The following is a 101,455-nucleotide window of genomic DNA, read 5'->3' on the forward strand; positions in this document are numbered from 1 at the left end:
CAGAAGTGACCCTCTGCCCCCTACCCATCCCCTCTTAGATGACTGATAAGCCCCAAATTCTAATTGCCTTGAGTCACATTTCTCTGTGAACTCCTGTCCTATGTGTATAAATCAATGTGTTTTTCTCTTGTTCATCTGTCTTTTGTCAGTTTAATTTGCAGACATCAAATCATTAACCTAAGAATAGAGGAAAATTTTTTTCTCTCTGATAAAGGGGCATGATGTGTGAAACTCAACTCTCACATGGTTCAGAGAAAAAGATGATAATACCAAAATGGCAAAATGTTAACAATTGTTGAATCTCAAGGGCATAAGGGAGTCTTTTGTACTCTTTTTTTTCCTTTGTACTCTTCTTAGAACTTCTGTTTGAAATTGCTTCAAAATAAAATGATTTAAAAAAAAAAAAGAACCTGCATTTATTGAATCTGTTTTTTTAACTTCCTATTTTATTTCCAATTTCAATGCTTTTTATTTCACAACTTCCTATGAATGGCAAGAATGAGGAATTTTACAGACAGCTGCTTTTTGCATTCGGGCAAATTATCTCTATTTTAATTTTTTTCTTTTTGAAAGTAATGCCTTCAAAACTTTGCTATGTTAACTGAAATAGTCATACAATCGGCACTCAGTAAATGTTTTTCCCTATATTTTTCAGGACCAGATGAAATCACAGTGCCCTTATGAAACAGTCCCTCATCACCTCCATGATAAAGCTTATTTTGTATTGCCCCGTACATTTAGCTAAGTGGCTTTTTCATACGTTATACCTTTGAATTCTCCCAATAATCTTATGACCATTTTCTTTGCCTTATAGATTAGGACATTTAATTAAGTTGAATTAATTAATTAATTAATTAATTGGTTTTTTTTAATTGTAAGACGTACAAACAAAATTTGCCATTTTAATCATTTTAATTGTACTGCATTAAGTACATTCACATTGTTATGCAACCATCACTACAGTCCATCTCCAGAACTCTTCATCTTGAAAAACTGAAATTCCATACCCACTAAGCAATAATAACTCCCATTCCCCCCCGCTCCCCGCAGCCCCTGAAAACTACCAATTTACTTTGGCATACCATCCATCTTACTCTGGATACCTCCTATGAGTGGAATCATATAGTATTTGTCCTTTCGTGACTGTTTTATTTAACTTAGCCTAATATCCTCAAGCTTCATCCATTTTATAACGTGTTCCTCCCAAGTTTCATAACTATTTGTGCTCATGGCATTCACCTGTGACCTCATGTGTCCTAATTTACTTCCTAATTTATAAACTCCTGGAGGGCTGTGACTCTGCTTACCCTTGGTATGGCCACCCTCATAGTGCCTAGTTCATAACAGTAGTCAATGAGCTCTCTTGAGCGGATGGCTAAGGCCACTCTAAAGTAGAACATGATCCTCATACGGTACATTCAATTTCACACCTACTCTCAACTACTGGAGATAAGAAGATGGATGAGCATAATTGTTCTATTACAGTGGAAGACCAGACATAACATAAGAAGTTTCCCCAGGTTGGAAGTATGGCAGGCACATGAATTTTTTTAAAGGTTTTATTTATTTATTCATGAAAGACAAGGAGACAGAGAGGCAGAGACATGGAAAAGCAGGCTCCCTGCAGGAAGCCCAACGTGGAACTAGATCCCGGGCCCCCGGGATCACACCCTGAGCCAAAGGCAGACACTCAACCACTGAGCCACCCAGGCATCCCAGGCACATGAATTTTGTACAGTTAGCTCCTTACTCACTGTAAAAATCATATATGGAGTGTTATTTAAAAAGAGGAAAAAACCTTTTAGTATTATGAAGTGAGTGAAGGTTTGGTAATGTTTTTTTCCTCCCCTGAGAAAAATAAAAGTGACTCACCACATTATGGTAAGAATGAACTCTGGATGATTGGTCATCATCAATCCTTGATATCATCCTAGCGTAGTGAAGACGCATTTGCCTTGTCATGTTATTTGATTATTACATAGTTCCTATAAACATTAAAGGACAAAAAGAGGAGAAGTGGAATAAGAATTATTTTTGAGTCCAGGTTTTAGCTCTGCAACCTACTCGTGACATTCAGAAGGGGAAGACTTTGCCGTCCCTTCTCACTAGTACACCCATGCCTCTACCTCTGTGGAGCAGCAGAACTTTGGGGGCAAACCTGGCTTCTGAGCCCAAGAGAAAATGTAGCCTGATCAGGAGCAGCCCAGGAAACTCAAAGGCCTTCATCTCCTTGTCTAACAGGAGATGCTGCTGGACCACGTGCCACCAGTCCCATTCCTGAAGCAGAACATCAAAGGAGTCTGTCCAAAAAGCAGAGGCCACCTGCCCCCAGGAAGAAAGGCTATGCTTCAACCAGCCTAACTCTACTTCAAGAAGGGGCACCTAGAAGAGACACAACCTGAGGGATTCACCCAAGTGTCTCTGAGCCAGGACCTCTGGCACACTTCGGACACTGGAGGCATACAGTAATTGGATGCAACCTGAAAAGCAAAGTTGTTGAATATGCTAAATGACTTCCTTCTATATGTCTGCAAAAATACCAGTAGCACATTTTTCAAACATGCAAGCTCTGTGGAGATCACACAACACAGGAGCTCTCAAAGGATCTTCCTGACTGAAGAGAAATCAAGCAGGCTTTTAGTTTAGCAACCTACCTATAACCTTAATCTACTTGTGGTTGTTACCTGAGTAGTACTAAATATTTCTCATGCAGGATTAGGTTTCTTAAATCTCATTTATTTTATTTTATTTTATGTTATTTTATTTTATTTTATTTTATTTTATTTTATTTTATTTTTATTTATGATAGGCACACAGTGAGAGAGAGAGAGAGGCAGAGACACAGGCAGAGGGAGAAGCAGGCTCCATGCACCGGGAGCCCGACGTGGGATTTGATCCCGGGTCTCCAGGATCGCACCCTTGGCCAAAGGCAGGCGCTAAACCGCTGCGCCACCCAGGGATCCCCTCATTTTTTTTATTTTAAAATCTAAACAGGAAATATAGGGGAGCCTGGGTGGTTCAGTGGGTTAAGTGTCTGCCTTTGGCTCAGGTCATGATCTCGGGGTCCTGGTATCAAGCCCTATATCAAGCCTGGTTCTCCCTCTCCCTCTGCCTGCCACTCCCCCTGCTTGTGCGCTTGCTCGCTCTCTCTCTCTCTCTCTCTCTCTCTCTGTCAAATAAATCTTAAAGAAAAAAAAGATCTTTAAGGAAAGTTGTTCTGCAGCCCATCACGTTGTTCTAACATCTAACCTAAATGAGACATGACACATTACAATGTAGATTGATGTAAACAGTTGGAAAAGCCATTTAGCAATATTTATCAACTAACCTCAGAAATATCTGGGGTGCCTGGGTGCCTCAGTCCATTAGGTGCCAGACTCTTGATCTCAGCTCAGGTCTTGATCTCAGGGCCCTGAGTTCAGGCCCTAAATTAGGCTCCACACTGGTCATGGAGCCTACAAAAAAAAAGAGAGAAAAAAAAGAAAGAAGAAAGAAAGAAAAGAAATGTCCATGGCCCTCTTTGAGGCAATAATTCCTTTTCTGAGAATTTATCCTAAATATATGCTAAGCTTTATATAGAGATATTCTGAGACGCCTGCTTCTGTCTATGTCTCTGCCTCTTTGTGTCTCTCATGAATAAATAAATAAAATCTTAAAAGGAGAAAGAGATTCCTAAAAGTGTGATTTACCCCAGTGAAAAACTAGAAAGTACCTAACTGTACCACAATGAAGATAGTAGAATAGATAGATTAAATTGACTAACTTGACTCAGCTTTATGTCCACAGAATGATATTAAAAATTGGGGGGCCTGTCTGGCTCAGTTGGGAGAGTGTGTGACTCTTAATCTCAGGGTTTTGGTTTCGAGCAGCATGTTAGGTGTTGAGATTATTGAAAAGATAAACTTAAAAATTGTTTTACAGAACACACGATAATGTGGGGAAATATTTTCTTTTTTAAAAAAAGATTTTATTTATTTATTCATGAGAAACAGAGAGAGAGAGGCAGAGACAAAGGTGGAGGGAGAAGCAGGCTCCGTGCAGGGAGCCTGACCCGGGACTTGATCCCAGGTCTCCAGGATCAGGCTCTGGGCTGAAGGTGGTGCTAAACCGCTGAGCCACCCGGGCTGCCCGGGAAATATTTTCATTAAAAAATAAAACAGAATATGAAAGTTTGTTTGCTTCATGATTATAATAGCGTAAAAAAAGAAATCATTTGGGCCTGCTCAGGGACTCCAAAAAGAAAAAAAAAAAGAAAGAAGAAAAGAAAGAAAAGAAAAGAAAAAAAGAAAGGAAAGAAAAGGAAAGAAAAGAAAGAAAAGAAAAGAAAAGAAAAAAAAGAAAAGAAAAGAAGAAAGAAATCAATCCAAATCCTATAAACTCATGTAATCAAAGCTGTTTACCCAGAAATACCACTTCTAAGAGATGATTTTAGGAAATGATTAGCAAAAGGAAATTAATCACTAGGCAAAAAAGTATGAACGACTTTAATGGTTTTTTAGTAAAAAAGTGGAAACCAGATGCCAGGCTGGACCTCACAACCATGAGATCATGACCAGAGCCAAAACTGAGAATAGGATGCTTAAGCGACTGTGCCACCCAGGCACCTCCCAGCTAGAGGATCTTGAAGGGCAGAGGAAATTCTTCCTCCCCAACAGGTGGCCTAATCCGCAGGATCCTTAAACTCCCTGGATACCTCTCACTCTGACACTGCTGCAGCCGAGAGTTCCTCAGGACACCTGACATTCAGCCAGCGGCAGGTAAGATTTCTTACCATGTTAGCCCCCCGGAATCTCTATCTGTGGAGGCAAATGGAACCAATATGGTAAGAGGCATTTTTCTCTCTAAATTTCGATTAGCAGGAGAAAATACTTGTGCAACTGGTTCCTTGGGCTAGGTGACACTTTGCTACATTTGGTAGAGACTCTTGGTTCCTGATCCGTTTCTTCCCAGAGAGGAAATTATGTCTGTCTTTGGTGTCCTTTAATGCCCACATGGAGTGAAGGCTGTTGCTAAGGGACATGTTGGAAGCCAAAGCTGCAAAACTGGTGGGCACAGGTCAAACACCTAAAAGCTGTTAGAGTGCTCAACATCTCAAGAAGACTCCCATGTTATGATAAGTTGGACACAGGATGGGTTAGGATGACACTTGGTCACCCCCGGACCTGAAGAAAACTTCTGTGCAATGAGATATACTGTAAAACAAGACAAAATCCCTAACCTCGCTGCATATCCCTCCTAGATATTAGTGTGGCTATGGCTCCAAGAGACCCAAGACCTAGCCAAGGCTGTTAATGTGCATATAAGAGATTTGTCCTTTCGTCTTGTTCTGTTTTAGGGGTTTTTTTTAAGATTATTTATTTGAGAGAGAGCATAAGTGGGGGGTGAGGGAGAGGGAAAGAATCCCTACCAGACTCCCTACTAAGCGTGGAGCCCAATGAGGGGCTTAACATGAGGTTGGATCCTAGGACCCTGAGATCATGACCTGAGCTGAAATCAAGAGTCAGACACTTAACCAACTGAGCCACCCGGGCGCTCAGTCTTGTTCTACGTCTTAGGAGTGTAGCCGGGAATCAGGAGTACATTCCTTATTGCTTCATGGGGTAGTTTCAGTTTCCATCCAGGGATTCTTTGCCCTCAAGAACTTCTGCCTGGGCCAAGAGCTAAGCCAGAAAGAACCCAACTAGAAAGTTCCAAGTCAAAATGGAGACAGCCAAGCGGCACCTGGGTGGCTCAGTCAGTTAAGTGTCTGCCTTCCTCTCAGGTCATGATCCCTGTGCCCTGTCCCTCTGCCTCTGTGCCTCCACCTTGCTTGTGCGCGCTCTCTCTCTCTCTCTCTCTCTCTCTCTTTCTTTCAAATAAATAAATAAAATCTTTAAGAGAAAAATGGAGGATGGGACGCCTGTGTGGCTCAGTGGTTGAGCGTCTGCCTTTGGCTCAGGGCATGATCCTGGGGTCCTGGGATCGAGTTCCACATCAGGCTCCCTGAATGGAACCTGCTTCTCCCTCTGCCTGTATCTCTGCCTCTCTCTCTCTCTCTCTGTCTCTCATGGGTAAATAAATAAAATCTTTTTTAAAAATGGAGGCAGGAAATCCCTGGGTGGCTCAGCAGTTTAGTGCCTGCCTTCGGCCCAAGGCGTGATCCTGGAGTTCCAGGATCGAGTCCCACATCAGGCTCCCTGCATGGAGCCTGCTCCTCCCTCTGCCTGTGTCTCTGCCTCCCTCTCTGTGTCTCATGGATAAATAAATAAAATCTTTAAAAAAATGGAGGCAGCCAAAGTCTTTCATTTTCAATTATGTCGTATAATCTATGTTTCCAATTGTGTCCTACTAAAAGGAAAACATTCTTATTGAATATATCCAAATATATATTGCCATAAAAATATAAGAACACTCAGGTGCCTGGCTGGCTCAGCCTGTGGAGCAGGTGACACTTGATCTCAGGGTTGTGAGTTCTAGCTTCACATTGGGTGTAGAGATTACCTAAAATAAAATCTTAAAAAGTTAAAAATCTTGAGATGCCTGAGTGGCTCAGTGGTTGAGCATCTGCCTTTGGCTCAGGGCATGATCCCGGGATCTGGGGTCGAGTTCCTCATTGAGCTCCCTTCAGGGAGCCTGCTTCTCCCTCTGCCTATATCTCTGCCTCTCTCTATGTGTCTCTCATGAATAAATAAATAAAATCTTAAAAAAAAAAGTTTAAAAATCTTTGAAAAATATAACACTGACAGTTTCTGAATTCTGGAGGGATTAGGTAAGGACAAAAAAATAACTGTTTTGATTTGTTCACAAATATGTATTTTGTCAAATTGCTGTAAATAATAAGCTTAAGAGAGTTTTTAAAGAAGATTTTATTTATTTATTTGACAGAAAGAGCCACAAGCAGAGAGAGTGGAGGAGGGAGACAGAGAAGCAGGCTGCCCACTGAGCAGGGAGCCATATGTGGCCTCAGTCCTAGGACCCTGAGACCATGACCTGAGTGGAAGGCAGACACTTAACCTACTGAGCCACCCAAGTACCCAAGAATTTTTTTTAATTTGAAAAACAAAGCATTTTTTAAAAAGTCAGCAGCATTTTAAACAGAAAGTCATAAAAATTACAATTACCTTCCTCAGTTTATGCAGTTTCATGTTATTACTTTTTGTTCTGCTTAAATCCAGTTTTCCCCTAGTTTTAGAAATTCTTACTTCAGTTTTAGGGTCTTAAATAAAAGATTTTAAAGGCAAATACAGAAGGTCACATAGTAGGGAGCAAAATTTAGCTTTTTTAATATTAAGACTCAGGTTTTGTTTTTGTTTTTGTTTTGACTCAGTTTTTTTTTTCAAGTTATCAAAGACCTGACAAACATAGGAAATTATTTTGGCAAAATACAGAATCCTCGTTTTTTAGGCAGATAATTTTAAAGGTAAAGAAAAGCTTTTGTTTACAATTTCTTAATAAGAGCAGACCAATAGTTCAATAAAACTTCATCCTTTTAACAAAAAGAAAACACAATTTTACTTTTTGATATTTAAATCCATTTACTTACTTAAATTGATCTTAATTTTAACTAGTATTGACCACACATAAATTCCTTTCCAAAGATCCCTTTTGTATAAAACTTCTACAACTTTTTTTACATTCACATTTTGTCCTCAGTTTTTCCATGTTAAATAACCAGCCTCATTTTAAGACAAAATCATTTTCTTTCCCTCAACTCAACAAAAATGTATTTCTATTCCTTTACTACTTCTTACCAAAAACACACATCTTATTTTCCTTGCATAGAGTTTTTCCCCTTATTATTTCCAGTAGTCTCATTAATTTTTATTAGCATTCATAATTTTTTGAAAACTTAGTTTCTACTAAAAACTAAATAGTAAGCAATTGTGAGCCATCAGTTAAACCATTATTCTTTACATTAGCAAATTTATTTATTTATTTATTTTTTATTTATTCATAGAGACACAGAGAGAGAGAGAGGCAGAGACACAGGCAGAGGGAGAAGCAGGCTCCATGCAAGGAACCCGATGTGGGACTCGATCCCGGGTCTCCAGGATCACACCCCAGGATGCAGGCGGCGCTAACCCGTTGCGCCACCAGGGCTGCCCCATTAGCAAATTTATGAATATACTTCATAATTTCTAGAAACATGCTTTTTCATGGTATAATTTTTCAGTAAAGCACAAACCAAGTGTACTAACAGACCCATATTTATCAGTAGTCTCGGTGATAAGACAAAAACAGATAAACTTATGTTTAGTACTTGATGTTTTATTATTTTGTCTTATTTAGAAAGAATTTAGGTATTCAATAAATTTAAATTAACTCACTGTTTAACTTAGCAAAAATATTTAAAGTTTCAGGTTACCAAAGATTTTGAAACTACTTAGAAGTTAACTTATAAACCTTTTTACCTTATTACCTCTATTTTATCTACTTGTTCTTAACAATTGTGTTTAGATTACTCACAAAACTTTATGAGGCATTAGACAAAGTCAACCATTCTTGTTTTTTGGACAAATTTCGCAACAGAGATAACGGACTTATTTGACTTTCAGTGAAAGACAGACTACAAGTTTTATATTTAATGCTGTTAATTGTAAAAATGTGTATTTTAATTTAATCAACAACCTTAAATTAGCTTTCATATTGAATATTTTCCTGGACCGTGTGAACTTGAAAAATATTTGGGTTATATTTTGTCTTTCTGAGTTTTATTTATTTTTTTAAAGATTTTATTTATTATTTGACAGAGCAAGAACACAAGCAGAGGGAGCAGCAGAGGGAGAGGGAGAAGCAGGCTCCCCATGGAGCAGGGAGCCCTATGCAGGGTTGCGGGACTCCATCCCAGGCCCCTGGGATCATGACCTGAGCCGAAGGCAGACACTTAACTGACTGAGCCACCCGGGTGCCCCTCTTTCTGAGTTTTAGATGCCCAATCTTACAAGTGCTTGCCTTCAAATGACTACATAAATCTCTTTTACAAGTTGATTTTAGCAATAGTGTTAGGAGCTAGTTGGGCAGTTAGGTAGTCAGAGCCAGAGTCCCCAACAAGAAAATAAGGAGTCAGGACAAGGAAAATAAAACAACACTAACATCCTGCTTCACAACTTAGATAGGACTACGCTAGCATTCTGCTTTGCAGTACTTGCAGAAGTGACTTCTGCAAAACCTCCTAAAATAAGGCAATTGACTACAAAGCACTTGCACTATCACAGGCAAAGGGCAGTTAAAACATAGTCCCCCAGATGTCAGCAAAAAAGACCATCAGCCCAGGGATATTAACCAAATAGGCAGGCAGAAACATGACCAAAGCCCTGATTGCTTAAGAAAGTTCCTCAAAAGAGGATCCCTGGGTGGCTCAGTGGTTTAGCACCTGCCTTTGGCCTGGGGCATGATCCTGGAGTCTCCTGATCGGGTCCCATGTCTGGCTCCTTGCATGGAGCCTGCTTCTCCCTCTGCTTGTATCTCTGTGTCTCTCATGAATAAATAAATAAAATCTAAACACACACACACACACACACACACACACACACACAAAGTTCCTCAAAAGAGCTCATAAAAATCCCTAAACTTAGAAATTCCAAGAGCAACCTCCTGGGCTTCTCTCCCTCCTGGGGAGCTTTACACACTTGCTCAATAAACCGTGCTTTGCTGCCCACCACTCTTCTCTGCTCTACCTCTAGATTCTTTGAGGCAGCATGACTGAAAACCTGAACACTAAGGGGACACGGGACACAAATCCTGTAACATTTACATGAGCAACCTGTAAACTTGGAACCTAGAATTTAGGCTGGAGCCTTCCCTGTAAATCTTGTAAGGAAAGGGAAATTACAACAGGCAGATGAAGCTGGGTTTTAAGAAGGGAAATTTATGGGTGCCTGGGTGGCTTAGTGGTTGAGCGTCTGCCTTTGGCTCAAGTCCTGATCCCAGGGTCCTGGAATCAAGTCCTGCATTGGGCTCCCCACAGGGACCCTGCTTCTCCCTCTGCCTGTGTCTCTGCCTGTCTCTCATGAATAAATAAATGCTTAATATTTAAAAAATGTTTTTAAAGAAGGGAATTTTTGTTGGTTGTGGGCCTTTAAGTCATAAGTCTAATTTCCATTATTTCATCTTGTCATGGCAGTCCCTAAGGCTAGCCACTATGCTAATAAGACAGTTGAGAGCTGTTTATTTAAAAAATGTTTTTAATATAGCCAATTTAAAGGATCCATCCTCCAGCCACTGATGAGTAGGATGTATTAATAGTAAATCAAACCAATAAGCCTCAGTGGTTTAACCAGAGATACAAGGCATACAGAGAGGGGATAGATGACACAGCATACATGATTCAAAAGTTTATTCCCAGGGGTGCCTTGGTGGTTCAGTCAGTTAAGCATCTGCCTTCAGCTCAGGCATGATCCCAGGGTCCTGGGATGGAGCCTCATGTGGGGTTTCCTGTTCACGGGGGGGCCTGCTTCTCCATCTCTTCCCTGCTCGTGCTCTGTCTCTGTCTCTGTCTCTCTCAAATAAATAAATAAAATCTTTTTTAAAAAAATTTACTCCCAAAATTCATCTGAGAAAGCAAAGGCCTTCCTTGCACATGAGGTAGGGATGTGTCTCTGGTCCTCACAAAATCATGAGATGCCTCCAGTTACTGATCTGCTCATCTCTAACATGGGGCAGGCACTACTGTAGTGGGACTTGCCAGCACTGCCAAGCAATGAAGGTTGAGATGACAAGGGTTCCTCTAGGCTGGAACCTCTCATGACAAACTTCCCACAGCCAGACAGAGAGAGAGAGCCTGGGACTCCCAGTCTATTTGGCCACCGAGTGCACTCCAAAAAGTGCACCCTCTGAATGGTGGAGACCAAAGAGCATATCCTCACTGGTCATAAAGGCAAGTTCTTGAAAGAGGATTTCAACTATCTCCATTTTGACCTCAAACTTTCTAATTGGTTAAGTTCTTCTTTCCGGCTTATTTCTTAACTCAGGAAAAAGACTGTGGGCAAAGAATCCCTGAATGGGAACCAGAACCAAAACTACCCCTGGAGCAATAAGAACTGCCCTGAGCTAGCAAGACCCTGCCCACGCTTGACTTGACAATGATTGACTTGACCTTTGCTGCCCACCTGCAGGTACCCACCTACCTTTGCCCCACATTTTCCTTATGTAAACCTGGAAGTATATTTAGCACTTTGGAGACTGCCTCTGAGACGCTAGTCCACTATCTTCTGGGTGTTGGCCTCACTGAAATAAATTCCTTTCTTGTTTTACCACCACTCCCTTCTCTGCCTTTGGATTTTGTCAGCAGGAGTGGCCAAACCTGGTCTGTTTGGGACCGCCAGAGCCAGGTGTCCTTGCACTCCTGTGCCTCAGCTACAGAAACATTGGTTAGATTACCAGGGCTTTGACTGGAATGCCATATTTGAGAGAGATATGCATAGACTCAGATATGACCAGACGGCTTTAAGGAACTAAGGTTGACTTTGTGAAGCCAGTAAAGCCCCTTAGAAATCTCAGCCTGATACTTTGCTCACAGAGTTCCCAACAGCCTTACCAGATGAGTAAAGGTCACTTCCTCGCAGGTGTAGAACCTCAGAATACTTGGGCAAATACTCAGAGAATACTCAGAGACAGGAAAATCTTCAGCTATGTTAAGCAAAGTCTGATGGCAAGTATTGGGCTTTCTGGCCTCAAAAGGCTGTTAAAAGTTCAATCTAGAGATTCCTTATGAAAAAAGTGCTGGCAAAGGAGTGTTTAAAGAGCCTGCATGGTCAACTGCTATTCTTATTGTACGTATGTAAATGCCCAGGCCAAGGCCTTTTGAAACTAGATTTACTTAGGGGTGCCTGGGTGGCTCAATTGGTTAAGCATCCAACTCTTGATCTCAGCTCAGGTCTCAATCTCACAGTCCCAAATTCAAGCCACGAATTGGGCTCCATGCTATGCATGGAACCTACTTGAAAAAGAAAGAAGGAAGGAAAGAAAGAAAGAAAGAAAGAAAGAAAGAAAAGAAAAAGAAAGAAAGAAAGAAAGAAGAAAGAAAGAAAGAAAGAAAGAAAGAAAGAAAGAAAGAAAGAAGAAAGAAACTACACTTATTTAGCAACAAATCAGTATTAATTCGGCTATCTTTGGTAGAAATGAGGGTGATTATAGAGAGAAAACATTTCAATAACATACCGTGTTAAGTATTAGATTCTAATACTGTTCATTATAAACTGGACTAGATCCTGATTTCTTCTAGTTCCAGTGTCTGGTTACAATTCTCCAAAGTAACATTTTAAGTCTTTTCTCAACTTTCTGAGTTGGATTCATTTGAGAACTAAAACTGCCCTTTCTCTTGAAACCCTGCAAACTAAACATGAGCTACTTCAGAAATATCACCACAGTAGCTCACATATAGGCAATCTATATGTCTGTTCCTCTTTGGGCCATTGAAAAAGATCATCACCAGACCCATGGCTGGCTGTCAGTAGAGTGTGCGACTCTTGATGTCAGGGTCATGAGTTCAAGCCCCACACTGGGCATAGGGCATACTAAAAAAAAAAAAAAATAGAAATTAGGTTTCCAGAAGTATGTAACTCTAATAGACATAATAAACCTCCTTGTCCACTTAAAGAAAAAAAAAGATCACCACAAATATTTGAACTACAAACCAAGAAACTCTTATCAGACTGATGCTGTCTGCTGCCACTCTAAAGAAAGATGACCTAAGCTCAACAATCTAGAAATCTAGTGGCTGGCTAGCCTCAGAACTCGGAAAATGGTTTATAATTTGATCCAATCATTAACCACTATTTTTCTTTTGTTTCCATAGAAATGCCTCTTATTTAAAACCTGATGGCTAGGGCACCTGGGTGGCCCAGTGGGTTAAGCATCTGCCTCTGGCTTGGGTCGTGCCCGGGGCCCTGGGATCAAGCCCCACTTAGTCAGGCTCCCTGCTCAGCAAGAAGCCTGCTTCTCCCTCTCCCTCTGCTTTCAGCTCCCCCTCTCCCCTTGCTTGTGCACCCTCTGTCTGTGTCAAGAGAATAGATAAAAATCTTTAAAAAAATAGAAAAATAAAACCTGATTGCTTGAACCATGGGCCTAACTTTGAGAACAGAACTGCATCACGCCTCCTGAAATGATTTTAACTGAACTGACTTATTACAGGGACTGGTTCAACAAGACAGAATGACCAACCTGATCAACTTTTACGTGTGAACCTTAAGGGAAGTTTCAAAGGAGGAATCTGTAGAGGCCCAGGGCAGGCCGTCCCAAGATGGGCCAATCTGGCAGGGATGTTATTTTGAGTCAAAAGTAATGAAAACCCAGCAAATTCAGGGAAGGCTCAAAAAAAAAAAAATTCAGGGAAGGCTCAATACCTCTCCCCTCTGCCAGCTGCTTCCGGGAAAATGGCTGTTTACAGAGATTCAACTCCATCCAAGAAACTTATCTACATAGCAGGGCCACCTTTGTTTTCCAGACATCTCCTCTCACCTTCCTGCTAGTTGTCTTTCTTCCCTTTGTTTTTTTTTTGTTGTTGTTGTTTCTTTGTTTGTTTTTGGGTTTGGGGGGTTAAGATTGTATTTATTTATTCATGAGAGACACAGAGAGAGAAGTAGAGACACAGGCAAAGGGAGAAGCAGGCTCCCTGCTGGGAGCCTGATGCAGGACTCGATCCCAGGACCCCAGGATCATGACCTGAGCTGAAGGGAGACACTCAACCACGGAGCCACCCAGATGCCCCTCTTTCTCCCCTTTGGATCCTCAAACCCCCACCCTGCTCCTGAGCTCATATAAGCCTCATGTTGCTTGATGTCTTTGGGATTTGCGTGTCTGTGGATTCCCCATGTTTATGAAATTAAATTTGATTTACTCCTTTTAATCTGTCTCATGTCATTTTGATCTTGGTCCAGTTAGAAGGACCTAGAAGGGCACAATCTTTCACATTTACTCATGATATACTCAGCTGAGCTAAAAATGTAGCTTTCTTATTTCTCTAAGTCTGCTCTCATCTACCTTACAAGCTTCCATATCCTAGGTGGAAGCTGGGAGGAGGGACAAGATCAGGTCCAATTTATTAACCTCAATTCAATGCTATAAAATGCTTCTGTAGGTAAACAGTCTCTGCTTGGATGACTCTGTTAAGAACTCAACCAGTGAGGGATGCCTGGGTGGCTCAGCGGTTAAGCGTCTGCCTTCTGGCTCAGGGCGTGATCCTGGAGTCCCGGGATCAAGTTCTGCATCGGGCTCCCTGCATGGGAGCCTGCTGCTCCCTCTGCCTATGTCTCTGCCTCTCTCTCTCTCTCTCTCTCGAATAAATAAATAAAAATCTTAAAAAAAAAAAAAAAAAGAACTCAGCCAGTGAGATTTCCACCTTCCCTCTACTCCTCTCCAAGAAAACATCCAGGTATGTGAGGGAAAGATGTGGCTTTTATGATCTCAAAGTGGCAAAGGGCATATGGCAATCCTCTCAAAGAAAAGCAGAATCCAGACCTCTCCATTTCTGTCTTCTGCTTTCCCAACAGCCTAGCTAACCTACTTCCTGCCCCAGTACTTCATCCTGGAAAGAGCAGTTGTGTCCTAGGACCTCCCTCCCAAACTCCAATCCCCTGGGTCCCCATAACTGATCCAGAATTGCTTTCCCCCTCATTCTTTATAGCCTAGAGGGTCTCCCTTCTATTCTGCACACAGGCCCTATGTACTAAAAAAGAAAGCTTTAAGGAGGGAAAATGAGTGGGGAATATCAGAGAGGGTGACAAAACATGAGAGACTCTACCTAAAAAAAAAAAAAAACCATGAGAGACTCCTAACTCTGGGAAACGAACTAGGGGTAGTGGAAGGGGAGGTGGGCAGGGGGGATGGGGTGACTGGGTGATGGGCACTGAGGGGGGCACTTGACGGGATGAGCACTGGGTGTTATGCTATATGTTGGCAAATCGAACTTCAATTAAAAGAAAGAAAAGTAAAAAAAGAAAGAAAGAAAGAAAGAAAGAAAGAAAGAAAGAAAGAAAGAAAGAAAGAAAGAAAGAAAGAAAGAAAGAGTTGTCATTTAGAAATCCCTCCCTCCAAAAAGCCTGGGTTTTATGTACATTGTCTTACTAAAAAGAGGTGAAAAAAATCAGCTTTGAAATTCAAAGCTGATGAAGGCCTGGCCTCTCTCTTATGAGCAGCACCTGTCTGTCCTTTCTTCCCTGGGAAATTAAGCTTGACGACTCTGACAGAAGGCTAGCAGGACATAGGGTTTTTTTTTTTTAAGATTTTAAGATTTTATTTTATTTATTTACTCATGAGAGACACAGAGAGAGAGGCAGAGACACAGGCAGAGGGAGAAGCAGGCTCCACGTGGGGAGCCTGATGTGGGACTCGATCCCGGGTCCCCGGGGTCACACCCCGGGCCAAAGGCGGCGCTAAACAGCTGAGCCACTAAGGCTGCCCAGGACATAGGATTTAAAGGGGGGAATCAAAATGCATTAGTTTAATTCCTATAAAATATGTTCCCCAGAGAGATGAAATTGGATGAACTAAAGAAAGGAGGTTCATTTTCTTGGGTGTCTTCTGAGCTCCATTTCTTTTTCTTCATAGAAACAAAGTATAACTTTCGAAAACATGACCCTCATGAACATATAGAATTAATACGTGTCATAGGTTTTATGCATTAATGAGGGAAGCAGGAGGATGGTAAATCTGGTATAAAGGAGAATTTGAAAGGTAGAGATTTATAGGTTCATAAAGGAAAAGCATGCTGAAATAGTTTACTAAATTAGAAGCAAAATAGGACAATAAATCCAGAACCTCTGCAGAAATCTTTTCCATCTCTCCTAGACAAAAATCTACCAAGTTAACATGTCTGAACTTTAATCAAGCAACAGTGCATTCCTCTGAAGAACTAAATGTTCCTTGGGTGGGTCTGTTAGATAAAGGCCTTGAAATAAAGCTTTAGTTCAACATTCAAAGGACAAGCAGTCATCCTTTTGCTTCGGTTCCAAGTGTTGGGCAATTTTTCTTAACATAAATAACCCAATATTGCATACCTCCCACCCACCTTAAGGGTTACAAACCAAGTATGGTGGGAGCTGATGAAATAAAGGGCCGTGAATGGATTTATAAAGAACCTACAGAAATAAAAGATGTGGTTTAAAGCAAAGCCAGTTTTCGGCCTTAGGGATGCAAGTGAAAAGGTATCTTTAAAAACCTAAAAGTGTGATGTTGCTCCAAACCTGCAGATCTTAGAGATATCTTTTTACTCACAAATTACTCTTTCCTTAGAATCACAATCTAGATCTATTTAATGAAGCGTAAATGATTCCCTTACCAAAGCAGATTAATCTGTTAAATGAAACCATAAGGGCATGTGATTATTTTGCAATCATAGGTTACGTAGGTTACTACAGCCCGTGTAATGTAGGCTAGCCTATTCGTTTACTGAAGTGACAAACATTATTTCATCAATCAGGCAAATTCAGAGTTGGCTTAACTTTAAGGAATTTCGCACAGTTCACATATAAACCACTCTTCAACGGATAGTTTCCAAAACAGATCTGATTTTTAAAAATTTCGTAACAGCTCATTTGTAATACCATCCTCCCTATTCAGGTGGCTATTGAAGTATCCTCTGGGTTAGAGAGCAATGGAAGAAAATGAATATCATAAAAGAACAAAGCCTACTCTGAGTAGCAGTTTCCCCATGGAATTTCATTTTCTGAGTAGAGCACAAGATCATCTGATTAAAAAGCTCAAGTTTTCTAAAACTTTCTCTTGATGTCTACGGTGTGTGTAACATGAGCACGTTTCCATATTAAGGTTATTCAGCTGTGGAAAACACGAGAGCTCACACAAAGCTTTTCCTCTAAAAGTTGAAGAAATCTAAGACTGCATGTTGGTGCAGCAATGAGAAATCTTTAAATGTTGGTCACCAACTGCTTGGCAGTGGGTTTTGTTTGTTTGTTTTGTTTTGTTCTTCTTTTCTTTTTGTCCTCCAAGGAAGCAGAGACAAATATTTTGGAAAGCACTATAACTTAAAGGCATGACCAAAGCTAAGAAATTTAAGTAAGCGTGTCACAGAAACACAGGAACACAGATTTTGTTGGCTAATCCAAATAGATAATTAATCATGTTCCTGACAGTGTGGAATGCAGATTTGCCTGCTATTTGCAGAAACTTTAGCAGGCAGGCCAAGAGCTTTCTTGAATACTGGAATCTGGAGTGGCTTGAGGAGCCATAAGACACGGATTTCAAGATCTACAGATTTCTTGGACCAGTAAAATTTCAAAATAATGTTGAAGACCAACATGGTGTTAACTTCTTATCTTGACAAATAATAATATTGGGAAGGGGGGAGTCTTAATATTTGTAATTGACATCCAATTACGAGCTAGCCTCAAAAAAAGGTTTTGGGTTGGGATTTTTCTTTCTTTTTAAATATTTTATGTATTTGTTCATGAAAGACACAGAAAGAGGCAGAGACAGAGGCAGACGGAGACGCAGGCTCCATGCAGGGAGCCCAATGCAGGACTTGATCCCAGGACCCTGGGATCACGACCTGAGCCAAAGGCAGACGCTCAACCACTGAGCCACCCAGGCATCCGTTTTTTGTTTTGTTTTGTTTTGTTTAATTTTGAGGCTAGTTCATAATGGCTTCACCAGTAGATTTGGGGCCAAGATATCTTTGAGATAACTTCTTTCTCAAACCTTTCATTAGTGACTAACAAGCACCTTGAAGTACCTGCCACCCATGGCTGATCAAAATGAATGCTACTCCTGAGAAAGGTGAGTGTGCTAAGAATTAAACTTTGGCTCTAGATAGGGTCCTGGCTCTTGAGAGTTCTTTAGGATCGCTTATCTTAAGGACAATTTTTTTCAAATGGTGAGGAGATAGGAGGTTTAAACATTGACCAAACTCTGACCGGGACATTTTTTTTCAGCTTTCTTCTGACCTAAGTGACCTTTAAGCAATAATCAAGTCAAATTCCTTGGATGTCTATTACTAAGAGTGTTGTGCTAAGCTCTGGGGCAAAATTTCTCAAACTTAAAGTCTTAGTAAATAGAGCCTGAGAACTTATCAAAAGAGCAGACTTCTGGGTTTCAGTGCTGTAGGCTCTGAATGAAGTCTGAGATGGCCGCCCTGGGATCCCAGTTTTCAACATGCATAATGTAGTTTTGATGCACATGGTCCATGGATCCCTGTCTTGACAAACACTGTTCTAGGAACTACAAAGAAGTCACAATTCCAATTTCAGTAATCACATTAGCTAATTCAGATCACCCCTCCTGCTGAACATAATGTACTAAAAATCTTTTTAGAAGCATCAAAAAGCTAAGGGCGCCTGGGTGGCTCAGTCACTTAAGCGTCTGTCTTCAGCTCAGGTCATGATCCTGGAGTCCCAGGGTTGAGGCCCAGGATGGGCTCTCTGCTCAGCCGGGAGTCTCCTTCTCCCTCTCCCTCTGCCTCTCCCCACATGTGTTCTCTCTCTGGCTCATTCTGTCAAAGAAATAAAATCTTCAAAAAGAAGAAGAAGAAGAACAATCAAAAAGCTAACAAAATATTGACAAATTCCTAGGATGAGAGCCAGAAGAGAATGGAAATCCAGAGGAGTGAGCCTGGTCATTTTTGGACATGTTCGCTTTGTGGTCATTAGCTGATCCTGAAGAGAAAACTGAGAGGTTAACTGTCTTTTTAGCAACCTGATGGGATTAAGGGAACAAAAGTCAGATCAGGACCTGGAAAGAGGGACACCTGGGTGGCTCAGCGGTTGAGCATCTGCCTTTGGCTCAGGGCATGATCCCACGGTCCTGGGATCGAGTCCCACATCGGGCTCCCTGCTTGGAGCCTGCTTCTCCTCTGCCTGTGTCTCTGCCTCTGTGTGTGTGTGTGTGTGTGTCTCTCATGAATAAGTAAATAAAATCTTTAATTAAAAAAAAGGGACCTGTGAAGAGTGGAGATATGGTAAGCCATCCCCCTGTTCCCCATGCACACACTCCCCTAGGTGTAAGGGTGAACTGGCAGTGGCTTGCTTAGAAAAATCTCAAATTTTGAACTTGAACTAAAATGATACTGGAAAAAGCAAATGACCATTCTCTCTAGAAGAAAACGTCAACCTGGGTGTCCGGTTGCAGTATCCTCCTTTCTAACTGATCTTTCTGATTTCAGTTCCCCCATGCTTCACATTGCTCTCAGGGCGGTTTATCCAAAGCACAAACTTGACCATGTCACTTCACCTGTTTGTACACTTTCTCCCATTTCCTATAAGTCAGTACAGATCTGGTCTCCTTTGAACCCCTATCAAGCCCCTCAGTGCACTATGAGGCCTGAGCACACTGGGCCTTGGCAGTGTCCTCTGCCTGGAAAGTTTTTGTCCTGTCCTTGCTTAATGGACTCACACTCAGCCTTCAAGACTCAGCTTAACCATGGCTCATTGGAAAATTTTTTCAGGCTCCTCTGACTTAGTTGCTTAGTTATTCCCATTTCAAAAATTGATAAGTGAATGAAGTAAAGATAGAATACTAAGAACTGAGGCAGCCCTGGTGGTGCAGCGGTTTAGCGCTGCCTGTAGCCCAGGGTGTGATCCTGGGGCCCCAGGATCGAGTCCCACATGGGGCTCCCTGCATGGAGCCTGCTTCTCCCTCTGCCTGTGTCTCTGCCTCTCTCTCTCTCTCTCTCACTGTGTGCCTATCATAAATAAATTAAAATTTTAAAAAAATCTTTAAAAAAATGCTAAGAACTGGATCCCAAAGAACACACCCAGCAGAAAAGCAAACAATTTCAGAAATACAGAATTTTACAACTGGAAAGGGAACTTACAGATTTTTAAAGATTATCTGAATGCGTTTTTAGATGAGGTTCAGAGAAGTTACATGACTTTCTCAGGACCAGACAGCAGAACTAGAAGTAACACATGGGTTTTCCAGTTCCATTTTTGGGTGCTGTTTTCCCACATTTTGCTGTGAACTTGTTAAAGAATAATTGAATACGAGGGTTTGTGTGGAAGGTTGAGTTTAAAGGTTTGGACGTTTTTGGCTTGTGGACTAGGTTGTATTTGAAGTCAGATACGGAATGATCAAAATGTCAGTGTAACCTTGTCACAGAGATAATTATCTAAATTATGGGCCATGTTCCCAGAGGAACAGATAGAGATCCTGTGTACATACCAACGTGGACATCAAAAACCAGAGTGTCCACTTCAAGGGCTCTACATTTTTTTGGTCCCAGGGGCCCTTTCAGTCTGGCTTCTCAGAATAATGTCTGTTTTTTACTTTTATTTTTTAAAGATTTTATTTTTAAGTAATCTCTATACCCAATGTGTAGATCAAGATTTGCATGCTCCACCAACTAAAATTGTCAAGCACCCCAGAAATATGTTTTTGAATGTATAAAATATCATACATAAGAATACAAAGGAAACCAATAACATTGAAAATATGGTTATCAAAGTATAAAAATTTATAAATATGTGATATGTGTAGTTCTTTATTTAATCTTCTAAATATAAGATCTAAAAGCAGGGATGCCTGGGTGGTTCAGTGGTTGAGCGTCTGCCTTCGGCTCAGGACATGACCCTGGAGTCCCGGGATCGAGTCCTGCATCGGGCTCCCTGCATAGAGCCTGCTTCTCCCTCTGGCTGTGTCTCTGCTTCTCTCTCTGTGTGTCTCTGATGAATAAATAAATAAAACCTTAAAAAAAATCTAAAAGCAGTCTAATAACTACCGTGATTTTGATGTAACAATGAGCATAAACGATATTTTAAGATATCTGTAACAGGGCTACCTGGGTGGCTCAGTAGCTGAGCATCTGCCTTTGGCTCAGGTTGTGATCCCGGGATCCTGGGATCCAGCCCCACACTGGGATCCCCGCAGGGAGCCTGCTTCTCCCTCTGCCTATATCTCTGCCTCTTTCTGTGTCTCTCATGAATAAATAAATAAAATCGTAAGAAAAAGATATCTGTAATAACTGTCATATGATAGGAAAGTATTTGTGGTTTTTCTTGGTGACAAGTCACAGGTCCTGCTAACAGAACTGTGGTTTGATACTTATATTTGCAATTGAAGGAGACATTTTTGTTAGGGATCACTGAAAATGAAGAAGAGATGTTTTTCTCTCACGTTCAGTGACATGGTAAACCTCAGGTTGAGAACCTCTGGGTTAGAACAATCTCTTCATTTTCAAGGTGAGGAATCTTTTATCTGAAATATGTACAATAAGTTCAAGTAAAATTAATTCAAAGAAAACCACTGGTCTCAGGGTTCTGGGATCAACCCCATGTTGTGTCAGGCTCCCTGCTCAGTGGAGAGTCTGTTTCTCCCTCTCCTTCTGCCCCTCTGCACCCCCCCATGCTAGCTCTCTCTCTCAAATAAATAAATAAAATCTAAAAAAATAAAAATTAAAAATTAAAAAAAAAGAAAACCATTGGTAGAGTCTATGCAGTTGGCTTCTCTCAACTCAGCACACCTCCTTTAAGGAACTTGAATTAAAAACAAACACTTGGGGGGCACCTGGGTGGCTCAGTGGTTGAGCATCTGCCTTTAGCTCAGGTCGTGATCCTGGGGTCCTGGGATTGAGCCCCATATTGGGCTCCAGGGGAGCCTGCTTCTCCCTCTGCCTATGTCTCTGCCTCTCTCTGTGTCTCTCATGAATAGATAAATAAAATATGTATAAATAAATAAATAAATAAATACACTTGGAAAAGGGAAGTTGCCCTTAAACCATTTCAGCTTTTTTTAAAAATGGAAGTATAATTAACATATAATGTTACATTAGATTCATATTACAGCATAATGATTCAACAATTTTTTACATGGCTCAGTGCTCACCACAGTGAGTGTGGTCACCATCTGTTACCAAACAACATTATTACAATATTATTGACTATATTCCCCATGCTGTACTTTTCATCTCCATGACTTACTTATTTTATAACTGCAAGTTTGTACCTCTTAATCCCCTTTATCTATTTCACCAATTCCCTCAACCCCTCTCCCCTCTGGCAACTATCAGTTTGTTCTCTGTATTTAAGAGTCTATTTTTTGTTTGTTTCTTTTTTTTAAGATTTTATTTATTTATTTGACAGAGAGATAGAGAACACAAGCAGGCGGAGCAGCAGGCAGAGGGAGAGGGAGCAGCAAACTCCCTACTGAGCAGAGAGCCCGACATGGGGCTCGATGCCAGGACCCTGGGATTATGACCTGAGCCGAAGGGCAGACGCTTAACAGCCTGGGCCACCCAAGCACCCCATGTTTGTTTCTTTCTTTATTTGTTCACTTGTTTTGTTTTCTAGAGTCTACATATAGGCTAATCCTATGATATTTGTCTTTATCTGTCTGACTTACTTCATTTAGCATAATACCCTTTAGGTCCATCCATGCTGCCATAAAAACCATTTCTGCTTTCTGCTCCGTGTTTCTGGTCCCTAAGGCCTGCTTGGTGCAGAGGACCTTGGGGAGGGGCCATAAAAGAACTAAACTCTACTTAGTATCTCAATGAAAAATGCTGCCACCATACTAAGTTCAAAAAGAAAGATGACACAATTAATTAATTTGGGGGGATGCCTGGGTGGCTCAGTGGTTGAGCATCTGCCTTCAGCTCAGGGCATGATCCTGGGGTCCCCGGATCAAGGTCCACATCTGGCTCCCTGCATGGAGCCTGCTTCTCCCTCTGCATCTCTCCTGCATCTCTCCCTATGTCTCTGCCTCTCTCTGTGTGTCTCATGAATAAATAAATAAAAAATCTTAAAAAATTGATTTTTTAACAAATGCCAACAATTGGATTAGTGATACATACAAATATCAAACCATTATGTTGTATGCCTGAAACTAATACAATGTCATGTGTCGATTATGTCTCAAGATAAATAAAGGAATAATGTGACTATAGGTTTGGGATGCACATTCACCTGAACTATATTTTGGTTATTTTTTTAAAAGATTTTATGTATTTATTCATGAGAGACACACACACACACAGAGAGGAGAGAGAGAGAGAGAGAGAGAGAGAGAGGGAGAGAGAGAGAGGCAGAGACACAGGCAGAGGGAGAAGCAGGCTCCATGCAGGGAGCCCGACGTGGGACTCGATCTCGAATCTCCAGGATCACACCCCGGGCTGCAGGCGGCGCTAAATCGCTACGCCGCCACGGCTGCCCTGGTTATTTTTTTAAAATTCAATTTAGTGTAACACCCAGTGCTCCTCGCATCATGTGCCCTCCTTGGAGCCGGTCACCCAGTCACCCCATCCCTCCACCCTCCTCCCCTTCTACAACCCTTTGTTTTCCAGAGTTAGGAGTGGCTCGTGGTTTATCTTCCTATTTTTCCCCCGCTCAGTTTCCTTCCTTTGTTTTAATTAGGCTCCACTCCGAGCGCGGAGCCCTATTCTGGTTATTTTTTTCTAAAAGATTTTATTTATTTATTCATAAGAGACAGAGAGAGAGGCAAAGACACAGGCAGAGGGAGAAGCAGGCTCCCCGCGGGGAGATACTCAACCACTGAACCACCCAGGTGCCCCTATTCTGGTTATTTTTAATTTGACTTTAAAAAAAAGATTTTATTTATTTATTCATGAGAGACCCAGAGACACAGGCAGAGGGAGAAGCACGCTCCATGCAGGGAGCCAGATGTGGGACTCGATCCCATGACCACAGGATCACACCCTGGACTGAAGGCGGCGCTAAACCGCTGAGCCACCCAGGCTGCCCTAATTTGGCTTTTTAAGAATACATTTTGAAGGCGCTTGGTAGATCGATAAGTTAAAAGTCTGCCTTCAGCTAGGGTCATGATCTTAGAGTCCTGGGATTGACTGAGATGCTCATCGCATCAGGCTCCCTGCATCAGGCTCCCTCTCTCAAATAAATAAATAAAATATATTTTAAAAATAAAAATAAAAATACATTTCGTAGGGTTTGAAGTAAGGCTGTAAAACATTTTTTAAACCAAATAATTGACTAAATGTGGCAAAAAACAACTCTTTGAATTCATGTCTCTATCACTGCTTTATGATGTCTCCTTTATCATGTATAAAATAATTAAATGTACTAGTATCTACTTCTTGAGTATGTAATTCTTTAATTCTTTTTTTTAAAGATTTTATTTATTCATGAGAGACACAGAGAGAGGCAGAGACATAGACAGAGGGAGAGGGAGAAGCAGGCACCTCGCAGGGTGCCTGATGCGGGGCTTGATTCCAGAACCCCAGGATCACGCCCTGAGCCGAAGGCAGATGCCCAACCACTGAGCCACCCAACATCCCTAATTCTTTAATTCTTATACCACTCCACTCATGTGCTATGTGTAGACTCATCTAATTACATCTCTGAAATTTTGGACATTTGAACAATAATAATAATAAAATAACAATATTTTAGAAGAAGTATTCAAAAATTCCCTGTTAAAGAACAGGATGCCAGGGTACCTGGGTGGCTCAGTGGTTGAGCCTCTGCCTTCAGCTCAGGTCATGATCCCAGACTCCCGGGATTGGGTCCCGCCCCCCCCCATCAGGCTCCCAGTGGGGAGCCTGCTTCTCCCTCTCCCTCTGCCTGCTGCTCCCCCTGCTTGTGCTCTCTCTCTGTCAAATAAATACATAAAATATTCTTTAAAATACTTTTATTCATTTGTTTCTACTCAATTTTAAGGTCCCCTAAATTTTTAGTTTAAGCCACTAAATTCTGGAGTGGTTTATCTCGCAACTATGGATAACCAGACACCGTGGCATCACATCATGAGGCACATGATGTCAGTTGTCCCATTATCGGTGATGAAAAGTCGGATCTTTTGGTTAAGGTCTCGTCTACCAGATTACTCCATCATAATTACTAAGTTATCTGTGGGGTGTCTCATCCTGCTACATGAACACAAGACCACCATAACTACGATCAAGGGACCCGACTTCAGTTACATTTTTCTCTGTGGAAATACCTGCCTCAATGCCATAGGAATACGGAGAGAAAGCAGCACCTATTGACTGATTACCCAGCAGGTGGACTCCACAGCTTGCCGAGAAGGTGGGAATCCAGCTGTGATGAAAACACGTCATTCTATTTGTAGTTCAACAGAGTCTGTGCTTGAAACAGAATGCTACAAACTCCGTGTCGGTTTGCCAACTTGTGATTCTGATCCCAAACCACGAGATTTGGAGAAAGAAAAGAAGCAAAGAGCTGTCCTTTTATTTTAGGCTTTTCATAAGGAGTTTGGATTGGATGCCCACTGAGAAAGAAGTCTATTAAGGACACTACTTCTCACTTTCAGAGCAATGCAGTTGTTTCCTGGATAGGATGAAGGTCCCACTGTGTAAAACTTGTCTGGTCTATGTGGCCTTCTTGGTTATGGCCTTTGACTTCTGCTTTTAAATATATTGTCTGATCATATTCAAGCAGTTAAATCGTAGTCCTTTTATATTCCAAACTTAGAAATCCATGGCCATATCCCTGGTGCCTAGGGTGGCACATGGTAGAGGCTGTGTGCATCCATGCATATATGAATACATGGGAATTCTCGTCCTTTCATTCATTCCTCACAGATCATAACCTGCCCACTTTCCTGTTATTTCCTACGAATTGTTATCTCCAGGAATTGTCCTAGGCATTGAACCATAGAAGTTAATGAAACATAGCCCCTGCTTCAGGGGCTCACAGGCGAGAGGGCAAGAGAGAAACATAAACAGTGAATTATACAATTTGGGAGGGGGCAGGCACTGATAGACATATGCACTGAGTTTGTTTTTCTATTTATAAGGCATCGTCAACTTATTCACAATTGAGGCACATCGAAATAGGACTCACAGGAAAGTGCAAAAAACCCACAGCGTCTTAGGAAGCAGTGCAAAGAATATATTGCAGTTAGAGAAACGGGTGGAAGACTCCACAGTCTTGTATACATATTTATCAATGTCATCACCATCATCATCATTTTTTAAAAGTATTAGTTGAGTTAACTGACAAGGACCTGGGATAACCAGAGTTGCTCAACTGTTTTAGAGTAGTGTGCTGAGTTTTTTTTTTTTTTTTAATATTTTATTTATTTGTGATAGACAGAGAGAGAGGCAAAGACACAGGCAGGCTCCATGCCAGGAGCCCAACATGGGATTCGATCCTGGGGCTCCAGGATCGCACTCTGGGCCAAAGACAGGCGCTAAACCGCTGAGCCACCAAGGGATCCCAGTGTGCTGAGTTTTATAGGGACAAAGAAGAGGGTGGTGACAAAAGCCCTCCTGCGCTTAACCTGAGGTAAAATTATGAAATACTTTTATGAGATTTTTCTTAGCATAAACTATGGTTTTAAAAATGAAGACAGTTGGGGGGGAAAAATGAAGACAATCAGGGTGCCTGGCTGACTCAGGCCACCGAGCACACAACTCTTGATCTCCGAGTTGTGAGTTGAGGACCCACGTTGGGCTCAGAGTTTACTCTAAAAAAATTAAAAATGAAAAGTCAAAAAAAGAAAAATATTTAAAAGTCATGCATAAATCCACTCAAAGGTAATGGTAAACATCTTCGTTTATATCCTTCTTATTTTTCTAGAACATATATACTTTAAAATATACAAAAATGGGGGCAGCTGGGTGTCTAAGTTGGTTAAGTGTCTGCCTTGGGCTTAGGTCATGATCTTGGAGTCCTGGGATGGAGCCCCGAGTTGGGCTCCCTGCTCAGTGAGGAGTCTGCTTCTCCCTCTCCCTCTCTCCCTCCTCCTTCTCTCTCTCTGTCTCTCTCTTTCCCCCTCAAATACATAAACAAAATATTTTTAAAAATAAAATATACAAAAATATAATCAATCTGTATATTCTCTTTTGTGACCTGGTTTTTCTCACTTACTAGTCTGTGAATGTTTTTCCACATCCACAAATATTCTCCTACGATCTCCAAGGACACCACTATATGGGAAGAGAGAATGTTGGAACCCAATTGCTAATTAAGCCACAGAGTTAGGTACAAATGTAATTCTTAGTGTCATTTTTACCAGGCAGAAATCATTTGCAATCCTACCGGACAAAAGAAATCATGTACAGTCTTACCAATCTTTTCAACAAGTTAACGTGTATATGTAACTTCATGGAGTCTGGGCCGCAATCAGTAGCAATCAGTAAGTTAAAGTCACATTGCTCTAGATCTACACTATCCAGTGTGGTTTCCACTAGCCCCACATGTGGCTTCCGAGCACCTGAAAGGCTAGTGTGACTGAGAACCTGAAGTTGTTTGAGTTTGGGGTTTTTTGGATATCATGCATATGCCTCTCGCCATAATTAATTAATTAATTAATTAATTTATATTCAAGTATAATTAACATACAGTGTTATATTACTTATAGGCATACAATATGATTTGATAATTCTATACATTTCTCAGTGATCATCATGGTAAATGTCTTTTTAACCCCCTTTATCTATTTCATCCTTTCGCCCCCCCACACACCTCCCCTCTGGCAACCACCAGTTTGTATTCTAGTTAATAGTCTGAGATTTTGTTTGTTAGTTTGGTTTTCGTTTGGTTTGTCTCTTTTTTTCCTTGTTTTGTTTCTTAAATTCCACATATGAGTGAAAGTACATGTCTTTCTTTGTCTGATTTACTTCATTCATAATTATACCCTCTAGAGCCATCCATGGTGTTACACATGGCAAGATTTCATTCCTTTTTATGACTGAGTGCTATTCCATTATGTATGTGTATATATATATATATATATATATATATATATATATGATATCTTTATCCATTCATCTATTGATTGATAGATGCTTGAGTTACTTCCATATTTGGGTATTGTAAATAATGCTGCAATAAACAAGAATGTATATATCTTTTCAAATTAGTGTTTAATTTTCTTTGGGTAAATACTCACTAGGTGGAATTCCTGGATCATATAGTAATTATATTTTTATTTTTTTGAGGAACCTCCATCCTGTTTTAATTTTTTAAATTCAATTTTATTTAATTATTTTTTAAAAGATTTTATTTATTTATTCATGAGCGACACACACAGAGAGTGGCAGAGACACAGGCAGAGGGAGAAGCAGGCTCCATGCAGGGAGCCCGATGTGGGACTCGATCCCGGGTCACCAGGACCACAATGTGAGCTGAAGGCGGCGCTAAACCGCTGAGCCACTGCTGCCCTAATTTAATTATTCTTAAGTTTATTTTTAAGATGTTTTTATTTTTTATTTTTTTATTTGTAAGTTTATGTTTAAATTCTATTTAGTTAACATACGGTGTAATATTGGTTTCAGGTGTGTTCTATAGTGATTCAATACTTCCACACAACACCCAGTGCTTATGACAAGTGCACTCCTCCATCTCATCCCCTATTTCACTCATCACCCCACCCATCTGCCCTCTGCTAATCATCAGTTTGTTCTCTAGAGCTAAGAGTCTGTTTCATGGTTTGCCTCTCTCTCCCCTCGCCCTTTTCCTCTTTGGCTTTAATTTAAAATTTCACATACGAGTGAAATCATATGGTATTTGTCTTTCTCTGGCTTATTTCCCTTAGCATTATACTCTTTAGCTCTATCCATGTTGGCAAGATTTCATTCTTTTTTATGAGTGAGTAATATACATATTTATATATATTACTTGTTTTTCTAGAACATATATACTTTATATATATATATATATAAAATAAAATATTAAAAAAACAAACGCAACTGTATTGTTTAGGTAGGACGACATTTCACTTTAACTTTTGCAACTCATAGATATTGCTGCACCATATGCCTGCAGAGTACATGAGTCATCTCCAGTATTACACATAAGCACATTATCACTCTAGTTAGTATCAGAAGATTGAGTCAATTATTCAGTAACTTTCTATGCACTAATTTAACATTGAAATGTGTTTGCTTGAACCTTCTGTACAAAGTGTACTATTCACAGGGATACTTACATGAGTCATAATTTGTAACTAAACCTATTTTTATTTAGAGAGGGAGAGACAGAGGGGAGAGGAGGGGCAGAGGGGGAGGGAAAGGAAGAAAGAGAATCTTTTTTTTTTTAAAAGATTTTATTTATTTATTCATGAGAGACACAGAGAGAGAGAGAGAGGCAGAGGGAGAAGCAGGCCCCATGCAGGGAGCCCGATGCGGGACTCGATCCCGGGTCTCCAGAATCACGCCCTGAGCTGAAGGCAGATGCTTAACTGCTGAGCCACCCAGGCGTCCCAAGAAAGAGAATCTTAACCAGAATCCACACCCAGTGTGGAGCCCAACAAGGGGCTCAATCTCACAACCCTGAGATCATGACCTGAGCTGAAATCAGGAGTTGGAGCCTTAACCGACTGAGCCATCCAGCTGCCTCTAAACTGAAATACTTCTTATGCTTTACATTAGAATAGAATTAAACTATTTTTAAAATAAGAAATAAATATGGACCAAGTTTTATGTTTAAAATGAAGGCATACTACCGAGGCTGAATTGAGTGGAGACGCAGAGACTAGTATTGTGCCAGAAGAAGGAAAAAACAAAGAGATTAGAAGAAAGGATGTTGCAAGTGTCATGTAATTTGCTGCGGCCAACCAAAACAGAAAAGCTGTTTGTGGTGTAAAAACTGAATAAACAAAATAGAGTGGACAATTAGTAAGGGACATTTTTGGCAGATACAGAGTGAATTTGATGAGAAGAAAGAATCAATAAAATTAGTTGCCTGCATTCAAAATTGAATGTGCATTAAAAAATATTTCAAAAAAGATAATAGGTGAGGATCCCTGGGTGGCTCAGCAGTTTGGCCCAGGGCACGATCCTGGAGTCCCGGGATCAAGTCCCACATCGGGCTCCCAGCATGGATCCTGCTTCTCCCTCCTGTGTCTCTGCCTCTCTCTCTCTCTCTCTCTCTCTCTCTCATAAATAAATAAATAAATAAATAAATAAATAAATAAATCTTAAAAGGAAAAGATAACAGGTTCTGGACTTGTAACTTTGGCCAGCTTGATAATGGCTTGGACTTTTGCGCACTAAAAAACCAGTTTCAGATTGTTCAGTTCTGAAACAGACTATGAAACATGTCATGGATACAGTTGTTAAAACTGTTCAGCATATACGTGCAAATGCTGTGACTCATCACCAGTGGTTATGGAACCGTTGAAAGAAGTAGACAACGATTTTAATGATCTTGTGTTTGTTGCCAATGGTCTTTGGTTGAGCCATAAAAAGTTTTACAAAGTTTTACTGTGCTGTTGACTGTAATTTAAGATTTTCTTGAGACAAAAGGAATGCTTGCTAAATACTAATTAATTTTTTAAAATGGCAATGTGATTTACATGTTTTCTCATGGATAAGCTTGAAGTTTCATGGAAAGGAAAGGCTTTTTTGTGGTTTAACTAGACAGGTATAAGAATTTATGTTAAAATTGACACTTTTCATAATTCAAATCAATAATTTTATACATTTTTCTAACATGGATCGATATGCAGGAGATTTTAATTATAACAGTATTATGTACATTGGTCGTAAAAACTAAGAAAAAAATTTGAAGAATGCTTTGTTTATATTGATAAATTTAGCGTTGCTTTTCAAGTAACATAATTCCCTTTGAAACTAATACTGAGTTGGCACAAATTAATGAATTTACTTAGCTTGGACAGACATAGTTTTGAAACTAACATCCCCCCTTTTTTTAAGATTTTATTTATTTATCCATGATGGACACCCAGAGTGAGAGGCAGAGACACAGGCAGAGGGAGAAGCAGACTCCACGCAGGGAGCCCGAGGTGGGACTCGATCCCAGGTCTCCAGGATCAGGCCCTGGGCTGAAGGCTATGCTAAACCGCTGAGCCACCCAGGCTGCCCTTTTCTTTCTTTTCTTTTCTTTTCTTTTTTTTTTTTTAGCCTTTCACTTTACAAGGCCGACTTTGCCCTGAAGTCAAGCTTGCTTGTTACCAAGAGATTCAAGCATGTCTCAGACATGGCTGTGGCACCTACACTCCAGGAGACGTGGGTCTTTTTTTCCCTCTTCTTTTTAACAGTCTTAGGTTTTCTATGCAGTCACTGTTTTTGGAAACTTTGTTAAAGATTTATTTTTTATTTTTTTTAAAAGATTTTATTTATTCATGAGAGACACAGAGACAGGCAGAGACACAGGCAGAGGGAGAAGCAGGCCCCATGCAGGGAGCCCGGACGTGGGACTCGATCGCGAGTCTCCAGGATCACACCCCAGGCTGCAAGCGGCGCTAAACCGCTAAGCCACCAGGATTGCCGATTTATTGAGTCAGGGCAGCCCCGGTGGCGCAGTGGTTTAGCGCCACCTTTAGCCCAGGGCGTGATCCTGGAGTCCCGGGATCAAGTCCCGCATCCAGTTCCCTGCATGGAGCCTGTTTCTCCCTCTGCCTGTGTCTCTGCCTCTCTCTCTCATGAATAAATAAATAAAATCTTTAAAAATAAATAAAATAAATGCACGGACAGGAAAGTTGCAAAAAGAGTACAAGGAGCTCCTTTCTTTACCCAGTTTCAACCATCATTGACAGTTTATCCCATTTGCTTTATGGTCTCCCTCTCTCTGCCCCTGCATGTATATGTGCATACACATACTAACACATGCATCTATCGTTTTTTCCCAAACCACAAATTAGTTGGAGACATTATGCTCCTTTACCCAAAATGCTTCAAGGTGTTATTCCTAAGAACAAGGGCATTCTGTTACGCAACCACAGCACACTGATCAAAGTCAGGAAATTTAACATTGCTACAAAGCTATTGTTCAACCCACAGTCCTTGTTCGACTTCTGTCACTTGTCCCAACCATGTCTCCTATGGCTATTTCCCTTTCTTGGTTCAGGATCCAATCCAGAATCACACGCTGCGGTTTAGTCGTCATATCTTTGTAGTCTCTTTTCATCTGGTACAGTTCCTCTGCTTTTCATTGTATTTCTTGACCTTGACAGTTTTGGAAGAATATGGGCAATTCATTTTGTGGAAGGTCCCTTAGTTTGAGTTGGTCTGATGTTTTTTCGTGATTACATTTCAGGTTCCGCATTTTTGGCAAGAAGACCACAGAAGGGACATTGGGTTCTTCTCAGTGAATCTCAGTGGTCCAATCATCGATATTACCTTTGCTTTGTAACAGCAACGGAATGTTCTTTTAGCTTTATTTTTCCCATTTGGCAGATGTTTTGCATTGCAGTACAGGTTTCTTTTTTGCAGAAGCATGATAATGCAAAATTTCTAAACCTTTTAATTAATTGCAAATAACCAAAATGCAACAAACTGGTGTGCTTTCTTTAAGGCAGCATGTTTAAAATAATGTGTGTTAATTTTTATCTGTGGAGCTTTAATGTCCACTGGTATACCTAGATTGAAACAAAATCTATTTCAGACAAAAATGAGAAAACTATGTATTTGTATATAATTTTGAAAAATATGCCGGTTAGGATTAAGAAAAATTTCCTGACACAATGAACCATTAGTCTATCCTTAAAGTTCAAGACTTTTATGATTAACATGTTGATATGCCAGGCGATGTAGTATGAAACCAGAAGAAATCTATGACTTAGTGGGGAGGAGTGAAGTATGGTTTGCCGTGTGAATCTTAACAGTAACTGCTGCATAAGGATTTTAGGTAGATTCTCAGAGCCTGACAGAGGAGAGTCATGGGACTGGTTGTGCCAAGGAGAAGAAGCTGAAAACGGAGCCAAAGAAGATTTTAAAATCAGAGCTGTGTCAACATACATAAATTCACTTGCTTTGAAGAAGCTGCAATGGGATCCAGGAACAGGAAAAAGAATATTTATTGTTTTGCCTTTGCATGCCAAAATGTAATCTCTCCTTTTCTTCTACCCTTTCCTTAAAACAACAATTGTCTGCATGTAGAATGAGTATATTTTAAATGAGCCATTCATTGCTTTTAAAATGCTCTTGTTTCTGGTATGGAGGCAACAGGATAGACCAGAAATTCTCCTGACTTTGGACTCAAACTAACCTGTATTCCTAACCTCGCTCTGCCACAGACTGGCCTGTGGCCTTGAGCAGGTCACTTGGTCTCTGTGTCTATGTCTCTAAAGATTTTCTTTTGAAGTCATCTCTATACCCAACATGGGGCTCTAACTTACAACCCCCCAGGATCAAGAGTCACAGGCTCTAAGCGACTGAGCCAGCCAGGGCCTGCCCTCTCACTGTGTCTTTTCTTTTTTAAGATTTTATTTATCCATTCATGAGAGACACACACAGAGAGAGAGGCAGAGACAGAGGCAGAGGGAGAAGCAGGCTCCATGCCCGGAGCCCGACCCGGGACTCGATCCTGGGACTCCAGGATCACGCCCTGGGCCAAAGGCAGGCGCTAAACTGCTGAGCCACCCAGGCTGCCCTCACTGTGTCTTTAAACAGGAAATCAATTTTGCCAGATTGGAAGGATTTGAGGTGACATACATTACAAATACTGTGGCCCATAGTGAACAACATTCAATAACAGAAGTTGGACATAAAGGCAATAGAGTTTAAGGAAAAAGAGCCCTGGCCTGGAACCTGGGGACCAGGATCCTGCTCCCTGAGCCTTCCTTTCACTAACAAGCACCTGACCTTGGGCTAGTCACTCAAACTTTCTGGATTTTAGTTCCAATAAGGAAGGAGTGTTGGTTGGAGAGAAACACAGGTCAAGTACGAGGGGCACTAGCATGCTGCCACTAATGCAGGGTGGAGAGTTCTTCACTGGAGCGCTGACTGCTGTGCCATGGGATCACAGCTGAGCAAGTGAGTAGGCTGCGGCTGGCACCTGATCTGGGCCTCAAATGCTCATGTGTGGGCTTCTCTGCTGGACAAAGGAGGTGTTTCAGGTGAGAACAAAGACCCAAAGGTCCAGTAGGTGAAAGGGCAAAGCCCAGGGGCACCTGGATGGTTCAGTTGGTTAAGCATCCGACTCTACATCTCAGCTCAGGTCTTGATTTCAGGGTGGTGAGTTCAAGCTCCGCATTGGGCTCACACCAGGCATGGAGCCTACCTAAGAAAAGGGGGGCAGGAAGGGCTGCCATACTGCAAAATGGCAGCTCAACTCCAGTCCCACTGCAATCAGCTTCTAGGACTGTCTGTTGAGTTGTATCAAATACATTTTAAGACAAATGGCCCCTCTCTGGGCTTTGGAAATCCTTCAGCTCTGCTGCAGGGAAATGGCAGCTGAAATGGGAGTGCTCTGTAAATGTCCACGTGCTCACCATTTGGCTGGGGCAAAGGAAACTACCAATTAAACATTAATCTTAACTCACTAGCAATTGGGATCCCTGGGTGGCTCAGCAGTTTAGCGCCTGACTTTGGCCCAGGGTGTGGTCCTGGAGTCCCAGGATCAAGTCCCAGGATCGAGTCCCACATCGGGCTCCCTGCATGGAGCCTGCTTCTCCCTCTGCCTGTGTCTCTGTCTCTCATGAATAAATAAAATCTCTTTTAAAAAAAAAGAGAAAGATGAGAACATTTGTCAAAGGTCACCTGCAAGCAAATGGAAGAATCAGGGTTAGGATCCAGGCTGGCTGACAAAGGCTCTGACCCTAACTATTCTGTGAACTGCTTCACTTGAGGCAGTAAGAAATCATTTTTTACAGAAAAAGATATATTTAACTAGTACTAGAAGTTGAGAATTTAGTCACATCTTCAAGCACAGCTATAGTAAATGCTGCATTCAGACAAGAAGCCAGGCAGTACTTTTTGGACCCAGATACGCTCTATTATTTTCTTCGGTAACACTTTTGATTATGTCACTATTTGGGCACAGTCACTTAGGTAATGCAGTGCAATAGTGCAGTCTCCCCTCCCCCTAATGCCATTCTGTGTTGGAAGTGAGAGGAAAGGAGGAAGTGGGAGGAGTTGGACAGCATTTCACGTGGGGGCTTTGTGTCAAGTGGAGGTTCTCTCTCTCTCTCTCTCTCTCTCTCTCTCTCTATTTTACTTATTTAAGTAATCTCTACACCCAGTCTAGGGCTCAAACTCACAACCCGGAGATCAAGAATCGCAAGATCTTCCGACTGAGCCAGCCAGGAGCCCCTCAGGTGGAGGTTCTCTTATGGAGGCTGGCCTGGTGTGTCTTCTTGGGCCTGTGTGACAGAGCCTCAGGCTGGCAGTCTTACCTTTAAGTCAGGCTTTCTCAAGCTGGAGGAGCCCTCTGGGGGTGTTCGGACACATCTGAGGGCAGTGTGACTCCGCAGGGGTAAAGGAAGTGGTTGCAGGGTAAAAACAAGAAGTGACTCTTCACGTCCTACATGCTTGTTCTGAAAGGGTCAGCAGAGGGGCACCTGGGTGGCTCAATCAGTTAAGTGTCTGCCTTTGGCTCCGGTCATGATCCCGGGGTCCTGGGATGGAGCCCTGCTTCGGAGGGAGCCTGCTTCTCCCTCTTCCTCTGCCATTCCCCCTGCCTGTGCTCTCTTGTTCTCTTTTTCTCTCACAGAAAGAAAATCTTAAAAAAAAAAAAAAAGACGTGTTTAAAAATTTAAAAAAGGGCAGCCCCGGTGGCCCAGCGGTTTAGTGCTGCCTTCAGCCTGGGATGTGATCCTGGAGACCGGGATCGAGTCCCCACGTCGGGCTCCCTGCATGGAGCCTGCTTCTCCCTCTGCCTGCGTCTCTGCCTCTCTCTCTCATGAATAAATTAAACCTTTAAAAATTAAAATAAAAAATAAAAAAATAAAAAGGTCAGCAGGAACACAGATGAAGATTATGACTGGCACTCAGTGTGCTGGCTTGACATGTCTTAAGGAAAACCTCTCTTGTCATTTACTTCTCTTGAATCATTGTCCAGAGAGTTCTGCCAACAAATGTTTAGAGGCCTTGGCCTGGGCTGTCGACTGCCTGGAACCCTGGGGGGTGGGAATGTGAGTCAAACGACGGGGAACAGAGTGGGGAAATTGCACGGGTTGCCTGTAAGCCTCATCTCCCTTCCCCAACATCAGTACTCAGAGAACCTGGTCTCTGCGTGGAGTCCTTCGGGGTGTCAAGCAGGATATTCTCTTCCTCAGTTCCTTTCAAAGACACAGATGTTGAAGTCCTACTGTGTGCAGGCGCCATGCCAAGCACTGGGAGCAGAGAGGTGAACAACCAGGCATCCCAAAGGAGCATGGTGCCAAAAGTAGACTGTGCCATAATAACCATAGCAACACCCTCCTGGTCGCCACGACCTCCCATTTACTGACTACTCACTATGTGCCACATATTGCCCCCTGTGCTGGTCACATAGTCACTCATTTAATGGCCACAACAGCTCTGTGAGGTGGGGACTATTCCTCGATCATTTTCCAGAGGTGGGGAAGGAGGCACAGAGAACTCAAGGGAACTGTTTGTTGACTGTCACATAGCCCAGAGGATGTGGGCTAGCAACTCACCCCAGAAACTGTCTGGGGGAGCTAGGCAATAGCTCCAGAGAGGCAGAACGTCCTCTCAAGTACAGTCACGCCCTGACAGGGAGCGGGCACAGCTTGGCGGGGGGGGGGGGGGGGGGGCACTCCTACCCCTTGGCCTCCAGGAGCTGTACCAGCAGGCCCTGCGCTCGGGGACAGCGCCTCGACCGTGTGGGCAGCCCTACTGGGGAGCCACCCTCGGGCTTCCAGTCTTGGCCTTACCATTTTCTAGCCCTTGAACCTCTTCATGCCTCAGTTAACTTGTTGGTAAAATAGGGATAATGACACCTACTTCTCAGAGCTATTCTAATGATTAAGTAAGTTAGCATTTGAGGCTGAAGAAGGCTTTTCTCTGGGAAAACCACAACCATGAGGATGGTTTCCCAGCAGCCTTCAATTTTGCTTTTTCATAAACACCTCACTTCAAATTCCATCCCGCCGGGCATGTACTTGAAATGTGCTTCAGGTAATGAAGTTCATTTAAAAATTCCTTTACAGGGACACCTGGGTGGCTCAGTGGGTAAAGTGTCTGGCTTCAGCTCAGGTCATGATCACGGGGCCCTGGGATCGAGCCGCTCTTTGGGTTCTCTGCTCAGCAGGGAATCTGCTTCTCCCTTTGCCTCTGTACTATCTCTCTCTCTCAAATAAATAAAGAAAAAACATATTTTAAGATCTTCTTTATTTATTCATGAGAGACACAGAGAAAGGGGCAAAGACCTAGGCAGAGGGAGAAGCAGGCTCCCTGTGAGGAGCCCGATGCAGAACTCGATCCCCTGACTGGGATCATGCCCTGAGCCAAAGGCAGATGCTCAACCCCTGAGCCACCAAAGTGTCCTAAATAAAGAAAATCAAACATTATATGTTCTCATTCATTTGGGGAATATAAATAATAGTGAAAGGGAATACAAGGGAAGGGAGAAGAAATGGGTAGGAAATATCAGAAAGGGAGACAGAACATAAAGACTCCTAACTCTGGGAAACGAACTAGGGGTGATGGAAGGGGAGGAGGGCGGGGGGTGGGGGGGAATGGGTGACGGGCACTGAGGGGGGCACTTGACCGGATGAGCACTGGGTGTTATTCTGCATGTTGGCAAATTGAACACCAATAAAAAATAAATTTATTATATAAAAAAGATTTTATTTATTCATGTGAGACAGAGAGAGAGAGGCAGAGACACAGGCAGAGGGAGAAGCAGGCTTCCTGTGGGGAGCCCGATCCGGGACTCAATCCCAGGCCCCCAGGTTCATACCCTGAGCCGAAGGGAGACACTCAACCATCCAAGCGTCCCCCTAAGAAAGAAAATCTTAAAAAAATTCCTTTACAGCACGGCTGCCTGGCTGGGCCAGTCAGAAGAGTTGGCAGCTCTTGATCTCAGGATCTTCAGTCCAAGTCCCACATTGGGCATGGAGCCTACTTCAAACAAACAAATTTAAAGCATTTCTTTTTTTTAAAAAGATTTTATTTATTTATTCATGAGAGACACAAAGAGAGAGAGAGGCAGGGACACAGGCAGAGGGAGAAGCAGGCTCCATGCAGGCAGCCCGACGTGGGACTCGATCCCGGGGCTCCAGGATCACGCTCTGGGCCGAAGGCGGCGCTAAACCACTGAGCCACCCCAGGTTGCCCTAAAACACTTCTGTATAGCTTTACATTACAAAATTGTTTTGACTCTAAGTCTTTTTTTTTTAATTGAGGTAAAATTTACATAACATAGAATTAGCTATTTTACAGGGAAAATTTCACCAGCACTTAGTACATTTAGAGTGTTGGGCAACCACCATCTGCATCTAATTCCAAGACATTGTCATCACCCCAAAAAGAAACCCCATACGCATTAATCAGTCACATCTTCCCCTCACACAGTAGCCTGATTTCTACTCCATGGAGTTGCCTGTTCTGGACATTTCAAATGCAATCATATAACATTTGTCCTTTTGTCTGGCTTCTTGTACTTAGCATAATGTTTTTGAGGTTCATTTATGTTGTAGCATGAGTTAGTATGGATTCCTTTTTATGGCTGAATAATATTTTGTTTATCCATTCATTTATCAATAGAAATTTGGTTGTTCCTACTTCTTGGCGATTGTAAATACAATTGTGTACAAGTTTTTGGTTGGACCCTGTTTTCCATTCTTTGAGGTACATACCCAAGAGTGGAATTGCTGGGTCATATCGTAGCTGGATGTTTAGGTTCTTGAGGACTCGTCAAACTTTTCCAGAGCAGCTGCACCATTTTGCATTTCCACCAGCAATCTCACCATATCCTTGCTGAAACTTGTTACTTTCTGGCTTTCAAAATTTATTCACTTATATCAGAGCTAGCCTTGTGGGTGTGGAGTTGTATCTGTTGTGGTTCACACTGCTTTTTAGCTTTGCAGTGGCACACTTGGTTTTACATTGGAATCTCCAGGGTTTTTATTTTTTTTTTGTAAAAATCCCATTGTGTGGTCTGCACCTCTGTCAGCAGCTTTCAAAGCTCCCGAGGTGATTCCAGTAATCAGGCAAAGTTGAGAATCACTGTGTCGAAGATTCCAGGATGCTCTCGGTTACACGGTCTTTTTAATCAGAAATTCAGATCATGTTTAACTTACTGGGCCAGGCCCACATTTATCTGAAAACCGGCGGGGGAGTGATAACAGATTTCTGTCAGCCATTCCAAACCTAATAGCTAAGGCCAGGTTTTTGTTTTTGTTTTGTTTTGTTTAAAAGAAAGGAAGTGATTTCATCACAGCTGCACACAGGGGGCAGGGAGGCAGGGTATCTCCAAGGGTCCCAAGTGAACTGCTGAAAACAGAAAAAACGAAACGGTAAAACAAAAGGCTCCTGGCTTTGGTGGCAGGTGCAGCTGCTGAGGGCTGCTGGTCCCCACTCTGCCCCCCACCTCCGTTCACAAGGAAAGTCTGGAAAAGCAGCACCGGTGGTGGCCACTGGGTTCTTACACCGGGAGAGGTTTCCAGTTAGCACCCTGCTTCTCTGCCACCACCTTCCGCTCTCTAACAGACAGCCTTTTACCACTTTCTTTTCTTTTTTTTTTTCCTTTTACCATTTTCAACTTCCTTCTTCGCACTAGGTAGTTACTTTTGCTAACTGAGCTGGACAAACTGTGTAGCTATCTATACCTCTGAGTTTATAAAGATTTTATTTAAAAAAAAGATTTTATTTGAGAGAGAGATTGAGAGAGAGAGAGAGAGCAGGGGGAGGAACAGAGGGAGAGGAACAAGCAGACTCCGAGCTGAGCACAGAGCCCAACGTGGGGCTCCATCTAACGCCCCTGAGATCACAACCTGAGCCAAAATTGAGTCAGCTGCTCAATCGATTGAGCCACATAGGCGCCCCTATTCCTCTGAGTTTACAAAAACTCTGTTGCAGACGTTCAAGTTGGCCTGACTGTGAAGAAGCAGGTGGGCCCATGTGAGGGTGAGCCTTGGATAAGAGTAATACCTGACACAAGTAGCATTTTGCTATAGAGGATCACCTCTGGTTCTTCACTCTAAGCACTGACTGCATGTTATTGTCACAATTGTTACCACCTTCCAGCCACCCTCCCACCCCCTGGAGCACACCTGGTGTGGAACTCGGACGGCGGGGAGCCGTGTGGGCCTGTCACACGAGGACTGGGCCTGTGGCAGGGGCTTTAGGGGAGCTTTTAAGGAGGCCAGCTGTTCTCTGGACTGGAGGTAATGCCATGATTGGGGCCCTTGGTAGGTCTTATCATCGGGCAGCAGGGAAGACGAAGACAGGACAAAGGCTGTGAATGGTAAAGAAGCAGCAGTCGCTCATATGAGCCAGGATCCGGGGATGTGTGGGGACTTCTGTGGTTTGGACAAGGTTCGCTTGTTCTCCGTGTTCAGACGGGATTACAGAGTGGTCTTGTTTTGGTCTTGTCCCATCCCGGTCACAGAGTGGCCTTGTCTGATGTTGGTGTTCTGGGTAATTATTTATGTTCAACGGAAGACTGTCTGGCCAGTTCCCAGATGGCAGGGGCTGCTTTTCTGTCTCAGGCCTCACTTTTGGCCAAGAGCAGACAAGGTCAGGCCAGAGGATATGAATCCATGAATATCCACATTTTCACCTTTGCCAAGATTCTGTTGATTAGGAGGTTGTTTCAAGAGTGCAGGCTGTGGTTTGGTAAATTTCTCTTGCTTTTCTGTTGTAGGATAGGTTGCTGAATTGGCTGGTGTGACAAAAGCTGCTCAGGATACACCGGTCAACTGTACCACAAGCAATTCCCACAAACAAAATGATTATTCATCCTGTAACATGCCTTGAAGCCAGGGACCTAGATTATAAAACCTAGACAATGAGAACACATTCTAGCATCCCAATAGGTACTCACAGCCCAGTTGGAAGTGTTTATCTTTTAAAAGATTTTATGTATTTATTCATGAGAGACACAGGGAGAGAGAGAGAGAGAGACAGAGAGAGACAGAGAGAGGCAGAGACACAGGCAGAGGGAGAAGCAGGCTCCATGCAGGGAGCCCGAGGTGATCCTGGGTCCCCAGGATCACACCTGGGATCACACACCAGGAAGGTGGCGTTAAACCGCTGAGCCACAGCGGTTGAGCTCTGCCTTTGGCTCAGGGCCTGATCCTGGAGTCCCATGTCGGGCTCCCTGCATGGAGCCTGCTTCTCCCTCTGCTTGTGTCTCTGCCTCTCTCTCTGTCTCTCATGAATAAATACATAAAATCTTAAAAAAAAAAAAAACTGCTGAGCCACGCAGGCTGCCCTGGAGGTGTTTAAAGAGGCCTCAAGGCTTCAAGCCCATGACCTACCTTTAACAATCTTGCCAGGATTGTGTCATTAGTAGGTAATACGCTACATTGCAAACATCTTTACAACTCCTAAAATCACCTCAACAATGTGCGCTGCATTTCGGGGCCTAGTTATCTCTGATATTGTGCTATGTCAGGAAGCATTTTTGTTAAAGTCCACTTCTGTTACGGCTGGCTATCTGATTAGCTAATGGCAAAGCATCTCAAGGAATTCCATCTCTATTTTCCACCTTGCAGAAGCAAGGCCGGGGCACTTAGGCTGGCCACTGCTGGCTGTACGCAGGCCCCATGCTGCTGAGCAGGACCGGCTACATCATTTGCAGGCTCAGTGCAAAATGAAAACACGGGGTCCCTTGTTCAAAACTGTGAAGAGTTTCAAGAAAGTGAGAGCAGAGAAACCAAGTATAGGGCCATTCTGGGTGCGAGGCCCTGTGCCAGTGCACGCATCACAGGTTCTAGAGGCCCACCCTGCTGCGGCATGACAAGAGGTACACCTGAGACCTCTGGAGTCCTACTGTCCATGCTGCGTGGCAAGGGACAACTGTGTCGCCCTGACCTGACTCCAGCGGAGGAGAAGCATTGGAGATTATTCCTGGACAAAAGCAGGAGCTGCATGCAGTCTAAGGGACAGAGGCTGAAAGGCTGAGATAACAGAAGAGCTTGGGAACTCGAGGATCCGGGAATCCCAGGAGAAAGGAAAACACTGAGGGCAACAAACAGGTGGCTGTGGGTAGGAAAAGATGAATGCAAGTCCTGAAAAGGAGATCCAGTTCTTAACGGGATGGTCTGTTAAGAGAACACCAGTGAAGACGTTGCCCAGTTTTTGTGAAAGGGTGAAAGACTCAGGAAAACAGCCACCAGGGATTGCTCTTGGGAGAGGTGGGTTTCCTGCCAGGTTCTTCATGCTTTTTGGGGGGCACGGAAGTTCCCTCCTTTAGCCTCGGTCCAGCCATTCGGGCACTTCCCGCGGAGCTTGGGGACGCGGGAGCCGCACCAAAGACCGATGGGAGGATGGAAGCGTCTGCCTCGTGGCCCTGTCGGTGGAAGGGAGGGGGCTCAGTGCGCCCTCCTGTTCTGTCCTGTGCCACGTCGCGTTGCAGACCAGCCGGACACCCAAGTGAAAGGCAAGCCCACGGCGGGAGGGGCCAGCGCCGCGAACAGGGGCATCAGCGGTGCGGGGGCCCTGGGGATGCCGCAGTTCCCCAAATGCACAGCGGCAGCCTTGCCCTCCTCCCACTCGCTTCTCCACCCTTCCCGTTTCTCACGCAAACGTGGGTAACTGAAATACCCAAGACGTTTTCGTTGGGCGCTGGAATGCGAGCCGACCGTCGCTAATAATAATGGCAACGATTCTAAAGGGCTCAAGTGGAGCGTTTGAGGAGTCAGGGGAAGGGCGGCAGCACTTTCCGAGTACGGGTGGATCGCGGCGTTAGACTTGGCCAGGAAAGAAGAGGGGCCTTGGCTGGGGGGATGGTCTGGGGAAGTGCAGGGGGTGGGCCCCCCGGAAGTCGCGCTGCGCTGTTCAAACCTAAGGTGACCTAACGGATGGCGGGAGCGCCCGCCGATCCCGGGCGCGGGAGCGGCCATTGGTGACGCACGCCGGGGAGCTGGGCGCCCACGCCTCCAGCGCTGCCTGCCCGAGGCCCCACAGCCTGCGCGCCGAGGTCGGGGCGGCGGGCGTCCTCGCTTCCTCCCTCCCGGAGGCGGGCCCGGCCCCGCCCCCGCGCCCCGGAGCGCTCCCGCGGCCCCTCCCACCTCCTCGCCCGGCCGCCCCGCGCGCCGCACTCCCCGCCGGCCGCAGCCCGACGCGCCGCGCGGCCCCCCGTCTCCCGCGGCCGCCTGCCCCAGGCATGGCCCAGGGCCTCGCCTCACTATGGCAGCAGCACGGCACAGCACGCTCGACTTCAAGCTCGGCGCCAGAGGTGAGGGCGCGCGGCCGCCACCTGCCCGGCCGCCCCCGCCGCCCGCCGGGCTGGGGCCAGCGGGGACCGGGCGGGGCGCGCGCCGCGGGCCGAACAATGCGGACGGCCCGCGCGGCCCCGGCGTCCCCGCGGCCGCAGCGCCGAGCGCGCACCGGCGGCCGGGGCGGAGGCCGCGCCCGGGCTCCCGCCGCAGCGCCGGGCCTGGAGGGGCCGCCGCCCGCCCCGGCCCCCCGGCCCCCGCCCGCCGGCGGCGCCGCCCTTCGAGGCCCGGGTCGCCCACCCGCGCCCCGTGCGGGCGTGGGCGCCCCTGCCAGGGTCCCCTTGGCGCCGCGCGGCTCGGGAGGGCCCCCCCCCCCCCCCGCGTCGGCGGAGCCCCTTAGGGCGGCGGTGCCGGGGCGGGGGGCGTGCGCCGCGCGGGGCCGCCCGCGTGACCTTTTCCTGTTCGCGGAGGCGGGTAAATTCCCTCCAGCCCGGGGCGGGGGCTCCCCTCGTGGGAGCGGGGCTGGGGCAGGGCCGTGCGGCGCTGGCCGCATTCCTGGCCGGCTGCGTAGGAGCCGGGTCCCGCCGAAGGGGACGGGAAAGGAAGCGGCGATGGGGGGGTGAAGTCTGGGCGCGGGAACTCCTGCTCCCCGACCCCTGGAGGCTCGGAACACAGGCCACCCAGGGGGCTGGGAGGTGGCCCCCAGCGGCAGTTACGAACGGGAAGGGTTTCTGCAGGCTTTTCTCTGCGGGTTTCCAACGTGGGGGGAGGGGAAGCGCTGCCCCCCCGCTTTCTGGTGGCTCTGAAACCTTGAAGTGCTGCAGGCTGGAATCTGCGCTTCCCGTACCTCGCACTTGGGACGGCGCCTCTGATCTGGCCTTTTCACCGTTTTCCTCGAGTGGAATGGATCAGCCTTTTCTGTTCCCACGTAAAACCTGCACTTTCTCACTTTCTCTTCGCCTTTTGTGAAATTCTGAAAACTCATTTTGCATTTTCGCCCCCAAGCTGAGAGGCCCTCCGAAGGCAAAGATTTAATAAAAACAAAACTTTGAGGATTCGAAGCAAGACCGGGGTTTTTGCATCTTGTCTTTCTCCATTGCCTCTGCATGGGACTTTGGCCTTCTGTCTCCACCTGAGTATTATCCTCCCGGTGGTTAAAAAAAAAAAAAAAAGGTGGGGTGGGGGAAGGACGGCTCACACTTCATAAAGCTTAACGTTTATATATATATATTTTTAAGGTTTATGCACGAGAGAGGCAGAGACACAGGCAGAGGAAGAAGCAGGCTCCATGTGGGATTCGTTTCCTAGACCCCGGGATCACGCCCTGAGCCAAAGGCAGATGCTCAACCGCTGAGCCACCCAGCCGCCCCCCCCCCCGCTTTTTTTTTTCTTAAGATTTTATTGGCTTAATGTTAATATTAAGGGACTTGCCGTAAAACACTACAATGTTCTTAAGTAATGTCAGTGTATTCCGTGGTTGGGAAGGGACTTGGACAAAACAAAGCACTTTTGAGTTCCCATGTTTTTTAGTTGAGGTTAGAGACGAGATGACTGGGAGAGTCAGGAGATAAAATGGTGATTGGGGCGTGCAGATAGTGTTGGGTGTGAGGTGGCTAAGGTTTTGTTGAGGAATTACCCTGCCAATTTCAGGGATTAGTGGTTAGTGAAGGTTCTTGCATACTCAATTCAGAGGTGAGGAGGGTGTGGCTTGAGGAAGAACTACTGAGTCAGGGTCCCTCAGCTAGGAGGGGCCTCTAGGAAGGGTCCCTGGTGGTAAGCAGGTGTGAACACTGACCTGTACTTATTGAACGTGGGTTTTTTCTAGGCTCTACGGAGGGTGATTTCAGGATGAGGCTGGATGATTCTGGCACTTACTCAGCCTGTGTCGGTGCCTGAAGCCTTAAACAGCTTTCAGCTTAATTCAGGTGTGGTATGTTGAAGTGATGGCTCACAACGGGCTTCTGTGTTCTCTTGGAAAAGTCAGGGGAACCTTCACTTTATGGAGAAAAAGTGAGAGAGCTTTATTTCTTAACATGCTTTTTAAAAGATTTTTTAATTTATTTGATAGAGAGTGCACAAGCCTGGGGGTGGGAGAGCACAGGGAGAGGGAGAAGCAGGAAGACCCACACGTGGTTCCATCCCGGGACCCTGAGATCATGATCTGAGCCAAAAGGGGGACGCTTAACCGACTGAGCTACCCAGGTGCTCCTAATCTTTCTTCCTTCCTTTCTTTTTTTATATTTTTTTAAATTAAGTAATCTCTTTGCCCAGCACAGGGCTTGAACTCAGGACCTGGAGATCAAGAGTCACATGCTCTAGGGACTGAGAGAACTTTAACACTTGGGGCTGACCCTGGCTCGAGAGGGAGAGAACCACAGACGCACAGTTTAGAAGGAAGCAGGAGAAGCTGGCAGGTTCTAAGCTGGCAAGGTGTGGAAGCGGCATCTAAATAATTTAGTTGTGCAAGGAGAAAATAAAATTAAAAACATTTCCCAGCCAATTATCCTTCAGTCTCAGCCTGTTGATCTTAAAGATGAGAAAATTTTGATGGCGAGCTGAAGAACATTTTAGGAAGAAATAATAAGGAGGGGGATGTGAATATATTCATCTTTGTTAGTTCTTAAGCCCCTACAAAAGTGTTTTGGGAGGAAGACCACTCTGATTCTTATTGTGTTTCCCCATCACTTAATTTGGGGGAGACCTGTCACCCTTGCCATCCATCAGTAGGTGTCTACACTTGGAAAACGAGAGGATCTGGCTAGATTGGGATCTTGTAAATTCTTTTAATTTTCAGTGAGGGACACTTGGTGAGAAATCTACCACCTGTGTGTGAGGTCTCCAAAAACATTTATTTTAATTGATAATAATGAGTCAAAAGGCATTAGTCTTGGCATGGTGAGTCCTGGATGTGACTCAAGGGTGAGTCAAATGCCTGTGGAGCCTGGATTCATGTTCTTTTTCCCATTTGTCAGTAATCCTTCCTAATGCTCCAGTTCCATGATGTGATTTTAATGGAATTAAACTTGAACCACTTAGTTATTATGATGCGATTCCATGTAACTTAGCAGTGCAAGCCAGCTAGTACCCAGCAGCCACCGGGCCACTAAGGGCAATTATAGGTTGGGCCTGGTGGTGCCTGTTTCGTGTTGTGGCTGATGATGTAACTCAGGAAATTTTGATTTTTGCTAAAAAACAAAACCTCATCTCTGGACTGGTGGAGGACACATGATTTGTTCCTAGTCTGAGACTCTAGGCAGCAAGCGGGCTGCATACACAGACGTGAGTGGGGTACGCTTGGCCTCTGCCCTGTTAAAATCTCAAGCCAGCTCTCAAAAGCTCTAGCAGTTTCCCTCTCTCCATGTCTCATTTCTTCCCCTGGGCTGGGAGTATCCTCATAGGCAGACCTCCAGAGTCTGTATCCTGGACACAGTTCTGGAACATCATAGATGTTTGATAAGTGCTGGTTAAGATGGACCTGATGATGTTACGGTCAAGATGGAAAGCTAGTTCAAGTGCCCTGGGGAAAACAAGGCACACGTTTGGTAGGAGTCCTGTGTGAGGAAACCTGCCTGATGCTGTTATGTTCTTCGGGTTGTGGACCACTCATCTATAGTTTACATGGGGAAATGAAGTGACTTACGTTAGTCCAATTCAGAAAGTTTTATAACAAAGATCTTGTTTAAAAAATAAAGAACAGGGTTGCCTGGGTGGCTCAGCGGTTGAGCGCCTGCCCTCGGCTCAGGGCGTGATCCGGGGATCCTGGGATTGAGTCCCACGTCGGGCTCCCCGCATGGAGCCTGCTTCTCCCGCTTCCTGTGTCTTTGTGTCTCTCATGAATCAATAAAATCTTAAAAAAAAAAAAAAGAACAGAAGGCTACTTGAGTAGGGCTTAGCCAGAAAGGTTTAGGAGAGGGGTTCTTATTTTGTACCTTTGACCTTCATCAGGGAAGACTGGAGCCCCTCTTAGAGTAAGAATTTTACTTTTTTGGTGTGGGGAGGGGAAGAGGGAGAGAAATTTAAGCAGGCTCCACACCCAGCGGCCGATCTCACAACCGTGAGATCCTGCCTGACCTGAGTCGAAATCAGACTTAACTGGCTGAGCCCCCCCAAGCGCCTCTCAGTGTAAGAATTTTAAATGCATAAAGTAAGCACATTATTTTAAGATACAATTTCAGAATTAAAATCCAAGATAATGTAGCACAGTAGTAATATGTGCTTCTTCAGTAGCACATTTAATATACATTCTAGCATCAGGCCTAATAACTTCCATAATTTCGAAGCAGAGCTGAGAAAATCGTATTTTAGCTGTGATGTGAGAAAAAGCTGTGGTTTTATTGGTGACGATGGCCACCATCGTTGATGTGTGGTTTTACAAGCATAACTGAAGAAAATGCTAAGTTTTAATTAGTGAAAATAAGGATGTGTATTTTTTTCCCCCCATCGGAGTTCACAGACCCCTGGATTGTATCCACTGGCCCCTGGGGAGTCCATGGACCCCTAGTTCAGACCCCCTACAAACTGGAGAGGGAAAGGAGGGGGCCAGTTCTGTATATTGTTTCTTTCAGGCTGAGTAGGTTTCCACTCAAGCCCACACTGTAAGCAAATGTCCCTGGTTCCTCTTCAAGACAGACATCTCTTTGAAAACATAAAAGCCGGTATTTATTAGTTGCCTCCTGGGCTAGGCATTGCCCTAAGCGCATTACACGTTATTTTACGTAATCCTCACAACAACCCTGTGGTAGGTCCTGTTATCCCCATTTTAAAGATGAATAAATAGGCCCATTGAAGCTTTTCACCTTATAAATGGGGTAGCTGGGATTCAAAGCTCTGTCTATTTGATTCCAAGGCCTTTGTTAATTCCACGACTGTGAAGCCTCTTAGTTTAAGGCCGTGATTCTCAAAGACCCTCTCCCTTCCTCCCCCTTCCTGGGGACATTTTATGGTTATCGCAAGTGGGGAGGCACTGCTAGTATTTTGTAGGTCAGGGGTGCTCGCTCAACATCCTCCGTGCACAGGACAGCCCCCCCCCGCCCCCCGCAGCGTTGACAGCCCCAGATGTCAACAGTGCTGGGGCAGAGAATCCCTGATGGAAGTTCTAGCTAGGCCGTTGCTATAATGCACATGACAGATCATCAGCAAAATTTCCACGGTTCTTTTAGGAAGTCTCCATTAGGCATAAATCAGTAGTTTGAGGGGGAGGGTGGGCTTTACCTTCCTCCAGGGTTTGTCTTGGGGTCGGTTAGGAGCAGAGGGCTCGGCCAGTACTTCCTGCTCTGCTGAGCCTGGGACTTCAGATGATTCTGATGACCCTCCCTCCCTCCCAGATTTCCCGAGCCTTCCGCCCGTCCTCAGAGCTTCCACTCTTTCCGTGTGTTTGTTGAGCGAGCTGCTTTCTGGTAGAAGCATATTGTCTTTGTGTGATTCATAGCTATAAGCACAAAACCTAAGAAATCCAGTTTTAATTGCTTCTAGTGTTTTGGTTCAAGAGGAGAAGCAGCTTTCCCCTTTGTCTCAGCATTAGCATCCCTTGTCCAAACACTTTATCTACCTTTGTGATAACAACACCCCCGCCCCCACACTCTCGCTTTAACAATGAAGCCTGAAGGGGGCTGATGACTGGGAAGGGGGAAATGCGTGCTTGGGTCCTTTTCTAGATTGACTGAAGTCTGGGCTGGGGGAGTTTCTGGAATTTGCATTTTTAACCGGCTTCCTCCCAGTAATTCTGATGCTAAGTGAATCTGAGAATCACCATAATAGGATCCTCACTAAAAACAAAAACCCCTTGTACCAGGAACGTGGGGCACCCCCTAACCCCAGGCACCAGTCAGCAGAGCATTAAGTCCTGTGGATTGGGCCTGCTATGCTCTCGGTTTCTTTGCTCACCTTTTTCCTGGCTACACTTCTTGGCCAGAGTCTCCCAGTCTGTCTCCATTTTGGGGAAGGGCTCGGATCACCACTAACTCAACGGATTCCTGTCCCTTTTCTCATTTAAAAAGCCCCCTGTGTGTCCTCATCACCATGTGGATAAAGTAGAAACTCCTTGTCAGCTCTTCCTGGGGCCATCTCAACCCAGCCGTCCCTCCCCCAGCACACATTTTGAGTCTCACACTCCCTGTGCTTCCAAGTAGCTGGGAGGCACCCAGGCACAGAATTTAACAGCTCTGGGGAAGGCATTTTTCGTCCTTTAGGTATTCTCTCATACTTGAATGCTGTTTGCAAATGTTTTATGGACTGCTTGGGGGAGGTCTCAATGGAATCTCCCTGCATTTGGCACACTCTTTTGCTTTGTTTTTTTTTTTTTTTTTAACTCTCTTTCCCTTCAACTCTGCAAAAGATTCTTAATTGCACTAATCAAGCTCTATTTGACTCCAGGCTGAGTAATTGCACATTGCTGGGAATTAGTTTTGTGAGCTTGCCATTAAAAAATTGTATAAAGCATAATGAATCTTTTTAGAGTGTAGTTCCAAGGCTACACTCATTTCTTTAAACCTGTAGAGGTAGTGTGCGGTAAAATGAGCTTGTGCTTTATCTCAAGAAGCCTCATCTAGTTATTTGGTCATTCTCTGTCGTTACTTTAAGTGCTGTGCAAGGGATAACAGCTGTTGAAGAAATTGACTCCATCATCCAGGCATTAGGAACAGTCTCCACCCCAGCTAATGAGAGAGGTGCATTTTCAAGTAATCTGAAGCCCTGCATGTGACATTTCTTCGGGATAGCATTTTCCAATTTACTAGTCAGCTTCTAGACCCTTTGCCGTGTGTGTGTTGAGGTGGGAAAGGTGCTTTTAGGGTGGTTAAAATTAAAGACGAGATAGAAAATGTATATATCGTGTGTGGCAAAAATTTAATATTTTTAACGAACAGCAAGCCAGAAGGTCTTATGAATAGATACTAGTATGCCATTAAAAACAAAGCCCTGTGATTAGGTAATGTAAAAAAGAAAAAAAACCTATAAGCTGCCTAGAAGTATAAAGTTGTCCCACGTAACAAGGAGAGAAGCAAATTGGAAACTGAGAAAGACTTAAGGTATCGATATTCAGAGCATGAGGAACTCGTCTACCCAAATGGAAGGTTTTGCAGTGGAGGAGTTACCGGTTTCGAGATCTTTGCATCTTCATTGTGTCATGAAATGGGCTGTATCTGAGTGGCCACTCAGGCCTTTGTTACCTCCTTGGGAGACACAATCTCAGAGTTAGGAAAAGTTAGAGCTGTGGGTGTCAGGCTTTGTACTCGGGTGCGATTTGGAATGACAGGCTTTGTAATTTGACTTGAGACCCACAGGGTCATACTAATCCTTGGCAGGTAAGGATCAGTTAGAAAGTTACTGGGCTGTGGTTGGGCATCTGTTTTTGTATATGTGCTGCCGAAGCGAGCACTGGGCGTCTGTTTTTGCAACCATGTACAGTAGAGCTGTTAGTGAGTTGAGTTTCTGGAGTCCAGCATCGCCCCGCACTTGTAACCCAGGCCTGCCCCTGTGTGCTGCCGCGCCAGCCACCATTTCATGGGAGTTTACTTCCAGGCTCAGTTCTTTTGAAGAGTCAGGAAACCTCCTCAATTGAATCTTGAAACCAAGTATGTAAACCATTGCACAAATGCTCTTTGAAACCCTTACAACTAGGCACTTATCCAGACCCCAGGAAAAACCACTCTGGGGCCCCACGTTGTGGTGGGCCTGGATCTCATTAAACTGATACTGTCATCTGTGTTCCGGAAGGAGCCACTGAGCTAGTGACCATGCTTGGGATCAGACGCGTGTTGGTGTTAAGCAGCAAACCCAAAAGGAGCTGCTAAGAACCGGTAGCATCTTCTAGATGACCCTCGGGTAGTTTCACATGCGCCTTAATTTCTCCCTCTGCGTAAAGGTGCTAATGATACCAAAATCCCACACACTGTGTTGTTGGGTGGGATGTCCAATAAAATGTTTGGAAGACTGTCAAATGATACATAAAACACTTAACACTAATTGCAATACTTAGGGCTGAGTACTTTGAGATTGTGCCAGTGGATAAAGATGCTCAATTATAAAGAGGTGTGAATTTAACTGACTGAAAGATAAGGAAAGTTATGCTGGCAAAAGTAGAGGCAGAAAATAATGCTTTGGCATGTGATTTGAAGGTTGGTCTTTATTTAGAGGAGCTCTTTAAGTGAAAGCAGAATTTTTTTTAAGGTTTTATTTATTTATTCCTGAGGGACACAGAGAAGCAGAGACATAGACAGAGGGAGAAGCAGGCTCCTCAGGGAGTGCGATGTGGGACTCGATCCCCAGATCAGGATCATGCCCTGAGCCAAAGGCAGACACCCAACTGCTGAGCCACCCAGGTGTCCCGAAAGCAGAATTTTTAGGGAGCGCTTTGAGTTTTAAGATATGTGTTTGTGTTGCCTGACTCCACTTTCCCTAGAATAGAAATTTCTCCAGTGAAAGCCCTGAAAATGTATAGGATGCTGTTATATTTAAGACCAAGTCATCTCTGGTGCCTGAGTGGGCTCAGTCCGTTAAGTGTCTGCCTTTGGTTCTGTCTGGTCATGATCCCAGGGTCTTGGGATCAAGCCCCATGTTTGGGAGCCTGTTTCTCCTTCTCCCTGCCACTCTGGCTGCCAGTGCTCTCTGTCAGATAAGTAAATCAATGAATAAAATCTTAAAAAAAAAAAAAGACCATGTCATCTCATCCAAAGGACTGCAGGTCAGAGTGGTTAAGCAAACTGTGATATGCTGGTGGACATTCTGAATTTCTAGAGGTGACTGTAAAATGAATATATCTTAAATTTGGTACAGCAGGGAATGCTTTTCTTTTTTTAATGGAAACGATGTATAATAGTTTCAGATATACAATGTAATGATTTTGTATTTGTTAAACACTGAAATGATCACCAACAGTAAGTCCAGGTAACATCTATTACCATGTAGTTACAAGGTTTTTTGTTTTTGTTTTTTACAAGGCTTTTTTTTATGAGAACTTCCTTTTTTAAAGATTTTTAAAAAATTTATTCATGAGAGAGATCGAGAGGCAGAGACACAGGCAGAGGGAGAAGCAGGCTCCATGCAGGGAGCCTGACATGGGACTCGATCCCAGGTCTCCAGGATCACGCCCTAGACTGAAGGTGGCGCTAAACCGCCGAGCCACCCAGGCTGCCCTTGATGAGAACTTTCAAGGTCTACTCTTAGCAACATTCAAATACACAATACAGTATTAACTAGAGTCACCATGCTGTGCATTACATCTCCATGACTTATGCCACCTTTTTTTTCTTACAGAGTGTTTTTCGGGGCCAGTGCCATGGATCACGCTTTGGGAAACAGTAATGGTGTAGGTTTTATAAACGATCTAACACTGACTCTTTGAACTGTGTATTGCTGCTGCAGAGTGGCCTGGCTGGTTCTAGAGTTCAGAGAAGGAAGAGGGTCCTGGGCCTAAGTGTTTGATGTTCCTAAGTGGGGTTTGTCTAGGTTGGAGAGGAAAGGGCTTAATATTAATTTACACCCCTTGGTATGAGATGCAAGAATTTATAGGACTACTTTTTTTAAGGCATTTTGTGAATGTCATTTTTTTTAAGATTTTATTTATTTATTCATGAGAGACACAGTGGTGGACACAAAGGCAGAGGGAGAAAGCAGGCTCCCTGTGGGGAGCCCCATGAGAACCTATCCCAGGGTCATGACCTGAGCCAAAGGCAGACACTTAAAGGCTGAGCCACCCAGGTGCCCTAGCTGTAGGTTTTTTATGCTCCTTACCAAGTTGTGGAAGTTCCCCTCTATTACTGGTTTTCTGTGTGTTTTTATTTTGAGTGGGTGTTGGATTTTGTCAAATACTTTTTCTGCATCAATTAATATGTAAGTTTTCTTTAATCTAAAAATATGATGGGCCCCATTGATTTTTCTTTTGTTTTAATATTGAACCAGTCTTGCAAATCTGGAATAAATCCCATTTGATCATAGTATGTAATTATTTTTGTTTATTGCTGAATTCTTATTTAGTAAGGATTTGCAAAGGATTTTCATGCTTATATATTCATGAGGGATACTGGTCTGTACATTTCTCTGTGAATTGTCTCTGGTTTTGGTATTAGGATAATGGTTTCATAAAATGAATTAGGCATTCCTTTTTTGTTTTCTGCTAGAGATTTTGTATAGAATTGGTGTTATTCTTTAAATGTTTGATAGAACTCTCCAGTGAAACCCATCTGGCCCTCAAGATTGCTATTTGGGAGTTTTTATTTTTTTATTTTTAAATTTTTAAAATATTTTATTCATTCATGAGAGACAGAGAGGCAGAGACACAGACACAGGCAGAGGGAGAAGCAGGCTCCATGCAAGGAGTGACTCGATCCGGGACTCCAGGATCACGCCCGAAGGCAGGCGCCAAACCGCTGAGCCACCCAGGGATCCCTGTTTTGGGAATTTTTAATTTACAGATTCAATTTCTTTGATAGTTAAATAGGGCTATTCAGATTACTTCATTGGTGAGTTGCCGTAGTTTGTATTTTTTGAGGAATTGGCCCTTTTCCTTTTTAAGTTGCAAAATTTGTGTAGAGTTGTTTGTAGGATTCCTTTATTATCCTTTTGGTGTCTATAGGTCTATAATGCTCTGTCTTGTTCTGTTCCTAGTCCTGGCAATCTGTGTCTTCTCTCCTTTTTTTTTCCCTTGTCAGTCTTGCCTAGAGATTGTCATTTTTATTTATCTTAACAAAGAAATAGCTTTTTGTTTAGTTGATTTCTTTTTTCTTCCTCTGTGGTTTTTCTCTTTTTATAATTTCATTGATGTCTCCTGTTAGCCTTATTCCTTTCCTTCTGCTTACTTCGGTTTTATTTTTCTCTTTGTCTAGGTTCTTGGAGTGGGAGCATAAATTAGCAATTTCGTGACTTTAAAATGGTGACCGGTACAGCTTCTCCATCGTCTGCTAATGTTACTTCTATGTTTTCCTTAAAATGCAGGGGTCATAGTTACATAGGTTATTAGCTGTTATTCACAGTCCCTGCCCCCGCATTTAATAAGATTGCTAACTTGAATGAAGGAAGTATTCCTCAGATTATTCTAGTCTCAAATTCTAAGACTGTCCCTTCTGGAAATTCAGGTTGTAGAATTCCAGCTGAGTGCCCCTATGCCTATTGATTAGGAATTTAGAGTTGGAAGTGACCTTACAGAGGTAAAAAAAAAACTTGGACTGCTGAGCCATATTCTGTTCTTCTGGCCTCCTTTGTATGGCCCTGGTGACTGATAGAACCAGAACCGTGATTTGGCCTGCAAATCTTGAAATCTTTACTGTGTGGCTCTTTATAGAAGAAGTTTGTCCACTCATGCCTTCAATTTTTTTTAAAGATTTTATTCATGTGAGACACAGAGGCAGAGACCTAGGCAGAGGGAGAAGCAGGCTCCCTGCAGGGAGCCTGGTGCAGGACTTGATCCCCGGACTCCAGGATCACACCCTGGGCCGAAGGCAGATGCTCAGCCGCTGAGCCACCCAGGCGTCCCTGTCGACTCATGCCTTCAGAACATCTAAGTCCAGTGGATTGCTTTAGAGCCATCTGGAAAAATATTCAAGTACAGATTCCCAGGCCCCCACATGGCCTTTTTCTCATCTGGAATCCATCATCGTACACACTCCTCCCTCTGAACAGGGAGTTTTGACTTGTGTCCTTCGACTTTCATCTCTGTGGCACTTACTTTTCCAGCACTTTCCGGGTGCTGAGTAATCTCCTGGGAGGTTCATTCTGAAGGGCGCAGTTCTGAATGTTGACTTTGCTGAATCTGCCCTGGCCAAAGCTGGAGGAAGAGAACGTGCCGGTGGGGTCATCTCAGGGACGACTCTGATAAAAATGTGATTTTTGACGACCCCAACTCCAAACATTTCTCTCTGGAAATATTATTTCATTGTTGATTTGCAGCCTGGCATTGAGTCTTGAGCACAAACCCTAGAATTGTTTGTAGAAACACAAATGGTTAATAGATCTGACCCTGGAAGGTAGTTTGCCCACCTAAAGTTAGTGGGAAGAGTGCTGGATATTCATGATACTGGTTAAGTTCTGAACAATGAAAGTGACAATCCCATACTTTGTACTTTGGGAGAAAAATCTGGTTTTCTTCTGGGTGGAGCTGAAGGAAACCATTGCCATCTGACCTTGGGCCAGCCCATAACCCGATTTCATCCTGCTGCTTGTGAGATGAAGGGAGGTGGCTGTCGGCAGCTGGGACCCTTTGCACTCACAGTGGACTGTGGATGGCAGTCACGAACTCAAGGGAACGGCTGGTTATTTTTCCTGGTCCAGGTGCCTTAGGTCTTCTCCTGGCCTCCAACCTGACCCTACCAGTCCCCACCTTGCTTATCCCTTTTATGCTGCTGCTGGATCTGGTTTCACCTCATTTCTTGGACTACTTCTGTTGGGTTGAGTATGGTACCCAGAGAGGGGAGCTGGTCTCTTCGTGTCCTCTGCCTTGGTGGTCTTCTGCTTTCTTCCACAGCTCTAGCCAGAGTTTACTGCTTCCTCTTCTGAAAACATGGACCTTGAACCGTGCCTTACGTTGCTCAAATGACGCTGGGCAGAGTTCAGGTGGCCAGATGCCTCTCATCTCTCATGGCCAAAATTGGCAATCTTCTCCCCAAGTGAAAGCCAGGCCTTTGCATTGTCTCCCCTCCCTGTGCCTTTCTTTATAACTCATGCTTAGCCTCCCACTGGGCTTGGTCAGGATGTGAGGACTGGAGAGTTAGAGCTCTATGAGCACTCCAAGGGGGGTGCCTCCCTCTCTGGGCTGACTGAGGCTTGTGGGTTGTGGCTGCTTTGAAGACTCTAGTCTTGTGGGGGAAACGAGTTTACCAGGAACAAGAGGGTAGAAGATTGCATTGCTGTTTGGGTTCCAGACTAAAGAGGGCTTAGGATTGTGTCTCATAAATTATATTTTTATGAACCCTTCTTCAGTGTTCTGAGGGGATTGGCTCATGGAGAGACCTAAGTGCTTAGATTCAAGTAGAAGGGGGCTCTGGCCACTTTCCAGTAGGTGTTAGGTGTTGGGAAATGCCTTTCTGACTGTGCTCTTGGAGTGGGGAAGGGAAGGCAGGGCAGCGAAATAATTAGCAACACATTTACAGAACGCCTAGTATACTGTAATGTGGGTTTTAAGAAATAGTCCCTGTGGCTGGTACTGTAAACAGTCCCATGTGGTTTTCCTTAATGCGCACTTGCATGAAAAGAGCTTGGGTGTTATTTCTGTGTTGTGTTGTATGGCTGTCAATCCAACGTCAGTAGGTCTTTTTCTTTCTTTCTGTAGCTGATTTTTCCTGGTTTGGTTGTTCTTCTGTATGAACATCAGAAACTGCTCTGGGACGCCTGTGTGGCTCAGTTGGTTAAGCGTGTGACTCTTCATGCTTTCAGCTCAGGTCATGATCTCAGAGTCGTGAGATGTAGCACCACATCTGGCTCTGCGCTGGACATGGACTCTGCTTAGGATTCTCTCTTTCCCTCTCCCCCTCCCCCTTCTCTCGCTCTCACACACTTGCTCTCTCGCTTTTTAGAAAGAAAAAAAAAACTGCTCTGAAAACAAGCCCTCCAAATTGTTCATTTGGCCCTTTCTGTGTTCTTTGGCGCCATGTCACTGCTATGATTTTTAAATTTATTTATTTATAAAGATTTTACTTATTCATGAGAGACACCGAGACAGAGGCAGAGACAGGAGAAGCAGGCTCCATGCAAGGAGCCTGATATGGGACTTGATCCCAGGAATCTGGGATCACGCCCTGAGCCGAAGGCAGACACTCAACCACTGAGCCATCCCGGCATCCCTGATTTTTAAATGTAAAAGAAATTTTTTTAATTGAGGTGTAATGGACATAAACCATTGGGTTTAGGTGTACAACATGATTTGATATTTGTGTGTCTTGTGAAACCATCACAGGAAGTCTAGTTAAGATCCGTCGCCACACATAGTTAAGTAATTTTTTCCCTTGTGATGAGAACTTTTAAGACCCACTCTCCCAGCAGCTTTCAAATACATGATACACAGCTGTTAACTGTAGTGGCTGCTCTGTACATGGCCATTGTGATTGAACTGAGGCATTGAGACTGGCTGCAGATGTGCATTCGTGGCATGAAAGCCAAGTTCAGTGCCAGGGACAGAGCCTGCACATAGCAGCTGCTCAAACACTTGTTAGTGGTTGACAGGTGGGGAGTGGGGATGGGTAGAAGAGAATGCCCATTGCAGCCCCTTTAACCTGGTGCCTAGGGCCTGGCTTATGGTTGGTTGAAGGGGAGCAACTGACTTCTGGAACTTTTTGTCCCTTTGATTACCTCATAGTAATTGAGAATCTAAAAGTTCAGTGTGTGTGTTGGGATTTTTGGGGACAGATTTATTGAGGTGACTCCTGTGCCACACTCTTCCCTCATTTAAGGTATACAGTTCATACAGGTCAGTAATTTTCAGTACATTTGGAGTTGTGTGACCATCACCACAATTTTATTTATTTATTTATTTATTTATTTATTTTTATCTTTTATTTTTTTATTTTTTAAAAGATTTTACTAAGTAATCAATTAATTAATTAATGAGAGACACACACACACACAGAGAGGCAGAGACACAGGCAGAGGGAGAAGCAGGTTCCATGCAGGGAGCCTGATGTGGGACTCGATCCCTGGTCTCCAGGATCCCGTCCTTGGCTGAAGGCGGGTGCTAAACAGCTGAGCCACCCAGGGATCCCCTATTTTTATTTTTTAAAAATTTTATTTATTTATTCATGAGATACAGAGAGAGAGAGAGAGAGAGGCAGAGACACAGGCAGAGGGAGAAGCAGGCTCCATGCACCGGGAGCCCGACGTGGGATTCGATCCCGGGTCACACCCTGGGCTGAAGGCAGGTGCCAAACCACTGAGCCACCCAGGGATACCCATCACCACAATTTTAAAACATTTTCATCACTCCAGAAAGAAACCTGTACCCCTTAGCCATCGTTCCCATTCCTCCCAGCCTCTTGTTCCTCCTAGTCCCTGGCATTCAGTAATTTGCTTTTTATGTCTAGGGATTTGCCTTTTCTGGCTATGTCATATAAATGGAATTCTACAACATGTGGTCCTTTGTGACTGGTTTCTTTCACTTAGCATCATGCCATCCATGTTGTAGCAAGTATCAGTACTGCATTCCTTTTGTGGCTGAATAAATAGGTCATGGTATGGATAGACCACATTTTGCTTATCCATTTATAGCTTGATGGACAGTTTGAGTGTTTCCACTTTTTGATTATTGTGAAACCTGCTGCTCTGAACTTTGCTGTTGTCTTGGGTTTTGTGGGATTAATTGTCTTGCAGCTGTTGTAAAAAGAACTGGACGTGGGAAATTGAAGATGAAGCTGTCGGAGTAAGAGAGCCCGAGGAACCACCTGCTTGACCTTCACTTTACTCTCTGGGAATATGTTAGGCTTCTGAATGTCTGAGAAGTCTCCCAATGCACAGACCTTTTGCTAAAATTTAAAGATGAAAAAATTAACAATTTTAAGTGTTAAGCTCCTTTTGCTTGTGAAATATGCTTTCTCTGTATATCACTTGATTGCAGTAATCTAGACTTGCTGCCTATCAACGCTGATGTTTTTGATTACATCTAGTGTATTCCAAGTGAGTTCAAATGATGTTCTTACACCCTCAGGCACTTCTGAGCAATAATTTGGGTGAGAGGGAGCCCATAAGGAATGCTGTGCTATTTTGTTACTCTCAGAGCAGTTATGCCAGTGGTGGTGGTGGTAACTGGAACAGATTTTTTAATTTTTTAAATATTTATTTATTTATTCATGAGAGACACCGAGAAAGAGAGGCAGAGGGAGAAGCAGGCTCCTTGCAAGGAGCCCAATGTGGAACTCAGTCCTAGACCCCGGGATCACGCCCTGAGCCAAAGGCAGCCGCTCAACCGCTGAGCCACCCAGGCGTCCCTGGAACAGATTTTTTAAAACTTGATATAATTTACATCGAGGAAGTTTTGTATATACTTCTGAGTTTCGACCAATGTATACAGTCCTGTGACCACCACCACTGTCAAGATTAGGACATCTGGGTGGGTGTTTAAAGCAGATACTTGAATGGCTTCAAACTGTGTTGGAGTCCAGATGTCCCCTTGCTGTGAGCTGCTGGTGTATCTGTTGCCACTCTCCATCAGGGAAGCCCAGCTCTCAGGGAGGAGGGGGTGAGGGGATGGTCCCTGACCTGGATATCAAGCGGAAGGAGGGGCAGGTGGGGGGCGGGAATCAGGGCACAATCGGATTTTGGGGGAGAGGGGCTCGGGACTCAAAAGATACCAGGGTCTGTGGAGGAGGGGCGAGCTGGGAGGAGGCCAGCATTGGGCTTCACTCACCGCTTGGGCATGGTGCAGTGATAGGAATGATGGACCTCTTGGTGATGGAATAGCTTGGGCCATTGTGGGGAGAACTAGGAAGCAAGGTAACGGGCCAGGGGCTTGAAGGGGAGGTGTGGAATTTCCAGTCCTAGTTAAAGATATGCTTGGCAAGGATAGAAATTTGTCTTTTAATTTCATGACCCAGATGCTGCCAGAATGTGAGTGAATTGCACTTTCCTGTCCTCTGGGTGTGGGGAGGCCAGTGCAGCTCTGGCCCGGTGGCCCCCGTGGCGGGGCAGGCTGATGGTCCTGCACAAGGGGTGACTGCTGCACACTCTCTCCCAAGTTTCCTTTGCTCAAGTTTGTGAAGTTGGAAAGGAGTGAAATGTGCAAGTTGAGGTCCTCTGGTTTTTTCTGGATGTGGGAGAATTGCTTATTCCCCCAGGGCAGCCACTACTGGAAATCACCATGTTAAGGAGGTTACTGCATTTTATCCACTACTTGAAATGGAAGAAAGAAGTGGGAATATGTATAACTGAAGCACATTGTGCCCCCCCATTTTTAGATTTTATCTATTCAAGAGAGAGACAGAGAGGCAGAGACATAGGTAGAGGGAGAAGCAGGCTCCCTCCCTGTGGGGAGCCTGATGTGTGGGATGATCTAGAACCCTGGGATCACCCACCCAGGAGCCTGGGATCACGACCTGAGCCAAAGGCAGACGCTCAACCACTGAGCCACCCAGGAGCCCCTGTTCCCTCCCACCCCCACCTTTTGCCCAGGTTGGGCTAGTAAGACTGGGTGTGTGCAGCTACTCCATGGAGCTTAGGCATTCGGGGCTGCCTCCCTTTAAAGAGCACTGGTTATTATTTCTATTTTATTTGTGTGTGTGTGTCTGTGTGTGTGTGTGAGAGAGAGAGAAGAGAAGAGAGCATGAGCAAGGGCAGAGGGAGAGGGAGAAGCAGACGTCCCGCTGAGCAGGGAGCCTGATGTGGGAGTCCATCCCAGGGACCCCTAGGATCATGACCTGAGCCAAAGGCAGATGCTTAACCCACTGAACCACCCAGGCGGGCCTGGAGTGCTGATTATTATTATTTTTAAAGATTTTATTTATTCATGAGAGACAGAGAGGAAGAGACACAGGCAGAGGGAGAAGCAGGCTCCATGCAGGGCTGCCCTGGAGTGCTGATTAAATGGCAGTACCAGACCACGAGAGATGGAGGGAAGGAACACTGGTGCCCCATTCCCTACAGGAACCCTGCAGAGTGCTATCCCCATCTTACGGTTGAGGCAATGATGTATATGGGTGGCAAGGGTACCTGGCCAAGTGAGTTTGGGTAGGTAGAAAGGCTGTGGTGGGTGATTTGTGGGAGAAGCTTCAAGGGGAGCATCATGGGAATTTTAAATAGTGGCAGGGGTATTAACATCTGGGGAGGAAGTAAAGAAGCCCAAGTCCAATTTCAGACTTGACTGGGACAGTGTGGTAGGCAATTAGGCAGGACACAGTTTCCATATGGATTTGGGATTCAGCCATCTGGATGGAGCTGGTTGATGGTCAGAGTCTGAGCCCTCCCAAGAGCGGCCTATAGATGGATCTCTGGGAGAAAATGAGGCAGGGAGATGAAATTTGGGCCTTCATTCCCTGTGCCACTCCCACCCCACTTTTTTCATCCCTCTCTTTATTTTGGGAGTGGTACATTTAATTTGGACCAGACCTCCAAGTTGATTCTTTTTAAGTTATTGTTGAATAAACACAAAGTGGGCAATGGTCTGGAAACGGGGACATTGAGTCATTTAACGGACAAAGGACACATTTTGCCCTGGGGACAGGTCACTGTGTTGCTGAGCGCTTTGGAAGGCTGAGTCAGATACTAGTCACATACTAGTTGCATGTCATTTAGAAAGTTTGAGGTCAAAATCGAGGTAAGTGAAGTCCTTAAGAGTTTTCTAAGAAGTTTTGTTAGCCTAGTTTGGATTACCTTGCCCTCTTGAAAGCCCTGTGATTATCTCTCTTTTACTCCTAACTGGGAAACGAACAAGGGGTGGTGGAAGGGTAGGTGGGCGGGGGGTGGGGGTGACTGGGTGACGGGCACTGAGGGGGGCACTTGATGGGATGGGCACTGGGTGTTACTCTATATGTTGGCAAATTGAACACCAATAAAAAAAATTTCAAATTTTCTGATTTGCAGCCATTTATGACATTGCAGTCTTGTGTTTCCAAATTTGGGTATGCTCTGACCTAAGGCTTATTTTCACTCCTGTGGAGTATCTAGTAGTTCTCAAGGCCCGCCCCACTTCTGCCCCAGGGTGTCTTTTTTTTTTTTTTTTTTTTTTTTAACAAAAGGGGGCACTACCTACTTGTAGTGTGTATGACTGGGATTGCCAAAGACCTGTGAGGGACAAGACACTCCTTCACACCGTATGTTGTCAATCGCAGTTGAGGAACCCTGATACAGTCAAGTACGTTTTGTTTGGTCATGTTACATGTTTCTACTAGACAGGCATGAAGACTGAAATTGGATAACTGCAAAGCATTTTCTGGGGCACGTCCTAGGCTACTTGTTGTTAGTAAGGAGTTTGGGCTTTTTTCAGACCCATTTTAACATTTTCTGTAACCATTGGGTTGACTCGAGTGTAATTAGTTTGGAAATAGTGGGGATTTCTTGTTCTTGTATCTAGTGGTTTAGCTCGGTGGTTCTCAACCATGGCTGTACATTGGAATTTCCCAGGGACCTCTGAAAAATACTGATGCCTGGTTCTTACCCGCAGATTTTTATTTAATTGATCTAGGATGTGACATACTGGTTTTAAAAACTCCCCAGGTAATTATAATGTGCTGCTAGGATTGAAAACCACTGGTTTAGATATTCTGGAAACTCTGCAAAGATCTAGCCATATGGATGATGAGTTTAGCCAGCTGAAATAAATTTTCATTTACCCACAAAGCATTTATTGAGCCCCTGAGATCAAGATGACCAAGCAAGCCACATTGTTGAACCTAACGGAGCTCATGTCTTTGGCTTTGTTTTCATTTTCAAACCTTGGTTCTGGAAAAGAGTTATTGGGCAGTTGTTTAGCTCTGGAGCCCTTTGCTGGAGTCTTCTCCCAGGGCTGGGAGCAATGTGGGGGACAAGAAGACAGGAGGAGAGTGTAGAAGGGGCACAGTCCCTGTAGCCCCGCAGGGCTGGGCACGTTCAGTGCCCACAAAAGACCAGGTGGTGGTGACAGCCAGAAATAACATTCAGACCTGGCAGATTTCTTCTGACCTGAGGAGCAAGCCCATAGTATAGAAATAAGTGACAACTCTCAAGCGGGTCTTTCATAATGTGTTTTTCTTCCATCTGAAGGCTGACTGGAGGGCCTCCATTAGCCCCATCGGTGCTTTTCTGCTGCTGGTGCCAGTTAGGAAGGGGGCGGTTGCCAGGCTGTCCCTGGCCGGGTCAGGGGTTGTAGGAGACAAAGCCACCCCTTTCCCTGGCCCAGGAGATAGTTCGCCCCGGCTCAGCCCTGGGGCCCAGGTGCTCCTAACGCTGTGCAGCCTGTGCAGGGTGGCCCTGTGTGCCCTGTCCCCCTCACCAGCGGAGGGGACTTGTGTTCCCTGGTGTACTGTGCCAACAGAACCCGGTCTTGAGGCCGTTTACCAGGAGTGATGATTTGTTTTATACACTTCCAAAACAGAAAACATCTGTTCTAGCCAAGGAGGGATTGAATAATGACACAGTGGCTTTCCTGTTCAGGGCAAGGACTGCTGGGATACGTGCACGTCGGGCGTGCCGGGCGCCCAGTGTTCACCACGGTGGCTTGGCCCTGCCAGGCTTCAGTTGACAAGCACACTGAGCAAGATCAATTCTTTTTGTGAAGTTTGAGATCGGAATTTTTTTTTGAAGATTTTATTTATTTCATTCATGAGAGAGAGAGGCAGAGGGAGAAGCAGGCTCCCCGCGGGGAGCCCGACGCGGGACTCGATCCTGGGACCGAGATCACATGCTCGACCACGGAGCCACCCAGGCGTCCCTAAAATTAGAATTTTTTTTTTTTTTTTTTTTTTTTTGGGAGTGGATTTCTCTTTTACAACCAGGTATCACTCAGAGGGTATAATTCAGGCTCCCCCCTTTTTAAGTTCCGAAACCGATTTCAGAATAGTGAAGCCAGCTATTTTCTACCAGATGAGTTTCCCGAAGGCACATGAGACACGGTCACCCGTGGCGTCAGTCGGTGCTTGCGCTGGTGGGGGCTGTGCGTTCTGCTGCAGCGCCCTGTCCCTGGCGAGTGGCCTTGCCCTGGAAGCGGCTCCGTTCGCGGGGTGCTCTCGGGCTCCGCGGGCCTCCGGGGGGCTGCCCTCTCCAGGGGATGCCTGCCGTGGGGGCGAACCCCAGCCGGTGGGGCCGTGAGAAGTGTGAGGTCCTTTTGTTTCCTGCCTCCTGCTGGTCTCAAGGTCGTGACCCTCTGGTCTCCACCTGCTCCTGTTGGGGGGCTCGGGGCTGCACACCCATCTGGTTTGGTTTTAAGTGGTGTCCGTGCCTTTTGGTTGCACCGTCCTAATAGCTCCATCCACGTTCAGGGACTGGAAGGATTAAAAAAGGATGCCCTCCCGCCCCTTGGGCCATGCTGTTTGCTATGGTGTTTAGTGAAGTTGAAAATAACACATTTTGGAGGGTGTGTGAGTCACCAGAGCCCAGAGCAAAGTGCTACAAATTGGGTGGCTTAAAACAACAAACATATTCTCCCAGTTTTGGAAGCCAGAAGTCCAAAAACACTGTTGGCCAGGCCGTGGTCCTCCTAAAGGCTCTAGGGGAGACCTGGCTTGCCTCTTCCAGCTTCTGGTGGCTTCTGGTGTTCTCGGCCTGTGGCTCTTCAGCGGTCCAGTCTCTAATTTTTTGTCTTCACCTGCTCCTCTTTATCCCTGTGTCTCCTCTTCTGTCTGTCATAAGGGCACTTGTCGCTGGATTTAGGCCCCTCTGGATAATCCAGGATGATCTCATCTCTAGGTCCATAATTACATCTGCGAAAACCTTTCTCCAAATCAGGTCACGCTTCCAGGTTCTGGGGGTTAGGATGTGGATATATCTTTTTGGGGGCCACCGTTCCACCCAGTACAGTGGGGATAGGTGAAGTCTGGGCTCTAAGTGGCAACTAACTTTAGATTTTTATTCCTTTTTTTTTTCTTAAAGACTTTATTTATTTATTCGTGAGAGACAGAGACACACACAGAGAGAGAGAGAGAGGCAGAGACACAGGTAGAGGGAGAAGCAGGCTCCATGCAGGGAGCCCCATGTGGGACTCGATCCCCGGTCCCCAGGATCACACCCTGGGCTGCAGGCGGCGCTAAACCGCTGCGCCACCGGGGCTGCCCAACTTTAGATTTTTAAGATGTTGCCTGTCAGAATAAGACACATCTGCTGTCTACGTCAGCCTCACAACCCAGTTTGTGGTCTTCATTCTTCCTGTGCTCTGGAAGGTCTTCGGAACACTGTTCCAGACATCGCTGGAGATAGATTCTATGTAAGGTGAAAAAAATCTTAACCTCTAGTCCAGGCGTTGGCACTACTTAGTTTATGGAAGAAATTCTAGTGTGATTTTCTTGGGAAACCGCACTGCGGTCAGCTGTGAATGTTTTTTTCCTTTTGCCTGGGTTCAGGTCACAGACATACTCTTTGTACATACTCTTCGTTTTGATGCTTTGCAGCCCACACTGTTTTTTCCCGTCATGTGGAAAAAGCACCGGCCCGTGGAGGGCTCATGGGACGGTACAGAGTAATTCCTTTTGTCCCATCTCAGTTCTTTGCCTTAACACTTCTCAGGCAGTTAGGGGCAGGCAGATCGAACTACAGGGGACCAAACTGCGTTTTGCCTCTCCTCTGTCATAATCTTGGATGTACTTGAAGTTTCTGGCTTTAGTTGACCCTGCAGAGATGAATGCACTTTCTATAACCTTGGCCGAAGTCCTACCCGTTGTTACAGGTGATACTGAGCTCCACTTTGGCAGTGGGTGGGAGGGAGAGGGGAAGATGGGCGTCTGGCCAAGGAGGGGGTCACAGTGCAGAGTGAGAACAAGGAGTTCCTTGTCCCATAAGGAACCGTTGTTGAGTCTCTACCATTTGGAAAAGTATTATTGAGTGGCCCCCTTTATTTTTTCCTATTATAATAACAACCCAGCCTTACTGCGAGATACGTGGAGCATAAAGCCAAAAGTTTCGAAGTCATTTAGGATACCCATCAACAGCGGGTGGACATGTTCCTTCTAGTACTGTATGTCCTCATTAACTTCTTTACTCTAAAATGGAAGCTCATTTATTTGCGTCTCTTTGATTTCTGATTAGGCTAAACATTGTGTCATCTCTGGTTGCCTGAACACCTGTTTGCATCCATGACACAATTATTTTGTGGTTGGTTTTTTTTTTTTTTTTTTTTTTTTGGTGTCTTTCTTGTGTTACCTGGTAATCTGTGTAGCCTCTCCTCATGGGTGTGAGTGACATTGGCAACTCTTCGTTCAGGTTTTCTTAAAAAGTTCAGTCCTCAAACCGTGCCTCATTGGCTTTCCTTTGGAATGTGTTTCATCCTGACCACCTTGCCTTCTCTCTCTCCTTCTCCAGCTGATGGCGAGACCATTCTAAAAGGACTCCAGTCCATTTTCCAGGAGCAAGGGATGACAGAGTCGGTGCACACCTGGCAAGACCATGGTTATCTAGCGACCTACATAAACAAAAATGGCAGGTGAGGTGGCCTTCAGATTTGAGCACTTCAGCTCTTGGGGGATAGGGGCCAGTCAGAAAAGGGGGGTGAAGGGCTAGTATCCAGATATTCTTATTTTCTCAGTGACATTTTGTTGCAGGGGTGGGTGGCTAGAATTCAGTGTTTCACAGCCCTAGCTGCACAGTAGAACTCTCCCGAGAGTGCTTTCACAAGAGGCCATTACCCCAGTCACTCTCCCAGAGGTTGAGGCCACTGGGCATCAATATTTTTCCAAAGCACCCCTTCCCCCCTGCCGAGGTGATTCTGCTGTGTGGCCAGGTCCCAGAACCCCTGGGCAGCAGAAGCAGTGTGAACTGGCAAGCCACAATTCAGAAGTGGTCACAACAGATTCCTGGGCCCCACTCCAAGAGTTTCTGATGCAGCAGCTCTGGGGCAGCAATGTAAATAGCATTTTCAGCAAGCTCCCAGGGGGTGCTGATGCTGCTGGTCGGTGGACCTCACCATGATGAGTTACTAGCAATTAATGCGGACTGTAGTCAAGTGCAGAATGAGAATGTCTACCGGGAGGTTGACAGGAAGCTGAGGGGATCCAAGATATCCAGTTTCAAGTTTTTTTTTTCTTAAGACCTTTATAGACTATCTAGACTTTAATCAATATGTAGATGAGAGCCAGTGTGTTCTGGGACTAGGAAAGGAAATCTAAATTGAGAACTGACCAATAATCGAAGACCCCAGAGTGTTGAGCTCTTTGCACTTTCCTAAGTCTAGGTTTGTATCCTGTCTAGACTGGTTTTCTGTGCAAAACTAGTAAGATGCTTCATAATTGGCACTGTTAATTTTCACATGTGAACTCCTGGGTATTTTCAATGGCTTTAATTCCATTTCCCCCAATGAGTACAATGTACTAGAATTCCACATGGTTTCTTTCATTAGTGTCCCACATTCTCTCCCTTGTTTTCTATTAAAAGGAAAAATAACCACCCCCCAGGATCTCACAGAGGCCCAGAAGGCAATGCTGGAAGATGAGGGGGAACTTTTACTTTTGAGCACCCCCTCTCCTTATTCTCTTTATAAGTCAACGTGCCCCACCCTGTGTGTGGGGGTAATTGGTTTTCTCTTTCTTAATGCCTCTTGGAGTCTTCCTGGCTCCTCTCTCCCCAACCCAGATTCGTATTTCTAACTATGTAGCAAATCTCCACATCTGGGTTAAGCAGATACCTCAGATATATCTAAAATGATTCCCTCCTCAAGCATGACTCCAAATCACCACCACCACCAAACCCTCCTACCTTCCCTCCTCCATGCTCCAGCCCATAGCACCTTTCCTGGAAGTAGAGGTTTGCAGCTGTCCTTTATCCTTCCAGCTCTGCAGGCTTGCATTCAGCCCCTCTCTGTCCTGGCCTCTTTTCTCCACCATGCCTGCCACGATCTCTTGCTGTCCTGGATGTGGTCCATCCTTTGGGAACCACAGCAAATCGAACCATGTCACCTTGTCACCGTGGCAGGCTCTCTGAAGCCTTGATTCTCTTAGAATCTCCTAATTAAACTGCCTTTGTAGCCCGGCCCTGCCCACCTCTCTACCTCACTTTTTGAATCTTCTACTGATGACACCATTTCCAGTTGTCTGGGGGGCCTAGCATTCTTCCTGGAACAGAATTTTGGATGACAAGAGCTGTTTAGAAGTTGCTTCTGAAAGCAGAAAATGAAAATTGACATGCTTAGTTTAAAAACTTATTTTCAACCTTGGTCTCCCTCTTTTCTCACTTGGTCAGCTGGGACCCATCCCCATGGTACCTGTCCTGAAACCTCACTTCTCTACCCCTGCCTGGGCGACCAGGCACCAGCTCAGGTGGACCAGGGGAACTGCACCCTGCTTCTGGCCTGACTTCTGGTTAATGGCCACTTTGTGATGCTGAGGCCCTGGTCCTCAGCCACCTTTTTTTCCTTTTCTCCAGCCCACCCGCCCTGCAACTTTTCCTGTCTCTTTTTTTCTGGTTTTACTCTCTTGAAGTTGGTACTTGATCTTAAATTCCAGCATCGGTTGTGTTCTTGGAGGTCTCTGACAGAGGACACCACTAGAACCATCCAAGTGGTTAAGGTTAATGTTTTTCTACCCTTCCCTCTCCCCAGCTCCTCTCCTTTGTGCTGATGGTGGTGGAGGGGGAAGGGATGATAGGCACATTCAGGTATAAATGATTTGTGGTCTCCTGGGCCTGAACTTGATTGGGGGGGCCCACTTAAAGGCTGAAGGTGAAATTAACTACTAGTGTTTACTTTTTAATCCAAGCACACAGCCTGTACTCTGAATAGAATTCTTGTCATTTAGTATTTTTCAAATATTTAACTATGACTTCTACCAAGAAATAGTTTTTTTAAAGGGTATTTATTTATTCATGAGAGGCAAACACATAGGTAGAGGGAGAAGCAGGCTCCCTATGGGGGGCCTGATGGGTGGGGAGCTCAATCCCTGGATCCAAGGATCGCACCCTGAGCCAAAGGCAGATGCTCAGGTGGGGGTGAATGGGTGACGGGCACTGAGGGGGACACTTGACGGGATGAGCACTGGGTGTTATTCTGTATGTTGGTAAATTGAACACCAATAAAAAATCAATTTATTAAAAAAAAACAAAAAAAACCAAAGGCAGATGCTCAACCGCTGAGCCACTCAGGTGTTCCCCAAGAAGTAATTTTATATTATAAGCCCGTGCATACTTGTCTGTGTCTCTACAGTACATATACACATTTATGATCGAAACAATACTTTCTCCAGATAATTGACTTTTATTGCATGTGATACACTCTGATATTTTAAGAAAAATGTGCTGACCCACTAAATTAAGGGTCAGAAAGCTTGTTCGGTAAGGAGCCATGAAGAGTCTCTGTCGCATTCTCTGTATTTTAAACAACTCTTTAAAAATGTAAAAACCAGGACGCCTGGGTGGCTCAGCCGTTGAGCATCTGCCTTCGGCTCAGGGTGTGATCCTGGAGTCCCAGGATCGAGTCCCACATTAGGCTCCCTGCGTGGAGCCTGCTTCTCCCTCTGTGCTTCGCTCTCTAAAATAAATAAATAAATAAAATAAATAAAAAAAATCTTAAAAAAAAGTAAAAACCATTCTTAGTCTGCAGGCTTTACAAAAAAAAGTCTTGCAGGCTGGATCTGGTTTGCAGTCCCCAAGCTAAATCAGTTTAACCACCACCTGCTTGCAGTCAGAAAACCACGGCTCTAGTTTGAACTCTCTGAAGGTTAATTGGGAGTACCTAGTTTGCACTCCTTACCCTCTCTTCACTTTAAGGCCGTGGTTACTAAACCTGGCTGGATCATGTGCCAGGGAATATTCTTTTTTTTAAATTTATTTATGATAGAGAGAGGGAGAGGGAGAGAGAGGCAGAGACACAGGCAGAGGGAGAAGCAGGCCCCATGCACCGGGAGCCCGATGTGGGATTCGATCCCGGGTCTCCAGGATCGCGCCCTGGGCCAAAGGCAGGCGCTAAACCGCTGCGCCACCCAGGGATCCCACCAGGGAATAGTCTTAAAACTGAGGTTCACAGGGACACCTGGCTGGCTCATTCGGTAGGGTATGTGACTCTTGATTTCAGGGTTGTGACTTGGAGTGGAGTTTACTTAAAAAAAATTTATATATATATTAAAAAATCAGGTTTACAGAACTTGCTGCTAAATCACTTTCTGGGCCCGAGAACCTGTTATGTATGAAAACATTAGCATCAGGTGACTGTATAAATCTTCCCTAAATGATTGGTGGCTTCCTCACCCCTAAGAGGTTCTCCTAAGAAAGCAAAAGGGTTAACTTTGTAACTTAGGGACAAAAAGAACAATGGTCTTTCCTTTTAATTGGGTGGATTGGTGTCTTTTCTTTTGAACGCCATGATACAGTTCCTAACCTTAAAATTATGCTTTCCTTTGTAGCTTTGCCAATTTGAGAATTTACCCACATGGATTGGTGTTGTTGGATCTTCAGAGTTATGATGGTGATTCGCAAGGCCAAGAAGTTGACAGTGTTGGTTTTCACTTTTATTTATCTAATTTTTATTTATTTACTTGTAATTATAAGTATTTGAGGGTCATCAAGTCTCATATTTTTAATGATAAAATGATTTTGCTTAATTGCTGATCTCCCAGCTAACTTTAAACTTTCCTCCCAACAGATAAGTGATTTTAGAAGAAAAACAGTGGTTCCTCAATTGTTAGGAACCTGGCTTGTCATCATTCCCTCGACTGCTTGAATACTGAGTAATTTTACTTTCCATTGGATGGAATGTAAACCTTTAAGCAGGATGTGATATCTGCATTATCCTTAGGTTCTCTCCTGTCCCCATTATCTTGCTGGTGACTTACACTAAGGCTAGGTCAGCGCCATGTGGGCTAGTTGGTGTGGGTGTGGAACTGAGCCAGGCTTGGAGGCTGCTGTAGGAATGCAGGAGGACGGGAGTATCGCACAGCTCTGTCACAGTGGCTTTAGCCTTCTGGAAATTGAGCTGTTCCACTCCGCTTATTCTATAAGCCCTTGACTTCTTTTCTTTTAATTGTAGCTTTTGAACAAAGTAGAAGAAAGAATGAAAGAATTGAGTCAGGACAGCACTGGGCGGGTGAAGCGGTAAGTCCACTCCTGAATGTCCTTTCATATTTATTTCACTGGTAAAATAATTGTAATGGTGGCGTTTTCCCGGAGTAGCGTCCGCTTCCAGCAACATGGTAGACTGACTGAGCTAATGGGTGCCTCACACTCAAACAAGACCAAAATGTATGAACACACACTATGAGCCATCACTGAGGGAAGCAACCAGAATACAGATTTACGTCATTGACACTTTCTAGAAGATAGAATTTGTTTTGGCAAGACCTAGGATGTGAAGGACTTAATAGCTCAGCATGCATAGTTTCATCAGCCCATAGGAAAGCTCCAGGACTGATGTAAGAGAACTAGAAGGTTGGTTAATCTCTGGTAGGGTAGAAAGCAGCAAACTGCTGGTAAACGAACCTAACAGTGTACAACTTACCTGCTTTGTTGGAATCTGTCGGAGCACCTAGATTTGTTTACCCCACCTAACTTCAGTATGCATTTCCTCAGCTCTAAAATTTCCCTCTTCCCTGTCCTTAAAAACATGTCTACACCCACACACTTTTCTGGACTTGTCATCTTTCCGTGCTTGCAGTTTTTCATCTATGCACCAACTTGAATTCCCGCTGTGTTCTGAAATATGTTAACTCGATGATAGATAAAATGCCTCTGATTTTTCTTGGTCTTGCTTTTTATTGGGGCTACTTCTAGGAGTAAGTAAATAGATGGAAAGCATTTATAGGTTTCAGGATTCGTGAGAAGTCTTTTTTTTTTTAAGATTTTATTTATTTATTCATGAGAGACACAGAGAGTGAGAGAGGCAGAGACATAGGCAGAGGGAGAAGCAGGCTCCACGTAGGGAGCCTGATGTGGGACTCAATCCAGGACCCCAGGATCACACCCTGGGCGGAAGACAGGCGCTAAACTGCTGAGCCACCCAGGGATCCCGAAGTCTTTGTTTTTGCAATAGGAGTTTTATAAGTGAGAGTGCAGTTAAGCTTCAGATTTTCAGTTCAAAATACAGACCTTTCTTTTGCAATGTCCCTGTTCTTACATCTTTTCATAAAATTAGGGTAGAGGGAGTCAAGAAGTTATTGGGAATACTCGATGGCAGGCTTTTTGTTATTGGCCTCAAAAGGACAAGGATGGCACCATTTTTCTGTCTGAAGAATGACCTGTTTAGAAATTTTATCATTAACAGTAACTTATAACATTATCTGAAATTAGTATTCCCCTGTGGCTGGTGAGTTAAATCTGAATTTTCAGTATTAGAAAGTTTATTTTTGTATTCTATTTTTCAAAAGAAAGAAACCAGGAAAATAAGCTTACATCCATTAAGTTTTGTTGAGGTTTGGGGGTGAGGGAGATGTCACAGTTGACGCAGTGTATGTGAGACCCAGGATGTATTCTGACTTTCTCTCTCTGAGTCATTTTTGATTTTTAGCAGTGAACGTTGAAGCCAGAGTTGTGCAGGGCTCCAGAGTATCTCCTATAGCCCATGACAAGGAGATGCACCTCATGCGAGGAGGAGTACTTCATCAAGATCGATGGCTTCCTCAACCCGTTAGAGATCCTTGTTTCTTGGCCAGTCTTTAAAAACCACTGTGCTGTGAGCTGCCTGGGTGGCTCAGTCACTGCGGTGTGCGACTCTTGATCTCAGGGTCCTGAATTTGAGCCCCATGTTTGGTGTAGAGGTTACTTAAAAATGAAATCTTAAAAAAAAAGAAATAAAATTATAAACCATTGTGTTGCAATTAAAGAATGAGATCTTCTGTGGTGACACAGTTGAGAATGGATATTTATTTTCATTGAGTTTGTGCATAGTTAGTAATTGTGTCTAGCTGGCTGGGTGTCAACTGGAGGATGGGTTTCCTCCCATGAAAACCCATGACCTTTTATTTTAAAGATATATTTATTTTATTTATTCATGAGATAGAGAGAGAGAGAGAGGCAGAGACATAGTCAGTGGGAGAAGCAGGCTCCATGCAGGGAGCCCAATGGGAAACTCGATCCCGGGTCTCCAGGATCATACCCTGGGCCGAAGGCAGGTGCTAAACCACTGAGCCACCCAGGCATCCCAAAACCCATGACTTGATACTTGTCACCTTCATCTAATGTCACAGGTGGTTTACTCTCCCACCTCCCTCCACCCGCCAACCATCAGCCAGGGGCAGAAGAGGCCTCTCCCAAGTTCTGTTTGCTGCTGATGGTGGAGGAGGAGGTTGGTATTGCCTGTTTGGGGCTCTACGTTTTACAAGACAAACCTCTGGTCTGTGAACATTCCAGCAGCTGTATTTGTTCACTTGAAAAGTGGCTAAATCAGGAGTTGTTAGGATTGAATGAGAGTTCATGGAAATTTGCTTTGTAAATCTCAGTGTCCTTTTTTCTTCTTAATAGATTATTTATTGAGAGAGAGTGTGCTTGCAAGTGCAAGTATTGGGAGGGACAGTGGCAGAGGGAGAGAGAATCTCCAGCAGACTCCACACCCAGTGAGAGTCGGGGCTCTATCCCATGACCCTGAGATCATGTCCTGAGCTGAAATCAAGAGTCAGACACTCAACCGACTGAGCCACCCAGGCGCCCCGATCTTAGTGTTCTTTATAGTTAATAGTGTTAGCTCAGAGGAAGCTTCAGTAGGGCAGGTTCAGACTGTATTCCTGGAAACAGGTGAGTGGGAGGGCAGACTCCTCACTACAGCAAGTCCGAGGTAGCAGATCTCAGCATACAGTTGTTTTACTGTTGAACACCACCGTGTTTGAGAACACGTGACTTGGATGCAGTTGTGTTCTGTATGCAGCGAGTTCTCATTTTGTGTTCCTGTTAGATTTGCCAACCCCCTTTTCTGGGTCTGGTTTTCATTGTCATTTAGTGTCCTCTGCTGGTAGTTTCTAATACATTCATGTCTGAAATACTGAGCATTTACAAAAGAAGGGAGTAGGAAAATCATCACTTTGCAGTCCTTCTAGTAATAATTGATTCCGGCAAGAATCGTCTAGATGCCAAAGCCACTACTGGAGGTTTATTGGGAGATCAGACCCTTCATTCGGCAGCCTGCTTAGTAATTTCAAAGGGAGAAAATGTACCTTTGCAAATTGAGGGATCTGATGCCATCCACTTTAACCGAGTGGTCACATTTAGTTAGCATCTCTAATAATAGGACATGCACACATCTTCTGGCCCTGATGGTGATGCTTGTGTAAATATATGCCAACCTGACTTTAATGAAGAGATCTTCAGGCAAATCCATCTTAGGGATTTTCTGCGGAATACCTGGTCTGGACTTCCTGAGATGTATTGAAACACATAGGGCGATAAAACTATACTAGATGAAATGAGGGTTAGAAAGGAAAACAAAATACAGCATATGATCCTTCATTCAAAAGCAGAACAGCTATAAATGACATGATTGGGACAGTTGTAGGGGTATTTGAATATGGATTCTATACCAGATGATGGTATTACATCCATGTGCGCTTGCACGAATGTGGTAGTGGCAGTGTGGCTGTATAGGCAGTCTTAAGAGATTCCTGCTGGGGTCCTTGAGTGGCTTGGTTGGTTGGGCTTCTGCCTTCAGCTTGGGTTGGGTCATGGTCCCGTGATCCTGGGGTCGAGCCCCGTGTTGGGCTCCCTGCTCAGTGGGGAGTCTGCTTCTCCCTCTGCCCTTCCCCGTGCTCATGCTTGTGCACGCACGCTCTCTCTGAAATACATAAAATCTTTTTTTTTTTTTTTAAAGATTTTAAAGAGCTTGAAAGCTCAAGCTTCAGATTTGTACACTATTCAGGAATTGGCCTGAAGTCATGTGACCTGCTTTGGTACACTCCTTCCCGGTTTGCTTTTTTTTTTTCTTACTTTTTTTTTTTTTTTTTATTTTAAGTAGTACACCCAACCCGGGGCTTGAACTCTCAACCCTGAGATCAAGGGATGAATGGTCTTGACGACTAACCCAGCCAGGCACCCCTCCAGATTCACTTTTTTTAAAAAAGATTTTATTTATTAATTTGAGAGAGAGCACAAGCAGTGGGAGTGGGGTGGGGAAGAAGCAGGCCTCCCCATGGAGCAGAGAGCCCAACACGGGGCTTGATCCCAGGACCTGAGATCATGACCTGAGCCAAAGGCAGACGTTTAACCAACTGAGCTGCCTCCAGGTTCACTTTCAAGGCAGCATTACCATTAGCAGTGTTCCTCTGTAAGGCTCATTCTTGTTTTCCCTTTTTCCAGATTACCACCCATAGTTCGAGGAGGGGCCATCGACAGATACTGGCCCACTGCTGATGGTCGCCTGGTTGAGTATGACATAGATGAAGTGGTGTATGATGAAGATTCACCTTATCAGAACATTAAAATTCTACACTCGAAGCAGTTTGGAAACATTCTCATCCTTAGTGGGGATGTTAGTAAGTATTCCATCCCTACCCCAAACACATGGCAAAGTGACCGTGTTTTTTAGATTGTGGTGCTTTCCTGACAAATACCACCATTATGGATTTGTCCTAGTTTGTCCTTGGCAGTGCTGTTTTTTTGAAAGGAATATTTATGTCCTATTAACCTGTGGATTGTCTGGGCTTTCATGTTTTCTTTCGTTTATTGATTTTTAAAACATTTTATTTTATTTATTTGAAAGATAGAGAATGCGTGAGCAAGGGGAGGGGCAGAGGGACAGAGGAAGCAGACACTGCTCGGGGCAGAGCTGGACCTGAACCTGGGGCTCTAACCTACGACCCGGAGATCATGACCTGAGCTAGCCGAATATGTAATCAACTAAGCCACCCAGACACCCCAGGCTTTGATGTTTTATAGCAGAACCATGAAAACTTTGTCTTGATAACTCCTTTTTCTTAGTATTCTTAGTGTTGAGTATTTAGATTATACGTATATAAAGAAAATATGATTGCTTATTTTTTTAATCTTTTTGTTACAGAAAATTTCAAACCTAAGTAGACAAAATAGTATGATGAACCCATGTGTCCTTGCTATTGAGTGCTAACAATTAGCAACTCCTGACCAGTTTTGTTTCCCCTAAACCCTGGTTTACTTTCTCCCTCTCTTATTATTTGGAACAACTCTTAGATGTCATATTTCATGTAATAAAAGATGTAATTGTTTTTAATTAGCATATCAGAACATTCTTAAGACTGAATTTTTTTCCCCCACTGACCAAGGTATCTGTATGTAATATATTGTATTGGGTGTCAGATGAGTAGGGTTGATGAAAAGTCCACAATCAAAAAAGAAAAAAAAAAAGTACCTCTTCTGCACATGGTTACAGTTTTTGAAGATTGAAAATGAAAAAAAAAAATTGCCTTTTAGACTAGATTCCAGCACTTTCTAGTGTGATGAGTCCAGTTACAGTGTGGGTTTGGGTAGAATAACCATTTTGTACCTGTTTTTCCTCCCTAGATCTGGCGGAGAGTGATTTGGCATATACCCAGGCCATCATGGGCAGTGGAAAAGAAGATTACAGTGGCAAAGATGTACTGATTCTCGGGGGTGGAGATGGGGGCATATTATGTGAAATAGTCAAACTGAAACCAAAGATGGTCACTATGGTAGAGATATCCTTTGTTTGGAGATCAAGTTCAATTGGGTTCTTACATTTTCTTCCTCCTTCTTTGTCTTAAGACTCCAGTTAACTGTTATGAGGCAAATGCGTTATAAATACTGCCTTGAACAAACATTTCCATTTAGTAGCAATAGCCTTTTTAAAAATTAAAAAATTTTTTTAATGGAGTTCAATTTGCCAACATTTAACATAACACCCAGTGCTCATCCCACCAAGTGCCTTCCTCAGTGCCCGTCACCCAGTCACCCCAACCACCCCAACCCCCTGCCCACCTCCCCTTCCACTACCCCTTGTTCATTTCCCAGAGTTAGGTGTCTCTCGTGTTTTGTCACCCTCACCGATATTTTCACTCATTTTCTCTCCTTTCCCTTTATTCCCTTTCACTAATTTTTATATTCCCCAAATGAATGAGACCATATAATGTTTGTTCTTCTCCTATTGACTTATTTCACTCAGCATGATATCCTCCAGTTCCATCCACGTCGAAGCCAGTGGTGGGTATTTGTTGTTTCTAATGGCTGAGGAATATTCCATTGTATACATAGACCACTTCTTTATCCATTCATCTTTCGATGGACACTGAGGCTCCTTCCACAGTTTGGCTAACCAATAGCCTTTTTATGTGGCTACAAACAAAGCAGCAGAGATGATGTAGTTGAGAAAAAGAGAAAGCAACCTTGGTATTGTGTCTACTGCTTAGCACTTTCTGAAAGGTCTTCATGAGAAGAGAAAATTTAGTTCTTTTTGAGTGACCTTGGTATAAAAATGAAATCATGGTCTCATTCTTCTTTTTTTTTTTTTTGTAGTAAATCTGATATCCACATTAGTGTTGTAAACTTTGTCTTACCTTTATTTTTTTTAAGATTTCATTTTACTTTATTAAGATTTTATTTATTGGGGATCCCTGGGTGGCTCAGTGGTTTAGCACCTGCCTTTGGCCTGGGGCATGATCCTGGAGTCCCAGGATCGAGTCCCACATCGGGCTCCCTGCATGGAGCCTGCTTCTCCCTCTGCCTGTGTCTCTGCCTCTCTCTGTGTGTCTTTCATGAATAAATAAATAAAATCTTTTAAAAATTTATTTACTTATTTATTTATTAGAGTGTGCACACAGGGAGGGGCATAGGGAGAGGCAGAGAGAGAATCTCAGGCAGACTGCATGGAGAGCCGAATACAGGGGATGCTCTCACAACCCTGAGATCATGACCTGAGTTGAAATCAAGAGTTGGACACTTAACCGACTAAGCCACCCCGGTGCCCTTACTTTTTCTTTAAAATATTATTATTTCAGAATTCTTTAGTAGATCCAAATTCAGGATAAATTTCTCCTTGACTTGTTTGAACATCGACCAAATGGTGATTGATGGATGTAAGAAATACATGCGGAAAACATGTGGTGACGTCTTAGACAATCTTAAAGGAGACTGCTATCAGGTAATTATGTTTTCTGGATAACATTTTTAAGTCAACTAATAATATGTTATTGACTTGAATTACACCTTCCTAAACAGCTTTAAGTATAATTGGTTAAGAAGGTAAATCCTCTTCCAGGGAAGGAAATTTTTTCTCTCTTATGTTAGAAGGTGGGAGAGTACCCCCCATACTAAGAAGGTACTTTGTGACCCTAAATCAAAGTAGGCCATTCCATAGGTTTACACAGAGTTTTATTCAGGGACACTGACTGACAGGATTGGGCAGAGAATGATCCATGGCAGCTGTGTAGTTATTCTCTGCAAAGTACAGACTATAGCCCACAGATTTTATGGAGCGAAAGGACAGGAAGAAAGGGCATGGAACCAATAAAAAAAATACAAAAAAAAGAAAGGGCATGGTAGTGAGATCATACAGTTCCCATGTACCTCAGAGGGTAGGCATGCACCTAATTGACCTTTAATCAAGCTAACCTTTAATTAGATTTTATGGCACCACCTGTGCATCAGGAAGGGGAAAGGCTGTTATCTCTAAGAGATTCATGGGAAGCCAAAACCCATCCCAGCCTTCCTTGGCAGGCATTTCTGAGGTATGGATATTAATCTCCAAGGTGCTGGAACATGTAGTTCCAAGATAAGAGGGGCAGCGATGGACTTCGTATTATCAGCACCCTTAACCTTCTGCTCTTCTGGTTCTTTGCTGAGACTCCTATAATAAAAGAGTAACAAAAGCAGAAGTTGATTGACATATATACGTTGTGTATACTTGGGAGAGACCCAGAGCTGAGTAACTCAGAGGTAGCTTTAGAATTTAGGTTTAAATATCATCTTAATAGGGAAAGGGGTCATAGGTGCCTTGGGGAGTGAGTGACTTGTAGGAAAGATAATGGGCCCTTGCAAGACTGGATGGGGTAGGTACAATATTTGTGACTAAGTTTGTCTGGATGGTGATATCCATCTCCTGTCCCGTGATAAATAAAGGTCAACCTTCCCTTGTAGAATCCCCTAGAGAGGGGATCTCCCCCAATTCAGTTTTATTTCGGAGGATCTATGTTTAGGCAGATGAAAGGGAGAGTCCAGAGAAATCTGCTTTTTGCATTTGTTGTTTTTCAAGTGCCCACAGCTCAAGATAATCAGTATACCAAAGTGCCATATTTTGAGGTGGCATATTCTGCTGCACTTTAGACTCTCTGTGTGAGTTCTGTGAATGTCTAAACAGTTGCTTCTTGCTGAGCAAATTAGTTTCTCTCCTAAATTGTACTGTACTTGCAAGTTGATCAATTACTAGTTTGTAGGATATGTTTTGTATTTTGAGCATGCATGTGTTCAGTGCTCATACCTATACTACTTATTAGAGCAATATAACATACATTTTATTTGAACAGGATCTTAAATGTGTGTCTCAAAAAAAAGGTATCTGTCTCCAGATTTTTTTTTAAATTTTTTTAAAAAAATTTATTCATGAGAGACACAGAGAGAGAGAGAGAGAGAGAGAGAGAGAGAGAGAGAGAGGCAGGGACACAGGCAGAGGGAGAAGCAGGCTCCATGCAGGGAGCCTGATGTGGGGACTTGATCCCGGGACTCCAGGATCACGCCCTGGGCTGAAGGCAGGCGCCAAACTGCTGAGCCACCCAGGGATCCCCTGTCTTCAGATTTATAAACCGTTTAGACGAGTGCCTTAATTTATTGATCTGTATATTGCTTAACCCTACCCCATCTTGCCTAATGTATTGCATCCAAATTTGATCTCGTGGTGCATACAAGTTAATTTTTTAAGCAGAGAGAATTCTTTCTATATTGAAATGTAGGTGTGATTGTTTTATGGGCAAAAGGGGAAGGAGGATACACACACACACACACACATATGTGTGTGTATATATTTCACATGTACTGTTGGAGAGTTTTAAGAAGGGACAGAGGGTTAAGTTAATCAGAGCATGACAGATTTGTTTAACATGGAGCTAAAAGTTACCATTGTTGTCAAATAATGTTTGCATTGTTAGCCAGACTCTCTGCTTAAGGTGTTTTAACCTGTCATCCTCAAACCTGTACCAAGTGGCTATTATTTCTATGTTATAGCTAAAGAAGATGAAACTTAACAGAGTTTAAAAGACATTTATTCAAGGTTGTAGGGTAACTTTAGAAGAGTAATTCAGTCAGATTCCTGTCTCCCTGGCTCCTTCTGTTAACTCCCTTGTATGAATTCAGAAAAACAATTTAAGCATAAATAGAACCACAAACCCAAACCTGCAGTAAGGTGGAGTTGTAGGTTGTTATAATTAGAGGCTGAATGTATGTGGGATGATTTACTAATGGCTTTAGAAGACAACTCTTGACTTGCAAGTCTGTCTGAAAGCAGAGCACCAAAGGCAGGTGGTGACTTTGACAATTGGACATTTCAGGGAATGGAAAAGTAGTATTTTATTTGAAGTGGTTCTGCTTTTGAGGAAGTTGGATGCCTGAATGCACCTGCCTGTCTTCTTGCTGGATTAGAACAACCATTAAGGGAAGCCTGGAAAATTCTTCTGAGGTTGAGGGTTTTCTGAGTCCTCTCAAGGGGTTGGGGGTTGCTAGTCTGGGGATAACAACAGGCAAGCCCCTTAGCCATTAAAATACTACCATTAAAAATACACCAGCTCTTTGTAAATGTTTATTTTTATTTTTTTAAATTTAATTATTCATGAGAGACACAGAGACATAGGCAGAGGGAGAAGCAGGCTCCGCGTGGGGAGCCCGATGTGGGGACTTGATCCCAGGACCCCACCTGAGCCAAAGGCTCAACTGCTGAGCCACCCAGGTGCCCCTTTGCAAATGTTTATTACTTGGAAAACACATAATTACTCCATTAGTCATCTTTTATTTTTATTTTTTAATTAAAATTTTTTTTAAAGATTTATTTTTTATTTATTCATAAGGGACACACACACAGAGAGAGAGAGAGAGAGAGAGAGGCAGAGACGTAAGCAGCGAGAGAAGCAGGCTCCGTGCAGGAAGCCCAATGTGGGGCTCGATCCTTGGACTCCAGGATTATGGGACTCGATCCTTGGACTCCAGGATCACACCCTGGGCGTGAAGGCAGACGCTCAACTAACTGCTGACCACACAGCCGTCCCCTGTTAATCATTTTTAGAAAATAGAAAATGTTCCAAAGCGCTCCCCATTCCTTTTATAATGGTGGAGTAACCTTCATGCTAAAATCCTTAAGGTAGTACAAAAAGGAAACCTAAAGATTGGTTTTGAGGAGTGTATAAGATTTTCAAGTAAAAGAGTAAATTAAATCTAGCGGTTCAGGGATCCCTGGGTGGCGCAGCGGTTTGGCGCCTGCCGTTGGCCCAGGGCGCGGTCCTGGAGACCCGGGATCGAATCCCACATCGGGCTCCCGGAGCATGGAGCCTGCTTCTCCCTCTGCCTGTGTCTCTGCCTCTCTCTCTCTCTCTGTGTGACTATCATAAATTAAAAAAAAAATTAAAAACTACTAATTGTTAAAAAAAAAATCTAGCGGTTCATTTAAAATAACTCCATTAGGCCCAAGAAAGATTTAGTTCAGAAACATAAAAATGGGAATCTTAAGAAACCTGTCAACATGATTCATTATTAAATGAATTATTTTAAAATATTAACAGATGACAAAGCATTTGGGGGATATTTAGCAGTCATTCTTAATAAAGTCTTTTATCTTAATAAAGTTAAAACTGCAATAGAAGGGAGACTACCCAAACATAACAAACTATCAAATTTAATGTTAATGTAAAATGGTGAGATACAGAAGGCATTTCCAGTAAAACTGGAAGTAAAGTGAAGATGCTTATTGTTACCTTTATTCAACATTGTTTTTTTAAGATTTTATTTAGTTTTTCATGAGAGACACTGAGAGGGAGAGGCAGAGACACAGGCAGAGGGAGAAGCAGGCTCCATGCAGGGAGCCCGATGTGGGACTTGATCCCAGAACTCCGGGATCACGTCCTGAGCCGAAGGCAGACCCTCAACTGCTGAGCCACCCAGGCGTCCATCAACATTGTTTTTGAGGTATTAGCTAATGCAGTAAGGTAGGAGAATGAAAACAGTATAAATATAGAAAGAATCATTATTTGCAGATGATATGAGTGCTTTGAAAATCTAGGAAACTCATCTAGAAAATTAGTTGAGTTAATGAGAATTTGGTAAAGTGATTGGGCAATCCAAAAAAATTTTTTAAGCTATGTTAAATGCAAAAAAGTCTGAATAGAAATTAGAGGTAGAGAGTGGGCTGGAGAGCCTATTCAGAATAATCAATTTTTTTTAAATTTGTAATTTTAATTCTAGAGTAGTTAATGAGTATTATATTAGTTTCAGATGTATAATATAGTGATTCAACGATTCTCTGCATTGCTCAGTGCTCATCACAGTAAGTGTACTCCTAATCCCCATCACCTATTTCCCCCATCCCCCTGCCCACCTTCCCTCTGTAACCATCTGATCAATATAATTAAGAGTGGTTTTTTGTTTGTCTCTTCTTTTGTTTGCTCATTTGTTTCTTAAATTCCACATATGAGTGAAATCATATGGCATTTGTCTTTCTCTCACTGACGTTTCACTTAGCATAATACACTATAGCTCCATCCATGTCATTACAAGTGGCAAGATTTTGTTCTTTTTTATGACTGAATAAAATCCCGTTGTGTATATACACACACACACACCACTTTTTTATCCATTCATCAATTGATGGACCCTTGGGCTGCTTTCATATCTTGGCTCTTGTAAATAATGCTGCTATAAACGTTGGGGTGCACGTATCCCTTTGAATTAATAATGTTCTTGTATTCTTTGGGTAAATATCCAGTAGTGCAATTGCTGGGTCATAGGGTAGTTCTTTTTTTTTTTTTTTTTAACTTTTTGAGGAACTTCCATACTGTTTTCCATAGTGGCTGCCCCCATTTGTATTCCCACCAATAGTGCAAGAGGGTTCCCTTTTCTCCACATCCTCACCAACACGTGTTGTTTCTTATGTTGTTAATTTTAGCCATTCTGACAGGTGTCAGGCGATACCTCACTGTAGCTTTGATTTGCATTTCCCTGACGATGAGTGAGGTTGAGCATCTTTTCAGGTATCTGTCGGCCATCTAGATGTCTTTGGAAAAATGTCTGTTTATATCTTCTGGCCATTTTTAAGTTGGATTGTTTGTATTTTGGATGTTGAGTTGTGTAAGTTCTTTATATATTTTGGATCCTAACCTTTTATCAACTATGTGATTTGTAAATATCTTCTCCCATTTCATAGGTTGTCTTTTAGTTTTGTTGATTGATTGTGTCCTTTGCTGTGCAGGAGCTTTTTATTTTTTATTATTTTTTTTAAAAAGATGCATTTCATATTTAATTTATTATTTTTAAATATTTTATTTATTTATTCATAGAGACAGAGAGGCAGGGATACAGGCAGAGGGAGAAGCAGGGTCCACGCAGAGAGCCTGATGTGGGACTCAATCCAGGGTCTCCAGGATCATGCCCCGGGCTGCAGGCGGCGCTAAACCACTGCACCACTGGGGCTGCCCAGGAACTTTTTATTTTGATGTCCCAGTAGTTTATTTTTGCTTTTATTTCCCTTGCCTCAGGAGACCTATCTAGAGAAAGGTTGCTATGACTAATGTTAGAGGTTACTGCCTGTGCTCTCTCCTACGATTTTTATGGTTTCAGGTTTCACAGTTAGGACTTATGACCAATTGTTAAATACCTGGGAATATATTTAAATAAGAATGGTATTGTGATACTCGGTAAGAATTATGTCAAGATCTTCTTGAAAGACCATAACTGAAGTTGGAATATATGGAGAGAGATGTTATATTTTTAAGATGAGAATACCAGAACAATGTCTGTAACTTCCTAATTACAAGTAGTTCTAATCAGAATCTGAAAGTTTTTAGAATTAGATCAAATGATTTTTGAGTTCATTTGTATTAATACCTAAGAATAGCCAAAAAAATAAATTAAAAAAAAAATCATACTGCTGGGAGATTTTCCTGTTGTTTATCATTTACTGTTAAAGCATAGTAACTAAATAGTGTGGTGTTGACACAGGAATGGATAAAAGGAGTGGCACAGAGACTTTGAACATGTCTGAGTATATATTCATACTAGTAATAGATGGCCTAAGCTATATTTCAGTTTGCTTGGGAAAAGATTTAGTTGATTTCATAGGCCATGCCAACACAATGGGCTGTCCATTCCCATGAGAACAAAGTTAACATGACCCTGGAAGCCATAGAAAAGTTAATCTCAGATGGCTTAAGCTCTGGATACAAAAACTTAATACATTTAGGGAAATTTAGCATATTTAACTTTGGAGTTAGGAAACCTTTTAAAAGAAAGACAAACCCAGAAACCATAACAACAACCTAATCCCATAAATGAAGCTGGAAAAACTGGTAACAAACACGACAGGGATTTAATCCCTTTAATAATATAAAGAGCCCCTACAATTTAAAATTTAAAAATTAAGGTAATTAAATGGAAAAAATGTAAAGGGCATGAACTGGTATTTCTCAGAAGACGAAAATTAAATATCCTATAAACTTCTAACAAGATGCTCACCCCTTTTAGTGGCCCAGCAAGTTCATGTGAAGACATTAGCGAGGGACCTGTCGCAATAGAAGAGGGACAACGTCCAGTGTTGGGGAGGATGCAAGGAAATAGGTGCTTGCATGCATAGCTAGTTGGGGCATGAGTTACTATCCAAACTATAAAAACTAAAATCTACATCCCTTTTGTATCAGCAACCTAGTGTTTGAATGTCTGCCTTACAGTCAGGCATCTATACAAGGAGGTTAAAGAGTAGTTTTTTATGGAATGATAAAATATAAAAAAAAAAAAATCAGGGGATCCCTGGGTGGCTTGGTGGTTTAGCACCTGCCTTCGGCCCAGGGCCTGATCCTAGAGTTCCGGGATCGGGTCCCGCGTCCGGCTCCTTCCATAGAGCCTGCTTCTCCCTCTGCCTGTGTCTCTGCCTCTCTCTCATGAATAAATAAAATCTTAAAAAAAATCATTATCTCCCCCCCCCCCCCAAAATCTACGATGACACCGAACAGTGTTAGATGAAAATTTTCAAGTTCAGAATATGTGTGATCCTAGTTCTAAAAAGAACAGCATGTGTGTTTATCTGAGAACGTGTGTTGGTAAGAGTGTATACGAGCATAGGAGAAAACTGAGCATATCACACAGGATTGATTAGTGTCTTCTAGATCTTCGAATGGTTGTACTTAGATGATACATTAAGTGAAGCAAGTTATAAAACCTTAGGGCTATAAGATCGAGTTCTTAAAATTGTGACTGAGGATCTGTGTGAGAACATTCATAGGAAAAATCCTGGAATGGGCTATTTTAGGGAATTTTGGCAAACGACTTCTGACTTCTATGAATTTTTCATGAGTATGTATTTTGTAACTAGAAAAATATAAGGCAAGGAGAGTAACTCCTCTGTTAGTTCAGGATGTTACCTACAGCCAGATGGGTCCCCAGCCTATGGCTTCAATACTTAAAAGATAAGGCAAGCCCCAAACTTACTTCCTTGTACAGTTGACCCTTGAACAACTTGGGGGTTAGGGATGCTGACCCCTACACGCAGAAATTTGCACATAACTTTTTAAAAAATTTTTTTTAGATTTTATTTATTTATTCATGAGAGAAGCAGAGACACGGCAGAGGGAGAAGCAGGCCCCATGCAGGGAGCCCGATGTGGGACTCGATCCTGAGACCCCCAAGGGTCATGCCCTGGGCCGAAGGCAGTGCTTAATGGCTGAGCCACCTGGGCTGCCCTGCACATAACTTTTGACTCCCCCAAAACTTTACTTATAACATTCTGTTGACTGGAGGTGTTACCAAGAACATAGTCAACACATTTTGTATGTTATATGTATTATATACTATATTCCTACAATAAAGTAAGCTAGAGAAAATGTGATTAAGAAAATCATAAGGAAAATATTTTTACAATATTATATGGTATTAGGGGAAAAAACCTGCAAATAAGTGGACCCAGACAGTTCAAACCAATGTTGTTCAAGCATAACTGTTTATTGTAAAGGATCTGTTTGAGAATTCCAGCTCTTAACTGCTGTACTCATTAATAATTGTGATTGTGGGAGTTGGTATTCTTTTACATAATTGTATTACCAACAATATTCAAAGTGGTGAAAAAAAATCTTGAAAAACTGTAGGTTAATAGTTTGAGGTGAGATGTAAAAAATCAATAAACCATGTAGTCATTAAGTGGCATAAAAAGAAAATCTAAAAGTAGAAGAAAATATAGATAGTAGTAGGAGAGGCAGTATAGAATCAAGGGTGAACTTGGCTTTCATATAGATCTAGGTGTACTTCTTGGCTCCATTTCCTATTGGGTACCTTTGGGCAAGCTACGTAACCCTTCTCCTCTCCTCCCCCTCTTCTCCCTCTCACTCTGTCTCCCAAGAGTATGGGATGCTTCATGAATTTGTCTCTCATCCTTGTGCAGAGGCCATGCTAATCTTTCTGTATCCTTCCAATTTTAGTATGTGTGCTGCTGAAGCGAACACTACATATCCTTTCCCTCTCTCTCTCTATCTCTTTTGGAGGGGCAGAGGGAGAAGAAGAGAGAGGGGAGAGAAGAGAATCTTAAATAGGCTCCACTCCTCACCCAGCACAGAGCCCAAGTAGGGCTCCATCCCACAACCCTGAGATCATGACCTGAGCCAAAACCAAGAGTCAGGTGCTTAGCCAACTGAGCCACCCAGGCACCCCTTTGTAACCCCTCTTAATTTTTCCCATTTTAAACTGTGGATAATAATAGTACCTGTAGGGATCCCTGGGTGGCGCAGCGGTTTGGCGCCTGCCTTTGGCCCAGGGCGCGATCCTGGAGACCCGGGATCGAATCCCACGTCGGGCTCCCGGTGCATGGAGCCTGCTTCTCCCTCTGCCTGTGTCTCTGCCTCTCTCTCTCTCTCTCTCTCTCTCTCTCTCTCTCTCTGTGTGTGTGTGACTATCATAAATAAATTAAAAAAAAATAATAGTACCTGTAGATGTGTTGCTTAGATTAAATCAGAAGGCAGACAAAGCATATAGTAGGCACTGATTTGTAGCTGTTATAGGCATGGATGGAAGTCATTTTTGTTCATGTGGCAGGTGCTGTGGATCCCAGCAGCAGTTTGCATTTTCCTCCCTCCTCTAGAAGGGTGTATATGCTTCCACAGGAGCCAGCTTACACGCATCTATTCCTCTTTTTTGAAGGTTCTAATAGAAGACTGTATTCCAGTACTGAAGAGGTACGCCAAAGAAGGGAGAGAGTTTGATTATGTGATTAATGATTTGACAGCTGTTCCAATCTCCACGTCTCCAGAAGAAGGTAGATTCTGTTTTTTTTTTCTTTTATAACCAACATATTAAAATGAAAATGATTTTTTTGGGCGCACCTTGTGAGAATGGAAGGCTCTTAGAGATTGTCTCCTTAATAAGTTCCTTCATGTTTTCAAGGGTGGTTCAACTGAGGCCCACAGTGGAAGGATGGCTGGGTTTCTGTCACCAAATGAGTAAATTTACTCAGTCATTTGAGAGAAATATTAAATAAAATGACGCATAATCACATCATTGAGAAATTAGCTTGTTTGGTAATTTATTTCTATTCTGTGATTTTTAACTTGTCATGGGACAAACTGGTGACCTTTCTAAGCAACACTAGAAACAGTTCCCCATTCTCAAAACACACACTCCAAACCGCTGCCTGCTCAGCGTTTTGGTGTTAGTGTTCTTTCTATAACTTTGCCTTCCTGCTGAGTTTGCAAACTGAGTCCCCACCTGATGACCCTTGCTGTTTGTCTCGGGATGTCACTACTTCCCCTTAAAGCTGTTATTTTTCAGATTTCCACTTCTGCCTTTCTGTCAAATCATTACTGGTATCGTGAAAGCAGTGCTCAGCACATGGATATTTGCTTTTGATCATGCTTAAGTCTGTGCACGTGTGTGCAGGACACCCAAAAATGACAGCAAATTTTCACGAATGAGCTCTTGAATATTTCTTAAGCTCTTGGCTGTTTCTTTTTTTGGTATTGTTGAATATTAATGTGGATATTTGACTTTTTTTTTTTTTGATATTTGACTTTAGATGTTTCTGATGCAAGCAAACCCATGTTTGTATAACATACATTTTTCTTTTTAACATCCAGATTCCACATGGGAGTTTCTCAGACTGATTCTTGACCTCTCAATGAAAGTACTGAAACAGGATGGGAAATATTTTACACAGGTAGACTGCTTAACTGTTTCTTCCCAAAACTCTCCATAAGAATTTTATATTTGAAATTTGCATGCATTTTATTGGAATTTATCTCTTAAGGATAGAACATTGTAACTGAATTATGTTCTTTCAAACAGTAGGTTATAAATAGCTGACCTGTCATCTTGTGGGAATTAATGAGTTCTGTTGTGTCCTTTTATTGTGCAGTGTCCTCACTCACTGACCTGGGGCTGTGGCTGTATTATGATGTACTGCCACCAGATGGAGACACAGATCGTGATATTTTTGTTTGGCTTTGTTTTTTAAAATTTTCCCTCTCATCCTCTAGGAGATTCTTCACTGGAAAGCCGATTTATCAACATAACTTTCATAAATTGCTTTGACTGTAGTATGAGCTCCTACCACCAGATGGAAGCAAATTGTTTTTTTTCCTCCTTCTCTATGGGATTCTTAAATTGAAAAAAAAAGTTTAAAATTTGTATCTGTTATATAAAAAATATACATATAACCTACTAAAGCCCTGAAGAAAATTCTGAAAATGACCACAAAAGGAGCTAAATGATGAACTGAGTCACTTTATTGCTACAACAATCCCTTGATTCATTAGCAGAAGATAAGCACTTACTTAGGTAGTACTGCACTATGGTCCCTATGATTCTTATTAAGTGCTTTCGGGAGATCTCCCCCACCCCTTTAAAAAGCATTAGTATATTTAAATGTCAAAAACTAGTAGAGAGGTCTTAACTTTATTCTCCCAAGGAGGCATTTTAATGCAGGCCCGGGGCAGTTGATGGGATCTGAGATTAATAATGCTGAAAACAACTTGGCAACTGTCAGACACCTTGAATTAGTCTTCAGCCCATCCCATTTTCTTCCCCTTCCCTTCCCCATGGTGATTAATCCTAGACCTTGCCCTTGGTGAAAGTATTGGGAACTTCAAGGGAAACAGATGACTATATGAATGGATTTTTTGGCCTGATGTTTAGAAATGAAATTTTTTTTAACACATTCTAGGCTTGACTCTTAAAGCAGGGGTCTGCAAACTATGGGCCAGATCTCTCCTACTGCTTTTTTTGATAAGGTTTTCTTGCCAGACAGCCACACCCATTTGCGACATTTTACCTTTGGCTTCTCTAATGCTCTAGGTGCCCACTGAGTGGTTGGGATGGGGACTGTGATCTGTATGCCTAAACTCTTCATTCTGGTCCTTTACAGATGGAGTTTGCAGACCCATGATTTATAGGAAGTCTACCATGAAACCTGCTTAAAGTTGTCTTACTTTTGTGAGAACAAACCAAATTCAATGAGTTAGGTTTTTTTCATGAGTGGCTATTTCTCAAGCCGAGCATATGGCTAGAATTTGGTTCTTAGGTTTCCGTAAATAGAACTCTCCAGCAGCTTAAGTTGGGGAAGAATGGGAGGTTCTGGGATTTTTCACCAAAAGAGACTGAAAACCGTTCAGGGCCACTGTAGGCAGCGTGGCACAGAACAGGCAGACTTAGGAAGGAAGTGTGACTGTTCTCTTTTGTTGTGTTTGCCTGCTAGACTGCTGTCTTGGGGAGCTGGTATCGTAGGGTGGGGGGCTAATACAAGTGCTTGCTGAGCAGGTCACCACAGCTGGTTTGTAGATACTAATGATCCAGGCTTTGATAATTTGCCATTACCAACCAACTTTTAGGAAAAAATCACGCCCAGGGCTGTTCAAAAGATACATTAGGATAGGTTTCCTGTCCCTGCATTCATTACAGTTGGAAACACAGGGCAAGCTCCTTTACGATACTCTGGGATCATATGGTACTTTTGGTGGTTGAATGTGTCACATGGTGCAATCCATGTGGAGTAAGAGTGTAGAAGGCCTTGGAAGAGGCAGTAGTTGAGTCAAGAGCACAGGGTGGTTTGATTCAGGATATGCTGATTTGTCATGATGTATGTTTTAAATTTTTTAAAGTTTTTTAAAGATTTATTTATTTTAGAGAGAAAGTACATGTGTGCGCCCACGTGCATGACTTGAGGGGAGGGGTAGAGGGAGACTCTCCACTGAGCCTGGAGCCCAACCTGGGGCTCACCCACAGCCCACGAGATCATGACCTGAGCTGAAATCAAGAGTCTGACACTTAACCGACTGAACCACTCAGGCACCCCCGTAGTCCTTTTTAAAACTGCCATGTGATAATGTTCAGGAGATACTCTTGATTCACACCTACCTCCCCTTCCCAGAGCATGTAGCTCAGAACTGAAGTGTCAAGATGGGATGAAAATGTTGTTTGACCTGTTACTTGGTGACAGACAAAACCTGAATGTCCTGCCTCAAATCGCTTGCATCACAGTAGCAAGTTCTTGATGTCACTAGTATGACTGTGACTGCACGAACACAGCCTAGTTACTGCACCACAAAGCTGGGGAGGTGTAGGGAACGCTGTGCTGTGGAGCGGGTGGGAATTGAGTGGCTCTGGTGGGCCAGGGCGGGGGGGTGGTGGGGGTTGAATCCAGGGAAGATTTGCTTTCAAGAGACTGGAAGAGACAGGTCCTGGGACTTTACCTCCCTCACTTGTCTTCCCCACTCCCCATTAAGATAAACCCTGAAGGTCTTTTGATATAAAATTATGTATGTGGCATTCGCATAAGTTATGCAAAATACCACCACCCCTCACTTGAGAAGTGGACAATTAACTAGTACCTTCGCTTGACACATCAACATTCCTTCCTAATCCCTGTCCACCTTCCAGAAGGTAGCCTATCTTTACTGTTACTCTTTTTTATTCCTGTTTTTCTCTCATTTCCTCTTGCTCTCCTCTTCTCTCTTGTAAACTCTGTGCCTAATGTGGGGCTCAAACTTATGACTCCAAGATCAAGAGACACACTCCTGACTGAGCCAGCTGGGTACCCCCATGTACTTTTCTTCCTTTTTTTTCTGTTAAAGATTTTATTTATTTATTTGATAGAGTGAGAGAACACAAGCAGGGTGAGCAGCAAAGGGAGAGGGAGAAGCAGGCTCCCCCACTGAGCAGGATGCCTGATGCAGGGCTCAATCCCAGGACCCTGAGATCATAACCTGAGCCAAAGGCAGACATTTAACCAACTGAGCCACCCAGACACCCCTCCACCCTGTACTTTTCTTTGTAGATGTTTTACATGTGTAATTTCTTAAATCATTATATTTTGTAGTTTGCTTTAACTTGATAAGAATGGTGTTGTTAAGGATGTATTCTTCTGGACCTGTTAATTTTTTTTTACATTACAGAATTCATAACCTGCTAACTTAAATTTGAAAGAAAAACAAGGGTGCCTGGATGGCTCAGGCAGTTAAGTGTCTGATTCTTTTTTTTTTTTTTTTTAAGATTTATTTATTTCATTAGAACATGATCAGGAGCAGCAGAGGGGGGGAGAGGGAGAGAATCTCAAGCAGACCCTCTGCTGAGCATGGAGCCTGAAGCAAGGCTTCACCTCATGACCATGAGAATATTACCTGAGTTGAAACCCAAGAGTCAGACACTTATCCGACGGAGCCGCCCAGGTGCCCCATGCGTCAGACTCTTGATTTTGGCTTAGGTTGATCTCCACATTGGGCTGTATGCGGGGTGTAGAGCCTACTGGGGATTCTCTCTCTCTGTGTCCCTCTCTGTGCTCTCTCAAATAAATAATAATAAAAGATAAGAACAATACAGAATTCTATAAAAAGTGTCACCTACCCACAGCTAACACGGGGCAAAGAAAACTTTCTAGAGCCTAACTACTGAACTGGGATTTACCTCTTAGGATGGCACGCCTCCCCACCCCCTCCAACATTACTCACTTCTCATCCTTTTTTTTTTTTTTTTTTAAACTCCCTTCTCATCCTTAAGAGGTGTTTAACTCTCTGCTCTTGGGTTTTTGTTCTGCATCTTCAATATGTCTTTTCTTCCTTTTTTTTGGGGGGGGGGTCCATTGAGGCATTTTATTTGCATCTATGTATTACATCCATAGAAAAAGGAATCACAGGATTTTCCCTCTTGTGTATTTTTGTATTGCTTCTTCATGGTCCATGATGCCAGCTAAGGTTGTCAGCACAGTGAAACCAAACTGGTGGAGGGGGAGCCATTTTTCTAGATCTTTCAGTTGTACATCAGACCTGGGGCTGATCACTCTGCATACACTTGTTTTACCTGCCTGTGAGGTTCACAGCAATTTTCCCAGCTCTGTGATCATCAGTGATTTCAGATTCACCAATGTAACCATGCTTCATCATCACAGTTAGAAATCGGACATTGACTTTGGAGCATGGCTTGTTAAGTACCTGGCATTTGCCTCTCTTTTCGGCATTGTTAATTTTCTTGAGAGCATCTGCCAGGACATTGATGTGCACCATTATGGCAGCAGAGACAGATCCAATATGTCTTTCTTAAGAAAAAAAAATGTATTTCCATTTAAAAACACAGGAAAGTAAAGTAAAATGTATCACATTACTTTTTTTGGGTAGGTCTCCATTTCTGGTGAGGTTTTTTTCCTTTCTTTTTTTAAACTACTTTTTGACGGTGCTGGGGAAGAACAAATTGAAACTTTCCTATTTCCTTACCACATTCTTACTAAGGACATCCTCCCATATGCCCTCAATAAAGAGAATGCAGTGTCAATTTTAAGATGGCAAGAAAAGCCATTGAACTGTGCACCTAGGTGGCATTTCCATTCTATAGCTTCCCCAGTGGTGATGTGTTCTAAAAACATCCAGGCAGTGTTTTCTATTTGTGAATCTAAAATTACACATGTGGTGTTTATATACTCTCACAGTGAACTTAATGTTGAAACCAAATTATATACTGGTGAAGGGCACTTTGGCCAAATCCCACTGCAGGACCCTAGATGATGGGTTACTAAACCGGCTGGCACTGAAGGACGACGTCATGCTGAGCAAATGTGCTAAGTTAAAACCACTGAGGGCAGCTCTCAGAATAGTTCTTTTTGCCCACTTGCCTGTAGCTGGTTGGTTGATTTCGAAATATCCTTCTTGGGGATGCTTACATCACAGGATGCCTTGCCTTCATTTGTAAGTGATTTTCATTTTACATTGTACTTACCTATTCTAAGGCACAGTGATAGTGAAGAAGAAATAGAATCAGCACATATACTCAGTAATCTTCAGAATGTTAAGAACTTCAGAGGTTAAAAGGAAATAGGTGGTATTAAGTACCCATTTTGAAAAGCCCTTGGGGGAAAATTGTGCTAATATGATAAGCCCTACCCCAGACCTACCGAACAAAAATCACTTGTGATTCATACACACATTAACGATTAAGAAGCACTGCTCTAGGGGTGCCTGGCTGGCTCAATCAGTGGAACGCGGAAAGTGACACTCTTAATCTTGGGGATGTGAATTCAAACCCCATGTTGGGTGTAGATATTGCTTTCAAAAAAACAAACAGCAGCACTGCTGTAGTACCATGCAGATACTATATCCACAGCTCTACCCTGTTCTTGGCCAGCATTTGATTCATCCTTTTTTTCCTCCGCGGTCACAGAGAAGCTCACTCTTTATCCTTGATGGTCCAGAAGTGGAAACTCCCTGTAACCCCCAGCCGACTTCACTGTGTCTCCTTGATCACAGATTAGAACAATGAAGTCAGGAGAAAATGATAAGGAGTCGAATTTCAGGATAGCCTTAGCACATATATTCTGAGTAAACTTTTGTCCTCTTCGGCCTTAAAATCACATATTTGGGGGAAAGCATGGAGATGGGAATATAGTTCTGTGTCATTGTTTCAGATTCTTAGGGAGGTTGTAGTTTTAAGCCATTCTGGAAATGGAAAACATGACCATTCTGATGCTTCATTCTCAACACTGTGGTGACAACTGGGCAAACATTTTGAATGTGTATGAATCTTTGCTCATTGCAATGGTGTTGATACAGTGACTTTGTTACTAGTGAGACATTGGTCTTCCTGCTTTCTGTTGCTTCATACTCTGAAGAGTTTGAAATGGCTTGGTAAATGAGGTAGAAGGATAATGAGCTAATGGATCTGTAAGTAGAACTGAATGCAGTTTGTCAAAGTACAGAAGCCTTATCTTCAGAGATGAACTTTTTCATCTAATGCTAAAATTGGTTTCATTTATTAGAGACCTTCCCATGAGCAGGGGCCCTCAGTAAGACTCAAGAATCCCATTGTTTGCTTTTCTCTCTTTGATTTAGGGTAACTGTGTGAATTTGACGGAAGCCTTGTCGCTCTATGAAGAACAGCTTGGGCGCCTGTATTGTCCTGTGGAATTCTCAAAGGAGATCGTCTGTGTTCCCTCATACTTGGAATTGTATCCTTGAACCATAACACTTTATTGTCAGATCAGAAGACCCAAGTAAATCCCATGCCCGTTCAACATTTGAAATCCAATAATAAATGGGATTAGCTCTGTACTATATAAGGCCACAGTATTCAGTCGTGGCCGCACGTTGGCATTCCCCAAAACTTTGAAATAGTGCTGCTTCCTGGGTCCCACCCTCCGATTCTGGGGCGTGGCTTACCGCAGCCTCCCTAGGTGGTTCCGCTGATTAAGTGCTATTGGTTGTCAAAGGCTAGCCCCAGAACTGCAGCATCCCCTGGGAAGAAGTTAGGGTGCAGATTCTCAGGCCCCACCCAGGAGAGGCTGGAGGGAAGTCCTGCTGAGCCGTCTTCACCGGCCGGCCAGGAGCCTGACGTACATATATAGCTTCGGAAGCCCTAGTCGGGGAAGCACCACTTGAGCTGTAGCAGGCAAAAAGAATAAATATGCTCATGTTATTTTATTTTTTTTTACACTGAAAAAGTACTCAAATTTTTAATAAGATTTTGAAAAATAGGGTTCTAGAGACTAATATCTCAATGTAACAGAAATATACTTAATTGTGTATCACTTTATTTACAAACTACTACCACATTCTTCTTTTTTTTTTGCTGGAGTTTTATTTTATTTAAAAAAATTTTTTTATTGGAGTTAAATTTGCCAACATATAGAATAACACCCAGTGCTCATTCTGCCAAGTGCCCCCCTCAGTGCCCATCACCCAGTCACCCTAACCCCCCCCCCACTTCCCCTTCCACTACCCCTAGTTCGTTTCCCAGAGTTAGGTGACTCATGTTTTGTCACTCATTTTACTTTTATATTGAAATTCTCCCACTTTAATATTAGCTTCTACACTTCACCTGATCCTGGCTTGTACTAGAAACCACGAGCCAAAAATAATGCCGGGGATTGCAAAGTTAATAACGTTGGTCTTCTTTGTTAGTTCCCCTTTGTAAAGTGAGTCCTGAGAAAAACCAGAATGAGAGTATTATCGTTGGAAATTTAAGATACTGTTCTTCCTAAAAGGCAGACTCTAGTCTCCAGATAAAAGCTTCCTTATCTGAGGTGGCCGAGTCCAGTTTCCTGTCACAGCAGTCTTCGTTGCTGTCTAGGATCCTGTGACTGCTCCTTGCCCATGAGCCCTGGCAGCCTGTGGCAGAGACTCAAGCCCTAAGAAACCCCCTAGGTCCTGGGAAGGAGGGGAGCAGTCTGTGGGGTGGCCGCTTTCTTCCATGGCCTGTGGGGATGGATCCTTGACCTCTCTCCCTCTCCCAACGGTCTCCTTTTGGAGCACTTCTTACAGTCAGATCTGTTTATATACTGAGAGATTGTAGAAACTCTCAGTCCCTCCATCCTTCTACCTTTTCTCCTCTTTCTCCCTACCTCTCCTTTCCCCCCTCCCCAGTCTTCCCTCCCTCCCACTCTTCCTTGTCATATTCATTCCCTAAAACATCTAAAGACTTAGGAAGCAGTAGCATCACCCAAGGGAATATTTGTATGCCTTTAGCTTTTTCTCCACTTGGCTCCCTTCTCCCTTCCAGTGTCCTCCCGGTCACAGAGGGGAGGAGTCCAGGTGGTCAAGTGGCCATGTTTTAAGAGGCCTTAATTGCCATCACCTCAGTGCTTCAATCCATGAAGCTTTTTTTTTTTATATTTTTTAATTTTTCATTTATTTACGATAGTCACACACAGAGAGAGAGAGAGAGAGAGGCAGAGACATAGGCAGAGGGAGAAACAGGCTCCATGCACCGGGAGCCCGACATGGGATTCGATCCCGGGTCTCCAGGATCGCGCCCTGGGCCAAAGGCAGGCGCCAAACCGCTGCGCCACCCAGGGATCCCTCCATGAAGCTTTCAATCCATCTTCCAATTAGTAGGTTAGCAAACAAATTTTAAGTGCTGTCTGTTCTTCCTTGAATTGCCTGCTCTTATTCCTTGACTCCCTGTCCAGGTGGGTATTTTACACTGTTTGGAAGAAAGCTAAACCTTGAAGACCAATCTCTCCTAATCATGTGTGCTGCAAATAGCCTTCCTGACCTTCATATGCTGTACATGACATCGAAATGAGTCAGGCAATTGATTGTGAATTCCTTCAAGTTTTCTTTTTTTAATTATTATTTTTAATTTAAACAAAACAAATGGAAAATGTATATTTTGATGCGCTGGGGTGTTAATTTTTTTGAAAGTCAGCTGAAGGATGATTAGACAGCACAGCGAAGGCTGCTAAATGCACTGAACCCCTAGAATGTGATTTTTGTTACTTTTCTGTGTGTGTGTGTGGGCTTTTTTGTTTTGTTTCAGTAGACTTCAAATTCGGTTGTTTGGAGGAATGAACATCATTGTTTTATTCTGGAGGGAAGTTCTTTGATGGTGTTTCTTTCCCAAAAAAATTGACCTAGATATTAAAATTTGGTGCTTATAAGAAAGAGTTAAGAAAAAATGAATAGCAATGCTTCGATTAAAATTATAAATGAGAAATTTCATGTGTTTGTTGTTTTATTTCAGCCAGGTCCCCGTTTTCTCACTGTTGATCTCACAGAACAAAAGTGTCTCCTGGTCTCATTTATCTCTTTATAACAGGATGGCCTTAGGGCCTTTTTTGAACAGTAGTAATGACTTCATTTACCACCGTGGTAAATGATACACAGCCTATTACATTCACCAGTTCTTCGTTATAAAATTGACCCGAGGATAGGAAGAGATTTGGCCTTACTGTAAAGTTGAAAGTCAGAAGCTTATTTCTATTCCCACTGTTATTGGTGTATCGGATGTGGAAATACAGGTCCTTTTCGATTGCCGCAGTGAAAGCAGGGAGATTTTTTAGAGACACAGGGATAGGATGATAGTTTGTGGAGAGACCCGCAATGAGAGCAGTGTACGCTCTCCTAAGGAAGTGCGGGTAACTAACAGCTTGATAGTGTGTCTGTGGATAACAATCCACATCAAAGGGAGAGGTCTGCTGACTCAGATTATTAGACATCAGTGGTTATATTGTTTTTATAAAAGGTTTACGCTTTATCAAGGGCTTGAGTTCATTTATGGTGAATTTGCAGTGAGCACAGCATTAGAAATTAAAATCTTCAGTGTGGGTTTGGAGATAGAATTAAGTGTCAACCTGGAACATCCCTCTTCCTCCCAAGATAGATTTATCTAACAGATGTTCTTCTTTTTTTTTAATCGTATTGTTGTTGTTGCTTTTTTAAGATTTTATTTTTAAGTAAACTCTACACTGATGTGGGGCTTGAACTCATGACCCCTAGGTCAAGAGTCACATACTCTACTGACTGAGCCAGCCAGGTGCCCCTCTAATGGATACTCTAAAAAAAAAAAAAAAAAAAAAAAAAGAGTGCATGCTGACTTTTCTTTTTTACTACGTTGGCATGGAAGAAGAAACAGTAACAAAGGGAGAGTTAGTCATGTTGGTACTAGATTGGCTTTCAGCAAATATTTTTCTTGTGCATAGAGCTTAAAAACAGCATTGGTAGACAGAATCCTACCTACCCTCTCAAACTCTCCTGTTACGCTTTGCCAGAGGCGTTGTATTTGCCTACTGTGTGAGATTAGAAATGGTGGTATTGTAACTGTTAGACCCCATCTTAGCTTAGCGGAATTGGATTTTTTTTTCCATTTTAGAAAAGAAACCAAGTCTATCTGCTGTCTGGATATGGTGATATTAATATGTGGGCATAACTTTGTCCTTGAAGGCTAGCTTGGTGCTGAGGCTAAACCCCACTGATGAGTCTGATGATACACAGGTCCTGCCCAGAGCTGAGAGTTAGAACTGAGACGGACTGGGCTGTGCCAGACCACAGGGGATGCATCGGGAGAGAGTAAGGGGAGTGCTGCATGGGAGCAAGAAGCAAATGAGATACATGCTTTGTGGTGGTGGTGTAGATTCCGACCCTACTCCTGTCTTTGTATTGGAGAAAGGATGAGCCTGATTGTTTTTGAACATCTTTGTTATTTATTTATTTTATTTATTTATTTAAAAGATTTTATTTATTCATGATAGAGAGGCAGAGACGCAGGCAGAGGGAGAAGCAGGCTCCATGCCGGGAGCCCGACGTGGGACTCGATCCCGGGACTCCAGGATAGTGCCCTGGGCCAAAGACAGGCGCTAAACCCCTGAGCCACTCAGGGATCCCCCTATTTATTTTTATTTTTAAAAATTTTAAAGGATTTTATTTATTCATGAGAGACGCACACACACACACAGAGGCAGAGACACAGGCAGAGGGAGAAGCAGGCTCCATGCAGGGAGCCCGATGTGGGACTTGATCCCGGGACTTCGGGATCACGACCCAAGCTGAAGGCAGATGCTCAACCGCTGGGCCACCCAGGTGTCCCTTTATAATTGTTTTAAATGAAGCATGCAGACTGATCCCTGATAGCTAAAAAGGACCTCTACTTTTGCTGCATTTTAAGGAAATGTTATAAGATCTAAACTGTTACTTTAATGGCTGTTGTGCTTGATACAATCTAAAGCAATATACCGTCATCATACAGCCACTTTTTAATTAAAGACAAATAACTGGCTGTAATAGAAATTCCATTCAGCACATTAGCAGATATCAAGGATTGGTTCATTTTAAAAAATGCTGCTTTCCCCTACAAATGTGATTGAATATTTTATGAAATTTTTTTTCTAATTTGAGAGTAGAAGGAGAGAGAACCACAGACTCCCCCGTTCAGTGCGGAGCCCAACATGGGGCTTAGCCCCGTGACCCCGAGATCATGACCTGAGCCAAAATCAAAAGTCAGACGCTTAACTGACTGAGCCACCCAGGTACCCCCCATTTTAATGAAATTTTTAAATTATTATTTGAGAGCAAGTGAGCTGAAGGAAGAGCAGAGGGAGAGGGTGATTGAAAATTTTGAAAGGTAGATTAATGGTGGGCTGGAGGAAGGCTGGGTTAATAGTGTTTTTACTGGGTGAGAGTGGTGCTGATGTCAAAAAGGTGCCCACTACTTCCTGTGCACTTGAATAGTCCCCCCCCCCCCTTGCTTGCGTTAACCATTGTTGATGGAAGAGTTTGTATCTGTCTCATTGATGAATTTTGTTCTGTTCCCATGACTTCTAGGATTGGGTGAAAGAAGTGTGGGTGTGAGGTCATATATCATTGGCCTGTATTTGAGACTTGAGAACAACACTACTGTTTTTTTCAAAGTGTATTTTTTCTTTTTTTTTTTTTTTTTAGCATTCCAAAGTGTATTTTTTCAACCAGCTCTTCATTTTCTAAGTACTTTGTTGACTTCAGCTGAACTTCTTGTTCCTAGCAAGCCCTTCGTGAAGGAAGCTGTCTGCTGATTTACACCACAGCTGTGCTCCTTACCCAGTCTTGGAATAGCACTTGGAGTAGGTTAGTTGGGCTGCATTGTTTGATAGGAGCTGCTATGTGGCCATGAAGAAACATTTAACCTCTTTCTATCACCCTGTTGCTGAGTGTCTTTGTACTAAATCTTTTATATTGCTGTGATTTGGGCTAATAAACCACTTTTATTTACATTTTCTTGTTTAATTTTAAAATAACTCAGTGAATATCACTGAGTAGGCCAGCAGTCAAAAATTGAAATGTGCCCGACGGGTCCCATAGCTAGTCATGATTTGAACCCAGCATTCAGTTTTGGCTCTCTGGAAGCCTATGGCAGGGGCTTTTAACCTTTTTTTTTTTTTTTTTAAACCTTGGACTCCTTTGGCAGCTTGGTGAAATCTGCAAGCCCCTTCTCAGAAACCTGTTTTTTACGTAAAGTAGATATGATTGATTACAAGGAAATGAATTACATTTATTTTTTTTTTAAAAAAAATGACTTAATATTTATGCTGTAATAACTTCCTACATAGCTGGATCTGGTGGTGGATCAGGTACCATAGTTTCTGGAGTAGTAATGAACATAAATATTTATAAGATCTGTAGCAACAGAAATGTGGTTAAGAGTACATCTGATTTCTCTTCTTGACAGAGTCTTAGTTCCTGCCAGTACGGTTTGTTACCTATGTTCATGTTTAAAGAAAGTGCTAAATTTCAATTAGAGGTCAGTGAAAGTAAAGAAGAAATGTTTTGCCATTCAAGTTGAGGGGCACACCGTTCTGTCCATAGGTCCCAGCTTAAGGACCTCTGGCCTCCGGTGTTTGCTTCCATTGTTTGATTATATTTAGGTGATGGGGAGGGGTAGCTGGGTCCCTTTTCTCCTGGTGTCAGAACCTCAAATCAATGCTGGCAGATCTGTTCTTCTCGGCCAGAACCATTTAAAATCTCAATTACCTAGTGCTGTCATTCCACTGATTTCTGCTTTACTCATTATTTCAAAAATGAGAAATAGAACGTGGGCAAGAAATAGCCCGGTGCTTTTGGAAAGCTATTTGAATACTCTTGGATGTGATTTCCCTGGGAAATCAGACGATAAATGCGACTGGACAGATATGCTTATCTCCTGTATCTGGGGGTCTGGGAGATGCCCTGGCCAGCTCATGAATGCAGATGCCGTCCCTGGGCAGCAGCCAGTGATGTGGTGGCCATTTTGGTGAGCAGTTTCTTTATGATGAGGTATAAAGGAACAGGCCCCTCTCTGTGCCACTTTTGCTCAGGAATGTAGCAGAATAAATGGGGGGGGGGGGCTCTCCCTGGAAAAGCAAGCTGAACAAGCCAGGTCTACTTTGACAAAAGCTTCCCAATATCCAACAAGGGAGTACTGGAGGGTTGTCCCTACCTGTTGGCTAGAGACGAAAACCCAGGATTGTAAATACGGGCAACAGGCAGATGTCTGTAGACGAGGGCTTTGACTCTGGTGTTAACTTAGGAGAGATTGCTCCTGATAGGTTGATGATTATGTTGGTAGTTTTGGTTCTCGCTAAAGTGATGTGGACAGTCCCAAGTTCATTGCAGAGGGACAGAAATGTTCCTTGGGCTACATTCCATGGCTTCTACTTTCTAGACAACTCTTTTTCCTGCTTCCAGTTGTGCGAGTTAACTTGAAATTCCCCGTCCATCCTCCCAGTGCCAAGAGAGAGCTTCTGCCGACATACCCCTTACAGTCATTTCTTGGGGCCCTTCACACTCAGTGTTTCTAATTTTTCCTCAAGGCATCTTAAGTATTTTTTATTATGTATCGTCCACATATGTTTGTTGATTTATTTTTTACAGATTTTATTTATTTATGAAAGAGAGGCAGAGGGAGACGCAGGCTCCATACAGGGAGCCTGACACAGGACTTGATCCCTGGTCTCCAGGATCACACCCTGGGCCAAAGGCAGGCGCTAAACCACTGAGCCACCCAGGGATCCCCTCCACATATGTTTAAACGTTCAATGTCTGAAGGGACAGTGTGTCCTGGTGAGAAAGAGTACACCTCAGTCTGGGTTTTGACTGCCATGTAAGAGCTGGAAGTTTTTAACTGAAGTATGGGGGCAGACGAAGCAGTTTCTTCAGCCCAGACTCGGGGACAATGGCTAGAATGTAAGCTCCAACGACCACGAGCTGGTTCATCTTGGTCACATTTGTGT

General features: G+C 43.4%; 1 protein-coding gene, 1 non-coding gene and 1 pseudogene across 3 annotated transcripts; 1 reads left to right on the plus strand and 2 right to left on the minus strand.

The window, feature by feature from the left end:
* The first annotated feature begins 41,207 nt into the window (after nucleotides 1-41,207).
* SMS (spermine synthase) lies at nucleotides 41,208-96,432 on the plus strand. Of its 2 annotated transcripts, none has more exons than XM_072744474.1 (11): nucleotides 41,208-42,098; nucleotides 65,770-65,890; nucleotides 69,795-69,885; nucleotides 70,418-70,482; nucleotides 74,665-74,840; nucleotides 75,844-75,998; nucleotides 77,348-77,437; nucleotides 86,668-86,782; nucleotides 87,600-87,679; nucleotides 93,831-93,946; nucleotides 95,906-96,432. In XM_072744474.1, exons 1-11 carry the CDS (start codon nucleotides 41,978-41,980, stop codon nucleotides 95,943-95,945), a joined length of 1,170 nt encoding a protein of 389 aa, XP_072600575.1. In that variant the 5' UTR covers nucleotides 41,208-41,977; the 3' UTR covers nucleotides 95,946-96,432. The 2 variants fall into 2 exon arrangements, with proteins under 2 accessions (XP_072600575.1, XP_072600576.1); XM_072744475.1 differs by lacking the exon at nucleotides 41,208-42,098 and adding an exon at nucleotides 42,513-42,896.
* Nucleotides 85,871-85,976, minus strand: LOC112919161 (U6 spliceosomal RNA). Its single transcript, XR_003234828.1, has one exon. It is a non-coding gene; the product is annotated as a U6 spliceosomal RNA (small nuclear RNA).
* On the minus strand, nucleotides 91,643-92,015 carry LOC140596236 (small ribosomal subunit protein uS8-like; annotated as a pseudogene).
* Nucleotides 96,433-101,455: the final 5,023 nt, after the last annotated feature.

This window comes from Vulpes vulpes, chromosome X, assembly GCF_048418805.1.
Source record: "Vulpes vulpes isolate BD-2025 chromosome X, VulVul3, whole genome shotgun sequence".
NCBI lineage: Eukaryota > Metazoa > Chordata > Mammalia > Carnivora > Canidae > Vulpes > Vulpes vulpes.

Coding starts and splice junctions, on each gene's coding strand:
- SMS (XM_072744474.1), top strand. CDS start 41,978: ATGGGAGGATGGAAGCGTCTGCCTCGTGGCCCTGTCGGTGGAAGGGAG. Junction 65,891..69,794: donor TACATAAACAAAAATGGCAG/GTGAGGTGGCCT, acceptor TTTCCTTTGTAG/CTTTGCCAATTTGAGAATTT. Junction 70,483..74,664: donor AGCACTGGGCGGGTGAAGCG/GTAAGTCCACTC, acceptor CCCTTTTTCCAG/ATTACCACCCATAGTTCGAG.